The sequence below is a fragment of the Heteronotia binoei genome, chromosome 1 (genome assembly GCF_032191835.1).
Source record: "Heteronotia binoei isolate CCM8104 ecotype False Entrance Well chromosome 1, APGP_CSIRO_Hbin_v1, whole genome shotgun sequence".
In the NCBI taxonomy this organism is placed as follows: domain Eukaryota; kingdom Metazoa; phylum Chordata; class Lepidosauria; order Squamata; family Gekkonidae; genus Heteronotia; species Heteronotia binoei.
Genome location: NC_083223.1, coordinates 90,720,084 through 90,864,262, shown reverse-complemented (window position 1 = coordinate 90,864,262; position 144,179 = coordinate 90,720,084). Strand labels below are relative to the sequence as shown.

The 144,179-nt window shown below is 41.0% G+C and overlaps 2 protein-coding genes across 6 annotated transcripts in view; one reads left to right on the top strand and one right to left on the bottom strand.

Moving 5' to 3' along the window:
• Window positions 1-38,061: 38,061 nt before the first annotated feature.
• On the top strand, window positions 38,062-117,760 carry FBXL4 (F-box and leucine rich repeat protein 4). 2 transcript variants are annotated; one of them, XM_060237490.1, is made up of 9 exons: window positions 38,062-38,279; window positions 50,264-50,406; window positions 53,153-53,750; window positions 74,606-74,948; window positions 78,874-79,118; window positions 87,303-87,516; window positions 99,329-99,400; window positions 110,103-110,415; window positions 117,198-117,760. In XM_060237490.1, the coding sequence occupies exons 3-9, from the start codon at window positions 53,260-53,262 to the stop codon at window positions 117,359-117,361; spliced, it is 1,842 nt and encodes a 613-aa protein (XP_060093473.1). In that variant the 5' UTR covers window positions 38,062-38,279; window positions 50,264-50,406; window positions 53,153-53,259; the 3' UTR covers window positions 117,362-117,760. The 2 variants fall into 2 exon arrangements, with proteins under 2 accessions (XP_060093473.1, XP_060093472.1); XM_060237489.1 differs by having other exon boundaries at window positions 38,068-38,279; window positions 50,236-50,406.
• A 20,607-nt stretch (window positions 117,761-138,367) lies between these two features.
• POU3F2 (POU class 3 homeobox 2) overlaps window positions 138,368-144,179 on the bottom strand; it is a 19,888-nt gene continuing 14,076 nt past the window's right edge. For all 4 annotated transcript variants that reach the window (XR_009555337.1, XR_009555339.1, XM_060237483.1 and 1 more), the window contains exon 2: window positions 138,368-139,537. Coding sequence is in view for 2 of the 4 variants with exons in the window: in XM_060237483.1 (XP_060093466.1) it covers window positions 139,463-139,537 (75 nt within the window). In the remaining 2 variants the exon portion in view is untranslated. The remainder of the gene's footprint in view (window positions 139,538-144,179) is intronic.

The following is a 144,179-nucleotide window of genomic DNA, read 5'->3' as shown; positions in this document are numbered from 1 at the left end:
AGGCTACAGAGGATGCTGTCTTAACTTTTTAATATATAACACTGCTTAGTGTTGTTTTCTTTGGTGGTGTGCACCCTAATATATTTCAATAACTCACTGGTAACATGGTTTATCAAGAGAATTTCAATGAATATCCTGCCCAGATTTTCTGTGGGTATAATGTGTGATGCTTCAGTAACTTTAATAGAGTTATGCTTTTTCAGCAGTACTACAGCTCTGGCCCTTTTTTGCTTCCTGATCTTTTAGATTACAGGGAGTGAAATAAATCTGCAGTCCCTGCCATCATGTATCATGAAGGAAAGGAAAGCATACAGCAAAAGAAGTGGGGGCATAAATGTTGTTCAGTTCTTCTCTTTAATGTTAGGTAGCATTTATTGGCGGTAAACCAGATCTATCTAGGCAGCCTGATCTAGAGGTTTGTGCTGCAAAACGACAGGGGCATCTTATGGTATGCAAAAGGGGCACAATTGTCCAGTTCTGTGCCACAGCTACTATAGTACCTTTTTACCTGCACAACTTTCTACTAGTGCTAGCTTTGGGGAGCGCTAAAGCGATAGGTCACTGGCAGATGCACATCTATGCATTTAGAAGGATACAATCCTGGCAACTCTCTTTAAAGGATCTCCTTTAAAGGTGTGGAAAAAACCTTTGCAGGAGATCAGCTGATTGGCAGGACCTTTCACTGGTGTGGGGAGGGTAGCAGCGGCTCCTGGGAACCCTCCTGGGTGATTTAAATCACCCAGGAGGGAGGGGTGAGCCCCTACTCTCCCAGCCTAGGGCACCAGAAAGCCTTGCACCAGCCCTGATGGGAAGAAATTGCATGGCTCTGGGGATTCTGTAGTGGATTTTTTTAAAAAAAAAAATTCTCCCACCTGCATTCTGAAGTGGTACAATCTACTTTACCAACTTAGTAGTACTCTGATACCTTATTGCCTCATTCCTGCTGCCTGTCTTGTTCCAGTTGAGAACTGATTTAAATGTGGTGCCAGTGAGGCAAAAGAACTTACCTGTATCACTTTGCATGTATTTGAACTGGGCTGCTGTCCATGCAAAGCATGTGCTTTATTAACATGCCAGTACAATACCAGGCCAGGCCACAGAACTCTGGCATACTAATGAAGCACACAGCACTTCCTTGCATGGGTTGCAGTCAGTGTTCCTTCCAAACTGAGTTAGTATGAGCTAGCTCACAGTTTTTTAACCTATGGCTCACACATTTCTGTCAGGAAAAATGGCCCCAGAGCAAGCTAATTTATGCAGTAGCTTACAACTTTAATGCCAGTAGTTCACAAAGTAGAATTTTGCTCACAAGGCTCCACATCTTAGAGAGAGCATTGGTTGCAGTCACATTTCAATGATATGCTGGGTCTGCTCAAAGTCACAATGGTAAATTCTTCTGCTTTGCTAGCATCACATTTAAATCCTTCTATAGACTCTAAAATTGAGAGGGATGTCTCCACTAGGGGTAAAGACTGCAGAAAGTCATTCACTGGAAGCAACCCCTGCTGAGTAAAACTGAGTCAGATTCTGAATAGATCGGTTTAGGATTACACCATTAAAAGATTACTGGCTTGTATTTACCAATCAAATGGCTTCCAAGCACTGTGGAAAAACTCTGTTGTTCTAAATCAAATTCTAATATTAAATCCATTTTTAAACTCCAGTTAGACTGTAATTTTTTGATTAAACTTCACTTAGGAAATTACTGCTGCATGTTGACTAAATAAAGTAGAAAGCAATATAAATGTTGGCAGAGTTCTCTGTTGTTTTAAAGGAACATTCTTTCCCCATTCCCCTGTAGCCCAGAGGTGCTGCCTAGCTCTGGCTAATCTTCTGTCTCCAGAACCCCACTCAATCCCTTTTGTGTGATACCTATGTTAATGTACAAATCCATTGTACACAGATCCATCCTTCCTGTCTCCTCCCTCAAAGTACCAAGGTAAAATTAACCTAAACATTAAATGCCTAATGATCCTTCCTGACTAGGGTTGCCAAGCCCAATCCCAGAAATATCTGGGGACTTTGGGGGTGGAGCCAGGACACTTTGGGGGTGGAGCCAGGAGACACTGGGGTGGAGCTAGAGGGGAGGGGGGGAAACAGCGCTGGGGAGCTTGGCGAGCCGCCCCGTCTCGGAGCAGGCGACGCTGCTGCGCAGCTGCCACCTCTTCTCCCCTCGCCGTGGCTGCTCCTCCGAGATGAGCTCAGGCTGAGCCCATCTCGGAGGAGTAGCTGCAGTGGGGCGGGGGGGGCGGCAGCGGCGCGGCAGCCTCGCTCGCTCCGCCTCTGGGGTGTAATCGGAGGGGGGGTGGAGGCAGGCCGGGGGCGTGGTGAGCCGCGAGTCCGGGTCCTAGAAGGGCCCGGATTCACGGCTCACCATGCTCCTGGCCTACCTCCGCCCTTCCCTTCTCTGGTTTTGCCTGCGCTGCTGCCGCCTCTTGGCTGCTCCTCCAAGATGGGCTCAGCCTGGGCCCATCTCGGAGGAGCAGCTGCGGTGGGTGGGGAGGGGGCGGGGGCGGCAGTGGCGCAGCGGCCTAGCCCGCTCCGGGATGGGGTGGCTCGCCATGCTCCCTGGTGCCGTTTCCCCCCTCCCCCCGCTTCCGTTTTTTTGGGGAGCGGGGGAAGAGGGTGGAAATCCTGGGGTCCCCCGCCAGGGCGGGAGGGTTGGGAAGCCTATTCTTGACACCCACCAGGAACCCATTCCCATGTTTTATCTAAGCCTGGGGATCTATTCAGTTTGCTCTAGAAAACCCATCAATGATCATTAAACCTATTACATTCCAGGAGGGGAGATCACCCTTCAAAATAACATAAAAGTTGAAAGCAAACCATGCCCTGGTGTGCAATCTGAGGGTGCCTACACAGATTACACCCCCAAAGTCTCTTCTTTGGGCCATTTTAGCATGACACACTGGCTATTCATGCTCCCTTCTACACAGAAGTCTGCACATCTGGAAAGGCAGTATAACCCTTATAACTTCTAAGCATCTCCATTTTCACCTCTTCTTTTCACAGTTCTTGATTGTGTGTATATTTTGATTATCTAAGTGTGATTGTAACTCAGCATATTTTCTAGTAAAATTCTTAAAATCTTTTAAATCTGGAGTCTTCTGAGCCCAACCTTGGTATACAAAGGTGTGAGGTCCCTGTACCCTTTGGGCCTTCCTCATCTCATAGTTAATTTCCCTAATATTGAGACAGAGCCATTTTGGGTTACACTCCTACTGGGTTATAAAGCTTGACAGAAAGAGATTTTATACTAGTTGGGATTACTAGTTACAGAACATGGCCCTTGTAGCGGTACCAGTCACTCCAGAACAGGGTGATTCCTATTGACTTTGGCTATAAAGGATCCAGAGGAAACATTTGAACAACATCATGAGGTCTTTTGTTCCAGTTCAAAAAGTTGGCCTGTCTCCATATCTGCACCAGACAGTGAGATCATAAGGTTTATTGTCTGAATATATTTCTACATTAATATTATGTTATTCATTCTCAGTTCCAGACTTGATTTACTATGAATTTTGAAATGTTCTATGCATTACACACAACAGGGTTTGTATATTATGGGCTGTAAATAACACATCAGTAAATGGGCATAAGCAAGTAAAAATGAATGTAGTTTATCTGAAGAAGGGTGAGAGAAGATGTAACATACTGATTTAGACTCCCTGCTGAATTTGCTAGATTACTTGGTAGGTGGCCATGGTTGCTTTTTCCAAATTGTATTAGAGATGATCTAGACACTTTTTGATAAAGATTAGCAAGATGGACTTTTTAGTCATATAGCATTCTATTTGCCCATGCATATTCTAAGTGGGAAACTTTTTTTCTTAGTGTTTGAGACAACATGCTAAATAAAGATGCATTCAAAATCCAAAATCCACTTAGAAGCTCCTGAAGCAAACAAGTGGAACTTAACATTTTGTGACAGAATTGAACTGAATATCTATGAGGCAATAAATTGCCTTAAGTGGAACATAAATAAATAAATCCTCTTTTTAAGGATGGCTTTCATTGAAAGTATGTGTTAAATGCTAGCAAAGAAATCTAAGCAGTTGAGTCGAAACAGCACTGTACAGAATGTCACAATTTAATGATGCTACCCAAGTGTCTTTAAAGATTGCTATGTCTTAAAATGTAGCATGAGATGAACAAAGTGTTGTGTTCCCCAGTTCTTCCAAGTTATGTACCTTTCAGGGGTAAGCTTATGGGCAGGACTGGCATCAAGGATTGGCATGATTGGGCATGATCAGTAATATCTGGTGGAGCCTAACTCATATTACAGGATCTTGATTCCTTCTGCTTTCTGTGCAGCATGAGGAAATCCAGATAGTTACCACTAACAGAACTACTTCTAAGACTGCATGAGCATCAAAACAAGATACTGCCTCAGCAGCAGCAAGTGGATCAGAAATTGCATTCACACACCCTTATTGCTGCATTGCTTATTGCTTACATCTCCCCTTCTGTTCCTCGCCTTCCCAATTGTGCTGGACCTCCTCCCCAACTTGAAACCCTCTTTTTTCCCACTGTCCTTTCCCACACTCTATCTCAGCACGGTAAAGCCCTCTAAAGAGCAAAACAGGTAAGAAGGGTCCATGGCAGCAAGTTTGCCCATGCCATTTTGAAAGTGGAGCTTAGCTGTGCTTTACTCTCTGTAGTGGGGATCAAGAGGATGTTCCCATGGACACTCTCCCACAGCCACTCTGTGGTTTCTCCTTCAAGCCAGGTTAAAATAACTCTAATCTTAATCCACTTTAAATTGAAAACCCTGGAAATGTCAAGTGTCATTCTTGAACGAAGCATGATATCATATGGGCATTTCCTTTTAATGCAGAGGCTTCCTGTTTTCCTTTTGTGGACAGGAAGCCATTGAATATGTGGAAGCAGTCTAAGAATTAAAAATGAATAAAAATTTATATTGCTTTCTAGTAACTTTTAGGGTGATATAGTTTAAATGCAAACCTATCATCTTGGGCTATAAAAACAGCCATAGGAGTTCCTTGCATATATATATGGATCTTCAGATAGATATCTTGAACAACTGTGTAATTACCAAAACATATTTCATAATATGTCCAGTGTTGAAACTGTTATCTGTGCTTCCTTTGTAGACTTTAAACTTCTCAAAAGAATTTCTTCCATAATGAAAAATAACCAAAAGGGCTTTCATTCATGAAAATATGAGAGGCATCTGAAAGTTTGGAATATGTAGGAGTGAGGTCTTCTTGTTCTACTGCTCTTTGAAAAATCTCATTTAACCCATTTTCCTACTAAGCTGAAGGAAGCATATATGAAAAACAGTAAAAAAATGTGGGGCCATAATTGGGATGTTTAAAGAATGGTGCCATAGATTGTAAGACATTCAATGATAGCATTAGAGGAATGTGTGTAGGTTATCACATGCTTGCATTTTAATAACTTCATGAGTCACAGAGTATAGAGATGGATTGATTGGGGTTGATTTTGCAATGTCCAACGTCAAATAGACGTGGAAGAAGATGGCGATAAAATGGTACGAGAATTATTGGGTATGACCCAGAAATCAAATGCAGTGTGGTTACATTCTTTCAATTTTAAAATAATTTGAAGTGTTTGGATTGTTTTACAGCTGTCTATAGATGGGGTTTGGTAGACAGAGATCTATGTACAAACTCTGATCATGACTAGGCTTGTGTGTCTTTAACATGGGATTCATACAGGAAGGGGTATATCATTAGTTATATGGATTATTAATTTACCTTTATATTTGAACACTGTTAGACTGCTCATGGGTGAGTAGGCCAATAAACGGAAAATACTATTAAGTAGTTAAATTATCTAATTGTCTCCTTAGAATTGTTCCAAGTTTGAGTAACCTACTATAGAAGATGCGTATGAGCTTTATGTTGTAAGTAATGGTTGAGGAGGAGGAGGAAGAAGAAGAAGAGGAGGAGGAGGTTGAATTTATACCCTGCCCTTTACTACTTGAAGGAGTCTCAGAGTGGCTTACAATCTCCTTTGCCTTCCCTTCCCCAAATCAGACACCCTGTGTGAGGTAGGTGGAGCTGAGAGAGCTCTGACAGTACTCTTGAGCAGAACGGCTCTGTGAGAACTTGTGACTGACTTAAGGCCACATCAACAAGAGCATGTGAAGGAGTGGAGGATCAAACCTGGTTCTCCCAGATAAGAGTCCTCACAGTTAACCACTACACCAAACTGGCTCTCAAATGACTGTGCTTGGCATTGGGTACTCCTGGCTGAAATCCAACTGCAAAGGCACCATTCATCCCTTTACATCTAACCAAGTAGTTCCTGGACTTCAAAAACTGATGCCTCAATAAACCTTTTTCTCTCTGATTTGCTAGGCTTTATCAATGTCATCATAAGCAGAATTTGAAGTCCATTGAAGTCAAAGGTCTTAAAAGGGTATAACTCTTCTTAGAATGGGACTGCATGTTACACTGAACCTTGTGTGGATTCTTTCCTGCAGGCATAACTATAACTGCAGGAGGGCTGGATCAGAACTGGGCCCATTATTTCCCACTGAGTACAGTTATTGCAAAATATCTCAAAGAAGAGATATAACTATTTTGTCTAGCACGTAACACATTACATAGTTATACGAGAACTAACTTTTTTATTCCTTCCTCAGTAAACACTATACCAAGTTAGAACTAAAGGGCTAACAATGCCAGCTATAAAATGACAGTCAATTTGCAAAAGTTAGTTCTGGGAAAGAAATAGCTTGTATTTTGTACAGCTTGCAATGTTCTCCTGAAAGAACTATTGTTAATGTTTCAGAAATAGTATTTTTGTTTTATTTATTTATTTATTATTTATTTATTTATTCTATGACTTATATCCCGCCCTTCCCATAAAATGGCTCAGGGCGGCTCACAACAAACGATAAAACAATAAACAGAGTGCAAAGTTATTACATTTAAAAAAGTCGAAGCGTTTAAAAACCTAAAAACCTTAAAATCTTAACGTTAAAACTATACAGTATATTTCACTGTATATACAGTGTATATTATACAGTATATTTATAAGTTTGAAAAATATACAGTATATTTATAAGTTGTTTACCCATCTCAGCCCTTGATGATAGGGCAGTTATAAATGTAAATAAATAAATATGTAATTAAATATTAAAACTAGTCATGTTTATTAATCTCCAGCTGGGAGGATTTCATAATTTAGGTAATGGGATCAGATTTCAACTTTTCTCAGCAACACTTCCTGTAGTAAAATGCATTTATTTATTTCTGTCAACTGTCAGCAGGTAGAACAATTGCATTGTTTCATTCCCCTTTAAGAGTTCATCAGTGTTGCTTCCTCAAGAGCTTTCTTTAATTGGCTCCCATGGCATTGTGCCAAGACAGAGTTAGGGTAGGGGCAGCTTTGATTCTCCTTTCCTGCCATGCTAGGAAAACACTGCTTGTGTTTAAAGTGAAATAGGCATGCTTGGTTCTGATATACAGGCATTGTACATTTGTGGGTCGAATGTCACACTCTAGCCACTCCATCCTCAGTCAAGAACGTCACAATTTCAAAATACAAGAGGAAGTCCTACGATGCAGATTTATCCAGCTCCTTCATTGCAGCCTTGCCAGTACAAAGGTCACCTTAGACCATCCCACCCTTTGACAGGGATTCCCTGCCAGGACCTCCATGAGCAGTCAAGCATAAACCATCTGTACATGTAGAGCAGTTAACTGGGCCAGGTGACCACAGCACATGACTGCGTGGAATTATCTCTTTCATTGCTAGGCACAGTTCCTTATTTGATGAATTCATGTTGAAGATTATGGTGAGGCTTCCTGCATGCACTTCTCTTATGAAGTAGATGCACATGGTGGATGCACTGCATACTTTGATTCTGAGTTTGTTTGAATGTATGAAGATGTCCATACTCCATTGGCACTTGTGGGTTGCCAAGGAAAGCAGTGCAATCCTAAGCAGAGTTAACGCCCTTCTGAGTCCATTGAAGTCAATAGGCTTAGAAGGGTGTGATAATGCTTAGGATTCCTCACTAAGTCATGCCCACTGCAGGGGTTCCCCTTCCAAGTGTTTATAGAAAGTGGGTGGGTCCAGGGGGGACTTTTGCCCAGCAAGGCTTCTGATTGCCCATTGAAGATTTTTAAAAATGTTACTTGGGCAGCAGCAGCCACCACAGCACAAGGATCTTCACTATGTGATAAAAAGTAACTTGTGGTAGCCATTTTGTGGCTGTGACCACCACTACTGTGTCAGAATTCCAATGGGGCCAGAACTTTGAGAAGGTTGGAGGGCACTGCATTAGAGTAAGTATGGTGTAGGCATTAGACTGACAGACTACAACTAGAAAGGCTAAAATCCTTACCCTTTTAGGAAGGTCACTGGGTGACCTTGAGATACACACTCTGTCTCAGCCTAAAAGGAGACAATATATACTGCCCTGAGCTCTGCAAAAGAAGAAGATAGAAAGCCAGCAACACCACCACTATGATTTGTCTCTCCAGTCAGGCCAACACCTGTGAACTCCCATTACAGAAGGTTTTGCGTCAGATCCCATTATCTAATGCTGTCCTGCCTTTGCTCATCAGGTTTTCAAAGTCCTACCTGTTCTCACAGAGTGTCCTTGGCTATGGCATTGCTCATGTGATCGTCTTGCTTGTTTTGAGGCTCACTGCCCTCCATTTTATAGTCTGAGAAATGAGAGACATTGCAGCCAGTTCTATTTGTCACATAATTTCATAAACACCAAATTGGATGAGACATTTAAAATATATATCTGCCAAATTTGAACTATTAATGGGATTTTTTCATCTCCTCCTGATGTTGGGCTTGACAAGCCAAAGAATTAAATGAAAAATAGACTTGGCACTGATTAAGAGTTAGAAAAGACAAGTTCTTTTTTAGGTAGAGAGGGAGTCAAGAGGAAAATATTAAATTGAGTTCTACTTCTTTGACAATGGGAAACTCTGTGGGAAGCAAATACTGACAGTGTTTTCCACCCTTTACTCCTACTGACTTCTGCTTTTACTATGACTGCATCGTGCCATAGTGTTAATAATGGAGACTAGTAGCATTCAGTCTGTTGCTGCAGGACATTCGAGTGGCTTTCCAAAACATAGTGGTCCTGTTGACAGACAATCACATTTCTGAGGCTTAATCGCTACATAAACGGAACAATCACATGCATTTTGCTGCTTGGAATGTTGTATGGCCACATATCAGATTTCAATTCAATGCAGTCCAGAGAAGAGAAGAGAAAAGGGAGGCAGGAGGAAGATGCAAAGAGAGGAAGACAATGGTAAAAGAGTCAAGTTGGCACACCACAGAAGATGTCTTTACAGAAGTTTGTCCTAGTCTATTGGTGCTTAGAACATAAGAACATAAGAGAAGCCATGTTGGATCAGGCCAACGGCCCATCAAGTCCAACACTCTGTGTCACACAGTGGCAAAAAAATTTATATACACACATACACTGTGGCTAATAGCCACTGATGGACCTGTGCTCCATATTTTTATCTAAACCCTTCTTGAAGGTGGCTATACTTGTGGCCGTGCTAAGAAGCTGTCTTAACTACTTCCATTACTCTCACTGCAATTTCCTTTTTGGCCAGAGTTGGATGATGGTGGACAAACTAAAATCCTGTTTGTCATTCTGTTCCCACATTTAGGCAAGATCAAAGCATGGCAGAATCAAGTGCTTACTGCGTAGTGCACATTGTGGTTGATGTATTCCTCCCTGCCTCACCCTAGTGGTTGGTAAATACTTCAAAGCATTTTTTTAATGTATTTTAATAGGGGGAAGCTTTTTTAGTGCTACAGTACTTCCAGAGTAGAAATGCCCTTGAGGATTTTTTTTTAAATAAAGGAAATATTCTAGAGTACAACTGTAAGGCTATCTTTTTCTTGATGCAGGGGAGCAACTGCCTATCATAAGCATTATTTATATCTCTATGTTCTGGCTTGAATATTAGATTATCCAGGTGGGTGGGACACCCAGTGAGTAACAGGGGTTTTCTAGACCTCTTTCTGGCTTCTTCCTTTTTTCTCCTAGTTACCCAATCCTAGCTGAGTAAATACAGAATGCTTTGTAAGGGCAGCAGGTCTATGGCTTTCAGGTGGGGTTGTGTGAGGCACCCCTTTCCTGATCTTTGGCCAATACTGCAGGGCAAAATGAGCAGCCTACCAGTGGGATCTGGGCTCAGGCAGCATATCTCTGTGTGAACATAAGGACCATTTGTTTACATGGTGGCCCTTTTCCCCCATATACATATATGTAAATCAATAGGAGTTTTTATTGGTCAATCAGCTGATTGTTCCTGCATAGTACATTGCATAATTTTTAAAATGGAAGCAAAGCTGTGTAAAATCCACTATAAGAAAGAAAGGCATCCTTGCCCTTTCTTTGCCTAACACTTTTCCCTACCGCCATGGAAGATGTATATTCACACAGAACTATTCCACCCTGATTAAGCAATACTTGTGATACATTTCAGGCACTTCTACACCTACATTTACATGCAATAGTAAAGACAAGCACAGTTCATTAATAGTATCTCCCTGTATGCTTACCTAAAGAAGTCTGAATGCAATAACACTTTAAAAATTATGTGGCAGACTGGATATAAAAAGAGGATAACAGGAATGGCTGCTTTTCAAGTGCTAGGTAACACAAGGCTATTCCCTTGCACTAGCAAAGATGATAACAAGGTATAATTGCTGCTTGCTCATTTGTTTGAACTTCCAAACTATATCAAATAGCACCTAATTATTCTCCTAGAATACCATTACAGAAGAGAGCAGACAGTGTGGTAGCTCAGTGTAAACAAGGACCCATACTCTATTACCCCAGTAGGTGTAAACAGACAAGAGTTGTTGCTGCCGCTAATTAGCCTGGCATTTTTTGTGCTTGCAACATCAGAAGTAAATTGCATGAAAATTTGCTTGGAGTCTGAGTACACAGTCTACTCCGGCTCCATCTGGTGTTTGCCCTCCGCTTACCCAGAATGTTTGGCTGCTGGACTGAAGGACACCATTTGATAGCAGGCCAAGTTGAAAGGTCTGCTGGCGGTAAAACAATGGCCACCCTTTTACAAGTGGATCATTGTTGCTGAACAATCAAGCTTTCTGGCTTATTTGAATGTCAACAATTCAGAAAAGTTGATGTTTTGGAGCCATCAAATAAAATGTTTTTTGTGAAACAGTTTATTATTTCAGTGGTAATTATTTGAATCATTCATGGTAAAGGATGTTTACTAATGAGAGCTTGGCGGCTGCAAATTCCAGGGAGACTGAATGCTCTTTGTGCTGACAAAAAGGCCCAAATCACAAGAGAGCAACTGACTGGACAAATCATTCATCTATGCAAATGCCAGCTGAAATGGTCAGATGCATTTATTACCCTCCTCATTATAGTAAACAAGGCAGGAATCGTGACTGGCAGTTATCAACTTGCCCTGAAGTATGATTTGTTCTCCTACTACTATTTAAATGAGAGGGAAAAAAAGGCAGACCACTAGGGACTTTGTCGGTATATAAAAGAGTAAATGTCACATAGCCCAGCGCTTAAAGACTCTTGATTGACAAATGTTTTATTTGACATATCAAACAATGATGGTTTTCATATCAAATAGCCCACATTTGTGAGCCAGAGCTTAACCCGTTCAAGAGAAGATGATACAAAGCTTCCAAAGTAGGACCTGGAAAAAGAAGTTATTCTCAAAATAGAACCTTGCAATTCTGCTCTGTAACAACTAAAATATATCCTGCAGCAGGTGAGAGGAATGGTATTTTTTTAAACACACACACACTTGAAATCACACACACCAAGTTCTTACTGATGGCTTCACATGAATTGTTGACCTACTCACATTCTGTAGCTGGGCTGTTGTAGAAGACTGATGGAAAACAGGAAAGAATGAATACAGTAAACACTGGAATCAAATGTGCAGTAACATGGTTCTATGTTATCAATTACATTATAACACAGCCTTTTATCATCCCAAAGATAGGATTGCTTTGTTAAGCAAGGCCAAGACTTTGATGGTGCAACATCAAAGGTCTGGCAGCCCACTCATACACCAGCTCTCCATTTATGGAACATACAGGATTAGGTGTAAGAGCACTTTTGCTGGTTCTATCCTATAACATTTAGAGACTTTGGCTGGTAGATATCCTGTTCCAGTTACTGGTAGAATGTTTCCATTCAGACTTATCCTCTAGTGTGTGTTCATTTGCAGCCCTTGCACAGAATAATGGTACTGGTCAAAGGCCATAGCACTGTTCCAGTGACAGGAATATAGTTGGGTCCCCTCCTGCCACTACCTCCTATTGGAAGCACTAGTCATTTCTAAAAATGTCAACGGTACTCCTGATAGTAGGACATTGCTAGCCAGATCCATCCAGCTTTTAATAAATAGGAATTCATTTCAGTAATTCAGGTCACTTGCTTGTATAACTGCAGCTTAAACCAGACCACTGGAATGTTGTTTGGCTATTTGTTTTAAACAATTTATAGGCTGCCTTCCCTTCCAATGGATTCTCAAGAAGGTTGGCAGACTAAAATATAAAACAATTTATATAAAGTATCACAGAACATTAAGAAGGCTCAGGGTATAAACAAAAACACTATTTCAATCCAACTGAAAAACTTCAAAAAGAAAAGTCTTTTGTTTGGTCTAGGAAGCTTGCAGAATTAGCATCAATCTTCACTTCTTCTGGTGGGAATGTGCCACAGTCTAGAAGCAGCAGCCAAGAAGGCCTTTTTCTGGGTTCCAGTCAACCTAACCTCTGCTAAGGATGGTTCCTGCAGGAAGGCACCATGTATGGATCTCAGAACTTGGGCAGGCTAGTACAGGTGAAGGCAGTCTAGTTGCTCAGGGCCAGTGTTCCCTCTAAGCTGAGTTCATGTGCGTTAGCTCACAGTTTTTTAGCCTGCAGCTCACACATTTTTGTGTTAGCTCAGGAAAAATAGCCCCAGAGCAAACTAATTTATGCAGCAGCTCACAACTTTAATGCCAGTAGCTCACAAAGTAGAATTTTTGCTCACAAGATTCCACAGCTTAGAGGGGACATTGCTCAGGACCCACATGGTTTCAGGGCTTTAAGGGTCAAAGCACCCTGGGCTGAGCCTGGAAACAAATTGGAAATGATACAAGAATAGCACTGGCTTTGTACAGTCTTATTGGTATATATCAGTAAAAATAATTGTAGCTGCATTTGGCACCAACCTGTTTCTGAACTGTCTTCAGGGGAAGCCTCATGTAGAGTGGATGTTACCAAGGTGTCACTGTGGAGAGACTGGCTTTTGCAAGAATAAACATGGCTGGCATTATACTTTCCTTTTCCTGATAAATGGCACCTGAGTAATGTCAGTTCAAAGAAAAGGTGGCATCTCAAATGATTAAAAGCTGCAAATGTAGTATTTCAGTGGCATGCAACTTCATTCAGAACTGCTGAAACACCTGTTCCTGCTTTAGCTTTATTCCCCCCCTAGCAGCATTTTGTCTTTTTTTGATCAAGCTTAGCCTTTTCTTTTCTTTTACTGTCTCCAGACTTTGCTTTAGTACTTCTACTGTCTTCCTGGATTTCAATGGGCCCTCTACAGAAAACATGTACATGGAATTCACTGTGCAGAGACAGGAGACTATGATACTGGGGGTGGGGGTGGTGGTGGGGGGAGAGTGAGGTCCAGAAGAACTTGTGGGGACAAATTCTGTTAGTTGATAAGCATAGACCATCTAACAGGGCAACAAAAATGCTTTTCATAACATGACCAGGTCTGAGTAGAGATTGAAAAGCTTCCAGATACTCAGTCTCCAGATATATGTAACTGAGCTGTTTCTAGAACATTTCCTAGAAATGAAAGGTTGGATATGTATTTATAGTTATTTAGACCTATGACATCTAGAGACAGTTTCTTTTACAGAGTCTGAATGCAGGCTTCTGTAAAGTAGGGGTGGGGAACTGTTTTTCTGCCAAGGGCCATATGGATATTTATAACATCATTCGCGGGCCATAAAAAATTATCAACTTAAAAAACCAGTGCTCCACCAAGGGAGAACGATTCAGGCCAGCAAAATTAATACAAATAATTGTTTTTCTATTTGAAGTCATGTGGGGAGAGCCTAATCTGGCACATACACACACGGCCCACCGCCCTAGGCAAATGCCTAGGTCCAGGGGTTTTTTTGTAGAAAAAACCCAGCAGGAACTCAGTAGCATATTAGACCACATCCCCTAATATTAGCATATTAGGTCACACACTCATTAGCATATTAGGCCACACCATCTGGGATAATCAAGTGCAAACTGAACTGTGTCAGTAACTTTTCCAGGCCCTGCAGCAATTCTGGCCGGTCAGCCAGCCCCCCAGGGAGGCTGCCGCACAGTACATCTGGGCCCTGTGATCCTTGCCTGGCCCTAGGGAGGCTGCTGGGCCCCACAATCCTTGCTGGCCAGCCAGGCTCCAGAGAGGCTGCCATTGGCTCAGTTTGGCCCAGCAATCCCCAAGGGCCATACCAAGTGACCTTGAGGGCCGCATATGGCCCTCGGGACAGAGGTTCCCCACCGCTGCTGTAAAGGTACAACTGTTAGAATTCCTTCCAAGGAATAACTAGTAATGGGCACCATCCTCGAGTCAGACTGCCTTGGGCTGCTATCACGAGACACAAAAAATGTGGATCCAGGGGACATATAGCAGTGGCAGGCTTCGTGATTCCAAGTGCATCCTCAAGCTGAATTAAGTGAAAGGTATCTATACAAACCTGATGACGAGAAATCTAATGAGCATTCAATGTTACTGTCATTATGGAATATTTTTTAGTAGATGTAAGGAACTGTATCCATAAATCACAGAGGAAAATAGTGCCCTGACCAGGATAGCCTGGCAAGACTGATCTTGTCAGATTTCGGAAGCTAAGTAGGGTTGACTCTGGCAAGTACTTGGATGGGAGACCTCCTTGAATACCGGAGCTAGGAGGCAGAGGCAGGCTTTATTGAGCCACCTCTCTGAATATCCTCCAGGCCCCCAGTAGGGGTCAGTCACCAGAGGTCACTATGACTTCCAGGTGCACACACACACACACACACTCAACATGCACATAAAAATAAAAAAATACAAAAAAACCCTTAAGAAAATAGTGACAGTGAGCTAACAAGAGCTCTGCTATTTGTTTCAGATAGCCAAAATTTAACCAGGCCTCATATCATCCTAAACAGAATAACACTGTGAGGATGTAATGCTGGTTGTTTCCACTACTGAGTGACTGGCTCAAGGTCACCCAGCAAGCTTTTATGGCAGTCTGGGCACAGAAGATCCGGGTTTACCAGATCCTAGTCCCATACTCTGAGACAGAAACTGTTCCAGGCCTGAATTTATCCTCTTCTCACCTGCATTTCAGAGGAAGCAAACAACATGAAAGCACGTATGAAACCAGAGAGGGTGTACAACAGTCAATAATATTTAGCCAATGATTTAATGATCTTGATGTCAGACTTCAGTACAAACACTTTTGATTCAAACCATTTAATGAGGCTGAAATGATATACAAGCATCACTGACAATCTCACTGAACCAATATAATTGAAACCAGAACATCAGAATAACCAGAACATCAATGTGCATCTTGGGCTTTTAATGACTGTAAAATGTATGGAATAATTTTATTGCATAGTCTGTTTTATTATTTTATGTTGTTTTTAACTGTTGTTAGCCTCACTGAGCCTGTCAGGGGAGGGTGGGATATAAATTTCATAACATAAATAAATAATATACTGCCACTTATTTAGTGGTGTCATGTAGTCCTCATACAGCAAAGAAGCCATGTGAAAAAGCCTACCATTTATGAGATCAGCTCTAGCTTCTGAGGATAACAAGAGAAGACTGTGTCTACACCTCATGTTTTCCCCATGATGTGGCCCCAAATATACTATAAATAGCAAATGCTGTCAGCAACATATTTCTGGCATTCCTTGCAGGAAAGTCAATATCTCATTTAATTTAAATGCACTCAGGACTTTTTTTCTGGGGGAACATGGTGGAACAGAATTCTGGAACATCTTTGTGGAAACAAAATTCTCAAAAAATGTTGAAAAGTTCATCAGGGACACCTGTGTGTTTTTCCTTCATTGTCCTCTTGAGAGTTCTGGCACTTCTTTTTCCAGAAAAAAAAGCCCTGAATGCACTTTATTTTGTCTGGACATATATCCTGGAATTTTTTTCATCCCAGCCACACTCCTGCTACTCCTTCTTCATTGTAAGACCCCCACTTTTATAAGTAGCACCAGGACAGTGAGACAAATCAAAACAGAAACTCTTTTAGCGTGGCACAAGACATGGTAATTATACGAATGAGCATAGCTTTACATGGTTAGCTAGAATAGTTCATTTTCCAAGCACATTGATTCCATCTTCTTCCTTGCTTCCATTCTGTTCCTAATCCAAAAGTTCAGTCTTACGTCAGGTATATGCTCTTCTTTAGCTAATTTATACACTACACCCCAATTTATTGTAATAGGTTAAAGTTTTTAAAAATTCTCTAATATACTGGAACTAACTGATATAATGTGATCAGATATAAAATTATTATGAACACATCCCCACTCACAAGGAAGAGGGGAAGTACTGTAGATGTAAGCAATGTTATCTGTCAGTTGGTCATCTACAAATATTTTTCTCTTCAATTGTTTCTATAAAAACATGACTTCCTGTAGGAAGTCATTTCAAAAATTAATTAGAGAATGAGAGAAAACCTCATTTTTAAAAAAAAGGAATACGTTTATTATCACATTTAGTGCTATAGACACTACTCCTTCTCTTGATCGATTTGTGAATGCCTCCTTGAGTGTTCATCAAATTTATCCCAATATTTTACCCAATTAGACTTTCAGTCAATGAGGTTACAAACAGTCCTGTCTCTGGGAATGGAGGGAAGGTGGGCACTGTTTAGTAACCTCTTTCTATGTACTCTGTGCTTGCCCATTAATTTACATTACTTTACAATCACTGTTTTCCTGTAGATCCTAAAGATACTGTAGCAACTTGCCAATTTAGCAAAGTGGGAGCACTAGACAAATGGCAATTGGAAACTGAAAAAGAGCACTGTCTGTGCACAAGATTTTTTTTGGCAAAGAGGATTTTGAAGAGAAAAAGATATGCCAGGTGCTAATGAGCCTCAAATGAGCACCTGCTCTCCTCAACATGCTAGTGACACTACTGGCCTCTACCTTCTCAAGTGCAAACAAAGTTAAATAAGTTGATTAATATGGTTCAGGAAAGATCAGGTTTAATTTTCAGAAATGTGAACTAATCAACAAATTCTCAAGCACTTAGTATGTCCAGTCAATAACAGTGCCACCTTCAAGACTAACTGTGTGACCTGAATGAATAATAATCAGGCACTCAGAGAAAAAATGACCATATTTAATCACATGCTGGGAAACAAATATATGGTTAAAGATGTCTGAATCACTGTTATAGATAGCAACCCACAGAGTGAGGACTATTGTAATCAAGAAATCTTCATAATACTTTTTCTATTGTCAAGGTGAAAATTGGGATGTTGTCAGTCTTTTGCTTTGCAGTGATGTACATCTCCAATAATTTTTGTAAGACATATTCCCCCTGACTGATTTATATCCAGAAAGTTCTGCTGCAGGATATTACTAAAATGCTGTCTCCTAGGTCAGAGATACATTGGTTTAATTCTTAACTCATTAACTAGACAATGGAGCTTTACTGCTGCTGTTCAGATCAGCCATATTTTGTAGGAAATGCCTAAGTATATGCTATTGACCAGGGCTTTTTTGAGCAGGAACGCACAAGAACACAGTTTCGTCTGGCTTGGTGTCAGAGGGTGTGGCCTAATATGCAAATTAGTTTCTGCTGGGCTTTTTCTACAAAAAAAGCCTTGTATGAAACAATAGTGTGGCCTAATATGCACATTACTTCCTGCTAGGCTTTTTCTACATAAAAAGCCCTGCTATTGACCATCAATTAATTCATTAAGCAGTAGAATAATTATAGTTTTTCAAATATATCATTTCACATCAGCGAAACATTAAAAATTTGCCCACTAACACATTCTAAAGCTCCTGGCTCTAGCAAGTTCTTCTCTTCCATCTTGCCTGGTCTTGCATCTTTATTTTCTGCAAACAAACTATTCCCACAGCTGAATCAACAAGCCATCCTTTGGTTTTCTTCTCAGGCTTCATGCCCCTCAAAAAGCTTGGTTCTTGGGTTCCAAGAGGTTCCTGATCACTCACAAATACTATGTATGAATAGAGCTCAATTAAAAGTATTATTTTCTGTCTGCTTAGAATCTTTGCAACAAAGAGCAAAATGCTAATTGTTTCAAGAGCCAAAAGTATGTATGGAAGGAGTACATTCATTTTGCAGGATCTGGCTGAATGCAATCATTGCTTTTCAGGGAATAAATTGCTTCCCAAACATTTATACCTTTATTTTCAAAAATTCCTCTGAGATAGGTTATGCTGTGATACAGCGGCATGCCCAAGCCATCTAGAAAGTTTTTTAAAATCTTAAATCTAGAAAGTTTTATGGCTGAATAGGGATTTGAATGCAGATACAGGTCAAATACCAAGACTTAAATTACTTGATCACATTCCCATGCTCCTCCCTCCCTTTGAGTCAAGATGGTTTACACAGCATAAGTCAATGCAGTGAACAGGATGGAACATTCAATAAGCAATGTAATATGATTAGAACTGTAGAAATCTGAAACCAAGCAGAATGAGACAATGCTGAAACAAAGTATGAGTATTAATATGAGATGTTAAACAATGCAGGTATTACATAGTAAGATAATACATACAGCAACATATGACTGCAGAATGGGAGTAATATGCAAGCTTTGTATAGCTCCTCATAATAGCCAAGTTGTGACATTGTGCACCTAATGGAATCTCCAAGTTGACTTTGAGGAGAGACTTACATAGAATGCATTACAGTAGTATATTCTCAGTGTTACTGCAGCATGGATCCAGGTGGCCACGTTGGCTATGTTAAGATAATGGGCCATCACTGGGGCTAAATTAAGTTCAAAGAAAGAGGTTTTTTGCAGCTTTTATTGCTTCCCTAGCAATAACATTTGATCCAATATAACCACTTCTTGACATAGTGAAGTCAACTGAACCCTACTGAAAGTGAGAAGCATAATGTCCTTCAAGATCTCTGCTTTCCCAACCAAAATTACAACTTTTGTGTCACGATTTTAGTTTCAGATTGTTCAATCAGTCAATTAAGCACAGTGGACAGGCAACAATTCAGGACCTCAAGAGAATGTGATAAGGAGATACCATATTTACTTGACATGAAGACAGCCCTAAATATAAGATTGATACTCCTAAAAAGAGAGGTTATATGTAAAAGCAGGTGAACTTAGATTTAAAACAACCCCTTTTAAAAGAATCTTTTTTTTGCAAAAATATCACAACTAATTGTTTATTCCTGAGACAATAAACACTCAGATTTAGGAGTCAGCAGATGCCAAACTGGGACTGTGGCTGAGTGGCAGAACATCTGCTCTGCATCTAGAAGGTCCCAGGTTCAATCCCCAGCATCTCCAGGTAAAAGGTCCAGGCAGAAAGATGATGTGAAAGACCTCTCCCTGAGACCATGGAGAGCTGTTGCCAGTCGGAGTAGACAGTACTGACCTTAATGAATCAAGGGTCTGACTCAGTAGAAAGCATCTTTGTGTTTGTTCACGTGGTGGTTGTGAATTCGCTGATGCAATGACAATAATGTTACTGCCACTTCATAGATCTTCAGATGGGCTCTATAGCCACATTCTGTCAGATGCAGATGGGTAGCCATCTTTGCCTGACAGTAGCAGTACAAAAGAGCAAGAGCCCAGTAGCACCTTAAAAGACTAATAGAATATTTTATTTATTTTATTCAATTTATATTCTGCCTTTCCTGCAAGTGGCCTCAGGGCAAATCACAGAAGAGAGTCCAAAACAATCATAGAGACTACAATATAATTCAAGTATAATTTACAGAACAATTAAAACAATATAAAACAATGTTGATTAAAACAGTTCAAACTATTTATGTGCATATATTCCAAATTAGTCTCTAGGGTGTTCTTACACTGGGCCACTTCAAGATGGAAAACTTCAGTGAAAAGCTCATCCCCGGCCACATATTTTGTTAGTCTTTAAGATGCTAGTGGACTCTTGCTCTTTTCTACTGTCAGATGCAGTGTACGTTTTCTACCAGTGTCATTCTCGACATCTGTTGAGTGGCTTCAGGCCATTTAGTTCTGTGTTAAACAAGGGAGCCAGGTCCTGCCTCAAGAACAAAAGAGGTCAATGAGGGACACAAAGCACATTCCAAACTTCTACCACAGCCTCAACAGACCATGCATTTGAAATTCTAACCCCCCACCCCCAGCATGTTCTAGAATCCTGTGGAATCCATAAACTCCCATGGGCGGACCATTTAAACCAGATCCCCTTCCCTGTGGCTATGTTCATCCCTGCCTTGAGCTGACAGTCGTCAGCTTATGGTTCAGGCTTAGGGTTGCCAGGCCCCTAGTCCAGACAGGGGATCCTCCAGTCTTTGGGGCTCCAATTCACCAGCCCCCAGCTGGCTGGCAGGGAAATTCCTACCTCCAAACAGGGATGTTGTAGCACAATGTCCCTGATGCAATGACATCACTTGGAAGTGACATCATTGAGTTGCCAATGTCGCACAATAATGCTCTGGGTTTTAGGCAAACTCTTTGGTTTGTACTGGGTCCAGGATCCCCCCCACTGGCCGTGAAGTAGGACTGGCAACCTTATTCAGGCTGAATCTCCAACCATGAAACCAGACCTTCCCTCAAAGGCTCAGTACAAAAGATTAAGTCCAAATTGTGGCTGTGTTCATATGTTTGGCCTGTCACAATCTGAGACAGGCCAAACACATGATAATAAGGTAATAAAATTATTTTAATAAAAATTATTATAATAAAATTATTTTAATAAAATAATAAAATAAGCTATAAAATCCTGGGTTGGCCCAGGCGAGGTATCCTCTGCATGAACATTTAAGTCCCTCAAAATGGTCAGTCTTGGTGTCTCCAACACCCTGCCTGAGAGCACCTCTGCCAATTCAGACAAGGCACCTATTGGAGATCTAGGCAGCTGGTAAACAAGTATTATACCTAACCTATCCTTATTCCCCAGTACCAGGAGCATGCAACCAATACATGTGATAGTTTCCCCTAGGAGTCTGCAGAAGTTGAAGGAATCATGGAAGATAATAGCTACCCTTCCAGTCTCGTCACCTTGCAGGGTTGATGGAGGACTGCATAACCAGGTGGATTTAGTTGGGACAGACACACCATGCCATATTCTTCCAACCACGTGCTACATTATGGGTTGACTTGATGTTAGTGCTGAGCAGCAGAGGTTGTTTCGCAATACCGAATCAGTACCGAATCAGTATTTGAATTTGAATAGAGTGTAGCTTCACGACCGCTGTCTGATTTTTAACGATATGTATATTTATAACAAATGTTGGGTTTTAATTATTTTTTATGAAGTTAAATTTAAAGTGTAATTTATTTTTATGTTAGTTTTATATATGTTGTAAGCTGCCCTGAGCCACTTAAATCCCAGATAAATAAATTAAAAAAAAATAGTGCTGATACTGTTTTGCAGGTGAGCAACTGGTATCTCTTTCCTTTTTTGTATTGGCAGTTCTTTCACTTTGTGTGAAATGACTGTGCTCCAACCGTGTGCCCCAGGCAAAGAGTCCACAGGCCAAGATCCCTTGTGCTCATACTCTTTGGCTCATGCCAAAAGACTCTCACCTTTTGCATAGGCTTAATCTTATCGGAGGGCTACAACATACCTAATGAGAGCACGGAGAAAGAAAGCAAATTCCCAGCAGTTGGCTTCACTCTGAACAATGCATTTGCAAAGAAACCAAATGGAGCTCTATAGTTATGAGAATGTCTATTGGCTTAGATGCTAAAACAGAAAAACTAAATAAAAGGGAGAGGGAAAAGCACATTTTTATCACCTAAAAAGATTATTTAAACAACCTAAACTGTATCCAAAGCAAATATATTAACATCAGAGTTTTTATTATTCTAAACTGTTCCAGGAATGGCATCCAAATTTACATAACCATTTATTTCTATGGTAGCAGGAATTCATGCTAATTGTACATTAATTTCTAGGATGAATAATTGAGGCATCAGATGCAACACCTCAAAAAATATCCTTAAATCTTGTTTAGTGCTCAAAGTAACAAGTTCTAAGCCATGAGTTAATCAAGAAAACTATACATAGGTCTTCATTAGCATACCAGGAATCAATCCACAAATGATAAAATCACTGAACATGCAGGCTTAATGGTGCATAATTCAATCATGCTTAACTCATTCTGAACACATCAGTATCTTCAGGTTTCATAGAAATGGTAATTTGTAGATAGGATATAACAATCATCTACCACAAGAAAACATTTGTTTTATTTTTTTGCAATATTTATTTGCATGCAGAGAATATGGAGGGGACCACGCAGCCATGTTTCCATCTAGGGCAAACCAAAGACCATGATTTTTCTCTGTTGAAAAGAGATACTGAAAGGTTAACAATGCTTTACTTACTATTTTTGTTAACTATGACTGACTTCTTTTCAAAAATAGAAAACTAGGGAATCAAACTGAATCAGAAGTGAAAACTAGAATTAACATTTCCTTTTCCCCAAACCAAAATACTACTGTTATTATACCTAAGCAGTAGACAAATTGCACCTTTAAGACCAACTAAGTTTTATTCAGAATGTAAGCTTTCGTATGCTCTTAAGAAGACCTCATCAGACAAAACTGGAATGGCAAGCCATCTTTAAATATAGAGAAAGTGGGCAGTGAGTTGGTATGTAGAGTCATGGGAATGTTTTTAGCAAATTAAAAGAATCACAAATTTAGGTCTGTGTTTGTTTGGTATTGTTAACTGGGCTGTAACAGCAGTGGACAGTGATAAAAAGCAGACATGTCATAGGTGTGAATTGCCATAAATCTGGGTGTAATTCTGGCTTCTTAGTTGTGGGTTTAAATGGAGAGCATTAGTATCTCAACAGGTTATAACATTATAGTTTGCCATTAGAAGAAAAGAATACATTAAAATATAGTGGAAGTTGGGTTAATATATATAATAAGATAAACAGCCAATATCCCTATCTGAGTATGTGAATACAAAAATCCAAAATACACTGTTCTAAAAGAGAAATACATTCTAGTTTGCCATTAGAAAAAAGGGTACATTTTTAATTCTTTTTTTCTAATGGCAAACTATAATGATGTTATAACCTCTTGAGATATTAATGCCCTCCATTTAAACCCACAACAAAGAAGCCAGAATGACAAGAAGCCTCATACTTAGCTGTAGCCGATGTGAAATTGCTGTTGGAGACCCTCTACGTCCCCTTTTTAAAAAATTATGTAAAGAATCTATATAATTGAATCAGTATTGGTCCCAGGTCTGATGAAGACTGGAAAGAAACAAGTACTTAATCGATTGGCTTGTCACCACACTACTTTGGGACTTGAATGTACATGTTTTGGACGTTTGGACTGGTTTCTATATATTTCTTAGTAAATTGGTCACTAGCTTGAATTTTTTGTTGTGTTATCAATTATAGTGACCTCTCTTCGATAGTATTCTAAGAGCATACGAAAGCTTACATTGTGAATAAAACTTAGTTGATTGTAAAGGTGCAACTTGTCTACTGCTTTGTTCTATTGCCTCAGGCCAACACGGCTGCCCACTTGTTGAACTTGAATTAGAACACAGAGAGAAAAAGTTCAGAGTAAGGATCTGATTTTTTAAAAGTTGAATACTAGTACCTTGACTGGGTGCAATCATTATGAATCACGCCTCATTTTGGGCAGGAGCTCACAGGACCAGAGCTCAGAACTTCTAAATTTTATTGTGCTCTCTTATCCGCCCCCCCTAGGGTTGCCAAGTCCCAGAAATATCTGGGGACTTTGGGGGTGGAGCCAGGAGACACTGGGGTGGAGCTAGGGGGGGAGGGGGGAAACGGCGCCGGGGAGCGTGGCGAGTCGCCCTGTGTCGGAGCGGGCAACGCCGCTGTGCAGCTGCCGCCTCTTCTCCGCTCGCCGTGGCTGCTCCTCCGAGATGGGCTCAGGCTGAGCCCATCTTGGAGGAGCAGCTGCGGTGGGGCGGGGGGGGCAGCCTCGCCGGCTCCGCTCCGCCTCTGGGGTAGAATCAGAGGGGGGGTGGAGGTGGGCCGGGGGCGAGGCTCGCCATGCGCTGCTGCCGCCTCTTGACTGCTCCTCCGAGATGGGCTCAGCCTGGGCCCATCTTGGAGGAGCAGCTGCGGTGGGCAGGGAGGGCGCGGCGGCGGTGTGGTGGCCTCGCCTGCTCTGGGATGGGGCGGCTTGCCATGCTCCCCGGCGCCGTTTCCCCCCTCCCCCCGCTTCCGTTTTTTTGGGGAGCGGGGGAAGAGGGTGGAAATCCTGGGGTCCCCCACCAGGACGGGAGGGTTGGGAAGCCTAGCCTCCCCCCAATTGGGTTCCATTGTTCAAACCCCCTATGAGAACTTTGGTGAACTCTAAGATTTGACAAACTTTCTAATATTTTTCTCCACAAAAAAAGGAAAAATAACTAAAACATATAAATCAGACAGATTGAAATATTCATCATGCCAATGTGGTCACATAGGAGAAAGTAATTTTAAAAGTATGATGGGAGCAAAGTTTTATTTTAGCAGCAGTGGGTTTTACTGAATTTCATTAACTAGGTCAGAAGAAAGGATGACCATAGTTTTGCCACAAGTGTGAGGATGAGGAAATGACGAGAAACTAAAATTTCCATTAGATAACCAGTGTTTTCAGTGACATCCCATGGCTTCCATATTTCTGAAGAACAGCAGAATGGAGTGTTACTGTGGTCAATATGTAATCCAATACAGCAGACTCTTAAAATAACATTTGGTGGATGAATAGAGTAGCCAGGCCAAGACTGGCAACTCATGTGAGAGCTGGGGGGTGGCATATGGGTACATGTGCAACATTAGCTATTGTAGCTGTAAGAATTGCTAGAAACTTTGGTTTTACCATACAACCCAAATGTGACATAGCAACATTGGTGATGTCACTGTTTTTAAAGAAATTATCCCACCACCGCTCCAAATGTCTGTGGACAACAGAGCTTACCAGTATAAGGCCTCCTGCTATAGCAAACCTATGGATTCTGTGTGTGCAGAGTACCTTCTTCATGCTTAGGGTTGCCAAGTCCATTTCAAGAAATATCTGGAGACTTTGGGGGTGAAGCCAGGAGACATTGGGGGTGGAGCTATAGCAGGCCTAGTAGGCCTGAAATGAAATGATATCGAAGTATGTGAAATAGTTCTGCAGAAAAGGGGAAGTTGGCCTCTCCCCTGGTTGCCCCCACTTGCAAACAGCAGTAGAGTTAGCAGAAAGAGGAACTAAGTATGCTGAAGCTTGCTGGAACAGAGTATTAAGTAAATACACCTTGGAAATACCCGATGAGCAAAGTAAAGTAAGCAAAACATGTTTATGATAACGGAAGTTGCATTAAGATGCTGCAAATAATAATGCCATATATGGAATATGCTAAAATGCCATGCCTGGTCCACTCCTTGTTCCTTTAGTAATGTGACACTTATAATGATGTATAGGAAATAGGGCTGTCCTTTACTTAGGGTTGTCAAGTCCGATTCAGGAAATATCTGGGGACTTTGGGGGTGGAGCCAGGAGACTTTGGGGGTGGAGCCAGGAGAAAGGATGTGACATCACTTTGTGATGTCATATCCTGTGATGTCACTTCCAGGTCAAAGGTCAAGTGATGTCATTTCTCAAGCACCGCCCCTTCAAATGATGTCACTTCCAGAATATTGCATCCAAACGCCTTCCTGTGACGTCATTTTCCCCTTCCAAATTTAAATTTCTCACTTTACATTGATTTCTGACCCTCAAACCTTTGTTGTAATAGCAGGGGATCTCCAGCCACCATCTGGAGGCTGGCAATCCTGATTTATACCCTACTTTTAGTGGGAACCCAAGCTGCTTCCATCAGAGGTTGAGAGTATTCCAATGTTACCCAGCAAGCTTCCTTGGCAAGGTAGAGATTCAAACCCAGGTCTCCTAGACCCTAGTCCAGCACTCTAAAGCTGGAATCCAAAGGATGGGTACATAATATGAAGGGAAAGAACTACTCCATGCATAGCAGGAGCTTTGCTTGTACTCTTCACTGCAGGAATTTCTTTTGCTAACCAGGCAAGGTGTACTGAAAACTGCACAGAGGTTTGTGTTTGAGGGCATATGGAACTAATTGATGCTGAGACCTCTGAAATAAAATTCCAGCTACATAGGCAGTTCTCTTCTTTGATTTCTAAATAATTAGCAAAACTGATTTACTGTCTTTTCCCCACTCCCAACCCCAGCTCCAAATGGCTGTGGAATATCTTTGCTGATCATTGGAGAAGGGTGGGCTGCAAGATGACAAAAGATACAACCTATGCTTGACACCTTCTCTCCCCAGGACTCCCCTGCTCATTTGGTATTCTAAAACCACCAAACCAGAGTTTTGAACCAGACCTGTATGTTTAATAAACAGTATTCAGAAATATGGAGATGAACACTTAATAGCAAAGAAATCAAAGAATGCTAGTTAGACATCAACTCATAGAAATAAGCCCTCCTGTTAATTCTGAAGTTCTCATTATACGAACAGAGAAGTCACAACTTTGTTTGCACTACTAAGACAGCAAGAAGAGGAACTGCTGAGTTCTCTGAGACAGTGAAATCTTGAGGAAAAAATGACAATAGTAGAGCTGTAATGAAATCCACTGCTTTTTAAACTTTGTTAAGTTCAATCAGTAGTAATGTCTTAACACAGTAGCCAATATACTGTTGAAGTAAATGGAAGAATGGCTTGAAATCTGTTGCTCTTCAGTTACAGACTCTTTATTTCTATCTAATCTTTAACAAACTTTTAAGAAAAGCTAAATATGTAGTTAGTACTAAATATGTAAAGACAAGATTGTCCATAGAAAACAATAGCAGAGCCTGGATTGTCCATAGGATATAATGGGAGAGAAGATTGTCCATCGACTTGCATGGGCTTCATTGAAATACATTGAAGCACAGAAACGGCTTTAACAAAAACCTGGAATGGATTCTTTCAGGAAAGTCAAAAGATACTGCAAGTGTCCTGGGGGAGGGTGGGTCGCCATACTCTGGGACTGCAAGGCTAGGGGACTGGATTGTCAGGGGGAAAACTAATCTGCCAGCCTTTAGGACTGGATTGACAGGGGAAAGGTAGTTTTCCATCCTCCAGGACTGGATTGACAGGGGAAAATGTACTTTGCCAACCTCCAGTCCCCAAGGCTGCCCTTCTACCCTGAAGTCCCAGAGTGTGGCAACCCACCCTCCCCCTGACAATTCCATTCCAGGACACTTGTAGTATCTTTTGAATTTCCTGAAAGAATCCATTCCAAGTTTTTGTTGCAGCTGTTTCTGTGTTTCAGTGTATTTCAATTAAGCCCATGCAAGTCAATGGACAATCCAAGCTCTGCTATTGTTCCCTATGGACAATCTTGTCATAGGTTTTAGAACATCCCCGACACACACTCACGGAAGATCTTTGTTGATTTGAAAGAAAGTGGAATAGGGGGAGAACTGAAAGGCGCTGGAACGGGAGGGGGAGAAACAGAGACGACAGTCTCCCTTCCAACACACACACAAACAAACAAATACCGGAAGATTTTTGTTGATCTTAAAGAAGCTGGAATGGGATACCGAGGACACACACAAACAAATCAGGGAAGATCGTTGATTCTAAAGGAGCTGCTGGAACGGGATGTTGAGGGGGAGAAAAAGGACACCTCCAAACATTCACTGAAGGTGGAAAAAACTTTGTTGGTGCTTCAATGGGATGAAGGAGGAGAAAGGAGAGTGAGCGTGCATGGCTCCCCCCCCCTTCCATCCATGGCTCCCACACGCTGCGGCTGGCCCCTTAGCAGACTCTCTCACTCACGCGCGCACACACTGGCCTGCCCCCTCCCCTTCTGACAGACCTCCTCACCTCAGGACTGGAGGAGAGCGGAGCAGGCCGACGACGCTGTGCACTGCTGCCCGCTCGCTCTTGCTGCCTGAGTCCTGGCCTGGCCTGCCCCCTCCCCTTCTGACAGACCTCCTCACCTCAGAGGACTGGAACAGGCCGCGGCCGCTGCGTGCTGCTGCCTGCTCTTGCTGAGTCCTGGCCTGCCCCCTCCCCTTCTCTGATTGACCTCGGAGGGGAGGGGAGCGGAGCAGGCCGACGCCGCTGCTGCCTCTTCTTCAACTTGCTGCTAACTCTTGGTATCAAAATGACTCTATACCAGAAGTAATGAATGAGTCTTTGATAATCGTGATCCCGAAACCCAATAAAGATCGGTTGGAATGTACTAGTTACAGACCAATTTCTCTAATTAATCTTGATATAAAAATCTTAGCAATAATTTTGGCTAATCGGGTTAAGAGAGTAGCGGGATCTTTGATACACAAAGACCAAACAGGATTTATGTACGGCAGAAATGGGCAAGACAATATCCGGTTGGCATTAGACATAATTGATCTGCAAAGAGATTCTATGGAAAACTCAGCGCTAATCTCTTTGGATGCTGAAAAAGCGTTCGATTCAATCCATAAGAACTTTATTTTTTCGGTTTTATCACATTTGAATTTTCCTCAATCATTGATAAAATGGATTAAATTACTATATCATAATCCATCATCCCGATTAAAAATTAATGATAATTTATCACCTCCTATTCGATTAAATCGCGGTGTGAGACAGGGGTGTCCTCTCTCACCTCTTATTTTCAATTTGTGTATTGAACCTTTAGCGGCAACCATTAGAAAATCTAAGGACGTCATAGGGATTAAATTTAAGAGTTTGGAATATAAACTTGCTTTATACGCAGATGATCTATTGCTGTTTGTGTCGAACCCTGAGCATTCTATCCCAGCTGTAATGACAATAATTGACAATTTCGGCAAGTTAGCTGGGTATAAAATAAACTGGTTTAAATCTGAGCTGATGCCATTAGGGCGTGGAAGTTTAGATTATAGCTCTTTCCAGTTAGCAGTTACAACAGGGCAGGTGAAATATTTAGGCCTTTTTTTGCCCAACGATCTATCGCAGCTAGTTAAGATTAATTTAGATAGGGTATTAACCAATATAACGACAGATCTAGAAAGGTGGAAGGGCTTGACCCTGTCATTATGGGGGAAAATTAATACTTTAAAAATGTGCATATTTCCAAAATTAATTTATATTTTGAGAGGCATTCCTATTCTAATCCCTAAGAAATGGTTCAATAAAATCGATGGGATCTTATCTAAGTTTATTTGGGGCTCCAGTCGACCTAAGATCTCTATGCTTAAGCTTCAGAGAGAGGTGAAGGAAGGTGGTTTTGGGGTTCCGAACCTGTTATTATATCACAGAGCCCTTTTATTAGCTGCAGTTAAATGGTGGAATCTTGTCAGCTTGGATAACGCACCGACCTGGGCATCGCTTGAGGGCGCAATGATATTTCCATTGGAGGGATGCTATGCACTAGGTTCGACGTTCTCTGTGATAAAACATCCACTGAGATCAATTACTTCAGCTAGAAAAGTATGGGAGCTGACACTGAAACTGGTTAACGCTGACCCTTTCTCGCATGAAAAAGCCTCTTTGTGGGGCAATCCTTTAATTAAGATAGGCAATAAGCCGGTTTTTTGGCTTCGGTGGATGCACGCCGGTATTGTTTCTTTGGATCAGTTAAAAAATCAAGAGGATGAGTTTATTGCACACTATGAACTTCCAACTCAAATAACATCTTTACCATTATATCAGTGGAATTTTATGCAAATGAAACAAGCCTTGCGAACTGTGTTCGGGCCTGATGCGTTGGCGGCATCACAGTGCCCGCCATTGTTTGGTCAACTGTCTGAGGCATTTGAGCAGAAGAAATCCAATTTAGTGTTGTATAATATACTGAAGGAGATTACAATACCCGACCTATCTGCACTAAATCAAAAATGGAATCTAGAGGTTCAATGTCACGTGAACTTGGACCAATGGGAAGATTGTTGTAATAAAATTAGGAAGTCCACTCTGGACATCAGGTTGATAACTATACAACAGAAAGTATTGCATAGAGTTTATTGGACCCCACTTCGTATGTTTAAGAGAGCAATGCTATCCTCAGCAGAGTGTTGGAGATGTAAGAGTAGAGAGGCGAATCTCACACATATGCTATTTAACTGTGAGGTGATTCAGAATTTTTGGCAACAGGTGTTATTGAAAATAAAGGATACAATTAAACGTCAACTACCATGGCAAGATAGTCACTTAATACTAAACTTTTTTCCGAAAGAATGGAAATTAAAGAAGGGGCAAAAATTATGGTTAGGAAGGGCTCTGTTGATAGCAAAACGCCAAATTCTTAAACACTGGAAACAAAATGATGTAATTCCAATTCTTCTTTGGGAAGATGACTTATTGAAACTTGCAGCTTTTGAAAAAATATCGTTTTCTGGTCGTAGACAAATGTGTCGTTTTAATGAGATTTGGAGTCCATTTATGCAAATGATGAATGTTTAGCTGATTTGATTTGATATCGTTGTAAACTGTATCGTTTTACTTTTCTTGTATTCACTATATGAAAGTTAGGTTGATGTTCTTCTTTCTGATATCTATTAATGTTTAACTTGAGTAACTATTGTAATTTTATGCACTGGGGTTTCACATGTGGGGTTTTTAAAACAACAATAAAAAAAAAAAAACAACTTGCTGCTCCAAAGGCCCCGGACTCGCAGCCTTTGCGCCATTCTCCCCTTCCCACCCCCCCCTCGCTTCCGTTTTCTGAGACAGCGGGAGAGGAGGGTGCAAACCCGGGGGTCCCCCGCCAGAGCGGGAGGATTGGGACCCCTACCTTTACTGTATCTGTTGTATCATTTACTGTAAATGATTACGGATGAATATAAAAGGTTGTGATCTTCCTCAGATCAGGGCTCAGACACTTCAAGGACACGAGTCCTGTCTGAGGCCCGTGCACGTTAATAAACTGAACTACTTTCCTGACTCGCCTGTGGCCTGCTCTTTGCCTAACCACCAAGAGGCATTGATTTCTGCTACAGAACCAAGAGCAACATTGTGAGTGTGACAATAATAACTGAACTCCAAAGGGAGTTTTGGTCATCACATTTAAAGCAACCACACACCTTTAAAAATGCCTTCCCTCCATTGGAAATAATGAAGGATGGGGCACCTTCTTTTGGAGCTCCTAGAACTGGACCCCCTGGTCCAGTCTTTTTGAAACTTGGAGGGTGTTTTGAGAAGAGGCACCAGATGCTATGCTGCATATTTGGTGCCTCTACCTCAAAAAACAGCCCCTCCAGAGCCCCAGATACCCATGGATCAGTTCTCCTATGTGAATTGGTCTTCATAGGGAATAATGGAGTATCCAGCAGACATCCCACCCCCCTGCTTTCTGATGACCCTGAAGCAGGGGGAAGGCCCATTCTGGGGCATCCCGTGTCCCCAGCTGGGGATTGACAATCCTGTCCATACTAGAGTCCTCAACAGTGTATTGTTGAAGCTGAAACCTTAACAATAGACTTTTCACAAAGGAGTAATAGGCAGCCATTTATCCCATGGACACATTACTGACAACTGTTTCCATGTGCCTACATGACATGCTATTTGTTAAAGGTTACAATATGATATTAAATTGTATGAAAATTACACTAAATCTACTTACATCATAACTACTAATTTACTTAATTGGTGTCACATAGATGGCAACCACTGTGGGCTATTTTGAACCATTTGATCCATTGCATTATGGAAGTGGATCTTAAAATATGGATACAATTGAATGGCTATGGTGCTTGTAGATTTCATGTCATTCTCTCCACAGGGAGTCAAATTTACTTGAAAACTGGCATGAATTTAGCAGTTAAGATGACATTTATCCAAGAAGATACTGATAAAACTAATATCTAAAACAACTGTTAGATTCATTAACCAAAATGGGTGGGTGGGGGATGATTATTTAGTGTTAAAGCCAGAAGTTTTCCCTTGACTTTAATCAGCCAGCAACTGTTGATCAGTCTCTTGTATCAAATTACCTCTTGGGCAGGACCACTAATAAGTTTTGATGCCCTAGGTAACCTATGACTTTAATGCCCACTCCCACATTCTGGATGGAGAAAATTGAGAAATCTAGAGATAACACGGGGGGGGTTTAAATAGAAAAAAAATCAGTCCAGTTTGTTAATCCTTAAAGGCTAGTACCTTAGGTCACCACCTAGTTCACCTGTCTTACTGGAGAGCTAGTTTGGTGTAGTGGTTAAGTGTGCGGACTTTTATCTGGTAGAACCTGGTTTGATTCCCAACTCCTCCACTTGCACCTGATAGCATGGCCTTGGGTCAGCCATAGCTCTGGCAGAGGTTGTCCTTGAAAGGGCAGCTGCTGTGAGAGCCCTCTCCAGCCCCACCCACCTCACAGGGTGTCTGTTGTGGGGGAGGAAGGTAAAGGAGATTGTGAGCCGCTCTGAGACTCTTCTGAGTGGAGGGCGGGATATAAATCCAATATCTTCAATATCTTCTTATTGGGCTACCTCTTGTCTTGGGGATATGTTAATCCTGTGTATTATTTTGCATAGATTCATCAACTGTAAATGGAGTTTGTTAGATGTAGGAAACTGGAGTGCAGCTCTAGCTAATTTTCAAAATCTTATTTAAGATGTAAATGATATGTTGGTTCAGTATGGAGAAACTTTCTAAACTGCCTTTGGCAATGGAGTAATTGTTCTTTTGACAAGACACCTATGGAATATATTTGCGTATGAAACAAAAAAGCAGCATTAATCCTTGCTACAAGATTGCCCACACTAAATCATCACTTCAGTTTCTGTGTCAAAAATGCCACAAAGAAAGAAATCTCATACAGATTTTTCATTCTGATTCCTATGTTCCAGTGGAACACAGTGCAAAGAAACGTTGAACCAACATAAAATATAAACAATTTTATTTGTATGCTGCTCCAATTTTGATCGTGGGTAAAACTAATGTTTCTTCTCAAATACTTAGATTTTAGTGACTTCTTTAATTTGGAATCTGAGATATGAAACATATACTAGTCTTTGGTACATGCAGCACCAAATTGGGAGTGTTGGGCAGGTGAGGTCCACAGTTAATTGTGGCAAAACTCTAAGAAAACTTCCTAAATTCAGAATGTTTCCCCACAGCTTGGAGATCTTACTAGATCTTTGCAAAAGTATTCATGTGCTATCACATGCAGATGATCCCTGTACAAATATGCTCAGAACATGGTGTTGACCTAAAGTACATTGTAAATGCATGGGAGCATCCAGAATTTTTGCAGGAGCTGCAGTAATGGGCTTCGTTGATTCCCACTTTCTCATATTTTAAAGTTATTTATTTGTAGGGTGTGTGATTCACCTGCTGTGCAACTCCTTTTTTTTGTGACATATAGCAGCAAGGATCTTCCCCAATTCTATATTCTGTCATTTTGTCGACTTTGTATTGTATGTTGAAATTGTGTACTCACCATCAATACTCCCTCTAAGCTGTGGAGTCTTGTAAGCAAAAATTCTGCTTCGTGAACTTCTGGCATTTAGATTGTGAGCTACTGCATAAATTAGTCTGCTCTGGGGCCACAGAAGGGCTCCAATCCAAACCTTGCTGAAATCCCATTGTATAATTTTATAAATTATTTCAGAAACTACCGTTTGCTGAATCTGACAATTGAAGCTGCCTTATCCTGAATCTGTCCATTGATTCTTCAAGGTCAATATTGTCTACTCAGAATGGCAATGGCTCTCCAGGCTCTCAGGCAGAGGTCTTTTATCTCATCTTCTACCTGGTCCTTTTAACTAGAGATTCTGGGGATTGAACCTGGGAACTTCTGAATGAAGAATTGCCACTTTGACTGGACAGATAAATATTATAATGTACATGTGTGGGTCCATGAAACTTGGTGGGGATTTCCCACCACCCACTATCTTGCCAGGCCCAGCTCCTGAGCTGCACCATCACTGTGCCCAGCACTGCTCCTAGCCTCTTTTGAAGACTGCTGGAGGTACATACATTTTTGCTCTTGCACAGAGAATGCTATTTTACTTTAGGAGGAGTTAACATAAAGACCCCTGTATTTTTTTTAAGATTCTGTGGTTTCCTAACAAATATTCAATTTTTCACCGGGCTGCGGCCTGTTTGCAAAGGGCTGCACAGTTTCGACACCCTCCCACAGCAGCTTCGCCCCCCCACAGCACCTTTGCTCTCCCCTTTTCACCATTTTAAGGCCAGGAAAGGGGCAGTGAAGTGCCTCCCAGGCCGACTTCCCCCTGCCGATCAGCTGATCGGTTGGGAAAACTGCCGCAGTAGCGGTGAGGGACACTGCCCCTTGCCATCTTCCCGGGGAGGGGGGTCAGCCTGGGAGGAGCTTCATGGCCCCTTACCTGGCCTTAAAATGGTGAAATGGGGGGAGAAGGAGGCGAGGCTGCACAGGGGGGGGTGCAGGGAGGAGAAAACGGGGGGGGGAGGATAGATCCAGGTGGGCAGCCATGTTGATCTGAAGCAGTAGAACAAAGTAGGAGTAAAGTTGCACCTTTAAGAGGTGGCAAGGCTGTGCGGGGTGGGGGAAGGATGGCGGAGGAAATGAGGGGAGGAGGTGGTGAGGCTGCGCGAGGGGGGCGGTGACAAGGCTGTGCAGGGAGGTAGAAAATGAGGTGAGGAGGTGCTGCAGGGGGAGGCCGAATTGGGTGCCCCCACCCAGCGAGCTCTGGGGCCAAAAAGATTGGGGATCACTGCTCTAAAGGAACAATCCTCATATACAATTTGTGTAAAGACCCTGTTACCTCCTCCTGCAAGCTAAAGTCTCCTTAAGAGCTAATATTCCCCCAAAATATTAGGAGACCTTCAATTCCAATAACACTTTCAACATTTATTAAGGAAGAAGTGAAACTTCTAGCCTTGCATTAGTGATTCCAGAACTGAGAATCTATTAACGTAGAATAAAAAGGTGTGTTCCTGCCTATTTAACAGGGATAGCTCCATTTAAAGTTATGTGTGTGTCTGTGCATGTTTAGTGCTATCAGTTCTGACTTACGATAGGTCTATGAATTAAAATGGCCATGACCTGGACACCCAAGTCTATCCCAGTCTTGTCAGATCCTGTGAGCTAAAAAGATTGGGCCCTGGTCAGTAGTTGGATGGGAAACCACTAAGGAATACCAGGGTCACTATGTAGAGGCAAGCAATGGCAAACCACCTCTGAACATTTCGTGCCTTGAAAACCCTATAGGGTTGCTGTTAGTCAGCTGTTACTTGACAGCAAAATAAAAATAACTTCCAAAGTGTGCTATTGTTAACAGTCTTACTCAGGTCTTGCAAACTGAGGGTCACGGCTTTACTGACTGAATCAGTCCATCTCATGTTGGATCTATCTCTTTTCCTGCTCCCTTTAACTTTTCCTAGCAATATTGTCTTTTCCAGGGACTCTTCTTTTCTCATGTGACTGAAATACAACAATAGTTTAGTCATTTTAACTTCAAGGGGGAGTTCAGGTTTGATTTGATCTAGAACTCATTTATTTGTCTTTTAGTCAATCCACGATATCTGTACAACTCTTCTCCAACAGCACATTTCAAATGAATTAACTTTCTTCCTGTCAGTTTTCTTCATTTTCCAACTTTCACTGCTATACATAGTAATGGAGAAAACTATGACATGAATTAACTTGATCTTTGCTGCCAACAATACATCCTTACACTTAAGAATCTTTTCTAGCTCCTTCACAGCTGCCCTACCTAGTCTCAGTAGCTTTCTGATTTCTTGATTGCTGTCTCTCTTTTGGTTGATGATGGAGTCAAGGAATGGAAAATCTTTAAGAATTCTGATTTCATCTTCAACCTTAAAGTTGCATTATTTCCAAGTAATTATTACTTTTGTCTTGATGTTTAGCTGTAATCCTGTTTTGGCACTTTCTGCTTTAACCTTCATCAGGAGTCATTTAAAGTCCTAACTAGTTTCTGTTGGTAATGTGTTGTTATCTGCAAATCTCAAACTGTTGATGTACCATCCACCATTTTTCATTCCTTTATCTAAATCGAATCCAGCTTTCCTTATGATATGTTCTGCATATAGATTGAAGACATAGGGAGATGAAATAGATCTTTATCTGACACTTTGCCAACTGGAAACCATTCTGTTTTTCTATATTCTGTTCTAACAGTAGCCTGTCTGTCTTGGAGCACAGGTTTCACATAAAAACAATCAGATGTTGTGGCACATCTATTTCTTTAAAAACCAACCATAGCCTTTCATGATCTGCAGTCAAAAGCTGTGCTGTAATCTATTAAACAAAAAGCTGAATTTCTTATGAAATTTACAGTATGATCTTTAGTGCCTCTTCGTTTGATAAATCCAGGTTGAACATCTGGCATTCCTTGTTCCATATATGGTAACAATCTTTGTTATAAGATTTTGAGCATAACTTTATTCACATAGGAATTTTTAATGGCCCAATAATTGCTACAGTCCTTGCAATGTCCTTTTTTTTCAAACTGGAATGAAGATCAAGCATTTCTAGACTGTAGGCCATTGCCCCCCCCCCTCCAATTGCTGGCATATTCTTGTTAAAGATATTGATGGAATCCATTTCTGTGGCTTAAATTAGCTCTATTGATATTGCATCTACTACTGGTGGTTTGTTCTTCCCGTTTGCTCCCAGTTCAGCTTTCATTTCACTTTCTCACGTGGCAGGTTCTTCTTCAAAAGATTCTTCTTCAAAGGAATTCCCTTTCATAGCTTCTGTATAGTTCAGGGGTGTCAAACTCATTTGTAATGAGGGTTGGATCTGACATAAATGAGACCTTGTCGGGCTGGGCCATGTGTGTCATAAAATATGTTAGGTAGTAGAGATATAAACTTTTATAAAGGATGCAGACAGACACAAAGATTTTTTAAAAATGTAAAATATGCTTAAAAGACTTTTGCAATATTTTATTTAACAGTCTCTAATAACTGATAGCCTCTTGCTCTAAAATATTGTATCAAAATCTTGAGACGTCTGTGCTGTAGCAATCTTGAATATGCCATTCAGATGTTTGTGTGTAAGTTGCAAACCTTTTGATTTGACATTTACTGCAGAAATCTCATGCAATTCTCTGTCTGGGATAGTGATGCTCTGTATTCTTGGTGTTTGGTGGAGCAATAGTGGGAGGGCTTCTAGAGTCCTGGCCTCACTGATTGCACCTGGGTTTTTTGGCCATTGTGTGGCATAGTGTTGGACTGGAAGGGCCATTGGCCTAATCCACATGGCTTCTCTTGTTCTAATGAATGATGTGAAAAAAGAGTATTCACATATGGTGCTGAACTTAACATGAACTACTAAAATGTTAACAGCAAAACATTGGGAACAGGCTGAAAATCTAAACATTAAAATTATATTATAGTACAGCAAATTGCTCTATTATTAAGGCTTACCAAGGTGGTTTGTCTAACGCATAGTAAGCAACCAAAGTCTACATTTTTGTCAGCCTCTAAACCGTTTCTTAATTTTTGGCAAGAGATTTTAAATATACTTAACAGTCACACTTTGTTTTGAATGGTTTGTATTTGTTAGGGTTAGAGTTTTGTAAGTTTATAAAACTGTAAGGAAAGCTCGATAAGGAACTTTACATTTTACTTGCTCTCTTGATAGGGTTTGTCCAGGAGCAGTACAAAAAAGCCATGTAGTAATCTGCCCGGTTTAAAACAAACGTTATTAAAGCCGAGGGAATGCAACGCACAAGCAAGCCTTCCACTTCTCTACGTTGCACGATTTCTGTTTCTGGATTTTGCTATGGCTCAACGACGTTCTGTCTCATATTTCACATGTTTTCAGATGCTGAGTCCGGCACTCTCTTTCCCCCAAACCTCCTTCCTGTCCACAATTTAGCGCCCTCTCCCAAGCACCGCCTCACTCCTACAGCGACCTCACGCACAGTTGACGTTATAAGCTCCACCTCTTACTCCGGGAGGCGTTGGATTGAACTATTTTCGCCCTCTTTCGTACGCTGTCCGCCCACTTCGTGTCCCAGCGACTGTGTTCCGTTGTTTCTCCACCCCCACCCTTTCTCTCTCTCTCTCTCTCCTTTTGCTATGTTGGGTGCCGCAGCCCGGTGCACGTCGTGGCGGCGCTTTGAATTGATTTAGCACGTGCGGTTTGATGTCAGCGCGAGGCCCCAGCGTGCTCCGCCCGGGTACAGTGACTTCTCTTAGCCAGCAGTGGGGAAGAAAGGCGGGAGGAAGGGTCGTGCGCGCGCGAGACTAACTGCCATATTCCGTTTGCTCCTGACAGGAACTTCAGTGTTTGTGTGTGTGTGTGTGTGTGTGTGTGTGTGTATATATATATGCGCGTGCGTACGGGCGCGTGCGCTGTCCTGCTCTGACATTGCAACCGTTCTTGTCAACGCCTTTGCATGTCGGGAGCCTCTCCCTCAAAAAATTCTGGGTGCCTGTTGATGACAGCTACACAGTAGGGCCTGCACGCCCAACACTATGCATTCTTGCTATGAGGGGGGTCACTTGCCCTGCAAGTATGGGAATAACGGGATTCAGCCCACTCCAAAGTCTAGAGCAGCCCTGAACCGTTGGACTGCTCCTCCTGCTCGGCTGGAGAGCTGCCTATCTGACCCTGCCTCCCGCCAAAGTCTTGTGGTCCTTGATGAAGCATACTTAAATGCCTGGTAATCCTGATGTCCCGTTGAAGGCGAGCTTCCTTCCCGCACGCTTCTTCTCCCAAAAGTTGTATTGTTCATTATCTGTCACATCTTCCCATCCTTCAGAAAGCTCAGGGTTCTGTCTGGCCATGGTTATATTTATTTATTTCACTTCTTTTAAAACTGATATTAGCTGCCTTTGTACCTTGTGGCACTCAAGATGCTCACAATACAAATAAAACTGATTGCAAAACAAATATGACAATCGTTTGAAATCTGAATCAGGACAGCCAATAAATAAAGCTAAATTAGTCATATGCCATCCTAAATACAACTGGTTCTCTCTTCCTCCCATTTCCCAGAACAGCCCTGCGAGGTAGTTTAGGTTGAGTGATTGCCCCAGGGTTGCACAGTGACCTTTATTGCTGTATGGGGATTTGAACTCAAGGCTCCCCTGTACTGGTCCGCTACACCACACCACTTCTCTAATTATTTTGCTTTCCGGCAAAAAAAAATGGCTTCCAAAGTACCTCTCAGTAATCAAAAGATTATATAGATGACAATTAAAATTCCATTAACATTGTCTCTAGGTTAGGGAGTCCCTGCCCTCCCTCTGGTCCTATTGATTGTAGTTAGAAATCAGAAGGAGGGGCTCTGAGTTGCAGATCTTACACTATGCCTTTACTGAACATTATTTAGTAGTAAGGTATTTAAAAGACTGATTATGATGTTCCTTTATGTAATGTTTATAGTGTTTGATAGGCTGTGTTTTCTGATGTGGGGGAAACTTGTAAATCCCATCTGTCTTGCCTTCTCCTTGCTAATGGTTAAGCATTTATTGATTTATTTTAGAAGATTTATGTTCCGCCCTACCTTGCAAGCAGGCTTAGGTTGGATAACAACAGAATCAGACAATTAAAATCCATAAAAACATAACATAAAACAACATCATCTGATGGTGAAGCAGGTGACACTTCCATTCACATTAATACTATTTCCAACTGGAACCAAAAATCAAGAACATATCAATACACTTAACATTTCAAATGGGCCATACTTTGGCAAGGGAGGCCAATTGTATTTAATTTGGACACCCTACTCCCAATTCAGTAGCTTTCTACAAAGATTACATTTCTTCTTCCACTCATCACTTTTGTATTCTGGATTATTTTATTTGATTACCATTTGTGATGGTTTACAAATCCTGACACAAGTAAACTGTCCTAATGCAAATTGGACTCTCCTATCATATATGTGTAACAATAATATTTAATAAAATTGTATTGGCTTGGAATAATAAATTATGATTTCATTAGTTTGGGATGATTAACATTTACCTAATCCTCTTTCTGGTTACTCACAATCATTGATGCCATTAGGTTTGAAAATATATTTTTAAAAGCCAAGTTTTTATCACTATTTAACCACCCTGATTTTGAGAACAAAATGGTTGTTTAAACATATGAGTAATAATTTGCAGTTGGATAATTAAATCTACAGTTGTAATTTTATATATACCCTAAGGAATGGCCTATTAAAATGCAAAGGAACTATAATTAAAATAACAGACCAGGTACTAGTAACTCTGTTTGCATTAAGTGATCTTGAGAGTGCATTAGGGAGACATCATGAGGCTCTCTCATGTTCCCTTGCTGTAACTGGTTTTAGTACAGTTCCCAAGTAATATTACTTACCAACCACCTAACACTTTCTAAGGGACCAGTGCTCATTTAAGATTTTGGTTACCCTGAGTTTTGTAAAGCAGAATGACTCTACTATCTTGCATTGCTAGAATACTAGTCTGATTCCTATCCCTTGGTAATGAATTACTTTATGCTGAGTTTTCTTTGGGGATTTATTCTTTCATTGGCTTTTAAAAGCACTGTGTGTTTTGGAGGGTTAATGATTTGTTGCAGTTTTTCAGGACATTGAGCTTTTGGTTGGTTCTTAGTTTTTTTGTTTTGTTTTTGTTTTGGTGGTGGTGGTGGTGGTGGTGGTGGCGGCGGCAGCAGCAGCCATCCTGCTTGTTGCTGGTCAGTTTAATGTTATGTTGTTAATTATTTTAATTTTTAGTTTAAATATTGTTTATAGTTTAATTAATGACTGTTTTTAAGTGGAAGGGTGGGATATAAATTTTATTTTAAATGTAAATAAGTTGGAAGAACACAAATGGAACATCTTTTTTTGCAAACTGCTTATCAATTTTATAAGGATTATTATTGCATGTTTCAGCTGCTATGCAGCACTTGTTTTTCGCACTGGACATAAAGTTGACAGTAATTTTTTTCAATACTTGTTTTAAAAGACCTTCTAGTTACATTTTAATAAGTCTAAACTTGGATCCTCATAATTTTAATATGTGTTTTCTTTATTGAGACTTCATTCTTGCACATCCTTCTAATAATATACAGCTTCTTTATTAAAAGGAAGAGATTAGTGTGTGTGTGTGTGTGTGAGAGAGAGAGAGAGAGAGAAATCTACTACTAAATAGATTTTTGGGGAAGCTGTAGTTGTGCAAACCCTCCTATGAGATAGGGTGAGAAGTTCAGATTGAATGGAAGGAATGAGAACATGCCTGTGGAAGGAAGTAAAGAGGGCAATGATATTAAAGCAGTCAGATGAAGATAATTTCAGCAGTTACTTTGTATGGTATAAAGAGGATAGAGATGATAAAAGGCTGGAGGTTGTGTGAGTAAGAAGTTAGTGCACACGTGAGGAACTAATGTGCAGAAATGGAAGAAAGAAATGTATTTTGGGTTGTTGTGAAAAAAACCCTGGGAGGCTATTGTGACTGGCTAAAATAGTATGAATTTAGTAATAGTTAATAAAATCAATTTGTTTTTTTCAGATTTGTCAGACAGTTCATTTTTTTCTGTTTATTTAGACATCAGTAGTTGACCAAGTTCTTATAATCAGTTTATCAAAGAAAGACCAGCCCCCCCCCAAAAAAGGCAATACACATTTTAGCAGTAAATAAAGTTATCATTAATTGAGAAGTAGATTATGACAACAAAAAACATCTGATTATTCATTGATTCCTTTGAACTTGGCTTTTCCTTAAGATTTAGCAATACTTTTCAATGAACAGGGTTTGTGAAATGTTCTTGGTCTGTGGGATGGATAAGGCCTTTGAATGATTGTGCTTTATTTAGCTTGCTTTTGAACTGAGGTGTTCGTTCTCTATTGGTAAAGATAACTTCCACAGAAAAATGGTGGGTTTTGTATATTATCCATTTATCTAAATAAATCGAATTAAACATAAACATCTGATTTTCAGCATGGCCTTTTCTGTGAATATTTCAATCTGGACGTTGGGGCCATGAATAGATCAGTTGCATTTGTACAGACTTGAGGGGAAACCCCAGGTATGCAGAAAAATCTGAAATTTTAAAAATATAATAAAAAGTTGGGGGGGGGGATGTTCCAAGAAGCAGTATTTTTAAGAAATCAATACCCTTTTCAGTGGACATTGTTGGGGTTGCTAAGCAAACCACAGTAATATTGCCAGCCTTTAAGCCTTGCTTTCTGTCAGTAAAAGGCAGGGGAGCAGGACCCTTTGTTTTGGCCTCTGAGGCTGGACTCACTGAGGCCAGGCATGGTAGCAACAACTGGCACAACCTGCAGCGCCTTACTGTTTAACAGCAGCCACTGCGCAAAAAAAAAGAGTGGTGTAGTGGTTGGAGTCTCAGACTAGGATATGGGAGACCCAGGTTTGAGACCCACTGTGCCATGTAAGTTCACTGGGTAACCTAACCTGCCTCATGGTTGTTATGACGATAAAATGGCAGTCAGGAGAATGATCCAGGCTGCTCTGGGTCCCCATTAGGGAGAATGGCAGAATATAAATGGAGTCAAATATAGCTGAAGATGAGGGTAGATAAAAGATGTTAAGCTGACTGGGGGACAGGAAGGAGAAAAGGATGCGAGAAAAGGGGACAGCCTATGGAGGCTGCCAGAAAGATAGAAATAGGAAGTAGTGTTGGAAGGTATACAGGCGGGGAAAAGATGCCCCTTTGCGGCCCTCCACTTTTTTTGTTCTGTTAGATGGAGCTAGTCTAGCGAAACAGCTTTCAAAATCCATCTATAAATTAGGGTTGCCTTGGCAATCAGATTGGCATTGCAAGTTCTGATCTTGGAATAATTCATGGACATGAGGGGGCTGATTTGTATTGGGACCATGGTGCATTGGGAGGTAGAACTTAAGCCACTATATGAATCATTCCCCTAACCAGTGTTCCCTCTATGCTGAGTTAGTGTGAACTAGCTAACAGATTTTTAGCTTCCAACTCACACATTTTTGTCTTAGCTCAGGAAAACCTACCCCAGAGCAAACTAATGTATGTAGTAGCTCACAACTTTAATGCCTGTAGGCGGCAAAGTTTAATTTTGCTCACAAGACTCCACAGTTTAGAGCAGAGGTGTCAGACATATGGCCTGCGGGCTGGATCAGGCCCGCAGAGGGTTCCAATCAGGCCCTCTAGCAACTGGCTGTCATCTGCTTCATTTTCCCTTGCCTGCTTTTTTTGGTTGCCATTTTGTGTTTCTCCCTGGATAAGCCAAAGCATCAAAGCAGTCTTTCCCTCTCCCCCACCCTTTTCCCAAAGGGAGGAGGAGCAACCTCAGCCAACGAGGGAGCTTGGCTCTATAGCTCTGCTGGTTGATTAAGTTTTCCAGGCTCAGTTAATCACTACAGAGCTACTAAGACAAGCCTTTCTTCCTTCTAATGAATGGCTGAGGCTCCTCCCCCTCCTCCTGCCCTGAGGAAGGAAAGAAAGAGCGAGAGCTTCCTTTGCCCAGTCCCCACCATCAGGAGAGCTACGAAGACTAGCAACGTTTTAATGAAGGTATGAGCTTTTTGCCTTGCTACAGAGAGAGGGAGAGAGAGTTTTGTTGGGCTTGTAACTGGGTTGCCCTCCTTTTTTTCACTGTATTCATGCCCTCCAGTCTTTCTCAATAGGTAAGCATGTGAACTATTTAGAAGAGAAATATCAGCATTAGGCTGAGAGTGTGTTCCACCCCAGGTTTACCCAGCAAATTTTCCTTATTTTTTTTTCACGTTTTCCTTTGATTGGGGGTCTTAAATTTAGGCTTCCCAGATAGTAGACTGACACTGACCACTGTACATGGCTGTCTCTCTGTTCTTGTAGTTGTTTTTTGGGGGGAAGTTGTATTTTTTTTTAGTTGTAGTCATTTTTCTGGGGAAAATTATAGTTTTGTAGACAAGCACATAGCCCTCAGTCTTTGCCATGGTGCCTTCACATGTTCTTGACTAGTACGTGAAGCAACTTCTGTACAAAAGCTCACAGTGTCCAGCTGCTTCATGTTCCTCTGGGTCTTAGCCTCAAAGCATTGACCATGAGATATCTGTAATGAATGTCAATGAAAAAAAATTCTTTAATTGTGTGTCTGTGCCCTTTATAAAGTTTATATGTCCGCTACCTGGCATTACATTTTATGATACACATGGCTCGGCCCAACAATGTCTCATTTATGTCAAATCCGGCCCTCATAACAAATGAGTTCAACACCCTTGGTTTAGAGGGTATATTGCTCCTAACCTGAAATGGCCAGGAGGAGGGGTGTGTTCTATTTTCTCCACTGGGAAAACTTATGTGCAGCTGATCAGTACAAGTATTTTAATCAGTGAGGAAAATAGTCTCCCCCAGGTCTGGGTAATGCCTGGGGGTAGGGCTTAAGTCCACAGCCCCAACCCACTTGTTCCTGTTACAGATAGTAGGCTATCACAGGGTTAGAAGCAATGCTGCATGAATGAGAGGAGTGAGATGGCTAAAGGAACTCACTCTGATTGAGGGAACTTATTCTAACTGTTCTGCTAACTGTCAAAAAGCAGAGGGACAGCTAAGCACTTAAGGAGAGAATTGAAGCAGTTGAAGAGTAGCTGGAGAAGAGAGTGGTAGTTTTGAGAGACTCTCTATTCTGACAAGAGTTAAAAAGCAGAGCCTGTTTCAGAGCCAGTGTGGTGTGGCTTTGGAAAAAGGATAGTCTTGGGAGGAGACTGTTCCAGGAGTTAAAACAGTCTCTCTGTGTGTAAAATGAAGCAACACATCTTGAGAAGGAATTTTAGTTCTTCAGTATTAAGCTTACTGCCCAGTGGGTGAAAAGACTGTCAGTTGGAAGATGAGGATATTGCAAAGGGTTTGAGGTGTCATTGAAAGGCTCTCAAAGTGCCAAAGGCACAGGTTATTTATCTTATGGAGAAGATAATAACAGTCTTGCCAGAGGAAAGGGGTCTAGTGGAAAGACCTTAGTCTTAACCAAAGGGACAAAGTTGAGTACACTCAAGACTGTATGATTATAACATATTATGTTTAACAGGAAAACCAAAATAAGCAATCTCTAAGAACAAGCCTCAGAATATCTGTAGTAGCTTTAGTGAAAACAACAATTTTAAGTGGAAAACTGTCTCTTGGGAAGTCAGCAACCTCAGATACAGTTCTGTCTTTAGATTTGACATGTTGTCTATTTATTCCAAATCGCAGATTTTTTGTAAACATCTATTCCCTTTCCAGGCAGTTTATTCAAATAAACCAAATATTATTTAAATCTATAAAAAAGGTAAAGGGAGTCCCCTGTGCAAGCACCAGTCATTTTTGTCTTTGGGGTGACATTGCTTTCACAACGTTTTCACGGCAGACTTTTTACAGGGTAGTTTGCCATTGCCTTCCCCAGTCATCTACACTTTCCCCCCAGTAAGCTGGGTACTCATTTTACCGACCTTGGAAGGATGGAAGGCTGAGTCAACCTCGAGCCAGCTACCTGAGCCAGCTTTCGCTGGGATCGAACTCAGGTTGTGAGCAGAGGGCTCCAACTGCAGTACTGCAGCTTTACCACTCTGCACATTTTTTGAGGTAAAATTTTGATGACTGAAGCAAACAGACAAGGTGATCCTTGTAGAAGGAAGGTTATTAAAGCGGTTGCTTTGTCACAGGCCCCTTTGTGCCTAGGCATTGAGTTCCAAGTACAGGACTTGCAACACATGTCTGATAGTCAGGACCCAGTAAGGACACGACAAAAAAGTAACATGTAATTAGTGGTGAAATCAGGGCTTTTTTAAAGCAGGAACACACAGGAACGCCGTTCCGGCTGGCTTGGTGTCAGGGGGTGTGGTCTAATATGCAAATGAATCCCTGTTGGGCTTTTTCTACAAAAAGGCCCTATGTGAAATAATGGTGATGTCAGGGTGTGTGGCCCAGTATGGAAATGAGTTCCTGCTGGGCTTTTTCTACAAAAAAAGATCTTGGTGAAATCATTTGGTAACCTTACTTATGGAACCTACTTTTTCTGAGTCTGTCTCCCTGCCCCAAATCTGCAACAGGGGGATATTACAGGATTTACACCTTCCCAGGAAAAACTAGTTTTGGATAGGATGCTGTTAATTATTACTTTTTTCCTGCTTTGCATTTTCAAAGCCAGTTTGAAAAACTGTAAATGAATTGCCAGTAAAATTACTGCAGATTAGTAATAATTTTCTAATGATAGTCTGAATATGATACAATCAAGCACCTGGCAGTTCCTGACACCATAGGTACTGGCATCCAGGGTTCTCTTGACATTTCATTTTAGAAATAGAAGAGGGGCCTGGATGAGCATTAGCCATGGCAATGGGATTTGAGAAAAGGTATTTCACAAAGTTTTGACACTCTACAAAAAGTAGCCTATTCAGGGGTCATTTTGTAAAAAAATTAGTGGTGGAACTCATTAGCTTAGTTCATTAGCATATGCCACTGCCCCCCCCCCCAGCCAAAAGCAACCCAATACAAGAAATGAGAGCCCCGGGCAAGCAGGCCTTGTTCACCTGGGGCTCTCCTGGGCTGGCCGGTCCAGTCAAAAGGCACAAGCCACCCGCTACTCAAAATCATGGGCTTCTCCAGGAGTTAATGTGGGCTGCTGGGGGCATGGCAAAGCCCCTGATGGCTTGAGAATTTAGTCAGACCTGTTGGATGATGATTTGGGCTGTTTTTACTGATGGAGCTTTATTTGGTGTCTGAACAAAATGTGAAGAAGATCCAATAAATCTGATAAAAAATTATGCTCCACGCCCTCAACATTCCTCCCTCATGGAAAAACATACATGGTGGGGAAACTGGGCAGTCTAAAAGAGAATATCATATTTCCATTTCTGTGTATCCTTTCTACTAGTGTGCATCTAAGTACAGTTACAAGAGCCCCGTGGCACAGAGAGGTATGCTGCAGTACTGCAGTCCAATCTTCTCATGACCTGAGTTTGATCCCAGTGGAAGCTGGGTTCAGGTAGCCAATTCATGGTTGACTCAGCCTTCCAGCCTTCCATCCTTCCAAGGTTGGTAAAATGAGTACCCATCTTGCTGGGGTAAAGTGTAAATGACTGGGGAAGGCAATAGCACAGCACCCCATAAAAAGTCTGCCATGAAAATGTGAAAGCAGCATCACCCCAGAGTAGGAAATGACTGGTGCTTGCACAGGAGATTACCTTTTTAAAAGTACAGTTGCACTTTAATTAGCCCATATCAGTGGACCTAGAAGAGTGTAACTTTTTGGCTTAGAAACACAAACACATTCAAATCCAGTATATGGCATGTACTGTGATAAAATAGTAATGTCTGTTGCACAGATATCCACAGCATCTATTTTGAGAGGTATGTAGTCATCTATTTTGCAGATCAACAGGATACTGCTGTTGCTCATTAACTGAAAATAAACAATTAAGAGCATAGATAAGAAGATTAATTTGGGGGTATTTTTAACAAGTTTATTCAGAAATATCTTTCTCAAGGTTATTCTAGGATTATTAAAGCAATATGATAATGAAAAATTTAAAATAATTTTGTAAATGTTCAATGTACTATTTTTTATTTGACTAAAAATTCGGCTTAATTAGTAAAAGGGATGGAAACCTAACATATATGTCAGTTTTGCCACATAGTTTCTCAGAATAGAAATTATGTTTTAAAGAGATATTTTAACATGTGTTAAATTTTTAAAAATCATTCCTCCCACTGGTTATTGGCTGGCACGCTTATATGTACTATGGAAAGAAAAAGTCGGATGGTTTTTTTTCTCACCATTATATAAGAAATAATCTACTAAATATTTGGATGAAGAAATATAGCGATGAGAGAGAACCACTATGTATAGTGCCAGCAGAAGTAATAAGAATAACAGCTGAGACAGGAGAGGAAAAAGGGATGTCATATAATCAATTATTAAAAATACAAAGTGGTACAATAGAATTGAAAACTGCTGAAGAGTTCAATAATAAGTATGATTGGTTTCAAATGCAACAAATAAAAAGTTTGGTGGAAAGTGATGTTAAAACTGAAGGAATAAGACGAGAACAAACAGAAATGGAAAAAGTTCTGCTTGGAGATAATGAAAAATTAATTTTGAAAATCTATAAGTTACTTTTAAAATGGTCTACGGAAGATGAAGTAGTGAAATCTCAAATGATTAAGTGGGCAATTAATGTAAATAAAGAAATACAGATGGACACATGGGAATATTTGTGGAAGAACTCTATGAAACTCTCAACATGTCAGAGTATTAAAGAACTGTTTTAAGATGATGTACAGATGGTATATGACTCCTAAAAAGTTGGCAGAGATGAACAATAAGATGCCAGATAGATGTTGGAAATGTAAAAAACATGAAGGTTCTTTCTACCATATGTGGTGGACTTGTGAAAGAGCGAAAAAGTACTGGCAGATGATTCAACAAGAGATTTCTAAGATCTTGGGATACGAATTTAACAAAGTTGCAGAGACTCTTCTGTTGGGATTACAAATGGAAACATTTCCAAAAGAAGATAGAACTTTAATTTGGTACTTGCTCTCAGCTGCTAGGACATTGTATGTGCAGTTGTGGAAGCAAGAAAAAATACCAGAGAAATGGGATTGGCTTGTAAAAGTTATGACATGGAGTGAAATGGACAAGTTAACAAGGACCTTAAGAGACTATGATTTAGAAGTATTTAAGATGGAGTGGAAAAAGTTCAGAAGATACGTAGAAAAAGAGTGGAAAATAAAAGGACATTGGACAATTTTTGATAATTACTAAGTACAGAGGGAGGAGGATATTAATTTTGGTTCTTTTTAATTAAGGGTACCTTTAATATTAAGATTTTAAGTATATAACACCGGCGGGGGTCAAGTAACGGGGGGAGGGGTGAGTAGAAAGTAATATATGGGATAGATTTTTTAAAAAGTAATTATTAATGAAGTAAGAAATTGAAATTTATTACCATATGTTACGAATGAAATTGTTTGAAACAACAAAATTCATTCCTCCCACTGGTTATGATAATAGTATGGTTATATTTCTGGGCAATGGTGAAGTACATCCATATTATAATTCTGGAGTGCAAACTTTTGTAAGCATTGCTTTTGAGTATTTTTGTGTTAGATTGAAAACAATTCTTACAGTTTTATCTTATTATCAAGAAAATGTTACCACATAAAGCCCCCATCTCCTGCCCTGAACCCAATAACAATAAAATAATAGTTTTATATGTGTGTATATATACATACCCACACTATTTATATATTATACAATTTACTATGTATACAAACATACTAATACACTGTTTCAAGATTATATACTCTTTCATGACTTCTATGTTTTGATGTTGGAATCTCATCAGGCTTATGTTTAACTCCCTTGCAAAGAATATATATTATGGACGAGTACTATTATGAAATTATTTTACTTAATGGTGAATATGTATAACTGCAACTCAGAAGTTGTAATACATAACTTTAGAAATGCTTTGAGATCTTTAGTTGTATTTCCAAACTTGTAGATGCTTTTGCAGGATTACGCATGTTCACATCCTTTACAATTAATGAGTGTTAATGATTCTCAGGCTTAGAAGTCTTAAAAGTGCTTTCAGAGATGTATCTTTGCAACTGTCATTAGAAAGAAATTAGCCTACAGTATTATGCAGAGTTGTAAATGAAATGCTTTCAGCTTAAATGATATCTAAATGACTTTGGCACCTTGCTCTCACATTTGGATAGGTTGGCTAAGCATAGTAAAACAACATTCCTGTGGTTAGACAGTTTGATCAAGCCTACTTTCATAAAGCTTGTGTTTGAACATGTGGAAAGTCACAGTGAGCAGACACTACATTTGCCTCTTGTGGACATGTCCTAATTCTTTAGGGCAGAACGTATTACCATGACTGTTATATCAAGCCTTTTAATCATCTTAGAATAACCTTATACCCACATAGTACTCGAGTTTTTGAGCTATTGAGAGGTGATCTTTTACAGTGTAACAATCTGAATGGTTATGGGCAGATATGCTGATAAAAACTACTTTCATGACCTTTGTGAAAATCCTTGGCAATATTATAGATATTATCTTTAAACTGTAATGGTAAAGAGTTTCATTTTGACACAAATATTTGTAAACAGGTGAACTGTGTTGATAGACTTATCCTCCATGAATGTATCTTTTTGAATGTATATTTTAGATTAACTCAACAATCATTGTTTTACAGATGAACTGTAAAGATTTTTTCCCTCCAGGGGACTGCCTTCCTGGATTTGTGTTCACAACACCTTTACTTAAGCTTGAATACCATCTGTGCCAGTTGGATATATGGAAGTCAACTCAAATTTGGTGGATTCAGTTGAATATTATTTTTGAGTCCATTGATTTTCCTATTGGGGTAAGTGCCCTGAAACCTTGTTAGCAGTTAAACTGTAACTGACAGTGCAAAGGCTTTGTGGCAGATAAGCAACTTTTGCTTGTTTTCTTTTAATGTTTGGATTAGGGCTGAGCTGGTGGTAATGAATGGTTTCAGGGGGGAAAAAAGTTTACATCCTGCAAATGGTATCCACCCACCTCATTCTCCACTTCCCCAACAGTGATATTCTATAGCATTGGTTCTCTGCCTTCAAAAACAGAACAACCAGCTTCTTTTGAGCCCCAGTAATATTTTTATGGCAGTAAGAGTGGCAGCAGTCCTATATCCCAAATGGTGTGCTAGTGGCAGCACTCTAACATCCTCTTTGCATACCAGTAATTGGCTGCATTTGTAATCTTTCAAATTGTTGGTCTCTTCTAATTTTCCCCAAATGGATGCTGCTGCAAAGCCAGTTGGAGTTGTTTACATTTTGCTATTCCTGAGAGTAAATGAAGCTGCTTCAAATGGAAGATAATGCAAAGTAAGGCTTCCTTTACTTGTTTGCATTAGATCATTTGATCTTAGTGATGTTGGCACACAGGGCTTTTGAAAAAGAAAAAGTCCAGCAAGAGCTCATTTGGGTATTAGGCCATGCCCCTGACATCACCATTGTTTTGCACAGGAGTTTTTTTTGTAGGAAAAGCCCAGCAGGAATTCATTTGCATTATTAGGCTACTAACCCTTACACCAAGCCAGCCGGCACTGCATTCCTGCTCAAAAAAAGTCCTGATGGCATATAGCTAGATCCTATTGTCTATGTGCCTTGACTTTTTTCAGGAACAAAAGAGAGTAATAATGTTTGTGTTTTAAACAGTCGCTGATTAGTGCCGAATGCATTTACAAAACCCAGGTAAAAAGTGTGAGCTTTAGAAAAATATTCGTGTATATTTTTTGCCCCTTTCACTGCCCAATTTCCCCAGAAAATGTTCCCACCAGACTTTTGGATAGTCCTTATTGTAAAATAGTAATTATTCAGAAATTGATTAAATGTGTCCAGAAAGAATGTTTCATGATTTCTGCTAATTCTGTTCATATCAGCAAATGGTCCAATAAAGGTCAATGAATTTGCTTTCTACTGTATGATAGCTGTTTCTGCAGTAGGGTTGGCAATCCCTGGGTGGGGGCAGGGGATCCCCTGGTTTGGAGACCCCCCCTGCTTCAGAAAGGGAGGAGGGTCTGGGGTCCTGTTTTTTAAGGTAGAGGCACCAAATTTTCAGCATAGCATTCAATGCCTCTCCTCAAAACAGACCCCAAGTTTCAAAAATACTGGACTAGGAGGTCCAATTCTGTGAGCCCCAAAAGAAGGTGCCCCTATCCTTCATTATTTCCAAATAGAGGGAAGACATTTTAAAGGCGCATGGTCCTTTGGAGTTCAGTCATGCTTGTCACAACCTTGCTTCTGGCTCCACTCCCAAAGTCTCCTGGTTCACCCCCAAAGTCCCTAGATATTTTTTGAGTTGGACCTGGCAACCCCAATCTGCAGTTAAATACAAATGTTTCAAGCTGGGTAGTATTAGCTACAAGAAGAAGAGTTGGTTTTTATACCCTGCTTTTTTTATGCCCCGTGGCGCAGAGTGGTAAAGCAGCAGTACTGCAGTACTGTGGTCTGAACTCTCTGCTCACGACCTCTGCTCACGAGCTGGATTTAGGTAGCCGGCTCAAGGTTGACTCAGCCTTCCATCCTTCCGAGGTCGGTAAAATGAGTATCCAGCTTGCTGGGGGGAAAGTGTAAGAGACTGGGGAAGGCGTCTGCCGTGAAAATGTTGTGAAAGCAACGTCACCCCAGAGTAGGAAACAACTGGTGCTTGCACAGGGGACCTTTCCTTTCCTTTCTCTACCCTAAGGGGTTTCAAAGTGGCTTACAATTGCCTTCCCTTCTTCTTTCCACAACTGGCACTTTGTGAGGTAGGTGGGACTGGGAGAGTTGTACTGCCTCTTTATGTTACCAATGTTGGGAAATATATGCACTTCAGAACATCTGATCCACACAAATTTAACTAAGCGTTTAACTTGCATTGATTTGCAAGTCCATATAGTGGATGAGGTGTCAGATTGCAGGACAGTATGTAATATGTTATCTGCATAATTAGCTTCCTAATGTCTGTAGCAAAGATTCCTTTTCTAGTATTGTTTTCCAATATTTCATTTGTGTTCTTCAATTGTTCTTGACTTCTTGCAAAAGGTGCTGGAGTGTTTTGAATCAAACATTTAAGATTATGTTACTGAAATTAATTAAATAGTTTTCACAGTTACCCACACAGAGAGACAGGTAAGTGGTGGCTACTCTATCTGAAAGCCTTTTAAATTCTGTACTTTGATATAAATTTTAGTACTGTTTCATATATATATGAAATATATGCATATATATATATATATATATATATATATATATATATATATATACACACACACACACACACACAAGGCTTTTTTTGAAGCAGGAACTCCTTTGCATATTAGGCTACACCCCTCTGATGTAGCCAATCCTCCTGGAGCTTACAGGGGTCTTCTTACAGGGCCTACTGTAAACTCTTGGAGGATTGGCTATATCAGGGGCGTGTAGCCTAATATGCAAATAAGTTCCTGCTACAAAATAAACCCTGTTTATACATATATTTATCAGTTACAATGTCAACTTAAAGCTAACTAATTGCAGCAAGAAAAAAAACCTTTGTTTCTCACATTGTTTTCTTTATTGACCATGTTTTTAAATTTTGTTTTTATTCAGGTGCCTGTTTTTTTAAACCATCTCACAAAGTGTTAATGCATGTCTCTAGAGGATAGCTGACCATTAACAACTTTACAATACATATCTGGACGTCACCAGCATTTCCCATGTTAACGGTTCTGAGCATGTTTTACTATATATATCTTCGGCGCCGAGCCAGGACAGCTACAAGAGGAGAACTGATAAACAATCGGAGAGCCATTGAATCAAGCAGGCCCTTACCTATTAATGTTGAATTAGTCCAATATGCCAAAGAAGTATTGGATTTTAGTTCCCATTATGGTAGTGAAAACAGTATGTCATACACCATGTGGAATTTGGCTGGAGTTCCTAACGTGTACCCTAGCTCTGGTGATTTTACACAAACTGCTGTATTTAGAACTTATGGAAATTGGTGGGACTTGTGTCCTAGTGCCCGACTACCTTTTACGAGAACACCACCTAACTTCCATAGTCAAGACTACGTAGAGCTTGCTTTTGAGGAACCAGTTTATCCTACAGCAGTACATGTTCTGGAAACTTACCACCCTGGTTCTGTCGTTAGGATTTTGGCATGTTCTGCAAATCCTTATTCCCAAAATCTGCCTGCTGATGTAAGGTAATACTTCAGATAATTTCTTTTGTTTTCTTTTTCATGGTGTCTTAAACTGTTTTATAGAAGTTCATCTATTCAGATAGTTGCATGATTTTACCAAAATGCAGATATATATTTCCTCTTAGTTATAAATATTTGGTCTTAATCATAGTTTTGGCACTTCTGTAATAATTTTTAGTCAAAAGGTTTAATTCTACTTTGGAATCCTGATTCACATGTAAAAAATTCAAGTCATAGTTTATGATTCAGCTGTAATAACAAATTTTGGTATTCTGGGAGAATACAAGTCTGATTACCAAGCAGCCTGCAAAGGGAATGGAGAGAGAGCCAAACACATAATCTTAGGACTCCTTAATACTTATTAATGGAGTGGCTAACTAGCCTAAATCATGTGTTTATCTTACCCACTAGCAACATTAGAATATAAGAAGAAGCCTGCTGGATCAGACCAGTGTTTCATCTAGTCTAGCATCCTTTCTCGCTCAGTGGACAAATAGTTATTGTGGAGGGACAACAACAAGGCATAGAAGCTGAGACCTTCCCATGATGCTGCCTCCTGGAAAGGATTTTCAGAGCTTTATTGCCTCTGGATGTGGAGGTTCCCTTTAGTCACCATGACTAGCAGGTACTGACAGAACTATCCTCCATGATTCTGCCTATGCCTGTGTCTGTCACCACATCCTTTGTCAGCAAAGTCCAGTTTTTAATCACTTGTTGAATAAAGAAGTATTTCCTTTATTATGTTCTGATTCTACTGCCCATCAACTTAATTGGATGAGCACAAGTTCTAGTATTTTGGGAGAAGGAGAAAAAGTATCCTCTATCCACTCTCTTCACATCATGCGTCATTTAAAGCTTCTATCATGTCCACCTTAGTCATCTCTTTTCTAAACTGAAACATCACAGACTCTTCAGCCTTTCCTCATAGGAAAGGTGTTACAACCTCTTAATCATCCTAGTTTCCCTCTTCTGTATATTTTCTGGTTCTGCAATGTCATTTTTGAGACTAGGGGTGTGCACAAAAAAATTGTATTTATTTGATATTTGGTATACCAAACCTTAAAAATAACAGTATATACCAATATTCCTGGATCCCAATATTGTTATGAATTTTGGAATTAGGGAAATAATCAGTGTTGCTGAATTTATTCAGCTCCATACCTTTCCTTACCTCCCTGAATGTTGCTGTGGTAGTGGCACATGTGAGGGAGTGATGGGAAGGTAGTAGTTCCTTTAAATAATTTCGCTTTACTCATGTGCTGCTGCTGTGGCATTACTCGGGGTGGGGCGGGGGAGGGAAGGTATTTAAAGTTTAAATACTCTCCCTTCCCTCTCTGAGTCATTCTGCAATGACAGTGGGTATGCATCAGGAAGAGAAGGGAAACAGGGGGCTTTAAAGGCTCCCTCCCAGGGAAGCCAGTTAGTGGGCTGGCAACCTGCTGGGCAGATTGCCTTCCCCTGGGAGGAAGCCATTTAACTCCTCCATTTTGTTCCCGCTTCTCAGCTGTTAGGTTTAAATTGCCAGGGGGTTTGGTATAGCTGAAAGCACTCAAATAAAAGAATGAAATCAGCTTTTTTGTCATTCAGCTATATTGGTAGCCGAATATGGATTTCCCTTTGCAGAAGCCATGTTTGTTTCCCCTAAGCGGTCTTTGTTCCTGTATGTGTTTAATCAATCTATCTGTGATTGCAGTTACTGCTAGGTTGCCTGGAACATATGTTAGGCTAACTGGTCTGTACTTTCCTGTTCTCTTCTGGACCCCTTTCTAAAGATCTATATAAAATTTACTACTCTCCAGTCTTCTGGTACAGTGGCTAATTTTATTGAGAAGTTACATACACTGGGTAGCAGGGCTTTTTTGGAGCAGGAATGCACAGAAATGTAGTTCTGGCTGGCTTAGTGTAAGAGGGTGTGGCTTAATATGCAAATGAGTTACTGCGTAAAACTGGTGATATCGGGGGTGTGGCCTAATATGAAAATGAGTTCCGGCTGGACTTTTTCTACCCAAAAAACACCCTGCTGGTTAGTAGATCAACAGTCTCACACTGGAGTTCACTAAGAACCTTCAAATGTTTACCATCGGGACCTGGGGTGTCATTAGTTTATGATTTTCCCAGTAGGTCTAAAAGTTCATTTCTCATCACTTCAGTTTAGCTCAGTTCTTCAAACACTGTTCCTGAAAATAGTGGCTGTGGTGTGGGTACACACACCATACTTTCCACAGTGAAATGTTTATTGTTTATCTTGATGGTTTTAGCAAATCACTCCTTGCATCCTTTTTGAATGTCTAATTATTGACTTATACTCAGACCTGTAGCCACAGTGGGACGCGGTGGGGGGGGAGGGGAAGACCACTCCATTCAAACCCCCTTCTATCTGTATGGCTCCTCCATTGGAAGGCCTCCAATCTGCCCCCTTTGCTTTCCGCTTCTCACCGCCGCTCTGAACTAGTGCAGCATTGCTACTGTAGAATTGCCGCCAATCTCTCTGCCATGTCGCTCAAAACAAGCAGCATCCACTGCACCGATTGAGCAGCACTTTCTTCCTGTTTTCAAAGCTCCCAGCATGCAGGCAGGAAGAAAGACCCTCCAATCACAATGCCTACCACCAAACTGTCACAAACGCCTGTCAACAAGCCTGGGCGCTCTTCTCACAGCCTTGGCACCTTGTCCAGTGGAGACAGAGGGGTGGAACCTGGGAAGAAAGAATAAATAGGCCTGGCTAAAGATTCAGGTGGTTCTCTCTGGAGAGGCTGCAGTCAGGAGGGTTCTCTCTGGAAAAGCTGCAGCAGAAGGGTGCCCTCACCCAGAGAGTGGTGAGTCTGTTAACATTAGAGGAAGGGATCATGTAGCTAGTCGCATCATGGCTTTGCTTTTTACTTTCTACCACCTTTACTGGTTTTCTTTACTGTTTTCATATTCACTGTTGCACTAAAATTTTCACAACTCACTTGTTTCTTCTTTTTACAACTCACTTGAGCACTTGTAATGAACTTTTTGTTATACTGCCTTGGTCCTCACAACTATTTGGTTACAAATAGAAGGTGTTTTGTTAAAAAGGAAGATGGGGTGGGTGAGTGCTCTGGGCCCTTCCAACAGACAGATACCAGGGTGGTGGCAGTCAATAGAAGGCCCTCCCTGGTCCTCTGCTTATGACAGCTTATTTCTGAATAGTCCCTTCGTTTTTGTAATGATTTCTCTTTTGAAATCATTACAGGTTATTGTTTTGGATTTTAGGAGTAACTTTTCATGGACAAGAATGCTGAACTTAGTAGCTTTATAACCAGTGCTCTCAGTTGTGTAACATCTGTGTCTTGCACCGGGTATGGACCCCCACTGAGAACCTAAGTTTGAGATCACAATCCCTCTAGTTGACTCTGTGACCAACTGTTTCAGTGCACGGTCACTTGTGATGTCTAGGATTCCCATTTCTACAGCTTTTGTGAAGGTACTGTGAAGGTATCTGAAATCATTCAGTATCACAACATTATATTCTTTAGTCACCTCCCTCATCTCCTACTCTATCTTGATCAGCCTCAAAGGTTTGCTTTATGGCAGGTTAAAGGTATGTTGATTCAGGGCCACAGCCATTATTTGAAGAATATTCAAGAAAACATCTTTGCATCATGCCCCCCCCCAATGTCTTTGCCTGTGTATGTCTTTTTATTATACACCTCTGTTTTACAGAAAGGCTGAGGCAATTTATGTGTTTTCATGAGTTTCAAGAGATTAGCAGAGAGAACCCAGAACCTTGACTTGATTAGACAGGGTAGTGCTAAGCCTTAAAGAAAATTCCCATGACTTTTGGGGTTCTATTGTGCCCCAAGACTGTGATCGAAGTTATGAAGAAATAATAAATATTAAGTACATAATTTGAACCATGATTTCTCAAAAGGAAGTCTCTTTAAATTCGTTTTCTTACTCCCTAGTAAATACTTCAAGGTTGCAATGAAACACTGGACAGGCATGAACTGCATACTTCAGTTTCAGGCAAGTGCAATGCAGAGCTTAAAGGAAGCTTAAAAAGTAGTTTAAAATTCTTGCAGCTGTCTTTAACTGATAGCAATTACATGACAAACTGGGGTGCATGTATTAGCATCTGAAGTCAGAATTACTGATATAGAATATAGTTAAAATGTTTAAATCTTGGCCTTGGTTTGAGTATCTTGTTTTGAGTATCTGGCTTGACTTTTATACATGGTTTCATTCTAAAATATATCAGATAAAAATTATCCAAATTATGTGAAGAATTCATTAAAGGAAAACAAAGATTTAGTAAATACTGCTTTTGAATATGAGGCACAAAATTTATTTTCTTGCATATTCCATTTTCAGTATTGAGCTAGATAGATAGGATCTTCCCTACTTTTGTTATTCTCAATCCACATTTGAATAAATCTGTTTTTTTGCACTTCATGAAATAAATAAGGGTATGCCATGCTGCTGTTTGCAGCACTGAGTACTGGAGGCGAATAAATGTATCTGGATATAGTTCTTACGTTTCGGAGTTTTGCTAGTAACTATTTATTTATTTATTTGACTTTTATCTTGCTCCTTCCTGCACCAAGCAGGGCTCAGGGGTGCTTCCAACAATTGGGTAATATACAATAAAACCAGCATCACTATTTAATCTCTAACCTACAGTTAAAACATAATAATCAGTCTATCATATCAGATGGCATCCTAGCAAGCCTTCAGGGCAGATTACTGAGGGTCACCCAGTACTGAGAGATTTGCAGTGCAACAATGAGGGGGCCAAATGGTCTTTCTAGCCACCACTGTCTTCAACCATACTCCCAGTGGAACATCTGCAGAACTGGACCAAGTCTGACAGGGCTTGAGTCTTACTAGACAAGGAGTTCCATTAGGTTGGGGCCATGGCAGAAAAGGCCCTGGTCTTGGTTGAGGACATCCAGACTGTTCTGGGGCCAGAGATTACCAGTACATTGTTACTAGATGAGCGTAGTGTTCTCTGAGGGGTATATAAGGAGAGGCAGTCTCATAGATATGATCTCAGACTGTTTAGGGCAGGGGTGTTGAACTCATTTGTTATGAGGGCCAGATCTGACATAAATGAGACATGGTTGGGCCAAGCCATATTGGGCCAGGCCATGTGTGTGATTAGGTAGCATTGATATACGTTTTATAAAGATCACAAACATAAATATATATTTTAAAAGAACTAACAACATGCTTAAAACGTTAGCACTCATTGGTCTTAACGATGCTTTCTTTGTATTTCTTCCAACTTGGTGAGCGCTATGGAGGGAAACTGTCCAGTGTTTTTTCTTGACTTTAAGGAGTCGGGGGAGCTCCCCCGACCCCTTAAAGCCAAGAAAAAATGGGGCTTCTCCTGCAGTGCCCACTGAGCACTGCAGAGGGGATGTGCTGAGCTCCCGGTGTGATGATGTCACCGCTTGGTGACATCATTATGCTTTGTGCACATGCGGAAAATCTACTGTGGGGGTGTGCGTTGGGGTTCTGCCTCCCTGAGTACTATTTAGAGGAACTAGTGGCAGAAAATGTTCTAAGTGACATGGAGCTGTTGAAAGTGGTAGCTGTAGTCTTGTTCTCCGGTGGTCCCTGGTAGTGGGACGGTCCGAAACTGTTAGGAGTAGGCTCCTCCTCTGGAAACAGGGTCGTTGATCGTTTGATCCGGCCTGGGGGAAGGGCCGTTCCGTTGGAAACTCTCCAGTCCAAACGGCCCTGTTATGAGACAGGACATGTTCGTCATGCGTCGGGGCACAGTGGTCCACAGAACCAGGTCTCCTTGTGAGAAAGGCTCTGCCACCTGGTTCTTCAGCCGCAATGGCGGTGGGCAGAGCATTTTACCACCAGCGTTGGGTTTTACCCAACAAAGGCGGCACAACTGGGGACTGCCGTGGAGAGCGAGGTCGCCCTTCCTCAGCCTGTTGAGGTGGGGGGGGGGAGAGCGGCAAGTCCAACTTTGCGGTCCCACGCAGCACCAGCGGGCGTAGTGCAGACGACCGAGGTCCAGCACGGCCGAGAGCAGGAAAACTCTTGGTGGTTCACTCAGACAGCGTGTCCGCTCGAGAGGAGGTGGTAAGCTGCCTGAGGGAGAGCGGAAAAGCTCTTTGTGATGCGCGGACTGTTTTTTTGCTTGGGACAGGCTCTGCTGGGATGAGGGAAGCCCACCCGGTAGCTTACAGCAGTTTCCCAGGACCCCTCCCGAACGGGGGTGGGGAAAGGCTTATGCCGTAGCAGGCCTCTCCAACTCAGGAGCGGTTAGCATGGCCTGCGGGGGCGGTTCTTTACTACACAGAAGCGCCATTTCAGGCACTTAGCCTGGTAACAGAGGCTTCTCCCTCTCCCCTTTCACTTTCGTTTCAGCCTTCTGCTGTAGCTGAGATGGCTGACGGACGGGGACAGACTAGTGAGACAGGTTCAACCAGTGCTTTCTCCATCCCAAAAGTACTCAGGACTCGCTTCCGAGAAAGATCGAGAGGATTCTGAACCGGATTTAACAGGAGAGGATGCCAAGCTTAACTTACTCACTTGGTTAAAAAGAGAATTGAGCAAGGAGTTTGCCCCTGCCCGAGGCTCTACTGTGCCTTCTCACCCCCAGAAAAGGAAGAGACAAACAAATATTGCCACAGCTCCTACAGACCCAAAGAAAGCAAAATTGGGTATGAGCTTGGACTCTCCCTGTGATAGTTCTCAGGAGGAAGAGGAGCCTGACTCTTCAGTAGACTCCTCTGCAAAAGAGGAAGGGGAACTCTCTGAGGAGGAGGATGCTACTCCTTCAGTGCAATCTAGGATTTTTCCAGTGGAATATTATTCTAAACTCCTCCCTAAGGTCCTTAGGGAACTGGACTTTACTGCCACACCCAGAGAGAAGGCAGAATTGGACCCTGACCTGCCTGCAGGCTCAGGGAAGATGATGCCCAAAGTGGGGGTTTCTCAGACCAGGGTGCCCTTGCCTGCCCCCTTTTTTAGTCTTATTAAGGTGGAGTGGGAACACCTGGCTAAGCCAAAATCTAACCCACATCTATTTTCCAAACTGTATGGGTTTAGTCCAAAGGCTACTAAATGGCTGAAATTGCCCGTAGTGGACAATCCTGTAAATAGTTTATTATCCACATCTGTGCTTCCCATGGATGCGGATGGGCTACCCAAGGATGCCTGCGATAGACGGACAGAACAAGCATTACGAAAGGACTTTGAAGCCTCGGCTTGGTCCATCCGGGCGTCTTCAGCGGGATCGCTGTTTGCACGCGCAGAATATACCTGGGCATCCAATTTGGCGTCAGCAGATAGTGATGCACCAAAGGAATTCAAGGATGAGCTTAAGAAAATAGCCTTGGGCACAGCATTTATTGCAGATGCGACCCTAGACGCAATGCAGTTGTCCGCAAGAGCAGTTGCTTGAAGTGTGGCAGCGCGCAGGAACGTTTGGCTCAGGACTTGGGATGTGGATGCAGCTGCTCAGGCTAGACTGGCAGCTGTACCATTCAAAGGCGTTAGTCTCTTTGGGGACGAACTGGAATGCTTCCTGATTGAGGGGAAGGACAAGAAGAAAGTTTTGCCTTCTAAGAGGAAGGATTTTAAGTCTAAAAAATCCTTCCAGCCCTTTCGGGACTCCAAAAAATTCTCCCAGCCTTCGAGTTTTAAGTCTTTCCGAGGGAAGTGGAAGTCTCGCAGTCGGGATGCTAAATCCTTTTCTAGCTGAAGTGACAAGGGAAGCAAAAGTGACTCCAAAAAGGGAGGGTCACAATGACTATGCCAGAAGTCCAGAGCTGCTTCCTATCGGGGGGCGGCTACAGTTTTTTGTAGACCGATGGAAGGTGTCAGTTGCAGACCAATGGGTGATAGACACGATATCCAAGGGCTATGCATTAGAACTGGAATCTTTTCCACGTTGGAGGTTTCATTCAGTGCCGAGAAAATGAGACCCGACCACGCACCGAGGGATGTTGCGCGCCATCCAACATCTACTGGACATCAGGGCTATAGAACCCATACCTGTGACTCAGAGGGGTCAAGGGGTGTATTCCATTTTATTTCTGGTACCAAAGAAGAATGGCGATGTCTGGGCCATTCTAGACTTAAAATGGGTAAATCGATTTGTGAAAACGAAAAAGTTTCGGATGGAGACGTTGCATTCCATCCTATTGGCAGTTCAAGAACGAAAATACCTGACGTCCATCGATCTTTCCGAGACGTATTTGCATGTTCCCATTCGACCAAGTCACAGACGGTTCCTCAGGTTTGCGTATGACGGGAAGCACTTCCAATACCAGGCTTTAGCATTTGGGCTCAAGTCTTCCCCGCGAGTGTTTACAAAGATCCTGGTGGCTTTGGTAGCTCATTTACGGATGGGGGCGTGGCTCTTCATCCATATCTGGACGATCTCTTGGTCAGGGCCCCTTCCTTCCAGCAGAGCCTGGAGGACACCAATCGGACTATTCAAATACTGCAGGATCATGATTTCATGGTCAACAGGACAAAGAGCAATCTTAATCCAATGCATGTGGGTGTCCTGATCAATACTCAGAGGCACAAAGTGTTTTTGTCGGAAGTATGACGGGTGAACCTCAGATCCTTGTTGGAGGAGGTATTGTCCCTGAATCGGATGCCTGTGATGACTCTAGCAAAGCTTTTAGGGGTTCTGGTGTCGTGCCAGGATGTACTGTCTTGGGCGCGTTTTCACCTACAGCCCTTACAATGCTTCCTGATCCCTTGTCAGCATGTGATAGCTCGCAAGCTACAAAAGCTGGTGTTTCTTCCAGTGGAGCTGCGGATGCAACTTCAGTGGTGGCTGGAACCATCCCATTTTCAGCAAGGAGTGTCAATGAAGGAGCCACAGTGGTGACTACAGACTCCAGCCTCTCTGGCTGGGGAGCACATTCTCAAGGGATGGTGATTCAAGGTCAGTGGTCCTTGATGGCGTCTCGACAGAGCATCATCCTGCTGGAGCTGAGGGCAATTTGTCTGGGGTTGTTACGTTTTCAGACGACTCTGCAGGGGAGTCACGTGTTAGTGAAGAGAGACAACGTGACAGCCAAAGCTTATGTCAACCGGCAAGGTAGGACCAGAATCAGGAAACTGTGCAGCGAGGCCAACAGCTTACTGGATTGGGCAGAGAAGTACCTGTTATCCATAAAGGTGATTCATGTAGCCGAGAAGGACAACGGGCTGGCAGATTGGCTCAGCAGACAGAGGTTGGATCAGATGGAATGGTCACTGGACAAGGCAGTGTTCCAGTCTTTTCAGCACAGATATGGCAGAGTGACTGTGGATTTGTTTGCAACCGCGGACAATCGTCAAGTATGACGGTTTTTTGCCAAACAGAAGGGCGATCAGGCGGAGGGCATAGACGCGCTCAACTGCGACTGGACAGACGGTCTTCTATACACCTTCCCACCACCGCAGCTGATTCCCTGGTTGGTTCACAAGATTCTTCAGCAAAGAGTGGAGCTGGTCCTGGTTGCTCTCTTCTGGCTGAGACAGGGGTGGTTTCAAGACCTCATGCGGCTGTCGACGGAGAAGCCTTGGCGTCTCCCAGCATCCGAGACATTGCTGAGACAAGGGACAGTTTGCCATCCTCAGCCGGACATGTTACAGTTAACTGCGTGTAGGTTGAGCGGTTGCAGTTAGTTAAGTTGGGGTTTGACAAATCTGTGATTGACACTATGTTGGCATCCAGAAAATGTTTTACCACTCGGGCGTATAATAACACTTGGCGTGTCTTTTCCAGCTGGTGCGTGGAAAGAGGTTGGGATCCCTTAAAGTTACCAGTTCGGAAGCTGCTGCTGTTCTTGCAGGAGGGCCTGGATAAGGGTTGGCTACTAATACCCTTCGTAGGCAGGTGGCAGCTATTTCTGCTCTTCGTGGAGCTAAAAAAGGGGGTTCCTTGACATTGCATCTGTATGTTAAGTGTGTTTTGAGGGGAGTGTCCCTGTTGAATCCCCCTACAGCACATAGGTTTCCTACATGGAAATTAAATGTGGTGCTGAAGGCGTTATGTCATGCACCCTTTGAGCCCATGGCTACTTGTAGCCTGAAGGATCTTACCCTTAAAACGCTGTTTTTAGTTGGGATTACCTCTGCCCACAGGGTATCCGAGTTGCAGGCTCTGTCCGTGGATAAAGATCTTTGTGCCTTTCATGAGGACAGGGTAGTGTTGATACCTAATCCGACATTTATACCTAAAGTGAATTCTGTTTTTCACCGGTCTCAGGACTTGGTATTACCCTCATTCTGTCCCAATCCCAAACATAAGGAAAAGGAGTGGCATCGGTTAGATGTTAAGTGTGCCTTGAGTTTTTATATAGACAGAACCAAGGACTTTAGGAGGTCAGAGTCCTTGTTTGTTTCCTTTAATTTGCCCTCTTTGGGAAAACCAGTTACTTCTTCGACCCTGAGCAGGTGGTTGGGGCAATGTATTTCTGCAGCATACACGGCGTCAGAGTTAGAGCCTCCAAGAGGAATTACGGCTCATTCCTTATGAGGAGCGGCCACATCTGCCCTACAAATCCTTCTTGTCCCTGGAAGGCATTTGTAGGGCAGCCACCTGGAGTTCTGCTCATTCGTTTACCAGGAATTATAAGGTGGATAGGTGGGCATCCTCTGAAGCGGCCTTTGGCTGCAGGGTGCTACAACAGGTTATACATTAAATGTAGTGGTTCCCACCGGGGTACATATTGCTTTTGTATGTCCCAACGGTTTTGGACCGTCCCACTACCAGGGACCACCGGAGAATGGAAGATTGGAAGCTCTTACTGTGAAGCTTCCTTCTCGGTGGTCCTAGAGCGGGACAGTCCATCCCACCCGGTGTTATACCTTGCTCCAGGCTGGTAGCTGTGAGAGCTTGGTTGTGGGAGGTACTGGGGCACTGGTAGCAGAAGTTTCTTATTGGTTGCAGTTACTTCTGCTGTTGCAGTTATTAAAATAGCGTTGCATCATTATGGTCTCTGAGTGGTTTGTTACCATGATGCAGAGTTTGTTTTATAGATTTCTACTTCTGGGGGAGCATGGCTTTTCTATGGACTGGAGAGTTTCCAATGGAGCGGCCCCTCCCCCAGGCCGGATCAAATGATCAACGACCCTGTTTCTGGAGGAGGAGCCTACTCCCAACAGTTTCGGACCATCCTACTCCAGGACCACTGAGAAGGAAGCTTCACAATAAGAGCTTCCAATCTTCCGTTCTTGCCTGTTACATGAAGGGACGCCCATTATGCAACGTGATGTTTCATGTTGCAAGTTTCCTCTGCTTCTCCAAGCAGCAGTCAGTGAAGCAAAGTACAGAGAACTCACTGTATGATGGCATTATATCACACATTGGAAGGGAGATGGGAGGCAGTCTCATAGCATTCAATACCATCCTAAGAAAAGATAAAACTGAATATACTAGAGGAAATATAGCTGAGGTGCCTGTGACTTGGGAAGCTACACTTCATAGCTTCCTTGTTTCTGCACATAGACTAGCCTCTACTTGCACCAGCTCTCCTTAATTATGCCCAATTAGTTTCCAGCCTTTCTTCTCCTTTCACGTTCCATTATTTTTCAATTGAAGCAGAAATCTTACGAGTAATTCTGTTCATTAAATAAGATTGTGAATAGTACAAAGTTTGTGTCTACAAGTAAAATTAAATAATGCATATTTTGATATAATGAAGATGAAAAATAAGAGTCTTGACTTTCAGTAAACCAGTGTCTCTATAGTAAATGTGATTTTTTGAGATATATTAGCCAGTTTGGTATAGTGGTTAAGTGCGCGGACTCTTATCTGGGAGAACTGGGTTTGATTCCCCACTCTTCCACTTGCACCTGCTGGAATGGCCTTGGGGTCAGCCATTGCTTTTGTAGGAGTTGTCCTTGAAAGGGCAGCTGCTGTAAGAACTCTCTCAGCCCCACCTAGCTCACAGGGTGTCTGTTGTGGGGGGGGGGAGGTAAAGGAGATTGTGACCACTCTGAGAATGTAGGGCGGGATATAAATCCAATATCATCTTCTTCTTGTATCCACTGTTGATTCTGTGATTATCACTCTTTCTTTCTCACATTGTGTGCACATTGGATTTTTTAAACTGTGTTTTCATGTCTGTAATTATCTCATGTAAATGAAGTTTACCTAGGAGTTTCAGCGGTTCTTGTAGTAATAACTTTTTGCAGTTATGCTGCAGGGAAGGCTTGAAATTTCTTTATGACATGTGCAGGTATTTTTTTTTCTTTCTATACAAATGTGTGTATAGTATAGTTTGTATGTGACCAATCTGAAATAATTGTGCTGTGGTGAATGTGATTTAGTCTTAGATTTGGGTATTAGGTGTGAACCATTTTAGAGAGTCAAATTCTATATTAGTATCAGATGCCTCTGTATCCTTGGAGTACATTGTAGAGTACACTTCAGGGCTCAATTCGAAGCTATGGTGGTTACCTTTAAGACTCTAAGCAGTCTTAAAGTATTTAAAGGATTGCCTGAATTTGTATGCACTTGCCTGTTCAGAGTGAACCTGTTGTATAAAAGGCCTACTCAGTTATAACTGTTTGGCTATGGAACTCTTCCATATAACTGTTTGTCTGACAGGGTTTTTGTCTGACGGGTTTTTTGGGGGGCGGGGAGGGGGTTAGGTTAAGAAGCAGGTATCTTCAGTTATTTGTTTTTAATAAGCTCCTAATAACTGTCTTGCTTACTAATACTGACATCTTAAATTATTTCCATATAGCCATGAAATGCTGCTTTACAGCTGTTTGTGTTTTTGTGCTGTTTTAGCAGTTTAGTGGTGCCTATGGAATATTCAGCTGCTTACACTGTTTTATTCATTTTAAAGATCATTTTTGCTAATATTTGATTATTTTTTTTGGCCCTGGCTCCCACCTGGTGGAATAAGCTTGCACTAGGGATCAGGGGCCGGCAGGACCTACTGCAGTTCTGCAGGGTCTCTTAAAGGAAGCTCTTCTGCCAGGCCTTTAGTTGAGCGAAATGATAGGATCTTAGCATACAGCTGTGTAAATAAAAAAAGTGCTAAGAGGCACCATAAATTTTAAACAGCAAAACAGTGTAATGTAGAGGTTTGTGGTGTCCTGACAAAGCTTGCACGCAGAATTTCAAATAGACAAGAGCATATAGCAAAAAAACATTCACAGAAGACAGGCATCTCCTTTCTATTAGGTCTCCCCTTCAGTGGTCTTAGACCCAAACAATCACCTGGGGGCTCAGCTGGTTATCTGTTGAGTTTGTTGTGACATATGTGCTCTGCACATTTTAGCAGTATTTTAATACTGTGATTTTAATGTTATGACTTTATGATAGAACCCACCCAGATCCTGTTTCTGGAAAGGATGGGATACAAATCCAATAACATAAATACTTCCATATGTTTTTATGTTGCAACTTAGTTAATTACCTTAATTTGATTTAATCTTTTTAGTTAATTACCTTAATTTGGTTTAATCTTTTATTGTGGATTTCAGTTATTTCATATCTAATCCTGAAAGCTATTTTCAACTAAGCTGAAACTGAAGCACAAAAATATATTAATAAATATATTGCAAATTTTAGTTCTCATAGTATAAGTCTGGATCTTTCTGTCTGCTCTCATTATTTAAATGTTTCTGGAATATAGAACTCCAAGTGAAGAATACTACTGTACTTTTTTTTTTTGTCTTATTGCTTCTGTACAGTCCCACATGGGACTGTGCATGTGCCAGCCAGCTGCGGATAAAAGCTCTCAAACTTTATAGCACTTTCTAGGCTCCAGAGCATGCTCCTTCCCCTCTAAAGTGAGCTGGAGTGTCCTGCCCGACCCACACTTGATGGAGGTAGGGGCCATGCTCCTTTGCCACTGTGGAGAAAGAACGTCTCTTGTAGCTCTTCAGTTCTTCCTCATCTTTATCTTCCTTGTGAGGTAATTTCTCCCTTGACCCTTTTGAAGAAATGTGGCAAGTGTGTCACAAAGATGGCACAGTCAGATGACCATGAGCATTGTCTGACTTACCTTGGAGACAGGCTGGCCCTAGACTAACTGGCACCCTAGTCAAGGCTAACTCCCCCCCCCTCCCCGCTGCTGCAGTGGCGGTCCAATCCCTCCATTCTGTCTTAATAGGCCCATAGGATAGAATGGAGAAATCGGGCTGCAGCGACCCCAGAAAAGGGGTAACCTCACCGCATGCTCCTCTCAGGATCTCTGAGAAGTTTGTGGGAGATCCTTCCCCTGCTTTTACACCCCAGGAGTGCAAAAGCAGGGAGAAAGCCTTTGCTACCCGTGACTCTCAGGGTCTCTGAAAGGTGCGGGGTGGGGGAGAGCCTTTTCCTGCTTTTGCATCCCAGGGGTGCAAAAGCAGGGAGGAAGCCCTGTGTTGGAGGAACTTGGAGAGGTAGCCAGGCTGGGCGGCAGCAAGACATCACTGAATCATATAGGAGGTGCCCATTTTGTCACCCCCAGAAGGCTGGTACCCTAGGCAATCACCTAGTTTGCCTAATGGCAGGGTCAGCCCTGCTTGGAGAGTCCCATGATGTAGCAGCTTGTAACATCTGCCAGTTCACTCTTAAGGTGCATCAGGAAAGAGCTTCCCAACTTAAGGCTTTCTTATGGGAATGAGTGCTGAGGGGCCTTGAGAAAGCCCAGCCATCTTGGAGAGTTGAGAAACTGGAGGGTTGGGTCCGAACTCCATCAGTAGGGTGATGGTCAGCACCCTCAGGATTTTTATCGGAGCTAGGCACATAACTAACTCTGAAGCAGAGTTCTTTGGAAACGCCATTGAAGACATCCCAAGACCAAGAGGCAGTCTAGGCCCAAACACCATTCAGCCAAGCACTCTTGACCATCAAAGTCCTCAGTTCTGTGGGCACCTCATTCCTGTCCACCATTCCACTTCCCACTCAGATGGCTGACATGGGGTCCTTGGATGACAATGAAGCCATGGAAGTCCAGCCACCGTCTCTGGAACCAACTCATCCTGTTCCACATGATAAGATGTCAGAGACTTCTGACCCCTAGGTTCCACCAGTTCTGCTCCCTGGAGACCTCTGGAGACTTCCATCACACGTATACTGGGCATCTAATGTACCTTAGGACCAATACTTTATTTTCAGCTACCGCCTTCAGCACCAGCTCTGAGACATGGTTCCAAGAGTCCTTCACCACCATAAAGTTGCTGTTTGTGCAGCCCCATGCTCTGCAGGTCCCATTGGAAGAGGAAAAGGAAGCTTCTGACTCTGAGAGTGCCGTCTCAGCTTTCAGTGCTGGATCCAATGCCCTATCAGAACCAGGCTCTTTGACTGCCTTAACAGGAGAAGGTTCCAATGGAGTATTGGAAGCTTCTCTGAATGAGGGAGTCAAAGAGCCTGGTTCCATTTTGCCAACAGAAGACCTTTGCCTCTACACAGAAGAACTGGTCCATATGGCAAAATCATTGGAACAGAACATGGAATGCTCCAAGCTGCAGCCCTCAGATCCGGTCCTTAAAGTTCAGATTCAATAGCATTCCCAATGTTAGAGAGACAGCTTGATATTGCTAAAGGGGTGTGAGCCAAATATGCCTCAATGTCTCCCACCGCACTTGTGTACAAAGTAAAGGATGAGGGATGTGGGTTCCTCTTCATGAGTTCCACAGTAAATTCCTTCCCATCTAGGCATTGTTCTGGGGCCCATACCCCTCCCTTTGATAAGGAAAGGAGAATGCTAGATTACCTGGGCAGAAAAAAATACACATAGCTGTTTTTGCATAGTGTACACCAAATCTGCCATAATATTCATTTGGAAGCATATCATGCAGATCTCTATATCTTACCTGGTCCAACACTGGACATTTCACTCCACTTGGTCTGAAGGAAGTTGACAAGGTCCTCTGTTCTGTGCGTCCAACTACTTGTGATCTGGACCCATGTCCATCCTGGCTGATAAGGGCAGGCTGGACAGAATTATTGGTGCCATTTCAACAGATCATTAATAGGTCCTTGACAGAAGGGACCTTCCCTATGCCCCTCAAGGAAGCAGTGGTTCACCCACTTCTTTAAAAATCATCTTTAGACCCGGTCGAATTGGCCAACTATCAACTGGTGTTGCTGTTTTGGGGCAAAGTCATTGAGAGGGCAGTGGCAGCACAGCTAAAGGGGTTTTTGAATGACACTTCCGCATTAGACCCATTTCAGTCCGACTTTTGCCCGGGACATAGGATGGAGATGGTACCTGTCGTCCTCTTGGATGATCTCCTAAGACATCTGGATCAAGGCAGATTGGCAGTGTTGCTGTTATTAGATCTGTCGGCTGATACAGTCAACCACCAGCCGCTGTCGCACTGCCTTGCTGACACGGGGATTCAGGCGTCTGCCCTCCAATGGCTTACTGCTTTTCTCTAAGGTCAAGGACACCCAAGAGGGTGGCAGTGGAGGAGAAGTCATCTCAGAAATACCCACTAGTGTGTGGGGTGCTCAGGGGGCGGTTCTTTCCCCAACACATGTGCCCCCTCGCCCAGATTATCCGGAGCTATGGGCTGGGATGTCACCAATATGCGGATGACACCCAGCTCTACCTCCTGATGGGCAGCCAGGCTGACTGCATCCCAGAAAATCTGAATCGAGCATTACAAACCGCTGTGAAAATGGCTCAGACAAAGTCGACTGAAATTCAATCCAGCAAAGACAGAGGTTCTGTATCTAAGCCGAGACAGCCTGGGAAGAGAAATCCCTTTACTGACCTTTGATGGGACGCCTTTAGCGCCAGCTTCGAGGGTCAAAAGTTTAGGGGTTCTCCTGGAGCCTTCATTAACTATGGAGGCCCAGGTGGCAACCACTGCCAGATCTGCATTCTGTCATCTTAGGCAGATAAGACAGTTGGCTCCATGCCTGGAATGCAGCGACTTGGCTACAATAATTCATGCAACAGTCACCTCAAGGATAGACTACTATAATGCCCTATACATGGGGCTGCCCTTGACACAGACCCGGAAGCTGCAACTCGTGCAGAATGCCGCAGCCAGGTTGGTATTGGAGCTGCCTTTATGGGTGCACATCCAACCTGCACTGGAGACGCTGCACTGGCTGCCTGTAGTGTTCTGAGCCCAGTTCAAAGTGCTGATTATGACCTTTAAAGCCCTATGTGGCTTGGGACCTGTCTATCTTCGGGACTGCCTTTCCCCACACGAGCCCCAGAGAGCACTACGATCAAGCTTGTTAAATCTGTTAAAGATCCCTGAGCTAAAGGATGCCTGTTTCACCACTATAAGGACAAGAGCCTTTTCCGTGGCTGCACCTACCCTCTGGAACGCCCTCCCTGAGGAGACTAGGGTCCTGCGGGATTTATCACAATTCCACAGGGCCCGTAAGACAAATCTGTTCAGGCAGGCTTTTAATAACTAAATGGAGGTACTTTTAACATCTTTGGGGGTGTGTACTATCTACCCCACAGTATCATCACAAATTAATTCAAAACAGACAGAACGCCATTTGAACTGTATTTAAACTGCTTTAATATTTTAATGTTTTAATAATGTTTTATTGTTATAATGTGAATTTGTCATCGAATTGTGACTGTTGTTAGCTGCCCTGAGCCCGTTGGAGAGGGTGGAATACAAGAGCAATAAATAAATAATACCTGATGAGGAAAGGTCCCTGGCTAAGGTAGTTTAGGTCAAGGGTTTTAAATTCAGCAAGCAGAAGATCAGTACTGAATGCCATGTAGGCAGTAGAGCTATGGCTTCTGCTGAGGTTCTTCACAGGTGTTCTTTACTTTCGGCCACTGCACTGCCCATGGCACCAGGGAAAGTGTTGAAGATTTGTGCTGAGGTCAGAGGCCTATTTAGCACCTAGATGATTAAGGTGCTGGATAGAGTCCTGAAGAGTAAACTTATAGCCCCTCCCACCCAGGGCTTCAAGCAGAGGTACTTTCCAAGGCACCTTTGTAGCAGCACTACCAGAGACCCTATAGGTTTCAGTCCAAGCAGCATCAGGACACCCCCTTTTGTCCTCATTATGGGCTACCTTGACCTCTCAAGAAGCGCCAGGGGAAGCAGCAGAGTGAGCAGCTTCCTCACTTCCCTAGGGAGTTTGTGGGAAGGTGAAAGCCATACCAATGATGAGCAGTGACTTTTGATCCTGCTCCTTACTTCACCTTCAGGCTAGCTGCCCCTGCAGGTGCACAGGAGAGTATCATCCAGAATTCTTGGGAGTTATCTATAGTTTATTCCAGTTATTAATTACCTTTTAGGTGTTTGCCCTCAGACCATTACTCCCTTCTTCTTCTGATCCTTTTTTCCCATATAGGTTGAAATTTCCCAGTTAATTAATAAATTCAAATAGTGCCTGAAAATGAGGTTTCCTCTGAGTTTTACTCTAGGTACTTTCTGAGCAAGAAGGATAGTGATAAGATGCCTGAATAAGTTCCTCAGTGTACCCAAGTTCAGCAGGTCTCAAGTCCTTTCTGTCCTGGAACCAGGTGTTTGGTTTGCTGTAACTGACTTAAAAAATGAGTATCTTCATATTGCTATTTCCAGGCGCAGCAGGAGGTATTTATACTTCAGATGTGGTACCAGTCACCAACAGTACACAGTACTGCTCTTTGAGTTAACTATGGTGTCCAGAGTTTTTACCAAATGCATGTCAGTTGTGGTAGCCCACCTCCAAGGTTGCACTATTTACCCTTACCTCTATGATTGGCTGTTTATAGCCTTGTCGAAGTCATTGTTTACAGACCATGACTCTATACTTTGTGGGGTCTGGGGCTTATTGTTAATAAGGAGAAATCAAGACTAACCTCCTCACAATTTTGCTCATAGGTGCCAAGGTGCCACCTTACATGCCAAAGTGGGTATGGCCTTTTTACCAGATGACTGAGCCTTGGTTCTTTGCTCATGCATACATAAATTTCAGAACCACAGGTTTCAATTAGCAAAGGCCATCCAGAATTTTTTGGATTATATGGCCTCCACTATAGTGATGGTACTGTTGGCACAGGAGGCCTCTATACTAAATTGGTTCCTGAGAAAATTTGACTCTGTATCTGACTCCTCTTGGAAGTGTTTTTTCATCCCTAGATCTGTAGTAGCCTTGTTTTGGTAGGCAGATGTTCATAAGCTTTGTGAGGGTTGTCCCTTTGAAACTCAATGTCATGACACTGAGGTTTTCAATGATGTATTACTGCCAGGCTGGGAATCGCAGTGTGGTATTAGAACTCTAAGCTATCAGATACACTTTACTTTCTTTTGCAGCTCTGCTGGAGGGCAAGAAAGCCCTGCGGGACTTGTTACAGTTACAGGGCCTGCAAAATGGAGCTGTTCCACCAATCTTTTAGTTGAAGTGGCAGATGTTTTGATTTTTCTGGCCTCCCCTGTTCAAGACCCCTTCTCCATTGCCCAGCGGGATATGAATTGGATATTGGAGCTTTGTGGGGCATGAGTTTTTGTTATTGTTTATGAGCCATCCATTGTTTTACTGTTTATATTGTTCTAATGAGTTCTTGTTGTGAGCTGCCCTGAGCCCACTTGTGTGATAGAGCAGGGTATAACTTAAATAAATCAAATCAAATCCCTCCCTCCTTTCCCCGCTGTGGAACTCTTCTGTGGAATCCTTATCCATGGTGGCAAAAGGAGGACTGTTGGAAGGAACCGTTCCCCCACCTCCATCACATGCTGGTTTGGGTGGGAAACTCATGTTGGAGGAGAGGGGGAAGTGTTTTGAAAGTGCTAGAAAGAACTTTTCTCTATGGCTGGCCTGTGTGTGTGTAATTTAATGTGTACTTGCACAGAAGACCATTCAACAAACAACATAGCTGAGTGCAACCATGTTTCATTAGATATGGGTCTTTTCAGTATTCTATGATCAGTATAGTCCTTAATTTTGCTATCTGGGTGTATTCTGTATGGTAGCTACCTGGGCAACTTTGCTGTTATAAGCCCAGGCTCCACTGCATGGAAGGGACTTGATACTGAAACACAAGTGTTCTAATTGGTAGTCATTTGACTGTAGCCACAGTGGTCTGCAAAATTAGTTGCCCACATTGCTTGCTTATTATTAACCATTATTGTAGATATTCAAGTGACAAGGTTTCATAATTCCATCCTAATAAATCAACAAGGACGTCCCAATATCTTGAAATACTTTTTAAAATTTGTTCAAACTATTGGAAGACATAAAGATTTTTGAGGGGAATTTCCATATTTCTGGTATCATTAAAAGCCAGAAAGCCTCCAAAGTTACCATTTTTTTTCTGTTGGGACTGGTACTTCTAAATTCGGAATTACTTCCTGCCCAGGAGAACACATGAAGCTGCTTTATACTGACTCATATCATTGGTCCCTTCCCTTGAGGTCAGTTGTGTCTACTCAGACTGGCAGCAAATTCTCTGGGGACTAAGGCACATTACCTACTACCTAGTCCTTTTAAGTGGAGATGCCAGAAGTTGCACCTGGGATCTTCTGAATACCCAACATGTGCTCTACAGCCTTTTCTCCCAAGATAAATCTTCCTTCTGTACAAAATATTACATGTACTCCACACAACCTCTGTCTGAAACACACACAGGTATGTTGTCACCTCACTTTTAATCACCTGTAGTTTCTAATGTGGCCATTTTAATTAGTTCTCTTACTTATTCAAACAGATCTTCACTGTAAGAGCTCTTTTTTATTTTTTAAATTAAACCCTTTATAAATAGAAATATGTTAAAAAGAAATTAAAACTGAAGAGTCAGTGAGTAATATTAATACATTATCTAACCTTTTTCACTCTCAGGTTTTCATTTGTCGTTTGTGGAATATAAATTATTTTTAACTGTTCTATCAACTACATTTTTATGTATTTCATACTTGTGGGGGGTTTTTTTTAACAAAAAGGAACTTAATTAGTATTAGTATTCTTTTTGTACTGACGGTGGTACTTTACATACAATTTTCTTTTTTAGGTGGGAAGTCCTTTGGTCAGAGGCACCTATGAAAGTGAATTCACCTCAGGCACGGCAATTTTCACCTTGTATCAAACAGATAAACTTTCCTTCAAACCTAATTCGCCTGGAACTAAATAGCTCCCTTTTGGATTATTACACTGAATTGGATGCAGTAGTATTACATGGTGTGAGAGAGAGGCCTGTGCTTTCACTTAATACTGCACTGATTGCTATGCATGATCTGGATGATGATGAAGATGAAGAGACAGAGGATGGCTTGGATTGTCTGAGTAAGCAGTTTAGTGCAACTGCCTTCAGGGAATCAACAACTAATGGATATTTTGATAAATTGCCTTATGAGGTAAAGGAATGGAGATTCCTATTAGGTTGAAGTGCTGTAACTAGTTAGGATGCAGAGATTCAGCACGGGTTCTGATGTGTCACTGATAAAACTTCGTATTCTGCTTTTTGCTGTTTTTTTTTAAAGAACCCACATTATCTAGATATAATTTAGTAAGCCATGGGTTCTTCTCATATCACTTCCCACAATAGTATTGTATTTCATATTAAATTTGTATTTCATGATGATACTATGCCTCCCTCCTTGTATTTCATGATGATACTATCCCACCCTGTGAGAGTCCTCTCAGCCCCACCCACCTCACAGGGTGTCTGTTGTGGGGGAAGAAGATAAAGGAGATTGTGAGCCGCTCTGAGATCTGGAGTGGAGGGCAGGATATAAATCCAATATCTTCTTCTATCTTCTACTAAAATCCAATATTGAGGGCCAGTTATTCATGGGTAAAACTATGGGAATAGGGCATTTCCCTTGATGCACTAAAGAACAATTTTTTTTTATTCATAAAGGATTGTCTTTTGCCATTTGCGATTAAACAGTGACTTTTAAAATGAATATGCCTTGTTAAATCATATTGATTCAGTTTTGGGAGTTTCACTGCTATTTAAGCATCTATTAATGCAGGGCTTTTTTGTAGCAGGAACTCCTTTGCATATTAGGCCACACACCCCTGCAATCCTCCAAGAGCTTACAGGGCTCTTCGTACAGGGCTTACTGTAAGCTTCCAGAGGATTGGCTGCATCAGGGGTGTGTGGCCTAATATGTAAAGGAGCTCCTGCTACAAAAAAAGCCCTGCATTAATCAAATTGTTCAAAATGTATATGTATTGTTTTCCTCCAAAAACAAAAGATGTTTTGTTTTGAATTCTTTCCATCTGTTTAGATGATAATGCTGCTGTCATTATGAGAACTCTTATTCTTTTACTGTCTCATTTTGGTGTATGAAAAAATTCAAAAATCCCTCCAAGGCTCTTTTTTATGTTAACTTACTGTTTTAGAAGCAGAAACATCAGAAAGAGACAACAGCTGCCATATTTTTTTCTAGTAATGCATGATAAATACAGTGGTTTTAGAGAGGCTCTGCATGTTATTAGTTTTCAAAAGCAGATATTCAATGGCATTCTGGGAGTCATCCTGAACACATCATGTCGCCTCACATATTCATTATAGTATCAAATTGTGCTTTATGGTAGGGTACACACACATACATAAAAAGCAGATTTTTGACAGACACCAGACTCTACACTGGTAATGATTAATGGCTATTAGCCTGTAGGCTTGAATTCTTTTAGCTTTGTTTCATCAAAAGCCAAAAAGTACTTCAGTTACATCTTAATGTCATAATCTTGGTGACATTTCATTATACTCTTTTCATTTCAGGTATTAAGTGTAATTTTAGTCTAAAGTGGGATTAACTATTCTTGTGATGATACTGACATATAAGGAGATGTTATCTCTTATGTAGAGTTAGTGGTGTGAAGATTATTGAATATAAGAAACTTGTTAGAAGGGATGCTGTTGAGTTTTTCATAACCTTACTTACCAAACTATAATAAAAACAAAGAATAAAAATTTAGTTTTCTTGGGAAAAAAACTGTTTTCTTATATTCTTGCCATTGAAATGGCTATTGCTATTATTACAAAATTTTTGTCTGAAAATCAATTTTGTGGTTTGACTAGTTTATGTGTTAGCTCGGAAAACATGGTTTGGGGTGATAGGAATGTGCTACAGATTCACATTTCTCCACAATGCTCACTGTCTGCATTTCCCTCTTTTCCTATTTCTTGGCAAACTACTCACTTTGCCAAGGATGGGAGGAACAGAATCTAAGGACACTAACAGTACAATCCTAAAGAGACTTACACCAGTCTAAGCCCATTAAAATGCATAGGCTTAGACCGGTGAACTCGCTTTAGAATTGCACTGTTAGTTGAGGAGAAGGAGCATGTATGTTAACGGTTGGATGTGAATGACTAAATCATGGTGTGGTCCCTATGTGTAAATAATCAAAACATTTTTTAGCTGTATAACTTATTTGCAAAACTGAATATACTTATTTGCTAATTTGAGCCACTGCAAAAACAGAGGGAGGCTTGGCCCAGTGAAAGAAAACATCTGCTTTGCATGCAGAAGGCCCCAGGTTCAATCATGGACATCTCTGGTTAATGTGAATGATTTGTACCTAAGACCCTGGAGAGGCTCTGCCAGTCAGAGTAGAGTAGATGATACTGACCTTGATAAAATAATGGATTATATATATAAGGCATACTCATGTGTTCAGAAAGTGATAGTATAGGATTTAAAGCTTGGAGTATTTCAAGGGAGACAGTGTGCCTTTTTGCCCCAGTGTTGTAACCTGATCCTCGTCCCAAGATCAGTGCAACAATTGGTAGTCTGGCAGTTTGGTGTTTCTTGCACAATGCAAAATAAGCCAGTCTGCAAGCCTGTAACTCCAGAACTGTTGTTGCTGTTCAGTAATACGATGATTCCTCAGCCTTTTCAGAATTTCACTTCATCATGTAAACATACTGAAGCATTTTATTTGGCTAGTATTACAGCAAATGGTTCAGTCTGAATTTGATCTCAAATGTTAATGATGAACTTGGTTTTTTTGATAGTATATGTTCAATATGATGCTGAGATGTTGTACTTTGATCTTGATGTGTAGTTAGGAGGCAACATACTAAACAATGAAAGTTGGTTGACTTTATTTTGAACAATTGATAGTGGAGTTATAAACGTGTCCAACAGGGCTCTTAAAGCAGCAAACACTGTATAACTCCATTTTCCATCCACACTGGCTCCCAAGTACATTACAGTTAAAATCCTTTTCAATATACAATGTAAACCATGGGAACAATTCTTCTGCTGGAACAACTTGCAGACCCCTGTCAAGCTGGAATCATATTTTTATTTATTTATTTAACAATATTTCTCTCCTGCCTTTCTGTCCTCACAAGGGCTAACAAAACATACATAATAAAATCACATTTTAAAACCAGCCTCCCAAAACCTCCAACACATTGTTAAAACAATTATAACCAGAGCTAAAATACATGCAAAAGCATAACAACAACATTTAAAACAATTGGTGGGATGGAGGGGTCACTGGTGGAAGATGGCAACAAAAGGGACAGATGAATCTCACTGGGGAGAGAGTTTGAGAGTTTTGGTCCCCCTGCTGAGAAGACCCTCCACTGGATTGCCACCCACCTAATCTCAGAAGGCAGGGGCATCCGAAGTAGGGCCTCTGAAGATGACTAGTGGTTGAGAAGCTTCCTAGCGGAATAAGTGATCCTTTTGGTTTGTTGGTCCCAAAGTTCTTTTCCAAACTATACTGTACTTTTTAAAACTGTACTTTTGTATGCATTCAGTATTTACAGTAGGCATGATCAAGTCACAAAACTAAGCATTTCTATGCCTCATTAACTTGAGTGGGAAGAGTTAAGCATGTCTTTAATTACATGTGCCTAACTTTTCCATTGGGACTTTAGTATTTGTAATGACAATAAAGTAATGACCAATATGGATAACAATATAAAAATAGCTGCACTTGTGTATGTGTGAGTTTGGAGAGCTGTATGAGCGCAAAAAGATTTAGATGATATATTTAGATTGAAAACAACTTTAGAGTGAAAACACTTTTAGTCTTCTAACATTAAATTTCTCGTTATTAAAAGACCCAAAAAGAATGTTTAGAGAAAAAAAGTTGGGAAGAGCAAGACAAAAGATAGATGAATGACTGGGAATATTTTAAAAAATGTATCCTATACAGTTTTCCAAAGTGCAGTCAATGTTTTTAAAAATCAGTAAAGTAATGAAAAATGGCAGAGGTCAATGACCAGATCAGATTTAACTCAACTGATGTTAAGCTTTTTACTGATGGTTAACAGTTGGTGTGATCTGCTTTTCTGTGTTTTCAATGTAGCTCATCCAGTTGATTTTGAGTCACCTTACAGTTCCAGATCTATGTAATCTATCTCAGACGTGTAAGCTACTCTATCAGCATTGCTGTGATCCTCTACAATACATTCATCTTAGTCTGCAACCTTATTGGGCAAAGATAAATGACACCGCTCTGGAGTACCTACAGCCTCGCTGTGTCCTTGTCCAGTGGCTGAATTTATCTTGGACTGGGAACAGAGGAACAATTTCTGTTTCTGCATTTAGCAGGTCAGTACAATGATATATTATACTAAATATCTGAGAAGCTTTCAGTTGGGGCAGAATATATATATTTTACTAACATGGCTTTAATCCAATAACAGTAATTCAAAACCAAAAACAGATTCCACTCATGGGTTTGAGTTGCTGGAATGGGATTAAGAAAACTCTTCCATGTATACCACAGTGTATGCTTGAACGGCACATGATATATCAACCACGGTAAAGCTAAGCATGTATAGGCCTGGTCAGTGCCTGGATGAAATATTTTCCAGGCCCCCTGTATATTGCTGCCTTGAGTCCTATGACGGCAAAAGTGGGTTATAAATTTAGCAGCTAACTTTTGCAGGTATTCCCAGCTGCAGAAACATTGTTGATCACCTCAGGCTCAAACTTTGTCTCTCTGCCCCTTCCAGCCACTCAATAGCTGACTATATTTGTTATAGTATGTTTAAACCAAGTAAAGGGCATAGCAGTCCTGTGGTTTTCTTTTTCTGCTGCTTTTGTGGTTCCTTATCAGGGCAGTTATATCTTTTTCCAGAAATTAAGTAGAAACTTTTATTTCAAACAATTTTATTAGTAACATATAGTAATAAATTTCAATTTCTTACTTCATTAATAATTACTTTTTTTAATCTATCCCATACATTACTTTCTAACCACCCCTCCCCCTGTTACTTGACCCCCGCCAGTATTATATACTTAAAATCTTAATATTAAAGGTACCCTTAATTAATAAGAACTAAAATTAATATCCTCCTCCCTCTTGTACTTAGTCATTATCAAAAATTATCCAATGTCCTTTTATTTTCCACTCTTTTTCTACGTATCTTCTGAACTTTTTCCTCTCCATCTTAAATACTTCTAAATCATAGTCTCTTAAGGTCCTTGTTAACTTGTCCATTTCACTCCATGTCATAACTTTTACAATCCAATCCCATATCTCTGGTATTTTTTCTTGCTTCCACAACTGTGCATACAATGTCCTAGCAGCTGAGAGCAAGTACCAAATTAAAGTTCTATCTTCTTTTGGAAATGTTTCCATTTGTAATCCCCACAGAAGAGTCTCTGCAACTTTGTTAAATTCGTATCCCAAGATCTTAGAAATCTTTTGTTGAATCATTTGCCAGTACTTTTTTGCTCTTTCACAAGTCCACCACATATGGTAGAAAGAACCTTCATGTTTTTTACATTTCCAACATCTATCTGGCATCTTATTGTTCATCTCTGCCAACTTTTTAGGAGTCATATACCATCTGTACATCATCTTAAAACAGTTTTCTTTAATACTCTGACATGTTGAGAGTTTCATAGAGTTCTTCCACAAATATTCCCATGTGTCCATCTGTATTTCTTTATTTACATTAATTGCCCACTTAATCATTTGAGATTTCACTACTTCATCTTCCGTAGACCATTTTAAAAGTAACTTATAGATTTTCGAAATTAATTTTTCATTATCTCCAAGCAGAACTTTTTCCATTTCTGTTTGTTCTCGTCTTATTCCTTCAGTATTAACATCGCTTTCCACCAAACTTTTTATTTGTTGCATTTGAAACCAATCATACTTATTATTGAACTCTTCAGCAGTTTTCAGTTCTATTTTACCGCTTTGTATTTTTAATAATTGATTATATGGCATGCCTTTCTCCTCTCCTGTCTCGGCTGTTATTCTTATTACTTCTGCTGGCACTATCCATAGTGGTTTTCTCTCATCGCCATATTTCTTATACTTCATCCAAACATTTAGTAGATTATTTCTTATATAATGGTGAGAAAAAAAACCATCTGACTTTTTCTTTCCATAGTACATATAAGCGTGCCAGCCGAATTTATTTCCATGACCTTCCAACGTTAAAAGTTTTTTATTCAACAGCGTCACCCAATCTTTTATCCACACTAGACAAACTGCCTCATGATATAATCTTAAATCTGGTAGTTGAAGTCCTCCTTTTTCTTTAGCATCTATTAAAACTTGCATTTTAATCCTTGGTTTTTCCCGGCCCATACAAATTCTGAAATCTTTCTTTGCCATTTATTAAATTGTTTACTGTCTTTCACAATTGGAATAGTTTGAAACAAATTCATTATTCTCGGCAAAGTGTTCATTTTAATTGCAGCTATTCTACCAAGCAGTGACAAATTAAGCTTGTTCCATTTTATCATATCTTCGTCCATTTTACACCATAACTTTTCATAATTGTTTTTAAACAAATCAATATTCTTCATTGTTATTTTTACGCCCAAATATTTTACTTTAGGGCTAACTTCACATCCCGTTAATCTCTGCAATTCCTTTTTTTTACTTGCATATTTTTACACAAAATTTTTGACTTTTCTTTATTAACATAAGGTCTCACCAATTCTCCAAAATCTTGTATTTTGGCTAACAACAAAGGTGTTACTTGCATAGGATTTTCATTTATAAACATTATATCATCTGCAAATGCTCTCTGTTTATAGGAAAATCCTTTAATTCTCGTTCCTTCAATTTCTTCATCATCTTGTATTTGCATCAATAAGATTTCAAGAGTCATTATAAACAACGGTGAAAGCGGACAACCTTGCCTTGTACCTTTGCTGATTATCATTTCTTCTGTAAAATCTGCATTTATACATAACCTTGCACGTTGTTCAGTATAAATTGCTTTTATCATTCTTATAAAGTTTTCCCCCAACTTTATTTTCTCCATTACTGCAAACATAAAGTCCCAATTCAAATTATCAAAAGCTTTCTCTGTGTCCGCAAAGAATAATGCAACTTCCTTCTCTGGATGTCTTTCATAGTATTCTACAATATTTACAACAGTTCTAATATTGTCTCTTATTTGCCTTTTAGGGAGAAAACCCACTTGGTCTTCCTTTATAAAATTTATTAGATATTGTTTAAGCCGTTCTGCTAAGATTTTTGTGTATATCTTATAATCATTGTTTAATAATGAGATTGGTCTATAGTTCTTTACGTTAGCAACATCTCTATCTTCCTTTGGAATCAACGAAATTACTGCTTCCTTCCATGTATTTGGTATTTTCCCATTTATTCTTATCACATTCATTAATTTTTGAAATTTCAGTATTAATTCTTCTTTAAACGTTTTAAAAATTTTTGCCGTAAATCCATCTGGTCCAGGAGCCTTTCCAATTTTCATTGCATTAATCACTACTTCAATTTCTATTTTTTTCAATTGGATCATTCAAAACTTACCATACCATCTGAAATTCTATATCCTCTCTGTCATTTACTTGGAAGTACGCTTTGGTTTCATTTTCTAGAGATGTCACTATTTCTTTATTTTGTAGTAAATCTTCATTTAATCTCCATCTTCTTAACTTTTTCGACAGTTTTGTAATCCACATTATTGGGTTATGGTCAGCTCCTATTTTAGGTAATATCTCTGTTTTCTTTGTTATAAGCCACAAATATTTAGTACCCCACAACATGTCAATTCTAGAGAAAGAGCTATGTCTAGCTGAAAAAAAGGTATAGTCCCGTACTTCAGGATTAAACTTCCTCCATATATCTTCCAAACTCTCTTGTTTAACCAATTCAAAAAAAGGCTTTGGGAATTTCCCTTCTTTATCATTTTTTTTCTTCCCAGATCTATCAGAAATTAAGTAGAAACTTTTAACAGAGTAATAGAGAATATGGGCTTCTGATTTGCAAGGAAAATTGTGCGTCAGGCATGAAAGAACAAGTTAAACTTGAGAACATTACATATTTTAGGCAATGGGAATCTGAAGCTTCCCTTACGTTGTTAAATCATTAACATACCAAGCCAATGTGAGAAAATAGATTATATACCAAGGTTTCATGTTTGGTGTAGAAAATCATAATGACAAAGCATCTGTTTTAACTCATTATTCTTGGTATCCAGCCAGAAGTGTGAAGTTGAGAGTGTAAGCTGGGGTCAAGAAACTAGCAAGAAGATTTACTGAATGATTGAATTGTATGGATCTTGATGCCCTTCCCCAACACAACCTTTTGATTGGCAGCATAGTAAATGGCAAAAGAACTGGGTTCTCAATTCTTAAATCAACCAGACTAAACAATGGCTTTTCTGTTGCTTTATATGTGTATTTGTTCATAAGTTTTGTTTCCATGTGCATTTCAGCCTGTCATTTGTGCAAAATCTTTATTTCCAGACATTGGCTTAGTTCTGATTTGTTAGTCAGTTCATTATATGACCGTGTGACCATCAGCTGATGCATGAAAGCACTTTGTCATTTAAAGAATAAAAGTAAACTGTTACTGACTCCTTTACTAAATTGAACAGTCAGACTATAGAAGACATGATTCCCATCCCTAACCATGTTTAAGGAAATATGTTTGCCTATACATTTAATTGTAGCTCAGTTTACAGATTTACAAATCTGCCAAAGACTAAGTGCTATTCTAAATCTTCTGTGCTTAGTTGGGACTCATTCCTGGAACTCATTCTTGAAAACACTTAAGGAGCATATCAGTTGGCCACTAATGGCCACTAGTTGCTTTTCTTGATCTAATCTCTTAAAATCAGAAAAGTTTGTATTTGTGTTAGAACAGAGGAATATAAGTTTTGGGCTGGTAGTTTTCTTCCACTAAGTGAGTTTTCCTCTAATGAAAAGAATCTTTCTCCTGTGGAGAAAGCTGTTTCATTAGAGAATACACTTCACATAGCAAAACAAAATTCTGTTGTCCAACTTAGTATTTTTATATGCAAATAATTTACTATATATACAAATAACTTACTGCTTAAAAATTATGATCATAAACATTTTATTAGGCTGCAGTCCAAAACTGCTTGTTCCAGATCTGTTTTATTAAATAATTTCAAATTCTGTGGACCAATGCATTGAATTATTTTGGATTTCAGTCTTCAGATTGCATTAATTAATTTTATTTCTTATAAATTCTTAGGCCAGTTTTGTAGTGTCAGTTGAAAGATACACACAAACAGTTGTTTACCTACTTGACAAGGTAAATATCAGAAGAAAATGTTCTAGAGCTCTAAGGAAATAGAACAAATTAAAATGACAATCTAAGAAATCTGACAAAAACAAATACTGTATTACCATGAGAGGATAAAATGCTTCAGGCATATGAACATCCTGAGGCAAAGCTGAAGGTATCTTAACTTATTGATAATGTCCATCTCCTTAGGGCTGTATAAGAATGTCATAATGGTTCACTCAAGAGAATTACGAAGTTTTCTAAACTTCTGTGTCTGTGCTAAAAGGGAGTTTGGGAAAGGCTAAATGGGCTATAAAGAGAATCAGAGATGTTAATATATTCTTAATGTTTGCTTAATTTTGTATTGCTAGAGAAAATACTGTAATGATGTTTCATGCATAAAATTCTGTATTGGAATCAGAATAGTATTTTTCCCCATTTTTATTTTATATATACTTTGCCTTCCCAGTGAGGACCCAAAGAGGCTTTCATCACCTTCCTTTCCACCATTTTATCCTCACAACAGCACTGTGAGGTAGGTTAGGCTGAGAGTATGTGACTGGCCCAGGGTCATTCAGCAGAGGTTGCACGGCAGAATGAGGAACTGAACCTGATTCTTCCAGATTCTGGTCTGATGCTCTATTTTTAGGTGGAGGGTATCTCAGATTGCTACTAGATTATTGTTCTAACTGGATCTAAAGGCAGGGCAAAGCTTCAAACTCTCTTTCTGCATCAGTGAGGGGCAAGCCTCTCTGGTAGCTCTCTTCCTGCCTCAGAAGAGAGGACAAAGAATTTTGGGAAGTGGGGAAAGCTCTGCTCCTTACACTGCGCAGGAACTCTGAAATTTGCATTGGGGAAATCTTATGAGGCTTCTGTTCTGGTTATGAGAGCTCTCAGTGACTGCCTCTTTTTAGAAGGGTGTGAGTGATGTGGTCTTGCAAGCTATTGGATGAGATTCCAGTTGCCATCAAGAGGCTGAGGGAGATGGTCCAAAAGATAGCCATAGCCTCAACTTTCAAGGTTGGTGCTAGCTCAGACTCTTAAAATTTGTCATGTGATCCACAGCAGTGGTTTCGGACAATTTAGAGGTAAAATGGATCTGTAGACATAGCATTGAAGTCTGATTGTTGTCATCTCATCCTGTTCTGGGAGGAAAGCAGTTTGTAGACAACCTAAATTACATTAATGTTGAAAGCAAAAGAAACTCCCTATGGAATCAACATAAAAAAAGAAGTTTGTAGATCAAGGGGACAGTTACCAGTTTTTTTGTTTCCATGCTTTCATAACTCCACCACACCCTCAAGTCAAGTCACTGAACTGTCAGCAGCACTCCTGTTTCAACATCCAACACAAGTCCCACAAGAGGATCAACAGCATAAATTATGCCAGTAGCATGTGTGCGTGTGTGTAACTGTAGGCTTTTCAGAGGGCATGGATTCTCTCCTCCACAGTTGAGTAAATCATACCATCAGCATTGACTATTCAGTTGGTTCCTTCATATGCATCCCAAACAGGCTTTAATCCTCACCCAGGTCACTGGAGAAACACCTGTATATGCTGGATGTTATGAAAACCTCTTAGCATAATGTCATTTCATCCTGTTCTGGGAGGAAAGCAGTTTGTAGACAACCTAAATTACATTAATGTTGAAAGCAAAAGAAACTCCCTATGAAATCAACATAAAAAAAGAAGTTTGTAGATCACGTTACCAGTTTTTTGTTCATAACTGCACCACACCCTCAAGGTCAAGTCACTGAACTGTCAGCAGCAGTCCTATATCTTAGTCCTATACTCCTATACTCCTAGTACCTTAGAGTTAGTGCCATCATAGGAAAAATTCTTGGACACTTATTCCATCATTTCCGCCATCTTTCAAAAGAGGAGACATTAGTGAGCCAGATTTAAAATTCCTGAAAAATTCTTAAGAGATAGACAATTCTGGATATCATTTGTGCTTCAGCAAAGTAGCTCTACTTAAACGCTTTGGAAGTGAGACAAAATATGTCCGGTTGAAAGTAACAACAGTGTGTGTGCGTGTGTGAACAAATTTTAAATGATTCATGCTCACTCACAGACCTTTTAGACTTTTTGACGGGGTAAATTAAAATCAAGCACTGCATGGAAAGACTTATAATAGGGTTTTGGTTAGAGTTAAGACACGGAATGATCTGCATCCCATTGGAGGAAAAGATAAGATTCCTGTTGATCTGAATAGAACTGGAGTTGCCCCCAGGAAGTTGTATCTAATCATTTCCTTCCACTAAGCACTTTGCTTCTGTTGAAGGAATACTTCTACCAAGATTTCTCACAATGGAAGGGAACCTATTATTAACTTTTGTGTACATATGAGGGTTTAAAGTTTTGACCACTTCTTCATGTTGATCAAGCATATTTTAAAATGTGATGCCACTAAGTATAGAGCCATGCCTGCTTCAGAATTTCAGTTTTATATCTAAACTGAAACTGGTAATTGTTTAAAAAACAAATTATACTAGCATTCTTTAGAGGGTTGTTATTTTGACAAAGAGAATTAATGTTTGTTCAGAAATGACTACAGGTTATTTTAAGATTAGATTTTAAAATGCACCTCATGCTATGAGGACGTGTGAGGAGCCTCAAGGAGACTGTTGCTGAGAACTGCTTCATAAAGAAAATTCCTACAAGGCAGCATTTCAGCATAGCAATTACCATGAAACGCAAGAGTAGATCACAAGAAGTGATGATTATACATGTGAGTTTCTCACTTTGTACATGGGACAGGAAAATCTATTGGATTCCCTATATTTACACTCGGTTTAGCATTCCTGTATACAAATTTTGTAATGTGTGAAATAGACAAGGTTAGTAGTAATATGTTTGTGTGGCTGAATTTCCAAATTTGCAACTGTAACTGTAAAAGTAGGGGGGAGAAAAATGGCTACATATGCTGCTTCCTTTTGGTCCCTGGAACTGATTAGACCCACATAGTTTTGCTTTTTTAATGCTAATAATATTGTTATATTAATTGGCTAATAATAATTGTTCTGCTAGTATGTCACATGACCTTTACATTACGTTACCAAATAGTTGTTAAAATATGAAGGGAAAATAAATTTATAAACATTTTTGTGGGAAAATGGCACTTCCTTTCTACTGAATTAATTCACATGAAAATTGGTCTTTTATTTATTTATTTTATTAGATTTATATCCTACCCTACCTCACTAGTGAGCTTGGGGCAGTACAACATGTAGGAAAAAATAATAAACATTAAAATTTTTCAGGTTTCTGAGAGTTTGTGGTTCAGAGCTACTACGTCTGGAGTTGTCTTGTGGCCATTTCCTCAATGAGACTTGCTTGGAAGTTATTGCTGAGACTTGTCGAAATCTTCAGGAATTAAATCTCTCCTCCTGTGATAAGCTGCCACCTCCAGCTTTTAACCACATTGCCAAATTGTACAACCTTAAACGTCTAATTCTTTATCGAACAAAAGTAGAGGTAAGAACAGCAATTTAATTTCTTATATATTTGCCAGTTAATAAAAAAAAACTTTTGGAAAAAGGTAATTTACAGACATGTTGTGAGTGTACAAGTAAATACGTAACTCAAACATGAAGTAATGCAGTAGAACATACTAAAGTGTTTTCTTGGTAATTGCTCTTGAAATACTGTGTTTTTCTTATCTTTTCAAACACCTTATTTCATAGCTAATAAATATAGCTTGATTCTGACAAAATATGTTTCAGAGAACCAGTTTGGTGTAGTGGTTAAGTGCACAGACTTTTATCTGGAGAACAAGGTTTGATTTCCCACTCCTCCATTTGCAGCTGATGAAATGGCCTTGGGTCAGTCATAGCTCTCACAGAACTATCCTTGAAAAGGTGGCTTGTGTGAGAGCTGTCTCAGCCCCACCCACCTCATGGGGTGTTTATTGTGGGGGAGGAAGGTGTAAAGGAGATTGTGAGCTGCTCTGAGATTCAGAGTGGAGGGTGGGGTATAAATCCAATATTGCAGCGGAGTGGAGAGTGGGGTATAAATCCAATATTTCTTCTTCTTCTTCTTCTTCTTCTCACAACTGAAAACATCTGAAGAGTCAGTGTGTGAAGTTGGAAATACGGAATTTTATCATGTGCAGGTTGGCTGTTTGCTAGAATACAACCTGCTATTATGAGGCAGAATTTAGATTCAAACCGAATCATAAAAACTTTCCATTTCAGAAAATTGTACTCATTGGGATTACTTGTATTAAATTTCAGTTTTCTAACTGGCATGTGAGTACTTCAACGATACTGTTGCAAAACAGAGATTGATCTCAAATTAAGACTGGATATTACTGATGAAGGAAGAAGCTGGAACATTGAACGAAACAAATTTTATCCTGTTTACTTTTGTTGATCACTTATACATACAGAGAGAGACAGAGTGCGTGCCTTATTCTGGAACCATAGATAGCCAGTTAACATTCTGTGCGCATCTTTCTTCTCTTTTTAAGATTATTGACATTTATGAAGAAAGAATTCACATGTGAAGCACATCCTGTGTTCATAGTGAATCATCTCCTTGCCACTTAGACAGCTGATCTGATGATATCACTGTATCTATTTAATACATATGGCCAGGTATTCTTGTGTTTGGCTAACAGTGAACCAGTACACATAGTGCCAAAGTGCTTTAGAATATATCCAGTAATTTTCTTTAAAAGTTATGGCCCTTCGCAAAATGCACTGAGGTATTTGAAAAGGCAATTCATAGTTGATCTTTTGCTTGTATTTACTCTTAAAAACTTTTGCAAGCACGTACTATTATGTGTAATTTTGTTTCCGCCAGATAACTAGTCTGTGTGTTCTGCTAAATTATTGCCACTGTTATAAGCAGAAGACTTTGTTCTGGTGATCCTGGTATTTGCTGATGCATGACTCTTTAATATTTATTCATTAAATATGCATTCACGGCATAGTTCCATAATTTTGTTGGCATTGATGTAATTGAGGTGCACAATAGACAAAACTACTTTGTTCATAATAATTTAACAATGAACATCATTATTTGGGTTTATATATGTATGTTATCTTGATCCGATGCTTATCTTGAATTTCTATTTCTACTGTTGTGCTGGAGCCAACATATTTTAGTTAAAGCCACTAAACCTATGATTTTTTAGCACTGGAAAAAAATCAGAATCTTATGTTTTAAATGATTGTCTCATATTTCATGTAATTGTGCCTCATAATTTCTGAACTTTCCTCGGTTCCTCAATGGAACAGGCTTCCTCAGGAAGTGGTGAGCTCGCCTTCCTTGGAGGTTTTTAAACAGAGGCTAGATGGCCATCTGACAGCAATGAAGATCCTGTGAATTTCGGGGGAGGTATTTGTTAGTTTTCTGCATTGTGCAGGGGATTGGACTAGATGACCCTGGAGTTCCCTTCCAACTCTATGATTCTGTGATTCTAACTTCTTTCCCTCTGTTGTTTCTGTTGCCTTTGAATGTTACAGTACAACTATTGTTTAGTAATACTTGGATCCTAACTCTTCTTTCTGGTTCTGCAACATTATTCTTTTTGGGAAGCAAATTATTTTAGCACTAGATGCTTTTCATACGTGCAAAACCTGTATCTCACAGTGAGCAGAAACCATCTAGCTTTAGAAGAATGTGCTTGACAGTGAAGCACTGCCTCTACAACAGGGGTCAGCTTTGTAGAAACAGAAGCAAGGGTTGGGATTCAAGCCCTAGTAGCTTGCTGCAATCCTACATTTGTGTCATTGTAAATGTTCTAAAAATTCAGTGCAAATTCAGCGCAAGAGGGTGATGAAATAGGATTGAACATGGGATAGTAGGGACCGTCAGAGATACTTGTATCTATCTGCATTCCAGTTTCTTTTTGTGTTGGGCTCATGCTAGCACAATGCTTTAGTATACATCAAGTGAGGTTTTTAAAATTAGCAATGATATTTTTCTCTTGCAGTATTTACCCCTTATAGTATAAAGACATTTCAGGATGCAGGATCATCCTTTTCATTCACTCAAACAAGCATGTTACAGTCATTCGATTCTGACTAAGAATAGATGCAGAGAATCTCCACCCCCAATCATGTTGTGACATTTAGGCACAATATGTGCTGTGTCAGAGGTTCAACTTGCTACCTGCTTGCTTATCTTCAGTGAGAGATAGTTGCCTCTAATAGATAACAGAACTTTCCCATTCTTCTACCACTACTCCACTACTGGCAACATTGCTATACTGCATACTTTCAGACCAACAGAATGTACATATTTATTTTTAAAAAGAACATACTGTATGGCTAATATGGCTGTGCCTGTGGTATTTTAAGGTCAAGAAATGCAGCTTTCCACATGGAGCTTTTGCTCCATCTTCCCTCTCCAACTGCAGCAAGTTTTTTACTTCTAGAGGATATGTTTGACTTTTGAGCCAGAGCAAAAAAGTCACCCCCCCCCCCCCATTATGTCTCAAAGCAGAAATTATACGTTGGCTGCAGGAAAGCATCTGTGTGATACTCAGTGCACAGGCAATTAGGAATGGGGGGTTGAACTAATTTCTTATTTCCCCCCCTACTTTTTAGCCCTGTAAGGGCTCTTTTATTCAATAGCTGAGCTGTGGATAAGCTGTGAGCTGTGCATCATCTGTAAGGGGTGGGGAGAATAGCTAGACTTTGGTGGGACTGACAAAACTTTGGTAATGTCAGTGCTTCTGCACCAGTGTAATGAAGGAGAAAGGGGTATAGCAGGAACAGCAGTGAACGGTACAGAGCAGGGTTTCCCAAATTTCCAGCCCCCCCCCATGGCCTAGTTATTTTACACTTCTCCTTCGTGGCCCACTAAAATTTGGGGGTGGAGTCAAGAGACTTTGGGGGTGGGGGTGGGAGACAGGAAATGATGTCATTTCCTGTGATCTCACTTCTAGAGCACTCCCCCGAACCTGCCTGTTCATGTTACAGTGAACATGCAAACATCTTTTGTGAACATCTTTTTGTTAAAAAGTGCTACCATGTGTAATACTGCACTATGTTAGGGTTGCCAACTCCAGCTCCGGAAAGTACTGGAGATTTGGGGATGGTACCTGGGTAGGGCAGACTTAGGGGAGGAAGGCATTCAGCTGGGTGTGATGCCACAGAGTCTGTTATCTGAAGCTGCCATTTCCTCCTGGAGAACTGATCTCTGTGAGTTTGGATACCAGTTAGAATTCCAGGATATATCCCAGTCCCACCTGGAGGTTGGCAGCTAAACACAACATATTTCCTCAAAATAAGGTGCAACCAAGTGGCCCTGTCACTCAGCCATCAGCCACAGTTCTACCTTTGAAGTTGTGGATAAGTTCAGCTCCAGGCAAAACGCATGCCACTCTTGCTGTTGCTCTCTCATCTGCTCTCTTTCTCCCTCTCTCCCCATTGCTGTCGCTCTCTCTATCCCCCCTCACTTTCTCACTGCTGCTCTCTCTCTTGCTGTCATTCTCTTGCTCTCCCCCTCACTGTCGCTCTTTCTCTCTCTTTCGCCCTTGCTACTGCTCTCTCTCTCGCTGCCACTCTCTCCCTCTCTTGCTGCCGCTTTCTATTGCTGCTCTCTCACTCTTCCACCGTAGCTATGGACCTTCCCTGAATTTATTTATTTTAGTAAATTTCTATTCCGCCCATTCCTGTAGGGCTCAGGGCAGAATACAACATATAATAAAACAATAAAATACAATAAAAACATTTTCTAAATAGACAACTCAGCAGCACTCAGATTACCATGACAATGCTGGCAATAAACTTTCCTTGAGCTGGAAAGAGTTCCCAGAAGGAAAAGAAGGTGAGGAAGACCCCAGATATTCAGTTCTTTCTGCCAGGGGTTTAAGAGAGCCAAGCCAATGTTTCTGTACACAGACAGAAAACAAAAACAATGGGTTGGAGCCTCTGGGCGTTTTCGCACTCACCTTCAAGTGGCACGACCACCCTCTTCACGCCGGAGGGTCTGCAGGGATTTCGCATAAGAAGCGCCGGAGCAGCCAAAAGAGCCGGAAAGTTCCGTCGCGAAACCCGCTCAAACGGAAACCGCCAAGAAGCAGGAAAACGTTTGAGCGGCTTTTGCGACGGAAGTCGCCGGCTCTTTTGGCTGCTCCGGCGCTTCTTATGCGAAATCCCTGCAGATCCTCCGGCGTGAAGAGGCTGGTCGCGCCACTTGAAGGTGAGTGCGAAAACGCCCACTGAGTTTTTCTCCTGGTGAAAAAAGAAGAGAATCAAACAAAATGCAAAAGAGAGGAGGGGGGGCTACACTAGGGAACTAGTCAAGACCAAGTGGAAAAGCTGGCTGGATCCAACTCTATATTTACAAAATATAAATGCTGACCATTGTGTTACATACTGGTGTTATTGGCCACATAACAGTACTTACATTAATATGATATATATATAATCAATATAATGTAGCAGAAGTGGCCAACGGTAGCTCTCCAGATGTTTTTAGCCTACAACTCCCATCATCCTCAGCCATTAGCCATGTTGGCTGGGGCTGATGAAAGTTGTAGGCAAAAAACATCTGGAGAGCTACCGTTGGCCACCCCTGTAATATAGTATAAAATTAATAATAATTAATTTAATAGACTTAATATCTTAATATGTACTCTGAAATGCATGTGTTTATTTAACAGTGCCCTTTTCCTTGGCTATGCCAAGTTGTATCAAGTTTATTGTTACAGTCAGTGACCAGCTTGTACAATCGAATCACATAAAACTTTTTGCATCAAAACCAGAATAAAACCAACAGTAGCATTTATAAAATTGGGTGCCTATGACTATTACAAAGAAATCGGAACCTTGGCTATGCTCCGGAGATATTTTCCCTATGTTATATGTCTGACTCAGACAAACAAGAAGCCTGCTTTGTTAACTTCTGGATTTGAGTCCAATAGCACCTGAGAGACCAACAAGATTTGGGGGGTATAAGCTTTGACTCTGATAAGCTTATATTCCCAAATCTTATTGGTCTCTCAGTTGCTCCTGGACTCAAACCTACTGCAAACTGACATGGCTACCCTCTGAAATTACTTTGTGACTTTAGATTTTGGTGAGTAGCCGTTTTGGTCTTAAGCAACAGAATAAAGTTAAGAGTCCAGTAGCACCTTTAAGACCAACAAATAACCAACTATTTCACATATACTTCTGAAGTCAACCTATTTCTTAGTTGTTTTCATCAAACTTACTGTGTGGTTCCTGCAAGTCTATAATCTCCTTAAGTTGAGAATGTCAGGTGGCACCCAGGGTCCAGATTTTGCCATCATTAAAGACTAGGGGACTAAGCAGTCAAGAAGTTTGCACATTGTGAAATTTAAGTCCCTAGTTTCCAGGTCTGGAGATGAGTTGTGCTGTCATAAAAGGGAACAAGCTTGCCCTTACCCCCTCTTGTAGGAGCAGAGTTTCACTCAGAGAGGAAATTAGTGATTTTGCCCTCTTCTTTCTCCCCACTGCAGTTGCCTGGTGTGCATGGCTATTAGTGCTTATAAGTCCCTCAACACCATCATTAAACTTAACCAAGGTCAGGTGAGGTTCTGGCAAGTGAGGAAGGTGTTGAAGATCCACAGTCCTTGCACTCATATTCAGCCCACATATTGTCTGTGTACAGAATCTTTAGGGACTGTCTACTCTCATATGAACCTAAATGACCATCATGGTCATAATTGGAGACCATGGTTTTGGGGGTAGGACCCTGAGAAAGGGATTCTTGAGCATGGAACCAAAACTGGAATTCCCTCTTCAGGGAGATATGCCTGTCCTCTTCATAGGACCAAGTCCTATGAGGAAAGGCTGAAGGAACTGAGTATGTTTAGTCTGGAAAAGAGACAACTGAGAGGTAAAATGATAACTATCTTCAAGTTGTTGAAGGGCTGTCATATAGCAGGGGTGTCAAACATGCAGCCTGAGGGCCAAATCAGGCCCCAGAGGGCTCCTATCAGGCCCATGAGTATCTCACTGTCATTTGCTTCCTCCTCTCTCTCTGCTTCCTTCTGCATCACAGCTTGCTTTGCCAGGCTTGCTCAATCACACAGGAGCTACAGAGCAAAGCCTCTCTTTTCTTCATTGGCTGACCAGTACATGAAGCAACCTATGTACAAAAGCTCACAATGCCCAGCCATGTTATGTTTTCCCTTAGGTCAGTGGTGTCAAACTTATTTGTTAGGAGGGCCGGATCTGACACAAATGGGACTTTGTGGGGCCGGGCCAAGAGTGTCATAAAATATAATGCCAGGCAGTGGAGATATAAACTTTATAATGGACACATACAGACCCAATTAAAGATATTTTAAAAAACTTAAAATACAAACATGCTTAAAACTCGTCCAATGGTTTAAGGTGGAAAGGTGGGGAACTAGTGGAATTTGGCAATGCAGTTTTTAAAATAAAAACATCAAGAAAAAGCACAAGGCTCTGACTCTGTGGAAACAATGAAATGGCATTGTAAACTTCTCCCCACCAGTCTACTCAGATTGGCAAAGTTTTTCCAGTATAATATCCCCCTTTGGCTGTCGGTTCCCACATTAGAGTACTCACTAGGTTAGGTCCATTCAGGAGAGATAAGCTGGTTGAAAGCAATCCTTTTTTGCAAAGACAACTCCAGGAAGCATAAGTTTCAGCTAGCTACAGGAAAGCTGAAAATGTAACCATCTCTACTCCATTTGAAACCATTGCAGAGTACAGACAAAGCTGCAAGGAAAATGTGGACTGGATCTTAAAATCCACCCCATATTTTCGTTGCAATACCCAGCAAAGAAAGGCAGGAAGAGCCTGGGACTCAGCCTGCAAGCTTCAAAGGGTGCTTCAAAACTGAAAGAGTCTCAGCCTGGGAGCTTCAAAGAGTCTGGGAGCTGTAAGAGCCTGGGAGCTTCAAAGGGTAAGGACAGGAGGGGGAGGAGGGGAGAGAAAAGATCCCTGCAGGCCTGATCAAAGCCTTGGGCAGGTCGGATGTGGCCTGCGGGTGGGTGTTTGACACCCCTGCCCTAGGTCTTAGGCTCAAAGCATTGACCATGAGATTTCTGTAATCGAAAGTAGGTTTGCAACTTACAGACACTTACCTGAACTACACCTGAACAGCATATGCAAGATTCCTACAGCACAGACATTGTCTCCAGATTTTGATGCAATAATTCAGAGCAAGAGGTTTCAGTTAACAGAAACTGTTAAATAAAATACTGCAGGAGTGATAATCTTTTAAGCATCTTTTAAAGTTTTTTTGAAAAATTCTTTAATTGTGTTTATGTCCTTTATAAAGTTCATATCTCCACTACCTGGTATTACATTTTATGACGCATGACCTGGCCGGACAAGGTTTCATTTATGTCAGATCTGGTTCTCATAACAAATGAGTTTGACACCCCTGAGAAGAGGATAGTTTGGAGTTGTTTCTGTTGCCCCAGAAGGTTGGACCATATCCAGTGGATTGAAATTAAATCAAAAGAGGTTTTGGCTAAACATTAGGAAGAACTTGACAGAGCAGTTCTTCAGTGGAACAGGCTTCCTTGAGAGTTAGTGGGCTCTCCTTCTTTGGAGGTTTTAAAACAGAGGCTAGATGGGCATCTGACAGCAATGCTGATTCTGTGAATTTAGGCAGACCATGAGGAGGAGGGCAGGAAGAGTTGCATCAGTGCTAAGTTCTTGTGGCCCTTTGTTATACTGTTTGAAATGCTGTTTGCCACTTTGTAGTCAGGAAGCAATTTTTCTCCAGGCCAGTTTTGCCAGGATCCTGGAGGGTTTCTCTCTTGCCCCCCCCCCCAATCTTCTGGGTGTGGAGCAAGTGTCACTGGGTTTGTAGAGGGAGATATTTGTGAGTTTTCTGCATTGTGCAGGGGGTTGGACTAGATGACCCTGGAGGTCCTTTCCAACTCTACAGTTCTTATTTTCTGCTAGCAGGTGTTCCGGCAATCCCTTACTGACCCTCTTTCTTGTTTGCTTTATGCTGTTTAAAAACAATGCATACATCTCAAAGTTGATTTTCAATGTCTTTTTAGTTCACTGCCTTGAGGTGGAAAGACAAAATGCTTTAAATGATTAAAGACACTTTGGACTTTAAAATAAAAATGTTTTAATATACAGACAGATTTAATCTGTTGAGTTCATGTTGAATCACTGAAAATGAGGCGTGAGATTACAAACCACATCTGAGCTATGAGTTAGAGAGCACTGGTGTTAGAAACCTGAATCATCTGCTAAGTGTATGAAAGAACAATCTCTAGATACAAGGGTGTCTAACTCATTTGTTATGAGGGCCATATCTGACGTAAATGAGATGTTGTTGGGCTGGCCCATGGCAGGCTGTGTGTACCTATTTAAGATTAGGTAGCAGAGATGTAAACTTTATAAAGAACACAAGCAAACACAATTAAAGATTTTTTTAAAAAAAACACTTAAAATGTTAGCACTCATTGGTCTTAAAGGTGCTTTCTTTGTATTTCTCCTTTGTGATCCAGGGAACTGGGCAAAGGAAGCTCTGGCTCTTTTCTTCCTTCCGCAGGGGACCAGGGGAAGGAAGCTCTGACTCTTTCCTTCCTTCCCCAGGGGGAGGAGCCTCAGCCAATAGAAGGAAGAGAGGCTTGGCTCAGTAGCTCTGCTGTGCAATTGAGAGAGCCTGGAAAACAAGCTCTCCCCCCCCCTCCTCAAGGGAGGAGACTCAGCCAATGGAGAAAATAGAGGTTTTGCTCTGTAGCTCCTGTGCTGTTGAGCAAGCCTGGCATTACAAGCTGTTATGCAGAAGGAAGCAAGAGAGAGGGAGAAGGAAACAGCCAGTTGTTCAGGGGCCTGATAGCAGCCCTCTGTGGGCCTGATTCGGCTTCATGTTTGACACCCCTGCTATAGAAGAAAAGACCAGGCTAGGTGGAAACTAGACTTCCAAATTTCAGGTTATCTGGAATAATGCACTATTAGGGTTGCCAAGTCTAATTCAGAAAATATCTAGGGACTTTGAGGGTGGAGCCGGGAGACTTTGGGGCGGAGCCAGACTTTTCCATTTCCAAAATAAATGCATAAAAATACAGCAATGCAGTTCACCTGAATAGTCACCATTTCCTCATCCCCCAATAGCTGCAATTCTAGTAAATGAAAGTGTAAACACACAAAAAGCAGCCAAAATGCACAGAGTTTGCAAGTTCACATTTTTGTGATCTCACTGGGGCTTTACTCACAGGAACTGCTTTTCTTCAAACTAACACAGGCAAACAAAAGAGAGAGAGGTGGAGTTTTCCTCTATCCCATGAAAGTGTAAACACACAAAAAGCAGCCAAAATGCTGTATCCCAAAGACTCTGCCTCCCCTACAAAGACTTCTGAAAAGTACTCTCTCTCTCTGGGTCTAGTTCCTCCACAACGACATCTGACAATTACAAGGGCTACGCTGCTCTCTTTTTCTCTCACATGCACACACTTCTACTTGTTGTGAAATGAAAGCAAAACAAACAGAGGCTCTGCTTCTGACCCTTTCCCATGAAGTACTTCCTGCTTCCTGCTCAACTTTAAAGGGGCGCACACACACAAAGAGGCATTTTAAAATGGGACCTGTTTGCAGGTTTCTTAACCTGTGAGAAATCTAGAGGTAGTGGTGGCTGTGGGGGCATGTCTTCCCCCTGCCTCCCAGCTGGCTGGGGGTGGGGGGAAGCCTGTAAAACCGGGGGATCTCCCGCTGGGACCTGGGGATTGGGAAGCCTATGCACTATACATTTTCTGTGGCAGTTATCTTTGAATTATAGAAGGCTGTGTATGTTTGTTTGTGTTTTGGTTATGAAATTAGTTCAAATAACATTAGTATGCCTGTAACTGTACATTATGCATAATTACAATACTTATTAAATGTACAGATATTGGAAAGCTCTTCAGTATTAAATAAAAATAGTTTAGTTAGTTTCTGCCCTTTTCCTCTTTCTCTATAATTTTCTGGAATTCTCTAGAGACTAAACCTATTCACTCATCTTGTCTGTAAGTTAAAAGAAGTTCAGTCAGGACTCATTTGTGTCATTAATCAATAATAATGATCTATAAAGACTGCAGTGTTGAAGAGGATCATACAACGTATGTCTGGATGCTGAATTTCAGTGTTTACTTGGAAAAAATGGCAAATCACTATTTAACTTCTAACAAGGTTATCAGTACCTACAATTATCTGTGTAATTTTTTTTAGCTGATGCTCTTGTTGTTATGCCAGCACAACATTACAGATCATGATATTACCCTGATATTGCAAACAGATATCCTGGCTCAAATGTTTCACCTTAGATTGCCAGATAGTTAAACAGTGTTTAAATAAAGTTCTTGGCAAATGGTTAGCAATCAGATGCTTTTCTTGTATTTATCTTTTTAGTAAGAACTGAATAGGAGTCTTGTATAAATACTATAAATCTTCCAAGGGAACATGTATAAAACTTGCCAGGTTTATAGTAAGTGTAACAAATAGAGAGATAATTTTTATACAGTATTAGAAATTAAGCATTTAAAACTTTTCTCTGTAATTCTGCTGGTTCCCAGGTCATTTTTTATCCATTCAATCATAGTGTTTCTGGACTGAAAGTCAAGCTGAACAGTGTGTGTGTGTTTAATTTTGGAATTATGCTAATTTTGAATGGGGTAGTGTATGTATGAATAAATGACATTTCAGTACTCTTGTTAAACAAAAGGTACCAATTTGCAAGGTGGATTTGATATTTTGGTAGATCCTGATTTACTTTGTTTTAATGATGTAGTACTTTACTGTAATCAGTGTGGCCACATTTAACATTGCAGAAACATGACTGTAAAGTGCACGTTATATTTCTTTCCATCTGTATGTGGACAGTGACAGGTGCTCAAGGGTGTCAGTATACTTGTCAGCAAGAGAATCCTGTGACATTAAAGTCACCAGCTCGATCCTTATAATGTATGACTCTATTGGCAGTTCCATCAGGCTGTAGCCGATCAGTGAATGTCAGAGATGCTGCACTTTTCCAGGATGTCACCAGCCCTTTATGTTTTTGGTTTGGCCTTGCTTGTTGTTTGAACTTACCAGACTTCTAAGAGCTTTCCTAAGGGAAATGAACTGATAGGTCATGGGAATAAAGGTGTCTTTAGGGCATGCAAAACCACATCCAGAGTGACTTATTATATAAAGGCTTGTAATGATTACCTTGACTCTAAGCCAATCAATGGTTGGATCATCTGGGGACTCATTAAATGGCATTTGCGGTGTCTGTTACCTAGGTTTTGAGATGAATTTCAGGGAAAGCAGTGACAGCCTTTAATGTCTAATTGACCCTTTCTCTTTGTTTTGCTTTCTATATTTGCTTCTGATGTGTTCCCCAATGGCAGCAAACAGCAATGCTCAGCATTCTAAACTTCTGTTCAGAACTTCAGCACCTCAGCCTGGGTAGCTGTGTAATGGTAAGTTCTTAAAGTTCAAAAGCATGCATATGATTCCCAAATACGGAGTCCTCAGCCCTGTTATGGGATGGAAATAGGTTGTTACTGATCTTTGTTATTATACTAAAACATTCTGTAGAGTAATAAAATGAATGTATGGTTACAGATTTGTTTCTAGAGAAAAGTGTGATCTTAGTGAAATCTTATGTGAGCTCTGTACTCCTAAAGAAGGAAAAGAAGAATCTCCTGTACCTTTTAGTTGTTTTTCTTTCAATTTCTTTGTGGGGTTTTTTGTGTGTGAATGTGTGTGTGCACCTGGATGTCTGACCTCTATTGGGGGCATGGAGGATTTCAAAGAGGTGGCTGAATAAACCCTACCTGCCTTCCAGGCTCTGGTATTCCAAGGAGGTCTCCCATCCAAGTGCTTGCCAGAATCAACCCTGTTTAGCTTCTCAGATCTGACAAGATTGGGCTTGCCTGGCCTGTCCAGGTCAGAACCTTTATAGCTGTTTTTAGATCCCTTGTCAGAAAGAGCAGTGTAGAGTTTTCTTTCAGTGCAGCTATATGGAAGTTGTTCTAAAGGACAGGCCATTCATATGTACCCCTAACTTTATGAATATGACAGTTTTCACCATATTCTCTCTCTCATGGGAGCTTTTTTGGGGGGGGATGGGCAGTGGTTGTAAAAATAGAGCATCCCTCTGCAAATGACATTCTTGATTTATTGGGTAGTATGTCATAATTTATTCTTTTTCATTGTTTGTCCTATAAGGAGATTAATATTCCTTTCCTAAGATACAACAAATGATCTTCTTCGTGGTCTCTGTGCATCACACTGATGGGATATAGGCGCCCGCGCCGATCTCGATCGGTATTCTTGAAAGCTGCGGATTTCCGCGCCGCGGACCCAGTGCGCATGCGCAGAAGCCCCACCGCGCATGCTCACAGGGACCGCAGCAGACATCCCGCCAGTTCTCTTCTGACCGCCGTTCGGATCAGTCGATCTTCACCACGGTCGGTAGAACCCTTTCTTGGAAGTTGCGTTGTTACTCTTTGAACTCTGTTAGGACTTTACTCGGACTTTTATTCGGACTTTACAATTTCTTTAAGGATTTGGGGGCGAGGGAACCGGACTTCTTAAAGGATTTTCCCTTTCAGCCCGTTTTCCCGCCTTTTCCCCCCCCTCCATCTCCCTCAGTGCCCACTCTCCCCGCATGGAAAAGCGGTGGGGATTTTTCAAAAGGTGTGCGGACTGCGGCAGCAAGATCGCCCCCCCTGACGAGCATACCCTTTGCCTCTTCTGTCTGGGAGAAACCCATATTCCGGACGCCTGTGCGCACTGCCCGAAGTTTTCCTGCCAGGCAAAGAAGAACCGAGCTGGTCGCTTAGCAGCAGCGCTAATGGAAAAGGCGCTATCGCCTAAAAAGGTGTCGACGGCGATGCACAAGCCGTCGGCATTGGAGTCGGTCGCTACCGACAAAGCCCCTTCCGACGCCAATCACCCCACAAGAACGGGGTCGGCATCTAAGTCGGACTCCTCCACTCCTGCAAAACGGCCAAGGGAGGAGAAGGGTTCTCAGTCGGGAGCAAAGAAGAAGAAGAAGTCCGACAAACACCGGTCGGCCACAACTTCGCTCCCGACGTCACCACCGGAATCGGCAGCTAAGATACCACCTTTGAAGCCCTTTGCTTCACCTCGCCGCCGACTAAGCCCTCCGGTGCTGGCTTCGATGTCCACGCAAATCGCCATCTCTTCGGACTCCGATCGCGATTTGGACTTGACTCAACGATCGGGGACAAAAGATAGCCCTCTTGAGATGCATACGGTGGAAGAATCTGCTCGGTCCCGGTCACCGGTCTGAGCCCCGTCGGTCAGTCCCGGGAGTCAACGAGGCCATAGCCCAAACAGAGGTCGGTCTACCACACCTCAACGCGGAGTTTTCAGACGAGACTACCCAGACAGCCCACGCAAAGACGACAACAGCCTTCGGCATCGACACCGATCCTGAGACTCTGAAGAGAGGTCCCTCCATAGAGAGCCCTCTCCGCTCCGAAAACCACTGCCACCAATGTCCTGGGATCAGAGACAGTGGCAATACTTATACGGGTCCTGTCCGATGCCCTCCATGTTCCCGTGGTTCCCCCCGAGGCAGTTAGACTGGGACCAACAATCTGAAGCTCATACCGCACCTCATACCGGACCCCACGACACGCGCCCTCGGCATCGATGTCGAGACCGACGACCACTGCTTCTCCCAAGAGACAAAAGACCTCGCCGGGCTCGCGGAGCGCGGAACGGCGTAAGACCCAAGAGTCACTGAAAGCCCCGGAGACTCCTAAGCATTCCTCTGAGCGCTCGGAGTCGAGAGAGGGTTTCCCCGAATCGGATGAAGGTTCACTTCAGGAGGATCAGGGCACTTCCTCCCCAGAGGAGCCGGCTCCATCGAACAAAGTGGGGGATGAACAACCTATATCCCCCTCTGAGGATCTGAAATCTTATGGGGATTTAGTTAAAAGGATGGCCCAAACTCTATCGCTATCGACGGTTCAACCCAAGCCGATAGTAACCGACAACGTGTTTGACATAGTCCAATTAGACACCTCGACGGTTGTCGCCCTACCCCTTACGACGGTCATGCTCCATACTGCCAAGGCATCTTGGGACAAACCGGCATCGACCCCGATAAGCTCCCGTAGACTGGATCACATGTATCGTGTCCAGGAGGCCACAGCAGAGTTTTTGTTTAACCATCCGAAACCAAACTCTGTTGTAGTAGCTTCGTCCTCGAAAGCGAGAAAGACTCACGCTTCCCCCCCAGACAAAGAGGGGAAGAAGCTGGACAATCTGGGCAGAAGATTTTACACTGCGGGCTCACTTGGAGTGAAGGTCGCGAATTATGGGGCATGCATGGGGCGCTACCAGTATGCCCTTTGGGAGCAACTGTCGAATTTACCAGACCTTTCAGAACAAACCAGGCAGGCAATGAAAAAGATCCAGAGAGAAGGCATAACATTAGCCAAGCAGCAAATCAACTCTGCAAAACACGCTGGTGACATCTCAGCGAAGACACTTACCTCAGCGATTACTCTGCGTCGCCACTCGTGGCTGCGATCGACGGCACTCCAGCCGGATACACAGTCTTATGTCGAAGACCTCCCTTTCGATGGGAACGGCTTATTCAGCTCCAATACCGACTCTGTATTACAAGAGATGGATAAAAGTATCAGAACATCACGGAATCTCGGAGTCCCCATCTCAGCTAGATCTCAGGGTAAACGTACCTGGAGCAAGCAGTGGAGCAAGAAACAGTTTCCCAAACAATCCTCTGAACAGCAATGGAAACCAAAAGGTTCGGCAACCTATTCCAAACCATCATATGGCCAAAAACCAAAGTACTCCCCAACTTCAGCACAGTCATCCAGGCAAAAGGGGAGCAGACCACCCAAACAGGGCCTTTGACTGCCTTTTCCCTTCCCCCCCCCCCTCCCCAGCAACCAGGGCCATACCAGACTTCTCCCTTATTTCCAGGCATGGTCCTCGATTACTACAGACAAATGGGTTTTGGCGATAATCCGGCTGGGTTATCTAATCGAATTTCGAGAAAATCCTACAGTTCCTACCGTCATTCACACCACGACGTCCCCCACTCTACAAGCAGAGGTCCAATCTCTCCTTCAAAAAGACGCAGTCGAAGCAGTTCCGTCCAGCCAAGTGGGCCAAGGCTTCTACTCCCGATACTTTACCATCCCCAAAAGGGATGGGGGCCTTCGACCCATCATGGACCTCCGAGGCCTGAATTCTTTCATACCACACCAAAAATTCAGAATGATCTCCCTGCCAAACATCCTACCTCTACTCAACCGAGGGGATTGGATGGCCACGCTGGATCTGCAGGACGCCTACTTTCACATAACCATACATCAGTCCCACAGGAAGTTCCTCAGGTTCTCCATAGGAAACGCCCACTACCAGTACAAGGCCTTGCCTTTTGGCCTCTCTACAGCGCCGAGGGTTTTTACAAAGACTATGGTGGTGGTAGCAGCACATCTACGTCTGCAGGGGATTACCATATTTCCCTATATAGACGACTGGCTGCTAGTGGCGAGCTCCAAACCTCTCCTGTTATGGCATATAGAGGTCACCCTGACCCTCCTACAGAACCTAGGCCTGCAGGTCAACTTAAAGAAGTCCGCGCTGCAACTCTCCCAAAGGGTGCAGTTCATAGGGGCCATCTTGGACTCACAGGCCTGCAGGGCATTTCTTCCGTCACAGAGGGCGGAAGATATTATATCGCTAGTGCAGGTGTTTCTAACAGGCTCTCCAGTCACCGCGTTCCAAGTCCAACGACTCCTGGGCTTGATGGCAGCAACCACAGCGGTCCTACGGTTTGCCAGATTCCACATGCGAATATTACAACTGTGGTTTCTACGAACTTTCAACTGCCAAACAGACCCTCCGTCTTGCAAACTGACGGTCCCAGGAGCAGTACTCTGGACCCTGTCGTGGTGGCAGGAGAAGGAGAACCTTCTCCAGGGAGCTCCCTTCCACAAGGAATCCCCCTCGCTGACCATAACAACGGATGCGTCCTTATGGGGATGGGGAGCGCATGTAAACGGCATGTGCATGGGGGGCAAATGGCCTCAGGAGCTTCTGCAGTACCACATAAACTTTCTGGAGCTATTGGCAATCCATCATGCCATTCTTTCGTTTCGGCCCTTGATCGCAGAAAGGACAGTGGCGGTCTTGACAGACAATACCACTGCCCTAGCTTACGTGAACAGACAAGGGGGCACAGTCTCGAGGAAGTTATGCTTCCTGGCATTGAGAATTTGGGAAGTTTGCAGAGAATTGAACACGACTCTGGTTGCAGCCCATCTGCCGGGCAATCTAAATGCCTGTGCAGACTACCTCAGTCGCGGAGGAGCTGCTCTCCACGAGTGGGAACTCAATTGGGAGTTCCTTCAACTGGTGTTTCAGAAATGGGGTACGCCGGAAGTGGATGTGTTTGCTACGCGCAGCACCTCGAAATGCAAGAGGTTTTGTTGCAGGTGAGGCGCAGACCCACTGTCCCTGGGAGATGGACTGCTGATTTCCTGGACTCACAGACACGTGTACCTGTTTCCACCAATCCCTCTAATAACGAGGGTAGTTCACAAAGTTTACCGCGAACGCCCCAGGGGAATCCTCATTACGCCGTGGTGGCCCAGACAACAATGGTTTGCCCTGGTGTTGAAGCTGTCCTGCAGAACGTTTCACCAGTTCCCGATGAGACCGGATCTTCTGTTGTCTCACGAAGGCCGAGTGATTCACCACGACGTGCCTCACTTGAAATTGACCGCTTGGAAGCTGGAGTGACAAGGTTGTCTGACAGAGCCCTACACGTCATGCTGAACAGTAGAAAGGCCTCCACCAGGAAGTCCTATGAGTACAAGTGGACGAGGTTCGCCCAATTCGTGACTGAGATGGGCAGAGAGCCGAGAACAGCTGGCCTCCCGTTGATCATGGACTTTCTCCTCTCATTGCTAGATAAAGGTCTGTCTGTATCTTCAGTGAGAGTGTATTTGGCAGCGATATCAGTTAACCACGAACAGCTGGAAGGCCACTCAGTGTTCTCACATCCTGACACCAAACGGTTCCTCAAGGGTCTCCTGCGATTGTACCCAGTGGTGTGGGACCCTGCCCCAGCCTGGGACCTGCCCGGTGTGTTACAGGCCTTGACAGGGAAACCCTTCGAACCCTTGGCAACATGTTCCCTGCAACTGTTATCTTGGAAGACAGCTTTTCTGGTGGCTATTACTTCCGCTCGTAGGGTAGGCGAGTTGGCAGCATTACGTTGTGATGACCCGTATTTGAAATTCAGTGCTGAAGGAGTATGGTTGCGCCCTGACGTTGCCTTCCTCCCGAAAGTAACGTCTGCCTTCCACCTGAACTCGGAAATATGCCTACCTATATATTTTCCCAATCCCAGTGCGGACCTGGAGCGAAAACTCCATACCTTGGACGTGAAGAGGGCGCTCTCGTTCTACTTGCATAGAGTGAGATCGGGGCGTAAGGACTCTAGACTCTTTGTCTCGTACTCCTCAGCATCGCAAGGTGCTAGAGTTTCGTCACAGCGAATCTCTAAATGGATAACGGAGACGATAAGACTATGCTACTTGCTAAATAAGAAACCCCTGCTGAGGCAGATCAGAGCTCATTCTACTAGAGCCCTAGCAGTTTCTGTGGCTTTCATGAGAGGGGTACCATTGAGAGACATTTGCGACGCTGCCACGTGGTCCTCTTCGCATACGTTTGTAAAACACTACGCGTTGGACCTGAACTGGCGTAGGCGTTCATTAGTGGGCCGTGCTGTTCTTCAGGAGGCTTCTCGCTGATGGACCGTTGCACCCTCCTCCAGGTAGGACTCTGGCTTGCTAATCTCCCATCAGTGTGATGCACAGAGACCACGAAGAAGATAAACAGGTTTCCTACCTGTAACTGATGATCTTCGAGTGGTCATCTGTGCAGTCACACTACCCGCCCTCCTTCCCCTCTGCTGCCGGTCCATCTCTAGGGCTTATGCAGCGGTCAGAAGGAACTGGCGGGATGTCCGCTGCGGTCCCTGTGAGCATGCGCGGTGGGGCTTCTGCGCATGCGCACTGGGCCCGCGGCGCGGAAATCCGCAGCTTTCAAGAATACCGATCGAGATCGGCGCGGGCGCCTATATCCCATCAGTGTGACTGCACAGATGACCACTCGAAGATCATCAGTTACAGGTAGGAAACCTGTTTTTCTACTTCTTTTCTACTATGGAATTTATTTGGGATTTTTTTCTAGATATATGAACTACTTCCCTCATTAAACTTTGATACTGCTACAAAAATTGTTGTTAGAACTATACATTTCATTTAATAGAAAGGTGGATTTTTTATGTATTTAGTCATGGCCTTCATTGTTGTACTGTTTGGTAAATTTTTCCCTGGACAGTGATACCACTGTTTGCATGTTTGCATATTAATTAATGTGACCATTGGATGAACTTCACTGTCCCAAGATCATGGGCCAAACTATACATTACTCTGACCTGCATGTATTTTACCCTACATTGGATGTTGTTGTCGTCGGTCTTTGTTTTTGTTTTGTTTTTTAATGAAGTTGCAGAGGCTGCTAATGGCTTTGAAAGACCTGTGGGTGAATGAGAGGGATGATGAAAGCATCCTACAGGAAGTAATATTTTTTAGCAAATAACACCAGAGTGGAAATGTTTAAAAAGCCAACTCCTCTCTGCTGTCCCCTTTGCATGGTTGTCTGGGACACGTTGCAGTCTCTAAGACTGTATTGTTTTAAAATGATGGGGAAACTACATGTCGGCAACCCAAGATGAAATTTGGCCCTTAAACTTCAAAGTTTGGTGCCAAGTTTGTGAGATGTCTGTTTTGCCTCAACCTGGCAGAACATGCTCCCAATTGAAATCAGGGTCCTGTGGGATTTATTTCAATTCTACAGGGCCTGTAAAACAGAGCTGTTCCACCAGGGCTTTGGCTGAGGCAGTGGATTTCAAAGAACTTTGGCTCCCCTGCTTCAAGCGACCTGGCACCATTTATGTCATGGGTACTGGGAATGACTGACTTATTTTAATTAGAGTGTATCACTACCCTCCCTGGCATGAGTTCAGCCTGCACTGAAATAAGAAACTATTCACTTAGTGGCCAACAAGTATTTTAATTAATTAATTAATGTTGTTAATGTTTTAATGAATTGTATTAATTAATCTAATGTATGACTCATGTTGTCAGACTCATGTTGTAAGTCACCCTGAGCTAGGCTTGCCAATCCCCAGGTCCCAGCGGGGGTTCTTCCACTTTCCCAGGCTCCTTCCCACCCCCAGTCAGCTGGCCGGCGGGGGGAACCCCGCGCCCACAGCCACCATGTGACTTTCCACCTCCGGAGGCTTCAGTCTCTGATTGGAAAGGCTTCCTCTTGGGATGGTGTGTCTGTGTTACTTTGAAGAAGTTGGCAGCAACTCGTGAGTAGAGATGCCAGTCCCTCACTTCAGAGTCGCCAGAAATGGGGGAGGGGGGAGGAAAGGAAATGTCTGCTGGCACTTCATTATTCCCTATGTGGAGATCTATTCGCATAGGGTATAATAGGGAATTGATCTGGAGGTATTGGGGGCTCTGGGGGGGGCTGTGTTTTGAGGCAGAGTAAACAAATTTTCAGTATAGCATCTAGTGCCTCTCCCCAAAATACCCCCCAAGTTTCAAAAAGATTGGACCAGGGGGTGCAATTCTATGAGCCCCAAAAGAAGGTTCCTCTATCTTTCATTATTTCCTATGGAAAGAAGGCATTTAAAAAGGTGTGCCATCCCTTTAAATGTGATGGCCAGAACTCCCTTGGAGTTCAATTATATTTGTCACACCCTTGCTCCTGGCTCTGCCCACAATGTCTCCTGGCTCCATCCCCAAAGTCCCCAGATATTTCTTGAATTGGACTTGGCAACCCTACCCTGAGCCTACTTGCAAGGTAGGGTGGGATAGAAACCCCATAATAAATAAATAAATCAGTGGCAGCAGGTAAGGTGGGGCAGAAAGCAGTAGATGACCATGCTCATTAAGTGGTGACTGGTGACTAAGAAGAAATGGTACCAGAGCTGTGTGACACCCTGTTCCCTTTCTGGTAAAAGTTTGTTGGAAGCAGCCAGGACAGGGATTGGATTGTATAGTGCTTGTGCTGCTATTGAAAGGCAAGTTGCACTGAATGTAGATTTGTGATGTCATTAGTTTATATTCACTGCTAAAATCGCTGTTCTATACTGAATATTTCTGGCCTAGAAGGGTTGTACAAAGCACCCATTGCTTCAGTTGCCAGTTGTAGATGTATGCCTGAAAGAGAATAAATTTTCCTTTCCATTTGGTTGCAAGCCAAGGATGGTGGTGTCATTATTTTCCAGCCATTACACTAGCCACCATTGGAACTGATTCTTTTTCAGTGGCTGTTAATTGCTATGAAGAGTGAGTCTTCTTAATAGTTGAAAACTGATTTGTGTTGGCCTCTTACATATAAATCACACACACACACATATATAGTTTGGAAATAATGCTTATTAATCTAAAAAAAAATCCTGGCACTAGTTTCAAAATATATAATATAAAATTTGGTAGGTTCTTTGCTGCTTTCTTCCCCTTATTGAATTCAAAAACAGTATCCTGCCTCTTTCTTGTTGTGGATCTACATGTGCCCCCTTGCCCAGTTGGTTTGATGGTTCAAACTGGGTTGTCACCAGTATGCAGATGATACTCAGCTCTGTCTGTTGATGGATGACCATCTGGATGCTGACCCAGATTTCCTGGACAGGGCATTAGGGACCATGGCTGGATGGTTGAAGCAGCTGAAGCCAATGAGACTAAGGTCCTGTATCTGAATCTTTGGGGACTCGGGTCGGGAATCAGGGTCCCAGTCCTCGGTGGGATTCCATTGATGCTAGCACTGAGGGTAAGGAATCTCAGGGTGATACTGGATTCTTTGCTTTCTCTGGAGGCCCAGGTCATTTCAGTTGCCTGATCAGCCTTTTATTATCTTCAGCTACTCAGGTAACTGGTTACCTATCTCACCCCGCCAGGACTTAGCTATTGTGATTCATGCATGGTCACTTCTAGGCTGGATTATTATAAATTGCTCTATGCAGGGCTACCCTTGAGTCTGATCTGGAAACTGCAGCTAGTGCAGAATGTGGCAGCATGACTGCTGGTGATGACACCTTCAGAGGCACACATTCAGCCAGTGCTGCGCCAACTACTCTGACTGTCGATTGAATACGGGATCTGGTTTTTGACCTTTAAAGCCCTAAGCAGCCTGGGACCATCATATCTGCAGGACCGCCTCTCCCCATATGAGCCCCAGAGAGTTTTATGCTATTCTGATCAGCATCAACTGGTAGTCCCTGGCCTGAGAGACATCAGCTTAGCCTCAACTTGGGCAAGGGCCTTTTCAGCCCTTGCCCCAGCCTGATAGAACATGCTCCCACTCAAGATCAGGACTCTGCTGAACGTACTTCACAGGGCCTGTAAAGCTGAGTAGTTCTGCCAGGCTTTTGACTGAGGTGGTGGACATTCAATTATTTTGGCCTCCCCTGCTCCTGGCCCCTTTTCTAGTGCCCACTCTTGTATATTATTTGAGCACTGGAGTCTTCTGGGGCACCTCCTTGCTGCCTGGCATGAGGCATGGATTTCTGTTATGATTGTTGTTATTATCTGTTCTGCTATCTATGTTTCTTATCATGTTTTTACTGATTTATTGCTGATGAGTTTTTATTCTGTAAACCACCCTGAGCCCACTCGTGGGAGAGGGCAGGGTATAAATTAAATGGATGGATACATGCATGCATACTTAATCTCACTTAAATGATGTAGCAACAATATACGGTAGATCAAGGGCATTGGCCGTAATAAAGTGTGCGGTGTTACTGAAGAGCTGATATTACCTGATATTACCTGAAAGCCACAGTCAGGATACAGAATAGAGTTTCTGAGTATCACAGGGGTATAGTAGGAAGAGGGGGTTGCAAGCTGCATGTGGCACACAGGTAACTGATTTTAGCAACAGTTATGTTTGGGGAAGCAGTGGTATTTATGTTCACATCTGAGATGGCAACTGTTATGTGAAACTGAAAGCAGTATTTTAAAATAAATATTTAGTTTGTAATACATGGTGAGGGTACAAATAATGAGTGATTTTTCTTCACAGATTGAAGACTATGACACAGTAGCTAGTATGATGGGAGCCAGATGCAAAAAGCTTCGTACACTGGATTTATGGAGATGTAAAAACATTACTGAAAATGGAATAGCAGCGCTAGCTTCTGGTTGTCCACTGCTGGAAGAGCTTGATCTTGGCTGGTGTCCTACGCTTCAGAGCAGCACTGGCTGCTTTGCAAAACTTGCACGTAAACTCCCAAACCTGCAAAAGCTCTTTCTGACTGCCAACAGGTCTGTGTGTGACTCTGATGTAGAAGAACTTGCTGCTAACTGTAGTAATCTCCATCAGCTTGATATATTGGGTAAGCAACTGTGCAAACATCTGAATCTTCTTTAAATCAGCTAATTGTACCAGTAGCAGAAATGGAAATTGTGTTGCATAATATAAGATGTATTCAAGAGAGTAAATACTGGGTTCAGGATTCTTCTTCTCTATCCTGGCAGTATATGCAAAACATGCATGGATACTTCTCACTAGATCAAAGTGTCTCAGGATGTGACCCTAAAATAGCTTAATTCTAGATATTTTGATTTCCTAGATTGTTACTCAAGGGACAGATTTGTCTAATTACTTACCCCATTGCTGCTATTTTTTTAAGGACTTGTGATGGATTCTTGAAAAACTTTCAATTGCTATTGCTAGTTTTCAAAAGGCCTAGAGAGAGTGAAAGGATATATTTACAAAGTGTGAAACTTACAATCAAGTGGTATTTTTCTGCAAATCATAGAATAAATCTTCACTGGATTTTTTCTTCAAAAAGAAATTAAGTTATTTTAGTTAAATCACTGTCAGAAAATACGCATAAAATTTTCTTTTCTGTTGCAAAAGAAAATGTTCCCCCAGTACTTAAAATGATGATTCTGTATGTTAATTTCAGAAAAATCTTCTCTCTTTTTTTGGTCAAAGTGTGACATTCATTATGAAATTTTGGAGATGCTTCTGTATGTTACCGATTTGATGCCTAGGAATCAGGATGGCACTGTGGTTAATGGTGATTATAGAAAATCTCCAATATGTGTTAGAAATGCTCATGTGAAAGAATTAATAATATATATGGATTTTTAAATATGTATAAAATGTTTTCTAGCTCCTTCATGGCTGCCCTTCCCAGTCTCTATCTCCTTCTGATTTCTTGGTTGCAGTCTCCCTTTTGGTTGATGATGGAGCCAAGGAACAGAAAATCTTGAACAATTTCAGTTTCTTCACTGTCAACCTTAAAGCTGTGTAATTCCCTGGTAGTCATTACTTTTGTCTTCTTGATGTTCAGCTGTAATCCTGCTTTGGCACTTTCTGTTTTAACCTTCATCAGGAGTCATTTCAAGTCTTCATTATTCTCTGCTAGTAAAGTGGTGTCTATCTGCATATCTTAAATTGTTCATGTTCGTTCAGTTTTCACTCCACATTCATCTAGATCTAATCAATTTTTCTTTATGATGTTTCTGCATATAAATTGAAAAGATAGGGAGATAAAATATATCTTTGTTTGACACCTTTGCCGATTAGCTACCATTCTATTTCTGCATGTTCTGTCGCAATAGTAGCTTCTTGTCCAAAGTATATGTTGCACATCAGAACAATCAAATGCTGTGGCATGCCCATTTGTTTTAAAGCGAACAATCGCTTTTCATGGTCTAATCAAAAGCTTTGCTGTTTTTTCTTCTGAAATTATCTTGAATGCTCCAGTAACCAACATAAATTCGCAAAATGATCTCTAGTTCCTCTTTGTTTTCTGAATCCATCTTGAACATCTGGCATTTCATGTGCTTTATAAACCAAAGTAAAAGTCTTTGTTGTAATATTGAGCACTGCTTTACTTGCATGAGAAATTAGTGCAATGGTCCAATAGTTGCTACAGTTTTTGAAGTCTCCTTTTTCAGAATTGGAATGTAAATTGACCATTTTCAATCTATAGGCCATTGTTTTGTTTTCCATATTTGTTGGCATAGTCCTGGTGAGATTTTGATGGACTCTGTTTCTGTGGCTTGGAATAGCTCTATTGACATCCCATCTACTCCTGGTTATTTGTTTTTTCCTAATTGCTCTCAGTGCAACTTTCCTTTCATTTTCTAAAACTGTAGGCTTTCCTTCAAAGCAATCTGTCATCCTTTCATTTCTTTTGTATAGCACTTCAGTGTATTGTTCCCATTTTTTATTTATATTGGCCTGTTCCGTAAATGTGTTTTATCTTTCAGCATGCTGAACCATGCTTTAAACGTCCCTTTGATTTTATGGATCTTGTGGAACAGATCTCTTGTTCTTTATTTCTTGTTCTATTTCTTTGTTTTGTTTATAGTTCTGTTTATCTCTGTGTGTGAGTTGCTGGAATGCTAAATTTAGACTTTTGAGTCTGTTTCTATAACTTTTTACTTCTGCTTCTCACCTCTCTTTAGCAATTTTAAAGGTTTCATTAGTCATCCATTGAGGCTTTTCATTTCTTTTGGCTACAAGGGATAGTCTTTGTGCATACTTCTTTAAATACAAATAAAAATATTGACAGAATAAACAATGCTAAAACCAGAACAAGAGAGCAACGAAAAAAATAAAGTAGTCCTCTCAATTACCTCTTTCCAAATATCTTGGGAAACTAGAACATTTTTATCTGGCACCTAAATCTCAACAGAGAATGTGCCAGTGTCAGCAACTGTTGCTTGTTAGAAGTGGAAATGTATTGCTTTCCTTCTTTGCTTGTAGATACACACATATACACACAAGTCACTCCAAAACATCAAAAAGTCAGGGCTTTCAGTTATTATTGTCAACAACCTCACAAAATGCAGCAATAGCAAAATAAAATTCATCTGAACCCGTGTGTAGAGTTAAATAGATATTGTATTACATTTAAGTCTATTCTGGCATTTACATGATGGGAAATTATTTTTGCAACTATACAAGTATTAAGTGCATACTATTTACAAATCCAGTAGAATTCTGTTTTGCAGTTTCCTTCCAAGAGTAATGCTGCTAACCAACAAGGTTCAGAATAAGGAAGCTAATCAAGTCCTTCCTTTTCAGGAAGACATATGATTTTCTGGATTAGTATTCATCTTGGTGTATTGTTGCTTTTCTAAACTGTGTGATAGTTTTTATACTCATGATGTTTCAGTGTTATAGGATTCTTCAGTACCTAGCATTTGTAGGATGTAAATAAATATTAATCGTATTATTTTAAAGATGTATTTTCCAAAGTTTAAGATTTTAATATTAATCTAATCTTAGAATGCTTTTTAATTACAATGATGATTAATTTTATAAATGTTTGATTTTAATATGTATGTACGTATAATATGTATTGTTTTAATTATTGAAGTACCTGTGTTGTGAGCTGCCCTGAGCCTGCTTCGGCAGGGAGGGCGGGATACAAATTAAATATTATTATTATTATTATTATTATTATTATTATTATTATTATTATTATTATTATTATTATTATTATTATTATTATGACTAAGGACAACTTGCAGCAATGATTAAAACCATAAAAGTGCCAGTACTTTATGCTGCCTTTTTGAGCTAAATCTCTACCATTAAAAATATGATATATTTTTCCTAATAGACAATATTAGAAAACTGGTCCTGTCCAGTTTGTCTTTTGGTACTAATGAGCCGAAGACCAGTGAAAGTGGCTATAGCAAAACATTTTTTGCTTTTGCTAATACAGTAATATAATTCCAGAATGGGGGGGGGCTATTCAATTACAAAACAGATTTGAGGGGCACAGATTAAAATTCACATGTACAAGGCCACAACTTGATCACTTTATTAGGGATTACAAAGTAAATATTTGTCCCTGTTGGGTAATGATTTGAAGTACAGACCTCCTTGAATTCTGCTTTTTTCCCCTTTTCTTTCATTCTTGCTTGTTAATCTTGAGGTGCCAAGTTTGATTAAAACATGAAAATGGGTACTATGAGAAAGTAGAATAGTTTTGTTCCCTGCCTGGAGGGTACCATATGCAGTGCCATTATGTGATCACATAAATTTCAGCATATGTGTGGATTTTGCTTAAATAAGGGCATAAAACATGCTCCAGAAAAATAAACTTCCATTTGATATTTTGACTGAAGCCAGGCAGCATAAAGTACAGTTTAGAAGAATGTGGTGGGTTTAGCCATCTGTATGCACTCTATATCAGTTGTTATCTCAAACCATTGAATTAAAATCAGTAATTCTAAATAAGTTCGCATAAATTTAAAAGCTCTGTATTTTCAAGTATGTAAAAACACTTGAACATGAGAGAAGATTAACAACACATTCTTCCTTTGTACAAGAATATTTAACTGTCTCTTAGATGCCATAAACCCAAAACACCTCCTACAGTTTCTGGGAATGCCAAAAACTCCAACTGTCCCCTTCATGGCTGTCAAAATCATCAGTTTTCCCTGACAGTTTCAAAATGCAATTTCTCAGTTTCAGTACAGAAATAAGCCTCACATTAAAAACATAGTCCAAAGAGTCATATATAATCCTGAATTTCTAAGAGTTTCCTTTTCAGAAGCAACTCATACAGAACACACAAATACTCTTTAAACTCTCCCACATTTAGGTGTTACCAGCCTCATAAGCAGAATGCCAATAACCTTTAAGGAAGCTTCCTGATATAATTGTTCTTAACTCCTTTAAGCACTGGTAGGATTGTAAAATGGGCATGCTTGTATAGTAAGGTAAAACTGAAAGATAAAATTGGTTTGGTCAACAAACTTTGGTCAAAAAGCTCTTGAACACTCCTTGAAAGTCTATATTAAAGAAGTTGCCAAAAGGGAAAAAAATCCATACGCACTTGTATCAATCCATAGGCAAAGTGGCTACCAGTGCAGTCCTAAGCAGCCCTAACATACTGACTTTATTGGACTCAGAAGGTATATGTTTAGGATTGTCCTATAAGTGACAAAATCAGAGCTAATGAGAATCTAAAACTAAAATCCCACATTTATAAGTACCCTGGAATAATGAAAATTTGAATATGCTTAGGTTCTATTTTTATTATATCTGACAGAAAATATTCACAAAGACTTCAAGTGTTTCAAAATTACACTATAGAACAGGGGTGACTGAACTGCAGCTCAGGAGCCACATGTGGCTCTTTCACACACATTGTGTGGCTCACAAAGCCCCCCCCCTCCTGTTGGCTGGCTTGGAGAAGGCATTTGTCTCTTTACATCACTTCTCCAAGCCAAGCCAGTCAGCGGCTTGGAGAATGCATTTAAAGTTAAAGTTGCTTTCTTTCCACCTCTCCCTCCCTCCTCCCTCCCCATCTATTTGCCTGTCTGCCTTCCTTGTCTTGTGGCTTTCAGACATCTGACGTTTATTGTATGTGGCTCTTACATTAAGCAAGTTTGGCCACCTCTGCTATAGAACATCAAATGAAGAAGCTCAGCTGAATGTCCCTCCATTAAAATATATATACTTGCTGTTCTCACATTAACATTGATCTAATGTTGCATACTTATATATCCATTTATATACAGTGTAGAATTCCATTCTTTAAATTTTGCCTAGTATTACAAAACTGAATTTATGGTTGCCATATTTTAATAAACTTAACTTGGTCAAGATTTCCTTTCCCACATTTGCTTATATGCTTTCATTTTCTCCATACATCTAATAAACCATACCTTCCACAGCTGCAGTTCTTTGTAAGGTCACTTCCAATATTGTGCTGTTATAAATAGGTTTATTACTAATAGATTTTAACTCTTTTTATAAATAATAGCCTGAAAGAGAAACTTCAGAGAGGCATGGGATTTTCTCTCCTGTTTTCCATATAACCTTAAATTTTTCCACAACAAAAGTTCTTAACCACTGGGCACTGCCACCAGACATGAAAAAGGAAAGAGGCTGGGTTTTGCAAATGCATAAAATTGTGAGAGTATAGGTGATATTTTTGATACTGTCTCCAGAGTGTGTCATCTTAATATCATTTTAAAGAAAATTTTAAGATACTTTTGGGATTAATACACCATTTAATAACTTTCCTTTCTAACATAAATATAGAATGCATATGACACTTGTCATTTTCTGTTGTATCCTTACTGACGCCCCTGATCATATAAAAAGGTAAAGGTAGTCCCCTGTTCAAGCACCAGTCATTTCTAACTCTGAGGTGATGTTGCATTATGATGTTTTCACAGAAGACTTTTTACGGGGTGGTTTGCCATTGCCTTCCCCAGTAATCTACACTTTCCCCCCAGCAAGCTGAGTACTCATTTTACCGACCTCAGAATGATGGAAAGCTGAGTCAACCTTGAGCTGGCTACTTGAATCCAGCTTCCGTCAGGATTGAACTCAGGTCGTGAGCAGAAAGCTTCAACTGCAGTACTGCAGCTTTACCACTCTGTGCCACAGGGTTCTCCCTGATCATATACTGTCTTAATAAATATGGAGAAACAGTGGCATATTGGGCAATAATGGGAGATTAAACTCTGCAGTAAGCAGGTTTTTAAGGCTGTATATAATCATGGACAAACTAGATGACATTTAGATGTCACTTAACTATAAAAAAAAATTCCACAATTATAAAAAGCTTAACTATAATAAAACAAGTCCAAAGGAAAGCAGGATCAAGGTTGGGAAGTGTCTCTATAAAAAGGGTATTTAAAACTTTTTCCAAAAGTTTTCTCAAACTAACTCTCCCTCTTAGCTGCTGTTAGCCTTGCAATGGAAAGCATAAAGGCATCTGGATAACCGATGATGATGATTTATTTGTTTTACTGAATCGCCCCATCCTGGCCTAAGCTGGGCTTTTGGTGAAGTACAACAAATGTAAACAATATATGGATTAAAAAAATACAATAATACAAATGATGACTTTTCAAGGCTACCTAGTGAGGTTCAACAATGAGTGCATATAGAGATTTGAGTGTCAGGGTACTAACTGTACTATCCTGACTTTTAAGCACTTAGGAATTAATTTCCATTTGGATCTTAGGGAAGCTTTAAAGTTCACTGTTGATTAATTTAGAAAATATAATTAAAAATATGAAAATTGCAAGATTTTTCTCCCAAGGTATCACAGACAATAATCTGTTTCTTTAAATTCTTTAATTGACAACTGGTTTTTTTCCTTCCCTCCTTTTTCATTTACAGGAACAAGAATGGTAAGCCCTGCATCTTTAAGAAAATTGCTGGAGTCTTGTAAAGATCTTTCCTTACTTGACGTGTCCTTCTGTTCACAAATTGATAATAGAGTTGTCCTAGAACTGAATGCCAACTTTCCTAATGTGTTCATCAAAAAGAGTTTCACTCAGTGACTCAGTTCATATGCTGCTATATGGAATTGATTTGACACAAATTCTGTTTCCTGTGAATTTTCTTACTATTTGCAAAGGAAAAAAAAGTCTCCTTGGAATAATGGGAAAAATGAACTCATCTTGTTGTGAAGGTTAAATATGAAATCAAATATTTAAATTGTGATGGGGACAGACATTATTTCTTGTACCGTATCCAATTATTGTACTGGGTAAGTGACATGACATGTTTTGAAGTGGGAAGAATCATGTAAGTTTATTTTTATTTCTTTTTTATTATTCGCCTGTAAGGTGCAAACTTGTAGTTTAGCCACCACAAAGCTAAAAAGTTGTTCGGGATTTTAAAATGCAAAAAAGGGTGTGTGTTGGACTAAATCTAAGCTTAAAAAGTATCTAAAAATACCTTATCAGTATTTTCCAGATATTATTTTAACCAGATAGAGTTTTGGCCATTTTTTGGCTTTCTGAAATGGCCAATAGCTGGATAGCCAAAGTGAAAGGGATTTAAATGCCTTCCAGGTGAACTCATACTTGGACAGGTGTTTAAAGGGATTGCAATCCCTTTAAACATCTTTGGAGTTGTGCCGCTTGCATCACTTGGAGAAAGCATTTAAAAGGACTGCAATTCCTATAAACACTTTTTCCCTCCACTGAAATCAATGGTGTGGGGCACCTTCTTGGAGGGCCTATAGAATTAGACTTCCAGGTCTAATCTTTTTGAAACTTGGAAGATTTTTTGAGGAGAGGCACTAGCAACAATTCTGCAAATTTGGTGCCACTACCTCAAAAAACAGCCCCCTGTGAGCCCCAGATGCTCCCGGATCAATTCTCTATTGTACCATATTGGGACCATTGACTATAGTAGTCCCCATAACTATAATGGAGCTGAAAAAAATTGGGAATCCCAAATATTTATCGAATACAAATACCATACTAGTATTGGGATTCAGGAGTATCAGGAAATACCAATATTTTTCAGGTACCTAAACCTGAAAAATACTATTGTTTTTTGCAAACAAGAAAATGCTTCTAATTTTCTAATAGCAAAGTCGCCCTATTTTGCATACTTAAATCCAGTGACTGGAGCTGTGACAAATCTTTCTATAGACCTGAAATGGGAGCTAGGTTTGCAGAAAAATATGAAATTATGAAACCAACCATGGAAGGCAGGCTAAGAAGCAAGAAATGATAAAAAGAGTAGCTGTAAGCAGTGGATTCCCCCAGTGGCTGTTGCTAGGCACCCACAGAATTCCAAGCTGGATTTATGTGAGGAGGAAGGGGCAGGGGGCAGGGCCCTTTCCTGGTCTCTTTTGAGGGAGGACTCATCAGGGCCAAGGCCTGGGAAGGGCTGCCAGCTCCTGGATGGAAAATTCCTGAAGATTTTGTGGTGGAGTCTCTGAGGAGGAAAGAGTTTGGGGAGGGTAAAGGCATCCCCAGCTGGATATTGTGCCATAGAATCTACCTCCAAAGCAATCATTTTCTCCAGGGGTCAGATCTCTGTAATTCTGGGAGATCTTCAGGTCTCATCTGGAGGTTAGAAACCCTTGGCCTAGGAGCAACCTCTGGTGGCTTCATACCACCCAACTTACATGACTCAGCTAACTGCCTGCTACAGTTCAACTAAAGAAAAAAAAAACTACTAAGATGCTAAGAATAACAATAAAGACATATGTAAAAGACAATTATATTTAGTTCTTGTTTCTAATCTCACACAAAGTTCTACTGCCAGAAAATCCCATATGCAAAATTGCACACCAAAATATACAATAAATTAATTTAATTTAAATTTAAGTGAAAAGTTGAATCAAATTTCCATATGCAATGGAAATTTCTAGTGTTGGTACAGAAGGGCTGAGATTAGTTCCATTTGAAATTGTGGAGTGGTGCTGGTTTTAAAAAATATGCCCTTGATTATGTGGAGTTGTCATATTAGAGCTTCTACTGACATCAGAAAATCTTGAAGGTTTATTCTTGGAAGTAAGCTGACGTGTCTGGTCTCTAAAAAATCTGATTTTTTGTAAAACGTTTGTAACTGAAGAAGTTATTTAAATGAGTGATATACAAAATTCTCATCTCTGCATGATTTTTGCATTGAACTTGCACATATTGAATATAGAAATTTGATTTGACTTTTCGCATAGATTTTTTATGAATGTATTGTATATTTTGGTGTGCAGTTTGACAGTTCTGGCAGTAGTAACTTTGTGTGAGATTAGAAAGAAGAACTAAATACAATTGTATTTTACATATGTCTTTATCATTATTCTTAGTGTCTTGTTTCACAGTAGTTTTTTCTTTGGCTGCTATTGTTCAGCAGCAGCCACCCTATGAAAACCACCGTGGTGTAGTGGTATGAGACCCAGGTTTGAATCCCCATCTTGCGGCAGAAGCTCACTGAGTGATTTTGGACCAGTCTCATACTTTCAGCCTAACCTACTTCACAGGGTTGTTGTGCAGATTAAAAAGAGGAGAGGAGAATATTGTAAACTGCTTTAGTCCCCAGTGTGGAGAAAGCTGGGGTAAAAATGAAATAAATAAACTATATAACTGAAGATGGAATGCAGTTATAAGGTATGTTGGTGAGTGGCAGAGAAAATGAGGCAGAAGGGGAGAGAGAATGTGGAGGTTTCCCACAGAAGGGAAAGGGGAAATAGTGTAGGAAAAGGGATACAGAGGAATGTGAAGTGCCATCCCACAAGTCCTTGAGCATTGTCTACCATGCAAGTGGGCCTTACTCAGCAGCTGGCATCACACAACTGGGACATAGTTTTCCTAGGTAGAAGTTGCTGTGGGGGGAGCTTAAGACAGAAGGGCAGATAAAGGTAGGGACGCTGTTGGGTGGGAAGAAGATAGGGTTGCCAACTCCAAGTTTGGAAATTCCTAGAGATTGGAGAGTGTATCCTGAGGTGGGTGGGGTTTGACAAGAGAAGGAATCTCAGATAGATATATTGTCATAGCCTCCACCGTCCAAAGCAGCCATTTCCTCCGGAGGGGGGGGGGGCGGGACTTAGGTTGCCAACTAAGGTGCACACCTTAAGGGACTAAGGTGAGGGGATGGAGATCACTTGGAATTACAGCTGCTGCCCAGATGACAGAGATCAGTTCCTCTGAAGAAAATGACTGCTTTGGAGGGTGGACTCTATAGCATTATACCTTGCTGAAGTTGCTTCCCTTCTCAAATCTCACCATCCCAAAGCTTCACCCCCAAATCTGCAGGAATTTGCCAACCTGGAGCTGCAGCTCTAAGTGGGGGAAGTGATTTCTATAGCTGAAAGATCTATGTGATTCCAGGACATCTCTAGGCCCAACCTGGAGGTAGGCAACCTCAGAGCAGGAAACGGGAAGAGGCTTTTGACTTTCAGGAAAGAAAGAGGAAGCAGTGGAGGAGGGAGAAATGAGATGTCTTCTGCAAGTCCTTGTGGGTTCTTACATTTCTTTCTATTAACTGCATGATAGGGAATTTTTCATTCCCAATAAATGATGCGAAGCTAAGTATTTATTGACCATCCTAAGTATAAAATTCTGCCAAAGCATATTATAATCAAAGGCAGAGTACTTTGTAAGGCCAAAGACAATAGTCCCATATCTAGCCTCCCAAGGTTATAAGTAATAATAATAAAATGAGTAAATTGATCATATGTTGGTCAAATGACCACATTAATAAAGAACTGAATTTAAATGTAAAATGAGGGACATGATATCACTGCTATGAAAGTTTTTATGATCCCATTCTGATATTTTTGTTTACTGTTCTTTGAGATAAAAGATCTCTCAGTGCAACAGTAGCACATCAGAGATGGAGCATTATTTGAAGTCAGTGGAGAAGAGAAGACGCAGCTACATGTGGCACTGGGAGTTCCACAAACTCCCAGCATTTTTTTTATTTTGAAAAATTATGTAAGAGGGACATAGTCCGGATTGATGGAGAAGTCCCCCCCCCCAGTATCATTTTCCCAACCTGAAATGGTCCCAGGGAGTCACTGTTTGCAGTGCATGGGTGTGGCAGGGCCGAGTGTCTATGTACTGTAGCCCATAGCCAGCAGGCTTAAAGTCCATCAGTCCCATTCCCCAAGTACCTGCTGGACTCTCGAGTCAGTTCTGTCAGTCATTTATTCAGACCTCCATACAGACAGCACAAGTAAGTAGTTGACAGCACCCTTTCTACCTCAGGGCTCACAAGTTCCCCTTGCTACACCATCAGCCACTACTCACCAGCCTCTGGCTGCTGCTTTTAAGTCCTGCCTTACTAAGCAGCACCCTGTCCTGGCTGACCTGCTGCCACACCTATTCCCAGCTGCTACTAACTGCTGCTGGATCCAGGACAGTTAGTTTTCACTGTCTCTACCTGGGACTTGCCTTACCTTTCCTAAGCAGACTTCTCAGAGTAATTAGAGCACTGTTTCTCCTCCAGCTGTGCCTAAGGGCTTTCATCACAAGGTATATCTCCTGGCCTGGGATAAGTGGGTTCTGTTTCTGACCTGTCCCTGTCAAAATGGGAAACATGTAGGACTATATGAGAACTGGTGTGTTTACCTCAATGGGTCAAATAGCAGCTGTTCCAGATCAAGAAAATGGCACAATGGAATGGCTTAACCCTCCCCCCCCTTCAAATTGGGCTCCAATACATGACAATTTAGAAAATGTTGGAAGCTGTGCTCTTTACAGAACTCCCAGCATCATGTACACGTGACCTAGAAGAAAAGTAGAGCAGTTTTTGGCGGAAACCATCTGGCTCCTCTTCCTTCCAATGTGAAGGTTAGTACAAGAGACAAAATTGTGTTTAACTCTCCTCCTTTTATGAGTGGAAGGAGGAGTGGTTTCTGCTGATTTAGCCTTTCTTGCAGTAGCTCGTTGTTTCCAAGAATCCTTTGACCATCAGAAGATACTTTTTTTCAGCAACACTTGAGTGCAAGAAAGAGGGAGTGTCAAAGTTCTGTTGAGCAAATAGATTTCCAAGTGTGAATGCCTGGATTCACAATAATATTTGTGGAGTGTACGATCATGTCTGTTTCTTTTACATTAATTGTTTTTACAAAGCAAGTTTCTTTTACATTAATTTTATGTCACTTTGGATTAAATTAACATCTTCATTGAAGAGATTAGTAAATTAAACCTTTTAATTGCAAGAGAGAATTTGGTCTCCAAATAATCAGTAGTTTGTTAACAAGCAAACATTCTTGAATTCTTAAAGAATACTCTACAATGCAGGCAACCTGGATGCATTATATCTCTCTTCACCACACCAGATTGATTTTTTTTTTAAAAAGATGCTTTTCCTGACACTATGCTTTCAAAGGTAGAACAAAGAAAATTTCCCCATTGTGGATTACAGCGAATGTCTTTTATCTGGATTATCTGCATTAGTATTGAATTGTGATCCTGTCAATTTAAAAAAATTGGTGTGGTTGCAAAATGTAATATTCACGGTGAGACCACAATTGGAATATTGTCTACAATTTTGGCCACCACACCTGAAAAAGGTAGAGGTGCAAAAAAAACCCCATATGGAACCAAAATGATCAGAGGGCTAGAGCAGCTGTCCTATGAGAATCAGTTAAAACTCCTAGGGCTGTTTAGCCTAGAAAAAATGCTAGTAAGGGGAGACATGATAGATATATAAAATTATGTATGGTGTGGAGAGGGAGGAACTTTTCTCCCGCTCCCATAATACTGGAACCTGGGATCATCCACTAAAACTGAAAGGTGAGAGATTCAGGACAGAAAAAATGAAGTATTTCTTTACACAGCATATAGTTAATATATGGAACTTGCTGCCACAGGATGCAGTCATGGCCACCAACTTGGAAGGCTTTAAAAGGGGGTGAACAAATTCATGAAAGACTGGGCTATCAGTGGCTACTAATCATGATGACTATCTATTCCCTCCAGTACCAGAGGTAGCACTTTTAAAATCAGCTCTGGGGCAGCACAGGCAGGATGTTGCAGTCTTCCTGTTTGTGGGCTTCCTAGAGGTAGCTGTTGGCCATTGTGTGAACAGAATTTTGGATGAGATGGGCCTTTGGTTCAATCCAGCATGGTGGTTCTTATGTTCTTAGGTTTAAATGTCTGATTTTGAATTTTTAAAAATTAAGCTGTCACCTTTTTTATACTGCTGAAGAGATACCTCTTGTTCACTGAATCGTATTGTTAATTATTCTTACAATTTATTTCAATATGACATTAGTTTAGCTAAGCTAACTACAATATGCAACTGGCTGTCCAGTAGTGATGTCATCAAAGAGGATAGTGAACTCATAAATTCTTAATCAGAGCCTTTTGTGAGCCATGCCCAAACCTCCCCTGAAAGTTTGGACCAGTTCATTATTCACAACCAGCAGCAAAACTCTCATTTCCCAGTTACTTCTGCATGTGGATGGCATGGTGTCATTGAGACCTCACAGCATAAAGACATCCGTTTTAAGACATCTACTATCAAAAAGTTGAGCCAAGAGCAATTAAAAGCGCTAGGTCCCAGAGGCACTGACTGATTACACTCATGCGGAAGTGCTTCCATTGCTTCCTGGAAGCCTAGGAATTTCACAATCAAGCCATCACCAACTCCTTGCTTTTGTTCTCTCCCGCCCCCAACAGGGTAAGTTTGTTAAGGGGGAAGTTGTGAAGATGGAGAGCTTAAGGTCTTCTTTCTTACAGGAAGCCTAAAAGACATAGCCAGTTCTGAAATGAGTTAGAAGTTCAGTCATCTCAAGTTGTCCGTCTGACTTCTAATAAAACTGCTGTCCTATTTCTGTAGATACTATTCTAGGATCACTTTGGATTAGATGCATAGATTTCAGATTTTAAATTATTAATAACAGAAAAATAATATAACCAATAGTCATATTGTTTTAATACATACTGATTTTTTTCTTGATGTTAAGTATGGAAGAAATTGACTGCAGATGTATTTTTAATTGTATTAACTCCTTTTATAGACTGAATGTCCTGATGGACACATTTCAGGATTCCTCTTATGTTTGTATTTCATTAGATGAGACTGTATTTTATTGATCTTTTTGCTAATATGAATTAATATTTAATGACATCATATTTCTGATGCTGCACGTTGTATGCACATCTGGTAAGCATGTAGATTATTTGTGTGATAGGAAAATAATCCAAAGAATGTTTTACAATCCCATTGAAAATAGGATTTAAACCACTATTATATATTTGCATCCTTTTAATATGCTATGGGTCTTAAACACATATAGCCTTTTCTGGATTGCACCCATATTCTGCTGGTATTTTTTCTTATCTAACTTGAGACTGCAGTCCATGACACCCTTTACTTCTGACTGAATTACTGTATTGAAGAAATGGAGAAGAGGTTATGACTCTTAAGAACTAATTTTGCACTAAAGAGCATTTAAACAAAATACTAACAAAAGGAGGACCTCCTGAGAATGGAATGTTTGAAAGAATCAATAAACTAAGCTCTAAGTTGATTATAAACTTATTATTGAGTTAAGCATTCCAAATACTAAACCACTTTTGCACTTTTATGACATTTTTCAGATATATTTTTTCTAGAATCTGGTAAAACACTCAGAATCCAAAAATCTGAGTTCCTGTACTTTTGTCCCTCTGGAATCGTACTGTTTTCTTCTCCCTTTACCACTAAAGGATGCCATCCCAATTCCTTCATGCAGCTTTACTTTTAAGGAGCTACAAGTAATGCCAGGTTACTTAGCACTTGAAAGCCTCACTCTTTGCATATGGTCAGATATGACTCTGATTATGTACATGCTATTGTACAGAGAAATATGAGGGACAACTAAGTGTAGACAGACAGCTGCACAGATTTATGTGATCCTGCCAGGCTAGAAAATTTGTTGCCACATTCACAGGAATGATTCCTGCTGTTTTTGTTCCCTGCTGGATTTAGGCTAAAACTTCATGCTGGTTACCAAACATATTGTTATGGAGTTAAAATAAACAGGACATGCATGTCAGAACTGGTTTAAAAATATTTAAATCTGAACATCCCACTAGAACGGAAATTTGCTCTAGTTCTGTAGAATTGCTTTTATTTTTAATATTTTAAATGTGTTTTTATAAATAACACATATGCATTGTATTTAAAATTATATATGTACATATCTTCTACAAGAGAGTGCTCCTTTTGGCTATATATGTTTACACATTTCAAAATTTTAAAATATGCCTTATTTTTATTGGATAATAATATAGCTCAGGGTGTGCAAGGTAATGTATTCTTTAAGCAAAAATATATTAATATTTCCAGTTGCAACTAGGGTATTATTTATTATGACTATGGTGATATGATGTCTGCCTTCCATTTTTACAATCCGTACTACATCTGAGGGCACTTATGAAGCTATTGAATACTATTGAAATCAATGAAGAAAATCTGTTCTGGTTTACAGTGTACCTGACTTTGTTTATAAGTCAGAGCAGCTGGTTGTTCTCTCCAAATTTTAGACTAATTTATTCTGGGACAAGTTTTGCAACTCTTAGTTCTTTGGTCATTTTGTTCAATATTTTAGATTCTGAAGGCTTGTCAAATACTATGCACTGTTACTCTTATACTCTGACTATATTGTAATTGTTGCATCGGGTTATTTGAAAGGACCGCTAAAGGAAAGAAATAGTTAAAAAATTGGATATACATTGTAGAGAATATGATTGAACTTTGAAGGAAGACTGTCTAGAAGAAGTTATAGCCAATAATATGAAAATACCATGCTCAGCACTTTGGGGTCAGAATCTTAAGACCTTAAGACTGTAAGTGCTCTCCCAATTTCTACTGCTAGCTCCTCATGCATCATCGGAGACTGTTTCAGAGACTCTCCTGAATGTTGTGATCAGGAAGAGAGGAAAGGGGATGTGAACATGCAGCAGCCCCGAGGGACATATGGAAGTCCTTTACACAGCCCTTTATGTCTTATCCCCATAACAGCAGGAAAATAAATGGTGTATTACTACAGTGTTGAAGCTTTAATAGTAGGTGTATGGGGGTTCTTTTGGTGCTCTGAAATTTTGCACAAAGTTCATTTCAGAAAGTTATGTATTTTAGAACATTCACTTTGTTTTCCTTTGCCTTAAAAAGCATGTCTAACTGAGACTCAAGGAAATTTTTAACTGAATTAAAATTGATTACTCAACATAAATATTGTTCATCAGTCTTTTTTCCCCGTTTTATGTGCTGCATACGCAAAGATAGAATAAGTGTTACTTAGGACCTGTTTCTTTTTCCTGCTGCTTAATTGCACTTGAGGGTTGATTAACTTCTTGGCTGACTTTGAGTGGATAATAATGGCACTTGGAATAATAATGTCAAATATAGAGCAGAATATACATAAAATATATAGGTCATTTATCTGATATGGTACTTTTCCTTTTTAATGGGAGAGAAAGGGGATCACACTCTGAATTGGCACTTGAAAGACATTGTATTTGCTTAAAACTGTAGGGAAGCCCTCAGTAATTCCATTTTCTCACTACTCAGAAAAACAAAATCCTTCCATCTCAATCAAGCTTGATTTCTTCATAATTTTGTGTTTTTGCATTATCTCTTTGATGTGAGAGTGTGCTCTTTCAGGTCAAACCCATGCTTGAAGGTATGTGAAAATTATAATTAATAAATGCCAGGGAAAGTTATTAATTTTTGTCATACACAGCTCTTCTTGAAATGAGGAGGTACACCGCAATGTCCCTGCTGGGAGGAAGACTAAGAACATTTATTTATACTAGTCCAGATGACTGAGGCAAGCATTCCAAATGTTGAGGAGGAAGATGACAAATACTGAGCTACCTGAAGCTTGGATTGAATTTTTTTTCTTACCTCTATTGTGTTAGTAAAACCAATAGCCTATCAGATGCCATCAGCTCATCTAGGGTAACTTCCATAGGCCCAGTCCAATAATTCTTAACTAAAAATAATCAAATTGTAAACAAATCCAAATAACATGCCACTATTCTATTATTTGTTGAAACTATAGCGGTAGTACATAAACAACTAGTTTCTTTAAATGAAACTAAGTCCTCAGGGCCAGATGAATTGCATCCAAGGGTTCTAAAAGAGCTTGCAGATGTAATTTCTGAGCTTCTGGCTATTATTTTTGAGAATTCTTGGAGAACAGGAGAGGTACTGGAAGATTGGAGGCGGGTGAATGTTGTCCCCATCTTCAAGAAGGGGAGAAAAGATGATCCGGGTAACTACCAACCCATCAGCATGATGTCTATACCTGGAAAAGTTTTAAAACAAATCATCAGACAGTCGGTCCTGGAACATTTAGAAAAGATGGTTGTGATTACTAAGAGCCAGCATGGGTTTCTCAAGAACAAGTCATGTCAGACTAACTTGATCTCTTTTTTTGAGAAAATTACTACCTTGTTGGATCAGGGGAATGCTGTAGACATCGTTTATCTTGATTTCAGTAAGGCTTTTGATAAGGTTCCACATATTATCCTTGTTGAAAAGTTGGTAAAATGTGATTTGGATCCTGTTACCGTTAGGTGGATCTGTAACTAGTTGACAGATCACACCCAATGAGTGCTTGTGAATGGTTCCTCATCCTCTTGGAGAGGAGTGACAAGTAGAGTGCCTCAAGGATCTGTCCTGGGACCTGTTTTGTTCAACATCTTTATCAATGATTTGGATGAAGGAATAGAGGGAATGCTTATTAAATTTGCAGATGATACGAAATTGGAAGGGGTTGCAAACACAGAAGAAGACAGAAACAGGATACAGGATGATCTTGACAGGCTGGAAAATTGGGCTAAAATCAATAAAATGAATTTTAACAGGGATAAAAGTAAAGTTCTGCATTTAGGTAGGAAAAATCCAATGCATGGTTATAAGATGGGGGAGACTTGTCTCAGCAGTAGTATGTGCAAAAAGGAACTAGGGGTCTTAGTGGATCATACGCTGAACATGAGTCAACAGTGTGATGTGGTGGCTAAAAAGGCAAATGCAATTTTGGGCTGTATCAACAGAAGTATAGTGTCCAGATCACGTGATGTGATGGTATCGCTTTACTCTGCTCTGGTAAGACCTCACCTGGAGTATTGTGCTCAGTTTTGGGCACCACATTTTAAGAAGGATATAGACAAGCTGGAACGGGTCCAGAGGAGGGCAACGAAGATGGTGAGGGGTCTGGAGACCAAGTCCTATGAGGAAAGGTTGAAGGAGTTGGGGATGTTTAGTCTGGAGAGTCGGCTGAGAGGCGATATGATCACCATCTTCAAGTATTTGAAGGGCTGTCATATAGAGGATGGTGTGGAATTGTTTTCTGTGGCCCCGGAAGGTAGGACCAGAACCAATGAGTTGAAATTAAATCAAAAGTTTCTGGTTCAACATTAGGAAGAACTTCCTGACCGTTGGAGCGATTCCTCAGTGGAACAGGCTTCCTCAGGAGGTGGTGGTCTCTCCTTCCTTGGAGGTTTTTAAACAGAGGCTAGATGGCCATCTGACAGCAATGAAGATCCTGTGAATTTAGGGGGTGGTGTTTGTGAGTTTCCTGCATTATGCAGGGGGTTGGACTAGATGACCCTGGCAGTCCATTCCAACTCTGATTCTATGATTCTAATAACTGGGATACAATAACTACCCCCATAAAACTCTTGGCATCCAGAACGCTGTGTGTGTGTGGGGGGGAGAGAGATGGAAAAACACAGTTTGGTTCAATCCAGTAGAGAAGAGCTTGAGGACAATGCAAGGCATAAGGGAGGAGCTTTGGCTCAGTGATAAGCATCTGATTTGCAAGCCAAAGGTCTCAGGTTCAATCCCTGTAATCCCTAATTAAAAGAATTAGGTTGCAGATGATGTGAAAGACCTCTGTTTTAGGTCCTAGGGAGACCCCTGACAGTCAGAATAGACCTGGCTCAGTCCACGTATGGCCTGGCTCTGTCCATGTCAGGCAGTTTCATATGTTCAAGGATAACTTGCAAAAAAACAAAATAATACAAGGTTTTAAAGTAAAAGTACACCTATTTAATATACCAAATTTCAATGAATGTTCTAGGTAAGGTGTCCCCAACATGGTGTCCATGGGTGCCCTGGCATCCACTGACACCTGTCCTGGAGCCCAAGTGTTTTTACAAAGTGGGTGGGGCCATGTAGGACTTTTACCCAGCAAGGCTTCTGATTGGCCTTTGAAAACCTGATTGACTTAAAAGGTTGCTTCATCAGCAGCTGGTACCACAGCATAAGGAGCTGCACTATGAGACTAAAGGGGAACTTTGTGCATGGAAGAAAATATTTTAAACAATATGTTCATTTTTTAAAGTATGCTGTTAAACACAGCTGCTGCTGGTAATTTTGAAGAGTTAAAGCATGAAGCCACTCCTCACTATTTTGTGGTTGGTTCTGCTGACTGCAGCAGCCATTTTGTAGTTTCGCCCACCACCCAGTGTCAGAATTCTAAAGGTGCCCATAGACTCAAAAAGATTGGGGACTCCTGCAACATTATTAGTTTTTGAAAGAAGCACAATTACAAATTTTATTAATCAAATGGAGTAGGAAGACTTTTTGATCCCACATTTTCCTGAAGAGCAGAAGCAGAAAAAACACTATTGGATACAACTGGCTAATTACATTGTGTCCTGACCAGGATTCTTACATCAAATATAGGGAGTCAATAAAGTGAGGAACATAGAATAAAAATAAATAGAAGTCCCTTGCCATGAATTCTTTCTTTCTCCTGTAGCTCTAGATGTGTCTTTCCTTTGTATTAGTGTGGGTATCTTCTGTTCACTTTTTACCACACATTAATGTAGCTATTGTCCCTTCAGTCCAGCAAAACCTTATCTAAATGCATGATTAAACATCTATCTGGCTCTTCTTTTTTAAGACAGAGTTAATATGTCAATAGATAATTAAAGCCTAGATAACTACAAATCTACTAAAATAACTGCCTCTTCACCATCCTCCTAAAAGTACAGGGTAAGACCTTTAGGAACAAAATTCCATGGTTGCATTCCATTCATTTGGACAATATTCTCTATGCTCCAAGAGACAAAAAGTATCCAGAGCTGTGCAATAGTTCATAAGGGAGTTCCCTTATTTATGGTTCCAATAGCTGTCACCTAGAGAAGTTCAGTCCTAAAGCTTTTCCCACAACTCAGTGTCTCCTTACATTGAGAAAACCATAACTGCCTATGAACCAACTATTCCCCCTAGGCTAGTTTGTTCTTCTAGCCATGGGCATCCTGATCTCCCTGCCACCCCCACCCTCACCCCATTACTACTAAATGACCAAGTCTCTTACAGCATAACTTTGTCAACACTTGCTACCATTGCTAAAATGTGTGTGCATCTCTTGGATACTACCAGTTGCAATTACTAAAGCTTGGGCCGGGGGAGGAGGCGGGTAACTCCGAATTGAGTTTTACAAAACTTGCATAGAACATGTGCCTTAAGGTAGATGGCTAGGAGAGCCAGTTTGGTGTAGTGGTTAAGTGTGCGGACTCTTATCTGGGAGAACCGGGTTTAATTCCCCACTCCTCCACTTGCACCTGCTAGCATGGCCTTGGGTCAGCCATAGCTCTGGCAGAGGTTGTCCTTGAAAGGGCAGCTGCTGTGAGAGCCCTCTCCAGCCCCACCCACCTCACAGGGTGTCTGTTGTGGGGGAGGAAGGTAAAGGAGATTGTGAGCCGCTCTGAGACTCTTCGGAGTGGAGGGCGTGATATAAATCCAATATCTTCACCTTCATCTTATTTATGCTATTATTTACTGCATTATTAATAGCTGAATAATGTTAAATATATTCTTAGAATCTTAATTAGTATCTTAAGGGATCGTATATATAAAAGGCATAGCAGTCCTCAAAGGATTTCATATTTAAATATAACTTGTGACGACCAAAGTACACTATATGTTAATGTGCTGAAAAGTGAGATTTAACTGGAAATCCTGTTTTGTGCAAATACGTGCAATCCAAGACAAACTTAAGCATGCCCATTTATTTCCTTGGGCCTATGTATGCTAAACTCTCTGCCAGTTTGTTTTTGGTATTTGCAGAGAAAGGGTGATCTTTTTTTAAAGGTTCTAAGAGCATATTGTAATGTCTCATTGTAAGGTAATATTGATTCCAGAGTTTTAAAAGAATTTTAATATCCTGGGTTTTTTCTTTCCTTAAAAAAACCTAGAAGGCAAAAGAGAGAATTTAATTACAAATACAATTGAAATCAAAACCTGATAGAAACAGTGATATATAATCCATACATGACATAGAAGTAACTTTGAGAAAACAACTGCCCACACAGCTCAGCGAACATTCTTTTTGTTCCCTTTGGATAATAGGTGTTTCAGATTTATTTTTATGTTGCTATTATTAGTTTCATTATTTGGATTTGACACTATTTATAGAATGCCCATTTTAAAAATTCTGACTAGCTGCCTTTTTAAAAAAACAAAATTATGTTACTTTCCCCTCCACTGTATTTCACTACGAAATATCAAGTCTGCCTAAAACAATATCCAAACCCTAGCAGGAAATTAGGTATCTGTGTTACTAATTTTGCTTACATGATGTAATCATGGTGCAAAAATTTGCTTGTAGAATTGTTTGGCTAGATTTACTTGCTGTCAGGTTAAGTTTTCAATTTGTTCCTGGAGCAATTTCTATACAAACTTAAGACACACTGTTTCAAAAGAAACTTGGTTTTGTATTTCCACTAACACCATTATTATAAATGCATTCTGAAGACTTTGTTTGTAAGCAGTATTTTTAAACAGCTGGCTAGGAAAACACATTGTATGTGCAGATCAGACCTGACCTTGAGGAAGGGAAGCAGTGTCCTTCTTTCAGATTATCATTGTATTTACCTCCACTGCATTTAGAGATTATTGAAGACTGTCCTGCTTTCTATACCAAGCGGTCCTGATTGCTGTGCTGAATCTGAGAGAAGAAATTAGAATATCAAGTCATGATTGCTAGTGATATATAATCCATATATGACATAGAAGTAACTTTGAGAAAACAACTGCCCACACAGCTCAGCGAACATTCTTTTTGTTCCCTTTAGATAATAGGTGTTTCAGATTTACAGCCTGGTGATCCCCTTTCTTCAGAATCTTGGGGAGAAGTAGTTCAGAATCTAGGGGAGAAGTAGTTGAGCAGTAAGGAAAGTAAAAACTAGTGGAGTCCTCAGTAACGAAAAGCTTAAGACTCCATGGACAGTAATAATCCAAAGAATAAAGTTTTATTCCCACAAACAATGGACTTTTTTGCTATCAAGTCACAGCTAACTATGGCGTCCCCATATAGTTTTCAAGGCAAGAGATGTTCAGAGGTGGTTTGCCATTGCCTTCCTCTGTGAAACAACTGTAGAGGTCTCCCATCCAGTACTAACCAGGGCTTACTCTGCTTAGCTTCTGAGATCTAATGAGATCAGGCTAGCCTGGGCTGTCCAGGTCAGGGTAGATAATAGGTTAGTCCAGTACTATATACTGTGTTGTATAAATCTGTGTAGCTTATAGGGTGGAAGAAAGTTCATGTGACCAGTTATACTATGGTCCTGCACCTAGCTGAACGAAGAACATGTTTTTCGATTGCTCTCATTATGTATCTGCTATAGCCATTAGTTTATATGTGTATTTGTAACAGGCTTTTCCTGCCAACTGAGAAAGCCCACACAGCCTCCTATGATTTGGGGGAACCAAGTTTGTTTTAAACTGCAAACCTTCTCCTCAGTTACCTGTTGTTCTTAAGGTAGCAAATGTGAAGTGAACAAGTAGAATGTGAAGATCACTGAGGCGGGAGTTGTATGTAAAGAACAAATATTTATTTATTTATTTACACATTGGTTTTAAAGAAAAGATCAGCAGCACAGGTCTCCAGGTAGTCAAAGGAGAAACCTGGATAAGGTATGTACATTTAAGCTAGTTATGACTTCATTGTGGTTTGAATTTTCTTTAATGCTTTCTGGTTCAAACAGACTGTACTGACTAGGAACTGAGTTGGATTCCCTCTCACACATGCATCTGGATTCCATCCATGCTAGCCTGCCCTTTCCCAAGAGTCAGACTAAATGGTGCAAGGGCTGCTCATTACCAGAGACAAGCCTAGAAATCATTCTCTCCCAGAGGTGGAAGTTAAACCACTCTGTCACATCACCAGGCAGAACTACCCTTCCCTCTGCTGTTTTGCTGAGGCAGACCCACTCTCCAGTAAGCAGATCTGGACTACTGCTGTGTTTCCCTCCAACACTCCCCCTCCCCCTCTGGAAAGCGACTGGGTACTTAAGCAGCACTCCCATAGGCTCAAGTGAGTGGTGTTTCCCCTTCAGAGGCGGGACAGCTTCCTGTCCATCACCGTACTCCTGTTACCAATCTTTAATTGTACTAGTTATACTCTGGAACATGCTATTTTTTCAATTCATATATTGGATTGAACCAAGCAAATATATGGTCCTCTGTTGCACAGAAACTAGCCGAACACCTTACCATTGATTAATCTATGTCTAGCTTGATCTTGTCAGACCTTGGAAACTAAGCAGGGTCAGCCCTTGTTAGTATTTGGATTGGAGACCACCAAAGAAGGCCAAGAATGCTATGCAGAGGCACGCAGTGGCAAACCACCTCCACCTTTGAACGTTTCATGTCTTGAAAACCCTACGAGGTTGCCATAAATAGACTGTGATTTGATGGCAAAAAAGTAAATTTATTTTATTGTTACCAATTTTATGTAGATAAATCCGTGTATGTGCATATTGATGGAAGCACAACTGTGGTTTTCCAGGTGCTGAAAAATCTGTTTCAGATTAATACATAAATGGCACTGGTTCCTAAAGCTGTCATTCTGTTTCATATGAATTTTATTCTTTCCCTCCAAATCTCTGTATGTGAGTCAATCTGTTCATCACATGATTAAATTGTATTACTGTCCGTTGCATTCAAGACTGTATGTTCCAATGCTGACCAAAAAACAGTAGCCATTACATTGAAGGACAAACAGTGAGTCTATACTGATTTGCAGTAACTGTATTTACTTGGCACTCTTAATTTGTCATGTTTAAACACAAAATATATTCAGACCCATTTATGCTGGAAGCAATTCTTGAGTTTGAAGAACATAACAGCACTGCAGGATCAAATCAAAGGTCCCTGTAGTCCAGCATTACAGTCTCAACAGCAGCCCAGCAGGTGTGTTCACAGACTTCTCCAGCAGGACAGGAAGGCAACAGCCCTCCTCTGAGATCCATACTCTGACCTGACCCTGGAGGCATACTGCTTCTGAGCTAAGAGGTTCTGTTTAAGTATTGTGGCTGCTGAAAAAAACTATTGATGCCATTTTATTTGTGCAGTGCTTAAATTAATTAGGTACTTCAGAGAATCTAAAAAGAGAGCTCTGCTTAAAGACTTAGAACCTAAGTAGAGGTGAGACAGAATATGAAGAAGGCTGCAGTAGACAAGTACCTGCAATATAATACATCCCCAAGAGTTGGTTTATGTAGTCCATGTTCCTCTCCATGAATCTGTAAAAGTGATCTGAACTGTTGGTCATCATGATGTCATATTAATCATGAGTTATGTAAAGAAGCCTTTTCCTTGAGTATCCTGAAATTGTTCTTGGATAAAATAGATGTATTATTAGGCTGTACTTTGGCTACAGAGTGTGATCCGGAATTGAAACAATGCCCATGTGTGATAAATTAAAGATGTTTTAATGTGCTTTGTATGATCAGGCCCATTGACAACACATGCTGATGGGTAACAGGTTTCTCTTCTGCCCTTTTAGCGTATATGATTACACAGACTAAGCTCTTACCATTGGCTTTGCACTTTTTTGTCCTTCATGGTTACAACGTCCAGTCTTAAATTGTATTTGAATAGGTAAAACCCCAGGAAATTTTACAGGATGATCATTGTGCCACACCAGTCTGTTTACAGCAGCACTTTGCTACATGAGGTGAAAAGTGGTGGTACTTTGTGTGCACTGCCATTTCCGTGTAAACTGTGCCAGAGCTGACACTAACAGAATTATTCATGGCAATGTGAATGCTAGATTTCCCTTCTGCTTCAGCAAATGGAAGCATATTCCTATAACATTACTCTGTGACACAGAGGAATATGGAAGCACATTCTTCTAAGATCCAGGTCTCTGTAATTAAACATCTGGGCTCATTTCTACTACCCTGCTTCCATCTCAGTGTTTTTGCTGCTTCTGTAATGACTCGTTTCTAAAACCAGAGGGCTTATTCTGACACAGACTCATGCCCACTGATCTGAAAGCCCTGACTTCTAATCCCAGCTGTGAGACAGCTATTAAACTGAGAAAACAACTCTGTACATACCCAGAGGTATCATCATGATTAATCTTATTTCAGTCCTCATACCTTCATTTAAAAGATATTGCAGGATCAATTTTTGCTAAATGCTAGTTCAGATTCAGCACTATATTTATTAAACTTGCTTTTATTCATATTTGTTGTAGGAAAACCAGGCAGTCACAATTTCCTTCAGTCTCTTCCCAATGGAGCAACACTACCACTCCCCCCACATCATCTACTTCTATTAATTTTAAATAACTTTTAAACAAAAAATTTGCATTGCTTTAATTTGTCATGAAACTTAATGAAAAGAAGATTTTAATTAGGAGTAATGATGTAGGTTGTATTCTGATTTCTTTGCTTTTGTCTTGCAATTGTGTCTCAGGCCAGCCTTTTTTCAATGACACCAAAGTGATAATCTGCAGTCTGTCATCCTGCTTCTGATATGACAAGACAAAAGAACAGTTTTATACAATATCAGACTGTGCCTCTAAGTTGTCAATCCTATTTGCATGTACTTGGAAGTCAGCCCCTTTGGAGACAGTGGGCCTTAATTCTGAGTAAATGCATAAGATTGGTCTTCATGTAGTCCGGAAAAACCTTCTTAAATGTCTCACACAAAGGGTAGTGAGTGCAATTAGTGTTTCTGCAATGGTAAACCAGATCTCAGAAGCAAAACAAGGTCAGTTCTAGCTAGTACTTGGATGAGAGACCACCATGGAATAACAGGATCATTATGTGAAGGCAGGCAATGGTAAACCACCTTTGAAAGTTTCTTGCCTTGAAAAACCTATGGGGTTGCCACAAGTTGGCTGTGTCTTGATGGCAAAAAACAAAACTTTTTTATAGTTTTAAGTTCTCTATATTAAGAGGAAAGTGAATTTATTTTTGTCAAGGATGCTACCAAAGCTAAGAAGAATTAGCTGGAACATTTCAGCCTTCTCATCACTAACTATTGGGAAATAAATCTACTTAAACTGATTCACTCTTATTGATTCCAGTAGAGGAACTCCAGAAGCAAGGAAGTAAAATGAATTGTTTATCTGGTGATAAAATAATGGAGGAAATGTGGAGAAAGCCAATTCAGTCATTTTTCAAAATGTGCATTTTTTAAAAAAATCTCATGGACTGGAAGAGAACTTTGTGGAGCCAAAAATGAGTGTCAGTAATCAAAGGTTTAAATAGGGCAAGCTGAGTAGAGCTGAAGAATGATAGTGAATCTGCTTCATACCAACCAATGCAGGAGGACCTAGTCACTGCAATCAGCAAGACTCTTCGGATACGGGGCCATCAGAACATTTGGCTTTTCTCAAGCAGAATCTCAGCTGAGTTTGACTCCCCCCCTTCCTTTGTCTTGTTAAGTAATATCATGAAAGTTCGAATTCTGTGTATAAAGCACTTTAGAAATGTGCACTGTAATGATGCAGCAATCTGTATTGCCTAAGATGTGATTAGCAGGAACTTGCTTTCTCTGTTGCTATCCCCAGATGATATAAATCCCCTTCCCTAAAAGGTAAGACAGGTGCTATTACTTCAAGCTTTTCCAAGTTGTCCAATAACTTTATTATTGTGGAAGGCCCTCAAATTCCCATCATCTTACTTTTTTTGCTGTTATTTTTAGTATTGTTATTTTATCAATAAATTGTTGGTTTGAGGTTTTGATTTGTTTTATTATTATACTGCTTGGGTGCTTCAATTAGATGCAGCTTGGAGGAATATATACTTTCATAATAAATAATAGGGGAGATTTTTACCTTTATGCTGTGGAAATAACATTACATATTGTTTACCTAATGCTGTGTGTTTTGCAAAGTCACAAGCAAATGAGGAATACTGTTATGTGTGGATTTCTGAAAGTTCTCAGTTCAAAACTGACGGACTTCCTGCCCAATAAAGTAATGCCAAAATCTGCACACACACCCTTTGTTGTGTGTTTGTGGATAAATGTAACAAGTATAACACAAAATACACAACACTTGCCAGATAACTTTTTTATTGACTTGCACAAAAGAGTGCTTAGCTACTTTCCCAAAAGGCAAGTCCTTGATGGCACAAAATGAGCACATGAGGATAGGAGACAACTCTGTTGCTGCTGCTTCTATTCTGCTCATACAGAAGAGGTGCTAGCTGACCTTTCATGCAGCTGCATGTAGAAGTGCTGTGCCAGTTCCCTGCATATCAATATGCACAGCAGCGGTATGCAGTAGCTTAGCAGTAATAATATTGCATATTCAGATGCCTGGGTCTCAAGTTGTGGCAGGAAGGTAATGTGTATATAAGCAGTAATGCTATTGTAGCTCACACCATCATGGCTACTGAGAATGATTGAGGGGCTACATTTCAGAAGTGGGAGAAACATCAGACTGAGGAATGGTGTTCACTGACGAAAAACTTGTCCCAACTCTCCGGTCACATGTAATGACTCTCCATACTTTGCTTGTACTAGAAGGTGAGGAATGATCTGCTTTAAGTACCCTCCAGAGTAATTCCCCCCAGCTAAAAGGCAGTACAATGAGAACCCAAGGATGGATTTCAATATTACTTACCCATATGGAAGCCAGACAAAAGCTCTTCCATGTGGCAACATGTCTCATAGCAGAGCCCACATGAGCAAACCCAGCTATGTGTAATGTCTCCATGCTGCCTAGAGAATGTACTCTGGGATCAGGGAGAGCTTTTCTGAGATTAATGCTAATTCTGTGCCAGGTAGCTGGAGAATATCCTTTCACATATGTCATGTTGATCTATGTTAAAATAAGTGATACCAAAAGATAAGGTGACATCTTTTTATTGGACAAATTTCTGAAGTTCAAAAGAGGATCCCATTTTTTTTTAAAAAAAAACCTTCCCCTGTTTTGTCATTATACATTTCACATTTTGTGTCCCTCTTGTAGGACAGATGATATATCCCACAACACTTAAATGGATTAATCCAGAGCAGTTTTAGACACACCATACATTTCTATGGAACCTGCCCCTTTAAAAAGTTGCCATCTGTCTTCAAGTCATGGTAGAGGTGGAAAGCAGTTAACTCCTGGTAGATTCTCATTAACTTCTAGTGAATTGCCTCTCTCTATGGGCATCATCACTTAGCAATCAGCCAGTAGCTACTTGATGGTAACTGGATGCTTGGCCCTTATCACAGCGATTGGGCAATAAACTATAATGTGTATATATAAGCTTCAAAAGACCTCAGTGGCTATAGGAAGCACATTGAGAATTTAAACAGACTGCAACCCAATTACTCCTGAACAATTCCACAGAACTTAATGGGATTAGTTCAGGGTTTTTGTTTGTCTTTTTGGTAACTGTTGGGAAAGTAGTAGTAACCTTGTGGGTTTGTTGGTGTCAGCATCCTGTGACTGTTAAGGAAGATGATATTTGATGTATGTTTAGGTATTTGCTGGTAAATAGTTCTCCAGTTCTTTCTCTCTGTGAAAGGTTTCATAGGCATTGGGAGGGGGTTTTACATGTTTAACAGTTTCCTTGTTCCAAATAGCGCTGTGCTCTTGCAAAGTTCTTGCTGCATGAGCATTAGAAAAGAAAAAAGCAGAAATGAAAGCAATCCTGTTACTGTGTAGTGTTCCTCCCTATTGTGTGTTAAATAGGAATAATTCACTCCATGGAGAAAACTGTACATCAACACTACCCAGCAATAACAACAATGAAAGAGAGAAATAAAACAAGATGTGGTGAGCAAAGAAACCACATAATCCAGAGCCACCCCAGAGATGATAATGAATAATAATATGAGAAGCCAAAGCCCATTAGGGCTCGATGAATAGATAGGGAGCTTGTGGAATTTAGACGCCTTGTGAAGGGAAGGCCGCGTTCTTCTATCCGACTATCAAGCAAGTTGTTCCGTAATTAAAGGCAGCTTTGAAGCAACGTTGTCAAGGGGTGATTTGAAGGGAGGGGAAGAGCATCTCCCCAGTCTTGTTCCTGTAATAAGAAGGAAGAAACACATGCTGCCTCTGAACCTTCATATGCCGCCAAAGGATTTCCAACAAAGAGAATGTTTGCGAAAGGACTTTTTTAAAAGTGTATGTTCCCCACCAACAGAAAGATAAACAGATATGCTGACTGGCTAGGTATGCTGTCATCAAACCATATATACTAAAATAACCCTCTGAAATCCATGGGCCTATTCCAGAAATAAATGGTATGGGAACTGCTGCAGTTCAAGAGATGTTTGGGTTTATGTCTATATGTAAAACTGGGAATGCATACACATTGTGGATACATATTTGTGCATATTAAGTGTCTATCAGCACATGGATAAATTCACACATAGTCTTCACACTCTAATAATATTTATATTATAAGTGCTTTCACATGCATTATCTCTCTTATCCTTGCAACAACACTGAATAAGCCGGTATTTTCTCTCTGTGTTACTGATGGGCAGCTGAGACGGAGTGACTTGCTTGAAACAACCAAAATAGTTCTTAGCCAAGCAAATTCTGATTTGATTGAAGAACTCCCTGGCCCATAATTTATGCTCTTATGCGGCAAAAGCCATTGGTACACATAAACAGATATGTGTAGGTCATGTCTGATGTGTGGAGAATGTGGTCCTTACTGGAATAACTTAGAAACTGCACAGAATTGGCTTGGGTCAAAATGAGCCTGTTCTCTTTGGGCCCTATCTACACAACCTGTTTGCAGGGAGGGCAGGATACAAATAGAAACAAATAAATATTATTACAGAAATTGTGTCCTAGATAAACAGGAAAAGGTGTGGAGCCTAACAGCATGTGCTAAGCTGAGTTGCATGCCTTCTCCCAGGGACAGCTGACATATTAATGTAATGCTGCAGCAAGAAACACCCCTCCCACACACACACACACACACACATACCAGTACCATGCTTTTTCCTAAAGAGTTTTTGTGTCTCAGCATGTGCCTGTTATGGGGAGGAGGAGAGGGAAAGCGTAGGGAGAGGGCTACATTGTCACAGTCCTCCTGAGTACAAAATCAACATTTCTGATTCGCTGGATAGATTCAGAAGAACCACAATTTCAAGTGGATCTTACTGAATTTAGAAATCTTTCTTTCTCCTAGTTCTAATTCCTAAATTATCTAGAAAAGTTGACCATTTCTATCAAATGGTCTTTGCTTTTCTTAACATATTTCAATGCATACCATGACATGGAGTAATCATTAATACCATTGTTGCTAGATGACACAGGATAGATGATCCAATTTCAGACTGAAATAATCCTTAAAACAAGTTATTTTACACATGACTACCTGATTACCATCATTAGACTCCGGGGTTGGAGCCTGTGATTCCATCCCACTAATTGCACATCTTTGCTGTAGTGCATGGAACCTTCCTCTGGCAGAATATGTCTCAGCCAACAGTGGAATATTCCTATGTTAATGGAACAGAATAACAGGATCCAACTCTATAATTCTAACTGGAATGTCACAGAAACCCATTTAACCACCGAAACCCATTTTCCAAAAACCGGAATAGACAAAAAGCCTGCACACTCCTGGACAAGTCAAAACCATCAGGGCAAGTGTTTCACCACAGTAGCATTTTCAGAAAGGTTTTTTGTTCTCTCTTTTTTAATTGTAATGGACTTTAACACCACTCTAACTTTAACATCACTCTTGTACACTAAAACTATACCTTGCAGGTGCTGCTCACGTACCACACTAATCTGTAGAACAAAGTTTGAGTTCAGTGGCACCTGTAAGACTGACAAAATTTTATTCAAGGTATAAGCTTCTGTGTGCAAGCACAATTCTTCAGATGTATCTGAAGTAGAAGTAGATGTAGAAGTATCCAAAGAAGTGTGCCTGCACACGAAAGCTTATACCTTGAATAAAATGATGTTGGTCTTAAAAGTGCCACTGGACAAACTTTGTTCTGCTGCTTCAGACTAACACAGCTGCCCATCTGAATCTACACTAATGTATGTGAGGCGTTGTGTTGCCAAAGAGCACTTCTACAAAGCTGTTCAGCTTCGACAGAATTCTCTCTGGAAACTGAACATGGGGAAGGACTGCTACTCAGGACATGCCCATATGGCCCAGTTTTCAGAAACGAGGTTCATTGATTCAGCACATTGGTTTATACCAGTCCCAAGTGGTTGCTATTGCTGAGAAGTAGTACTGTAGATGGGAATGTGGAATGATATGGTATAGCCCAATCCCATCAGATTTCAAAAGATAAGCAGGGTTGGTACCTGGATGGGGGACGTTCAAGGAAGGCTCTGTAAAGGATGGTAATGGCAAAGCACCTCTGCTTCTTACTTGCCTTGAAAGCTCGTTGCTGGGGTCACCATGCCTCTCCCCCAAACAACAACAACAACAACCTGGAGCACCAGAATCTCTTTGTGGAGATTTCTAAAGAAGGGAGAGGTACAAACTACCACAGCCTACAGTATCCTGGGAAGCAAATGGAGTACCAAGCTTTTTTCCCTCAGGCTAGGGAACAGCATTCCTTCTGACCCTCTGCAGATACCATCAGAATTCCAGCTATCCACAGAAACACAAAGACACATGGAAAGTTCTTCAACTTCTGGTCTGGAAGGACAAACCATCAGAAAAAGATGGTAGTGAAGTGTAAGAAAAAAACCCACCTCCCATACCATGCTTTTGGACATAACACATCCCTGAATACTATGCAGGACAGCAAGAAATCAACACTAGCTCTTATACATTATGCCAGAGATCTGCACACCTACCTAATGTCCAAACCAAATGCGTGTTTCCACCGTACAACAGCACAACAAATGTGTGTTTCCACTACAACAGCACATATACCATCAAACTCCTGGTTGAAGCTGTGAGTCTGACTAATACAATGCAAACCTCTCTGATCATTTGTGTAGGCTGCTTCATACATTACAACTTGGGATTTTTTCCCCATTATTGTAAAAACCTTGTGCATGGATTATATAACTCCTGATGAACCTGCACATATAGATATTACTATGTGAGCATGCAATCACTCAGCAACTGATGATGATGTCATATAAACAAGATCAGTATAGATGGTGCAATTTGCTCAGTCCCCTACCCTTTGCTCTGGATATTCTGAAATGTCTTAAGTGGCTGCAGAGAAAGCTGGACATGATCCTAAAAAGACCTTGCACACTCAGCTCCTAACAACCAATTTACACAACACCACCAGAAAAACAACAGTCTTAAGCACATTAGGGAGGGATGATTGCTTGTTATTATTCTAGACAAAAAAAATCACTGTCTTCCAGGGCATAATTTTTATGCCTGTTTTTAATTCCAGCGCCCATTCCTGAATCACATTAAATAAAAATGGATGAAAGCATTCCAAAGTGGGAAACGAGCACATTTCCCTTGCCACAGAGCAGCTTCCTTGCTTATCTTCACACAATGCAGAAGCACAGGGGATGCACAGCCACAATACTGGGTGATGGCGACTGGCGACTTTGATTACTATAAAGGGGGATCAGAAAAGGCTATGAGTGGGTTGATGTCTAGTAGCCATGATAGCTAAGCACAGCTTTGAAAGCTCTTTTTGCTAAAAGAGAACTCATCACAATGATGCAAGGCATGATGCACCACAAAGCCAGGGTGCGTGTGTACATGCATGCTATTCTTTCTTTCCTATGATAAGAATTTTTTCACCCAAAGTTTCTTTCCCAGTTGGACATCAGTGGCATTGGTCAGATAAAAGCCACCCTCCTGGTGACAACCATGCCAAACAGCAAGGGTCTTGACATACCTGCTACTAAAAAAAATAAAAAATCTGAACTTTTCTTATGCTGCTGAGGCACACAGGAGTGTGCAGCTCCGCATTGACACTGTAGTTAACAGAAGATAAAAAGTAGAAGTCGGGGGGGGGGGGGGGTTCCCCCAAAATGAGTCTATATTCCAGTTCATGCAAGTGTTCCATTTCAGAAACTGCTACAGGAAATGCCATAACAAAAAGCTAAGAACAACACTAGAGAAGTGTGCTTTGCTCGTTGAACCAAGTGAAGGGCTACATTTCTAATAAGGACAGCTTTTGGCTATCTGCCCTATTACTTTTTTAAAAATGCACAAAGCTCAGAGGACTGAATGCTTCCCCTGCAGCAGCTTGAACTCTAGAGGACGCTTTAGAAGGAGCTTTAAAATACTTCGACCTATTTGCCCTGTCCTGGAGGACTGTGGAAAAAAGCAAGCAAAAGAACGTAAGAGAAGGTAAAGGGGGGGGGGCGTTCTTTCTCCACCTTAACCCGTATTCCAGGCACGAGGTTGGCTTCTTGGCCTGAGAGAGTTTATCTTGAAACGCAGTTATTCACACCGACTCGTCCTACATTGGGCGGGTTTTCTTTCCGAAATGGATAAGGCGCCGGCAAGGGATAGACGCCTGACCAGTTCCCTGCCTCCCTTCCTTCAGCTCCGCTCGTTAAAGCCAGTTGCCTTTCTGGCCGCTGTGGGGCGCCCAAGTCCTACTCTGAGTCTCGCTGCGGCTGGGAAAAGAAGAACTCTCCGGGAACAGATGCTGCACTGGAGGGATTGGGGGGAGGGAGGGGAGGAGAGGGCAGGGGTGGGGTGGGGGAGGGAAGAGAAGCTTTATTCTCTAATGCACTCGCTGGGGAGACTT

What these genes read in the sequence shown, in the direction of transcription:
- FBXL4 (XM_060237490.1), top strand. Translation starts at nt 53,260, where the DNA reads ATGTTAACGGTTCTGAGCATGTTTTACTATATATATCTTCGGCGCCGA. An exon ending in TTGATAAATTGCCTTATGAG is followed by an intron (nt 74,949 to 78,873) that starts GTAAAGGAATGG and finishes TTTTCAATGTAG; the next exon opens with CTCATCCAGTTGATTTTGAG. An exon ending in CCATCAGCTTGATATATTGG is followed by an intron (nt 110,416 to 117,197) that starts GTAAGCAACTGT and finishes TTTCATTTACAG; the next exon opens with GAACAAGAATGGTAAGCCCT.